At 39.7% G+C, this 105,639-nt stretch overlaps 6 protein-coding genes across 7 annotated transcripts; 2 read left to right on the top strand and 4 right to left on the bottom strand.

The window, feature by feature from the left end:
* Positions 1-49,438: 49,438 nt before the first annotated feature.
* On the bottom strand, positions 49,439-67,236 carry stim2a (tromal interaction molecule 2a). Its single transcript, XM_083934045.1, has 12 exons — positions 66,585-67,236; positions 62,625-62,755; positions 61,263-61,374; positions 60,457-60,568; positions 60,218-60,333; positions 59,708-59,885; positions 58,774-58,951; positions 58,454-58,615; positions 58,121-58,221; positions 57,781-58,031; positions 53,122-53,308; positions 49,439-52,970 (listed from the first exon to the last, which is right to left on the bottom strand). The coding sequence occupies exons 1-12, from the start codon at positions 66,706-66,708 to the stop codon at positions 51,452-51,454; spliced, it is 3,171 nt and encodes a 1,056-aa protein (XP_083790171.1). The 5' UTR covers positions 66,709-67,236; the 3' UTR covers positions 49,439-51,451.
* A 946-nt stretch (positions 67,237-68,182) lies between these two features.
* Positions 68,183-76,599, bottom strand: LOC310958335 (recombining binding protein suppressor of hairless-like). Its single transcript, XM_083929236.1, has 11 exons — positions 76,537-76,599; positions 75,432-75,464; positions 75,152-75,247; positions 74,868-75,033; positions 73,941-74,115; positions 73,684-73,821; positions 73,390-73,502; positions 73,107-73,247; positions 71,148-71,303; positions 70,937-71,040; positions 68,183-70,856 (listed from the first exon to the last, which is right to left on the bottom strand). The coding sequence occupies exons 1-11, from the start codon at positions 76,554-76,556 to the stop codon at positions 70,514-70,516; spliced, it is 1,485 nt and encodes a 494-aa protein (XP_083785362.1). The 5' UTR covers positions 76,557-76,599; the 3' UTR covers positions 68,183-70,513.
* Positions 76,600-77,208: 609 nt separating this feature from the next.
* Positions 77,209-87,770, bottom strand: hgsnat (heparan-alpha-glucosaminide N-acetyltransferase). 2 transcript variants are annotated; one of them, XM_083938084.1, is made up of 18 exons: positions 87,611-87,770; positions 86,513-86,628; positions 86,107-86,243; positions 85,318-85,436; positions 85,120-85,189; positions 84,767-84,836; positions 84,262-84,365; positions 83,837-83,913; positions 83,680-83,710; positions 83,014-83,174; positions 82,732-82,847; positions 81,484-81,605; positions 80,985-81,111; positions 80,433-80,519; positions 80,268-80,345; positions 80,008-80,078; positions 79,206-79,318; positions 77,209-78,613 (listed from the first exon to the last, which is right to left on the bottom strand). In XM_083938084.1, exons 1-18 carry the CDS (start codon positions 87,681-87,683, stop codon positions 78,432-78,434), a joined length of 1,854 nt encoding a protein of 617 aa, XP_083794210.1. In that variant the 5' UTR covers positions 87,684-87,770; the 3' UTR covers positions 77,209-78,431. The 2 variants fall into 2 exon arrangements, with proteins under 2 accessions (XP_083794210.1, XP_083794209.1); XM_083938083.1 differs by having other exon boundaries at positions 80,268-80,519.
* Positions 87,771-88,118: 348 nt separating this feature from the next.
* Positions 88,119-90,769, top strand: LOC310962432 (dynactin subunit 6-like). Its single transcript, XM_083934897.1, has 7 exons — positions 88,119-88,184; positions 88,404-88,468; positions 88,586-88,691; positions 88,818-88,903; positions 89,018-89,065; positions 89,200-89,342; positions 90,366-90,769. The coding sequence occupies exons 1-7, from the start codon at positions 88,156-88,158 to the stop codon at positions 90,456-90,458; spliced, it is 570 nt and encodes a 189-aa protein (XP_083791023.1). The 5' UTR covers positions 88,119-88,155; the 3' UTR covers positions 90,459-90,769.
* A 230-nt stretch (positions 90,770-90,999) lies between these two features.
* On the bottom strand, positions 91,000-102,354 carry gtf2e2 (general transcription factor IIE, polypeptide 2, beta). The gene is made up of 8 exons (XM_083934887.1): positions 102,169-102,354; positions 101,014-101,168; positions 94,337-94,419; positions 93,563-93,670; positions 92,846-93,028; positions 92,552-92,645; positions 91,883-91,998; positions 91,000-91,725 (listed from the first exon to the last, which is right to left on the bottom strand). Exons 2-8 carry the CDS (start codon positions 101,165-101,167, stop codon positions 91,606-91,608), a joined length of 858 nt encoding a protein of 285 aa, XP_083791013.1. The 5' UTR covers position 101,168; positions 102,169-102,354; the 3' UTR covers positions 91,000-91,605.
* smim18 (small integral membrane protein 18) lies at positions 95,520-98,303 on the top strand. Its single transcript, XM_083934911.1, has 2 exons — positions 95,520-95,667; positions 97,838-98,303. Exon 2 carries the CDS (start codon positions 97,854-97,856, stop codon positions 98,175-98,177), a length of 324 nt encoding a protein of 107 aa, XP_083791037.1. The 5' UTR covers positions 95,520-95,667; positions 97,838-97,853; the 3' UTR covers positions 98,178-98,303.
* Positions 102,355-105,639: the final 3,285 nt, after the last annotated feature.

The following is a 105,639-nucleotide window of genomic DNA, read 5'->3' as shown; positions in this document are numbered from 1 at the left end:
GTGGCAGTGAAGGTGAGGGGCCTCGACGGACCAGACACTGGCAGCAGAAGCTGACTCTTTGGACATGGAATGTCACCTCTCTGTCGGGGAAGGAGCCGGAGCTTGTGCGGGAGGTGGAGCGCTACCAGTTAGAACTGGCGGGGCTTACCTCCACACACAGTCTCGGTTCTGGAACCGTACTCTTGGATAGGGGTTGGATCCTTTTCTTCTCTGGAGTTGCCCAGGGTGTGAGGCGCCGGGCAGGTGTGGGGATACTCACAAACCCCCGGCTGAGCGTCCCGGTGTTGGAGTTCACCCCGGTGGACGAGAGGGTCGTCTCCTTACGCCAGCGGGTGGTAGGGGGGAAAACTCTGACTGTTGTTTATGCACCGAACAGCAGTTCAGAGTATTGGGCCTTCTTGGAGATCCTGAATGGAGTCCTGCATGGAGCTCCGATAGGGGACTCCATAGTTCTGCTTGGAGACTTCAACGCCCACGTGGGGAATGATGGAGACACCTGGAGAGGCGTGATTGGGAGGAACGGCCTTCCTGATCTAAATCCGAGTGGTCGTCAGTTATTAGACTTCTGTGCTAGTCACAGAATATCTATAACTAACACCATGTTTGAACATAAGGATGCTCATAAGTGTACGTGGTACCAGAGTACCCTAGGCCAAAGGTCGATGATCGATTTTGTAATCGTATCATCTGATCTGAGGCCGTATGTTTTGGACACTCGAGTGAAGAGAGGGGCAGAGCTGTCAACTGATCACCATCTGGTGATGAGTTGGATCAGAGGATGGGGAAGATTCTGGACAGACAAGGTAAACCCAAACGAGTAGTGCGGGTGAACTTGGAACGTCAGGAGGAGGCCCCTGTCCGAGAGATCTTCAACTCACAACTCCGGCGGAGCTTTTCTGGCATCCCTGTGGAGGTTGGGGACATTGAACTGGAGTGGGCAATGTTCAAAGCTTCCATTGCTGAAGCTGCAGCGGTGAGCTGTGGCCTCAAGGTCTTAGGTGCTTCAAGGGGTGGTAACCCTCGAACACCGCGTTGGACACCGGTGGTCAGGGAAGCTGTCCAACTGAAGAAGGAGGCCTTCCGGGATATGTTATCTCGGAAGTCTCCGGAGGCAGTTGCAAGGTACCGACAGGCCAGAAGGGCTGCAGCCTCTGCTGTGTCAGAGGCAAGGCAGCGGGTGTGGGAGGAGTTCGGAGAAGTCACAGAGAAGGACTTTCGGGCGGCACCAAGGTGCTTCTGGAAAACCATTCGACATCTCAGGAGGGGGAAACGGGGAACCGTCCAAGCTGTTTACAGTAAGGACAGGACGCTGGTGACCTCAGCCGATGAGGTAATCGGGAAGTGGAAGGAGCACTTTGAGGAACTCCTTAATCCGACTAACACGCCCTCTTTTGTTGAGGCAGAGCTGGAGGCTGATGGGGAATCATTGTACATATCCCTGGCGGAAGTCACTGAGGTATTCAAACAACTCCACAGTGGCAAAGCCCCAGGGGTTGATGAGATTCATCCAGAAATGCTGAAAGCTTTGGGTTTGGAGGGGCTGTCTTGGTTGACACGCCTCTTCAACATTGCGTGGAAGTCTGGGACAGTGCCAAGGGAGTGGCAGACCGGGGTGGTGGTTCCTCTCTTTAAAAAGGGGGACCAGAGGGTGTGTGCCAATTACAGGGGTATCACACTACTCAGCCTCCCTGTTAAAGTTTACTCCAAGGTGAGAGCTGTGTCCGGATCCTCGGCTGTAAGTCGGATTCGTTCCCGGTGGGAGTTGGTCTCCGCCAACCAATCCAATGTCACCAATCCTGTTCGTGATTTTCATGGACAGGATATCGAGGCGTGGTCATGGTGGGGAGGGGTTGCAGTTCGGTGGGCTGAGGATCTCCTCTCTGCTTTTTGCAGATGATGTGGTCCTGATGGCATCGTCGGTCAGTGACCTTCAGCACTCACTGGATCGGTTCGCAGCCGAGTGTGAAACGGCTGGGATGAGGATCAGCACCTCTAAATCTGAGGCCATGGCTCTCAGCAGGAAACCAGTGGATTGCTTACTCCAGGTAGGGAATAAGTCCTTACCCCAAGTGAATGAGTTCAAGTACCTCGGGATCATGTTCACGAGTGAGGGGACGATGGAGCGTGAGTTTTGCCGGAGAATCGGAGCAGCGGGGGCAGTGTTGCAGTCGCTCTACCGCACCGTTGTGACGAAAAGAGAGCTGAGCCGGAAGGCTAGGTGGTTCGGGCATCTAGTAAGGATGCCCCCTGGGCGCCTCCCTAGGGAGTTGTTCCAGGCACGTCCAGCTGGGAGGAGGCCTCGGGGAAGACCCAGGACTAGGTGGTGAGATAATATCTCCACGCTGGCCTGGGAACGCCTTGGGATCCCCCAGTTAGAGCTGGTTAATGTGGCCCGGGAAAGGGAAGTTTGGGGTCCCCTGCTAAAGCTGCTGCCCCCGCGACCCGACCCCGGATAAGCGGATGAAGATGAGATGAGAGATGAGATGAGAGATGAGACTCATAGAATATATAAAAAGGAGGTACTCTGAGATATTTTTTACTACACCAGGGTGACAGGTACATGGGTTAATCTCTTGACTTTAATTTATTTTCCCACAACGGCATGACTACGCATCTCCTAAAAAAGTTTTGTTTTTTAAGTGATTGATAACATTTTACGCATACATGTTTACACAAGTAGGTTTCAAAGACAAATAGATTGATTTAGAATATGAATTAGAGATAGATACTATCAGGAAGAGCTAGCTCTCCTCCTGTTTATTGTAACAACAAGCAAAGTACAAAACGCCACTGACTGGCTTTTCAGACACTGATGGAACTCTGGAGTCTCCTAGCAAAAATCGGAACTGGTCAGCCACTTTTCCTTTCCGTAAGACCAAGGACCTGGATTTCACAGGCTTGAAGCTCATTCTTGCCCAAGTGATGAGCTGCTCGAGGCCTTGAAGAAGCCACCTGCAACTGGGCACTGAGTTTGTGGTCACAGTGAGATCATCCGTGAATCCTCAAATTGGTGGTTTGTCGGGTGCCATATCTCGACAGTGGACCTCTACTGCCGCGGACTTCACGAACATGTTCATGGCCAGCGCAAACAGAGACACAGAGAAAATTCAGTAAAGCTCTCACACACGTCACCAAAGTGAATGAAAACAAGCCATACAGATAATATTGCAAGATATGATACAATATGTGTAACATTACATTTGAGTTCACAGTTGACACTTAATGGCAGAGGCACTAGCCTCGACTACAAGTTGTTCTATGCTACCAAGCAGGGACTTTATTTACACACTTTACTATACTCAGCAACATACAGAATAACTCTAATTTACTCAAAATGTCACACAGACATTCGTGAAAAGTCTTGACAGATTAAGATTAAGTAAAAAGTAATTACAACCATGTTAAGTCTAACTAACATGTTTTTTTAACTATGAGAGTGATAGTGTTGTTTCCTCAGCATTAACTTTTACTTTAATAAGGAAAAAACGGCGACTTAGATTAAGGCCACTTTATCTATAGATAAACACTTTTACACCTTAAATTGAACAATTATGAATTACGAAGTAAAGAATGTTATAGAAATAACACTGTAACCCTTATAAACATGGCAGATTATTGTTATTTTCTCAATTTCAGCTATCAGTGTATATACCGATGTATTTAAGCAAGAAACACTGGATATGAATATAATTGTTTACAAGAATTCCACACGATATCTTCAACAGTAGGCAATGCAGATTTAATTGCCAATCTACAGTATAATCATTAACGTAAATTTGGGATTTCAAGAGCTAAAGAAACAACATGTCTAAATCATTTATGCATTGACACATCGAAGGAGGGAAAGCAGACTGTCAGTTATACAGTATACAGTATCGGCAGGTAAACAGGTACAGAAATAGTAGAGAGAGATACGTCCTCATATGGAAATAATTGACAGTAAATTACACTATGCAAAGTGTTTGAATGTGGTGTTAAAATAAGCTGTATTGCCAGGGTGTGGAGCTCTAAGGTAAGATCTTGCCCCCTATGATTGCAAGCTGCACACAAAGAAGCACCGCTTCGATCCACAATGACAGTAATGATAGGTTGGCGGCGAGCAACACCTACCCTCTTATTAAAACCTGCACATTCTCTTTGTGATGGGTTTAAGGTGATGCACATCGAGTCGCACACGCACACAACTCAAACACACACACACACACACAAGCATGTGTACATTCTTTAAGTGTGGGCGAAATGCATTCTGCAGCCTCATTACGCTTCTCTAAACATCAGTGAGATAAAACTAATAAGGAACGGGGATAGAAAAGGTTAATAACCACCCTTATTAATTTTGGATTAAATACGCTGTAATAAAATCACAGAGCTGTACTCAATAAACTGTTAAACGTTACTTTTACGTCGTCACCTTCTGATCTCTCCCTGCAGCTGTTGTTTTATCCTCTGGTGAAAGTTCTTTATTTTGTTTATTTATTCATCTATGTTTAGTAGAAAGTGAAGGGTAATTGGAAGAGCTGATGTGACCAAAAGCTGTTAGGCAACTGGTTGATAAAGTTGAAGAATGTATTGCCATGGTGACTCATGATGTACAATGGATCGAAGAAAAAAAAATTATTTTTTCAAAAGGTTTTCAGCGAGACGCTCCGGGACACATCGTGTTAGTCTGTGTGTTTGTGTTCCTCTTCCTCTTCTTTTTGTTTGTCCCTTGGGATGACTGAGTTTGATGGCCAAAAGCCTATTATTGTGAGTAACACTTTGTTGAAAATGCCAACGAGACAGTTTGAAGATCAATGTTGCCCAATAAATATTTACACATCATTAACGACTCATTTTGTCTAACAGCAACAGACTGAATCAGGCCCAAATGTTATTGAGTTATGTTTGGACCTTTTGCCGCGATTTGTCCTTGAAGGTAGCATGCGAGAACAGCACAGAACAAATACATTTCTTGTTTATTACAAGCCAGAGTTTGTTTTCATTTTAGGTAAAAGTGAAGTGGGTTCATGTCCCAACCCAGAAAAATCATAACTATATTCCGGATGCTTTAAAATTATTAATATTTCCATTCATCCATATTGGTAGTAAATGGTCTACAGAGTTGTAGAATAATGAGACAAAAGGAGGGAGAACATTAGATGGATGGAGGTACAGCTGAGGACATCAGATGATCCTAAATGAGCCACCAACAGAATAAAGCATTGCGGGGGGGGGGCAGCTACCGGCTTATCAAACCTTTCTTACTTTTTGAACGAAATGTTTCATTCAGTTCACACAATCAGCTGTGTTTGCTCTCATCATTGTGTCTGTTTTATTTTTACATTTTTTTTTAAACTTATAAAGCAGGAGAATGTTATCGACCCCCAAAGGAAAACAATCATTCCGTTTATCTGAAAATGTCAAAATCATCAGATTTGTAGTGTAGTGTAAATGCATGGCTCTCATTGGACAGTGATGTTGAATTGTATGATATTGGGAAACAAAGGAGACTAAAACTGACTTGAATAAATTCTGGCTGACAGGGACATCATTTCTTGTCTTTGTTGATAAAATATAATAAATGTGTGTAAGTTGTTTATCGTACTGGGCTACCAGGGCTGGGGCGCAAATGCAGTAACCTGTAAAACAATTTAAGTTAAAATAGAATAGATATTTATTGTCCACCGCGGTGAAATGTGTCTTTGGCTCACCAAACACAAGAAACTGACGAGCAATTAATAAAACAAACACATGGAAATGACAGAGAATGACATATTGATGGAAGTAAGGACTTCTGAAATACATCTTTAGTTGCCAGATGGACTCAAAAACATCTCCCAGAGCTCAACAGTTCAAACTAGCCGAAGAGAGATTTGTAGTATCTGCCAAGATACTCACTTTTCTGTAAAAAGTTGAGTCAAGGGCTTTGCCAACTATTGTACTTGCCATTTACACAATCATAGAAAGTTTATTTCAAGATATTCAGTGTAAGTGACTGTACTAGACAGGAAGGTGAAAAGTTAAAACACTGTCAACAATAGTAACAACAATAATTTGATGAGTTCGCTCAGCACTCATATCTGAAAAAGTAAAATTTAAACTTACCTTCAAAATAATAGTGCATTGTATGCATTATGTATTATATGTTTGTGTATGTGTAATTGTGTATATTTATATGAAACTGTTTAAATTAATTTATGAATACTAGAGAAATGGTAGGAATTTATAGATTTCCTTCTACTCCTTTTCGATTTAATTTCTGTTTGAGAAATTTATCATTGAGTTTGTGCATAGTTTTGTCATTCATTTAATTTATTGTTATTTGTTTTGTTTTTATCCTTTTTGTTGTTTGCTCACATAATGTGAGAGAAAGATATTTTTATGTGCATTAAATTAAGGATAAAATATTAATTTAAAACGTACAGGTATATATGATGTTTAATATGAGTATAGGAGCACAGGCTACTCTAATGCACCATGCGTAACTTACACACTGTCTGTACAGCATGTTAACATTTGTTAATTATTCTAATCCTCTGACACGTCACTGGTGTCTCACAGCAATTGACCTTCTGTGCTTCTGTAAGATGTTCTACGCAGATTCCAGGTTAATACAGGGAGATGATTTTGAGCACGGCCATCATAGTCAGGATGTGTCCTGAGCTCCAGCAAGGGCTCTGTTGTGTCAGCATGAATATTATGGGGTACTCTCATAGTTTATGGATCTTGTAAGCCGGTCAGATTGTTGCTCTTCTTACAGTTTTTACAGTGGAGACATAATAGTTTACATATGTAAATGCACCCAGGTAAGACTAACTGAATGCAACTTTTTCAGTCAATTAAGGAAAAATATACACTGACAGTAATAAAGGAAACATTTCTTTTATAGAAACTTAAACACTCTAGCCCTAACTGCACAGATACTGTATACTTGTCTTGTCTTGACTTGTCTGACTTGTACAAAAGCACAGAGCAGAATTTCAGTGAGTTCTGAAATTCAACATCATGTACCCATGAAAGCATAATTAAGGCCATGTGGAATACATTTAAGGTGGTTTAAATTACCATCAAATAAAAATGTGGGATTGCTGTATGTTTATATTTGTGTTACTGTATAATTTTGCCTCCCAGAGAAAGCCAGGATCTGTAGCTCATTGAAGTGTCTTTTAAAGGTGAATGAAAGGAGCTGGTGTGATTGCATTATTGAGGCGGGGCAGCTTGAGCAGATGCCACTGGTTCACATCTCCCCTACAATGGGGGAACAAAATATTCAAAAATAACAGTTTCTCCTTGAAGAAAAATTGGTTAAAAGGGCCCTAGCAACAACACATCTATCTCTCCTACTTGCTGCGGTCTCCACATTTGTCTTTTCAATATCTAAGTTACTCACTTGTGGAAAGAGAACCATAGCGGCAGTGTTAACCTGGAGTGAAGATACCTTATATTGTGTTCACACTGTTAATTTGCTTTGTGCTGCGTTATCCGCATGAATTTCACATTGCCTAGTTGCCTTGGCGTTATATATGTAATCTCACCGCATCTTATTTTTTTTTGTCGTTCAGTTTAATGAAACGGTTGTTTATAACATTTATAATTATATAACATAAATGTTACTGTTGATAGGGGGGTTTGAATCTCTTTTTGATATCACATTAGGTAAGATATAGTTATCAAAATATGAGAATTGTTTCATTAATATTCATAGCTCCATCACACAAAATGCTGTCTCATGGGCTCATACGCAGCCACATGAAAAATAGCATGGACCTAGGAAGTTAGACCCTAAAATTCAGTGTGTCTATATATACAGTATCCTTTCCTCTCCATTTATTTTCTCTTTAGATGTTGATGATCAAGATGGCATGCAGTCTGTAAAGTAGTCACTCATTTGATAAGAAACTAAGTCAATCTAACCAAATCAAATAAACTCAGTGGCCATACTTGAAGTGTGGGATCTATGCTTTGTTTGTCTTGTGCACACACACGGACACGTGTATGCATGTGGGTTATGCAATCCACATTCCAGTTAATTGTTTGTCACTTTTTCATCGATAGACAGGCGATCGAATGCCCCAAGATGCAGGAACAATGGCTTTGCAACAATCGGCTTTGCAGATGTTTTAAAGGGATATTTTGGATACTTTGAAGTGGGTATGTATGAGGTAGTTTTCCAGTCAATGTTCAGCCACCTTAAAAAAAGGCTCACCTCAGATAATCTATATCAGTGTAAGTGCACGCTTTATATAGAATAAGGATTACCACAATGCCAGGGTTCAACTTTAATGTTTTTTTTCACTTGCCCGGTAAGAGTAAGTGGTTAATATGAGTGACATAATGTGAACTGTGAGTTATGAATCCTGTTGTAGTTAAAGTAGCATTAACAATAACTACCACTCACTGTAAATGCAAATGTTGGCTGCTGACTTGTTCGCTGTTGTTAACTGTCAGGTTACAGTTACCATCAAACGCTAACGTTACCTAACTGGTAATGTTAATAATAACGTTAACTAACAAGTACAGACTTGGGTTGAATTTCCTGTCGTGAGGTCAGAGGCAGATGGTGGAGGGTGTGATTTCTTTCTACTTCATGCCAACAGTCAGTACAGCAATGAAAGGTGTCTGATTTCGTGATGTGCTACGTGTGCGTATATTTATGTTGTCAAGGAGGTTTAATAAGAACTGTGTGTGCTACGACGGGACGTCTTTAAGCTTGAGCTGTCATCATCGGTTCTGGAAAAACAATGTGTTTAATTCATTTCTCACTTGCTCAGTGCCCCCTAAATTCATTTTGGTGAGTACACAACGTGAGTTTGTTTACAAAAAAGTTTCACAGGGAACCCTAAAATGTGAAATCAATAAACATCAATCTAATCAAGAACTTGCATCTACCTTTGTGTACCTCGGATTAATAATCTTGTGAGAATCAATTTTTTCCTCACTTAAGAAGCAAGCAATTCTAAATACTGCTTCAATCACTTCAACATTACTTTTATCTGACATGCTTCTCCTAAAATGGTTCCTGTCTTTATTAGACAAATTTGATCTGAGAGCTTAGATTGTGATGTATTTTCAGATATTTGTTGAATGAAGCAAAATTCAATTCATTCAATTTTGTTTAGACCATCGGGCCATTAGCACACCATTGCACCAAAATCACAAAAATGTTTTTTTTTTTTGTTTAACCTAAATTTTCCATCTCTGCCTGCTTTCTTGATTCACTGAATGTTAAGGAATGACAGAGTTGGACCCAAATGCTGGACACAGTGAAAATGTTTATTACAGAAAAAGGGTTCGGTATACGATAATTAGTCCAGACAGGCAACAAATCCAATAAGGCAGAGGCAGAGTTGGAGAAAAACAGGCAAACATCAGCAACCGGGAAAAACACACTAGGACACAAGGAATTAAACACTGGAACGATAGACGAGACTAAACGAACTAGCACAGAAGGTGAAGGGAACAGACTATTTAAGCACACAAGGGGATGAGACAATGAGACACAGGTGAAACACATCAGGAAAGGGCAGGTAATCACACAGGAGGGAAGGACACAGGAACGGCAGGTGACGGACCTAGAACAGAAACACAAGGTGAGTAACAAACTAAAATACAGGAAGCACACGACAGATACTGACAAAATAAGAGGGGAACACTTATCTGACACTGAAAAAGGATTAGTGTCTGTTGCCCATGATTAAATGAAGAGCACGAGTGATCGTCTTATATTGAATGTAGTGTCCTGTGCTACGCCAGAGAGCATCTTGGTAGTACATCAAATGTTTAAATGTATTGAAGATGCTCATAATATACATCATGATAAGCTTTATGGCTTATGATCTTAACTGCTGCACCCCTGTCGGTGGTTGTGACGCCAATTATCTTGTTGTCTTTTTTTCTTTCTGCTCATTTTTAGGATAATACTAAATATTGTACCTTTAAGATATCAGGATTTGTTTTGTTTCAAAGGAAGAGCTGAGGTGTAATTTTTGTTAAAATAACAATTTTCCATGATCATTTTTTTAAAATAATTATTTTTGGCATTTTACTATTTTATAGTGATAGGGCCAGAAAAATTACACCATAATTATTTTAATGTTTTTCATTGAAAAATGAGAATCATGATAGCAAATTATATCACAATTGCAGTATCAGTCAAAATAAGCATATTTCTTTTTTCAAAATCATTCAGCCCTAGTCGCCTCACAGCAAGAGGGTTCCAGGTCTGGATCTGCTGGCGAGCTTGCGCCCTTCTTTCAGTAACCCGAAAATGGCCTTACCTCGGTTAAGGGAATTGTCGGATCATTGAAGTTCCCCGCCTATACATAAGAGGGGGTTGACTGGGAAAATGACGGGAGTAACTCTTCCTCCGGTACAGTAGGTGACACTCCGCCAACATACAGCTGGACTGAATACGGCTTTATGTTCCGCTTCACTTTTGTCAAAATTACAAGCGGGGGGAAAACGGCCAACTTTTGCACAGAATTCCGACAGAAACAGGTCTTGGTAGTGATGTTACTTGCCATGGCGAAGTCTTCCCTCGATTTAAAGGTAACAAGCTATTGCTGTAATTTTCTTCACATTGTTTTCAACACCGTTGGTTTCTGGTTTATTATATTGCGTGGTCAAAAGCCACCGCCGCGGAGTGGGGAGGGGAAGTTCCAACCCTGGCATATGCGCAGACGAGAAACCTGATAATAATCCAGGTAAAGCATTTACATGCCAGAGAACTCCGGTTACAAAAGGAGTTATCTAGGTTGTTGACCGGGGAATGAGAACTCAGATTTTATCTGGGGTATGGTGTTTACATGGTGTTTGAGAAACCGGAGTAGGCTCTTAACCTGATTATAACCAGGTTTTTAATCGTGGTGAAGTTAGCATGTACTCCCTGTGTTAGCATGGGTTTTCTTCAGATTCCTATGCTTCCTCTTACAGTACAAAGTCCATAGTCCCCCCTCACAGTTAATTGTTGACTCTAAATTGCCCCAAGATGTAAATGTTATCATGAATTGGTTGTCTGTCTCTGTGTGTCAGCCCTGGTGATATGCCAGTCAGGGGACCTTTCCAGTGGGGTACCCACTTCTCGCCTGATCTCAGCTCAGCCCCCTGTGACCTTGAATAAGATAAGCAGTTACAGAAAATGGATGGATGGATACGTGCTGTTTGAAAAACAACTTCCACACACTCGAAAATGACTTGTGCCTGGTAATCCATCACAATAAACACGCTTTAATTTAGTTTTGTTACAGTTGCTGTGTTTTTGTTGTTTCATTGAGAGTTGAGTTTTACTGAGATTATTTCACACCTACGCTGTGCTTGCTGTCAATCACCAGCAGCCACAGGAAGAAATGGAAGTCTCCACTAGAAAGTAAACCGTCAAAAATGTCATCTTTTAAAGTTTGTGTCAAATATGTATTTTATTTGGGGCATTTCGATTAGTTAGGATATACATGCATGAATTAAAAAAACAACTGATTATCAGGATAAGAGTAAACATTTGAAGTGATGGCTGTGTTGTTGGTAAAACATAACCCAAACTTGACCCTAACTCGATGTTTTTCTTCACTAAAAGTTCTTCCTGTTTTGAAAATACTTGCCAGATACTGTCACTCATTATAAAGTTTGAGCTGCAAACGATCTACAGGCATCACTACATGCTCATTCTATGAACTAACCCCCCCCCCTCCCACCAACCCACCCACCCAAAAATAAATAAATGTTAATTTCTGTCCATCATTGGGGAATATGGTCTTCATTAGAATACAAATGCAAGTAAACAGACACAGACAAAAGCTTGTATATACCGTATGTGGGTGAATGGTATTGTAAACAATAGAAGTCATTTGTATACAGTATTTGGGTGAATGGCTTTGTCAAACAAACACACTCATAAACACAGACACGGCCAGGATTCTCTACCTCCCACTGCAACTTCCCTAAATATACTGAATTTTTATCCCTGACAATACTTTCCCTCCACCGACACAAAAGGTTGATGACACCGCGGCTGACTCAGCCAGAAGTCTTCATTGTGCTAATTAGATCCTTCGCTGTCTGTTAAAGACTTTTATCTCTCCCACATCTTCATGCCCATCTAATCTGGCCTTATCTGCAGGCTCCATCTTAAGGTGATTGCTGAGATAGTCTCTGCCATGGAGTTAAAAGGAGCACTATTGTCTGAGTGAGCAGAAATAGTATCTCATTTCCTGACAATCAAACTTGTCCAAAGTCAGGCTTCACATTATGGGTTGTGTGTGTGTCTGTGCATATGGGTCTTTCTGAATGTGTGTGTATTATCACTGTTGCCCTGGGGAAAATTATCTGAATTGGTACAAAATGTCATTTTGTCACTGCAGGCCATCATGCAGCAAACAAAACCAGACACATGGAGCCACGCAATAAAGTCAAATAAAAACACAGCTGGCTTGTTCAAACCCCAGACAATTGGTTTTGTTGCAGGATAAACATTTTTATTCAATGCCACTACCAGCTGTGTTTAGGTGGTGTTCATAGTGTTTATGTATTTTTCTGTTCACATTCGGTTTGTTACATTTGTAGCACCTTAGGGACTCAAACTCCTGCGTTCTGCTTAAGCAAACATTTCTGTGAAAAAGGATCCAGATGAATTGCATGTGGCGGTTTGACTGTATGTTGACACTGCAGTGAGCATCCAGTGCAGACAGCTGAACACATGAGACAAACTCAAAAGCGGTGGCCATGGATCGCCTGCTTGTTGGCAAAGGGAAAGATGCCTGCCGCTTTACTTTTGTCCAACAGTTTGGCAGGAACAAAACATGAAATCTGCCTGCTTCTGCATCACCAGCACTTCAGGTAGCAAGTTCATAATCATTACATTACCACATGAAAGCTTCGAAAAATAACTTGATCCTTAAAAAAATAACACTGTTTTTTCCCTGTCTAATAACTGCGTTCTGTGTGAAAGTACTCATGGGAAATTAATCCCCCGGTAAAGGCCTTTATTCATCTCTCTCTCCCGGCCTCTGCTCGTGTATGTGTCGCCCAGATTCTAGAGTGGTAATTGTGACTGCATGGCATTTCATAAAATTCTGAAGCAGCGCGGCAATAATTAAATGAATGTGCATAGAAGAAACCCTGCATATGTACATTTGATCTGTTAATATATTTTTAATTTTCTTTAATTTTATCATTATTCATTTTATTCCTGAATTCTGTGTGTATTTTATTCTAGTTTTACTGTAATGAAATTCATGGTATGTAATCTGTTTACATACTTGGCAATAAAGTTGATTCTGATTCTGATAAATATTCTAGAGCACATTTTCATCTTGTAAACAACATAATATTTAAACATTTAAATTGAACCTACAGTTATTTACTGACTGAAAATGTTAATTTGTTGACTAATTTTATTTTCTTGAATGAAACAAAGTTTTCTTGTTCTCTTATTTACGTGTTAAGAAAATCATATTTTAAAAAATGGGGACCTTCCAACTTTTAAGTCAGGCTTGTAGTAAGGGCAGAAGTGTGTGTGTGCATTTTTCAGAGGGTGACATACTGTACTTATAGGGGACCGACTGGGAGAAGAGGAGGAAAATGTGTTTTAATAAAGTTTACAAAAAAGCTTAAAAAAAGTCAATACACATAGTGACCCTGAACTTGACAAGATGGCTATGAGAGAACAGGCTAGCCTGCAATTACATCTTACCACCAAATAGGCCGCTAGAAACAAGATATCTCAAATCTTATGGAGTAAAACTTTAACAGTGTAGTGGTTTTTACATATGTGGGCAAAAATACACAGACCAATCAAGCCAAAATTCTCACATTTGGCTGTGAAGTTGGCATTACCCACAACGATATTCTGTGTTTATGATGCCCCCAGAACCATGTGCAATGAATACAGGACATTGCGTCAATATTGTGGCATCTGTCTGCTTAAAAAACACATGAACACAGTAGCTTAAGAGTGATACATGGTACAAAGTTCCCCAGGGGCTACATCAATTGATATAATTAGATTTTGAAGCACATAGAGCCTAGAGCATAAATTATTTTTTTGAAACTACTATAAGGTTAATATTAAGGCATATGAGGACAACTGTTAACATATTAATATGTGCCAATTAATTCTTTAACTTGCTTGATTGTGGCATCATCAGCATGACCGGTTATCTTTAAAACACTTAATCATAGTGATTACTGCGATAAGTGGCTCTTAGACTGGTATATATAAGCCACCGGTGGACAAAGCAACAAAAAAAGGAAGGTGGTACATTCTTGTAGGTGTTTAATTTTTACCAGACTTTTAATATTTCAACACCTGCTGCAGAAATGTCTCGCGTAAGTTGTGTTGTGTGATACAATGCTGAATGCATTCCCATGAGATTGTTCTTGCTTCTGGTTCCATGAGACAGTACACAGAAGCATCTGCATGAAGAAAACTTTACTTTTCTTTCCACAGTTCCAAGTACTTATTTTTATCTCTACAATCCTTTCAATGGTAACACTGCCATCTGAGATTTTTTCAATGCTGCTATCGTCTGAGATTCCCCATTACAAATCTGTCAGATTTAAGGCATTTGGAATGCTAAAGATACGGAATGTGAGGAATAATGTGCTGTCAGAAACATTGTCATTGTACATAGTGGTTAACAGTAAAGTGTACTGCAGTGTTATTTATTGACTATTGGTTTGGGTGAGGTTTCCAGTGGTTGGATGATATTGTAAAACAAAATGTTGATAGGACCAAAAGAGAAGGAGTGGAAGATGAAAATTAAATTTTAGCCATAATGAGCAAGAACGATCGTGATGGGTGACAATAACGTTTGGTAGAATGGCCACATCCATTTAGACACATTAAAACAGACACATTTCCAAAACACCAGACTATCACACTCGAGCCCTGAACAGCCGCAGGGAGTGGAGTCTGCTGGGAAAAGATTGATCTAAAGTCAGTTTTACACACAGATTTAAACATTAATATCAAAAGCACAGTAGTGAGCCGAAGTTTACAGTAACAGACACACTCACACACACACTCTTTGAAACATTCAGGTTTTCATTTTTAAGAACCAACACATTTTACTGTTGCTTTTTCTTCCTCTTTCCTACTTTACTCTGATCTAGCATCCTCCCATGACAATTTGCTTGCAGATCAGGCAGATGTTGTGACAATTTCATTTTACCAAATAGGGTTAACTTTATAACTTATTTTTTATACTGTTTTACAAACATGTTTTGATGAGTTACATAAACTATCAATTGGGCATTCTGTGAACTACTTTATTTTTTAAGACTGAACTCTGAAGTTCTGAAAATTATAACAAACAAAATTAAAACTCAGTGTTTCCCTTACCATTAATTCTTTTGTTGGAGCAAGAGACTTCCTCAATATATTGGGATGATATAAAGTTTTAATTTGTTATTTATGCCAAAGCATGTACTGTACATTTTAACATTAACTTTGTGTACTATCACCACCACCGTGTTGTTGGTAGTCAAACATTAGTATTTATTTTAGTTATTATAATAGAACATCCCAAATAAATCATCACCCTGGAACAGGTAATGCAATATTCAAGTTTCAGAAGGCAAGTGCAGTTGACCTCCCCGCTCTCTGCTGGATTGAGGGTACCATGGCTGAATACTAATACTGAGTTTATTTGTATAGTAGTCTATCCTCCAGATTTCAACAAGCACCCTTATTATATATGTTTCCTCACTTATAAAAAATAGTAGCAGTGTTAAAGTTTCTCTGTTCACGTTTATGCTTCTTGTTGTGTTATTTGCATTGGGTAGCTTCAGGTACATTATATGCTAGCACCAACAACCTAGTCTGTGATTCTTGAGAGCTGTGAGCAAACTCAATGGCTTGGGACTCACAGTTCAAATCAAAGATTCATGACGAGACATATTAAAATTCAAAATCACTGGAGTTCTAGTCTTCATACGACTTACATTTAAACTGCTATTTTACACTTGGTTATTGCCATTAAGCTTACATCCGTGTTCTAATGGTTATCCTCTTGTCACGCTACATAACATTTGATAAGAGACCATGTTCTCCAAGCAAATATGTGATTTTAATATGCATGTCAGGGACTAATTATTTTCTGTGCTGAGCTTAATGTATTCTTGCAGGAAGTGATGATGTCAGAGCCTACACATGCCAAATATGAAATTTTCAATTTGTGTAATAATGCTTCCAATGTGACTTGGTTGATTCATTCGTTTGGCTCTGATTTTCCCCGAAATTCCTTTTGCCTGTTTTCTTACACATACACACACACACAAACAGAACTACGAGAGAGGCCGGGAAGTAATGTTTGCCAGCTGATATCATGGGACTTCCTGAATAAATCAAGTACACACACACACACACACACACACACACACACACACACACACACACACACACACACACACACACACACATGTTGATGGGAGGAAACTCTAATATCCCACTATAAACACTATGACTGCATTCATGTGGTGTCCGAATAAAAGTAAAAATAAAAAAAAATCTCGACTGGGAAAGTTAGAAAGCTAATAATAACTAAATAAACAGAGTGGTCGCATGAAAGTTGGATATCAGAACTCAAACATTAATTGTAATTCAAACATGACAGCTAATATTTTAACAAACTCAAAACAGAATGAAGAAAAACCCTGCGGAAATTTCATTTAATCCAGATTAAAAATAAATTTGCCTACAGATTTATGGACTGGTCGTAGCAGATATTCCTAGCTGGTACAAACTGGGACATGATCCAGTAATGTCCTGGGGCCTCATGTACTAAGACTTCCGTGGATTTCTTACTGAAACATGGCGTACGCTAGAATCCAGAAACTGTCGTACGCAGAAATAAAATCAGATGTTATCAAAGTTTGCGTACGCATGGATCTAAGCACTTTTCCTTTGTACATCCCAATCAACGTGGAATTGAGCGCACATGTAGAAGTGTTAAATACCTCCCTGTCCATGCCCCCATTTAAATATGCAAATCAATGTAAATAGGGCCTGCACCGGGGATCCCCTCTCTGATTTAAACGATGAGTAAAGGTAAGAAGCGCAACTTCAATGAGTCTGAGCTCGAAATTTTATCAAATGAAGTGGGGACCGAAGAGCTGTTTTATTTGGTAGCCTCTTTCCAGGGATAAACACAAAGAAAAAGAAATTTGAGTGGGAGTGTGTGTGTGAGGCAGTGAACGCTGTGGGGTCGGGGCAGCGCACACCCACTGAAATTTTTTTAAAAATGGTCCGACGTAAAGGTGGAGGTGAAGTGGAGGATTTCGGCCCACCGCCGAAGTATCACCGCAATGGGCGGGGGGACAGGAGGGGAGGAACTGACCCCCTTTGATCAGAGAGTGGCGGCTATTGTGGGGGACACAGCTCTAAGCGGAGTTGTGGGGGCCAATGAAGGCGACACAGATCACCCTCAAGGTAAATGTGTTAAACTCAGAAATGTCTTTATACTGGTCGTACAATAGGCTGCTCACATTACACATTACAAATGCTCATGCGTTAAGTTGCCAGGATATAAACACATTGACATTTTATTATTATTTCTCAATAGACGATGAACCAGTAGAGGGCTCCTCCCTCTGCACCGTGCGCCCTGGCGTCTCTACCGGCTCCTCCAGCACCACGCGCCCCGGCGACTCCACGCCAGCTGCTGACGTCCGCCCGACTGGCCGTGTCCTTTCAGAAGCTGTGCTGGAATCACAGGAGGAAATAGTTAGAGCAATCCGTGGCGTCAGTGATCGTCTAGATCAAATTGTCAATGCACTGGGAGATATTTGTCAGGCAATAAATGCATTTATAAAGTAAATTGTGTCCTTGACTCTTTACATCGATGAAATCAGATGCTGCCGGGCCTGTGTCGCTTCGCGGGGTGGGTCGAGGTTGATGGGTCCAGCATCCGGTTCCTCTGGTGGGGGGATGTGCTCTGGCAGTGGTATGCCATGGCGGTGTGCCAAATTGTGCACAACACCACAGGCCAGCACGATGCGGCACACCTTCTCAGGTGTGTACAGCAGCACCCCACCCGACCTGTTTATACAGCTCCAGCACCCCCTTCAATTATTTATATATATATATATATATATATATATAAATCTATATATCTTCTGTTCGGAAGGAAACAGGACAAAACAACTTCCATACAAGGGTTGACAAGACTTATCACACTTATATTAATGACTGCAGAGGTGAGCCGTGGCTACTGCAGTGTGAGATTTCAAATTTTACGCACGTTTTTATTGAGAAAAATACTGAACACAAGGAGACAAAAAAAGGCTTACTAGATAGCTCTGCCACTCTATTTTCACCAGGGAAAAAACAAATACACATATTTGAATGCACGTGCCCAAACGGGCATTCTGCTGGTTTAAATTCGGGGCTCAACTAAACGGATAAATTATTTACTCACCGAGAAGCCACCCATCGCACACCATGCAAGCTTCCAACCTGTTACCAACCATGCTATTGGTACGAATGAACGAGTCATGCGTTGAACCAGGACGCCTTGCCACGATGTTGGTGAGCTGCATTTGCGCATCACATTATTTGAACATTTATTGGAAGAAAATGTTTCCTGTTCACAAAAACAAATTCATCCTGTGATGGCGCTTTTATAGCAACATGTGTCATGTTTACACTGGACTGGTTCACCTCGGATAGAAACACAGACAGCCAAACAAACACCATCCACATTTACAACAAGAGATTACATTTATTAAAAAGGACATGATTTTCCTTCTCGCCTTTGTAAAACACAAAATAAGAAATAAACTGTAGCACTCAGAATACGAAGGCGTATTTGTTCCACGCAGGCAGGTCAGTGGCATGGGTGACTTTTTTACATGGTAGGGCTACGATGCTTTAGTTAGCTCTGTACATTTTGACCATTTTTATATTTTTAAGCATTAGTACTTTTAAAGTACTTCTCATGCCACATAAATCACTGAGAATGAATCTTGAGTTCTGGAAATTATTATCATGCTGTCTGTGATCCGTCTGTGTTTTTGTTCTGGTGCTCTGGAGTCTGCACAGATCTGACACGTGCCTGCCTGCCCTCATCCACCACTCCCTGAAGCTCTGTGTGCAGTGTCGGAATCACAGAACATGAGCCGCCGGTATACAATAACCTTATATTTTTTGGTTCATAAAATGTACCCAAATTCACAATTATGTAAGATATTCCTACAGACAGTCCTGTAATCCTAAATCACAATGTCTGCTGCATTAGTGTATTATAATTACCCGCCCTTAACAGTGGTACAGATTCTGAAAAAAGATGTTACTATCAAATCAATGTTATTTTTCAATGCTGTTAGCATCCGTCACAAAAATTCACCTCCAGCTGTATTGAAATGGAAACAGAAATCTCAAACCATAGGCATACAAACCAAAACTATCTCATGGCCAGATGCCACTAGAGGTTAATGAGAAAATATGCCTGTGTCAATAATGCATGGGGTTGGGAATCTGTTGCCCAGTATACTTGCTTCTTAGGCTGATAGTAAATTAATTTAATGGATCTTAAATAACACAGCAACCGACATTAAATCAGCCTCACAAACATGAACCAAGTCCTGTTTTAAGAAACTGTTCCGGTGGGTCTATGGAAGATAGGCCATAATGTATTGGGCACCATTATTCAAACTGGATCTATTATCCACTGAGAAGCTTAATTGTTGCATGTACTTATAAGCAAAAAGAAAAGTAATTCACATAATGTATAGCCACAGAAGATGAGGCAATAAAATCCCAGCCATTAAACAGGGTTTTCAGCGATGAAATTAGTTTTCATATAATTATGAGTCTCCTCTAATTCTTGACACACAGACACTGAGCATGAAGAGGGTAGAGATATCACAGGGTAACACACACACACACACATACACACACACACAAACACACAAAGACACCCACGCATGCACGCACACATTGATACTGACGTGCGATGTGCAAACACTTTTCCAGAAGCATGATTGAGTACCGTTGGTCTTGTTAGTATCTTGTCATCACAGGAGAATGTAGTTATTTAAAAGTGCATTTAATATCTATTAATATTACTACCAAGACATTCCCCCACACTTCCTCAAACCTCTTACCTAACTATATTAGCTCAACCCAAGCCACAGCTCAACAAACACTCCGATGATTAGTTTCTCACCAGCTGTGTGTCCACACTTTTTACACAACCACGAAGAAATGTATCATACTGATCTTATTCTGCTAACATTTTTTGAAATTGTGTATGTGTGCATCTTTGTGCATGTTTATGTGTCACTCTGTAAGCAGCATGCAGACACATGGGCTTGTGAGTCTGCACGCAAGTGTGAAGGTCCTTTGATTGGGGATGTCAAAGGTGGCTGCCCACACAGCAATTAGAAGTGCTGGGAGAGTGCAGGAGTGTGTACGTATGTAATGTGATCATAGTTTCTCTGAAGGAGTTTTTAATAGAGGTGCAGAGACAGATGGCATGTCTTAATTACAGCACACGTCAGAAAAGCTCCTCTCCCTGTTATTGCTCTTAACCAAACTTTCTCCAGCATCTCTTTTCTCACCAAGCCTCAACAATCGATACCTTCAGCTATAAGACAAAATAACCGCAACGGCCGTACTGGCCCTGTATCATTTTCTCTTTTACTGGAAGGAAGCACCATTATCAGATAATCTGTTATCGCACATATTCTACACAAAACACTCAATCCCCAATTCAATACATACCTAGGTTTCAGTTCTGAATGTATTCACTGCTTTGGAGAGAAAGATCACTTGAACAAAGGAAGCTGTGTAGAACCTCTAACGCAGTCCAGTACCATAATACCTCAATCGGGGAGTTGAAATATTAAAACTACCATTCTGCAATGAAAAACAACTTATGAAAACTCTTGAAATATATGAGATTTTGTCAATTCCCAGCAGCCCATCCGGCCCTGTGCTCCAGTTTCCTTTCAGAAGAGATTGAAAAGTCTCTTCTGTCTCATTTCTACGCCTGTCAAAGATCTCTACGGTAAGAAGGAGAAAAGAGCTAAGAAGGGTGCGTATAGATCAAACATTTTATAATGTAGCCCAATGAAGCTGGGAACTCCAAACGCCATTACCCGCAATGACACGCTGCCAAATCACCATCAGAACCTCACTGTCAGCTTTTAAGGAAATAGACCTCATTTTAATTTTTTTTTTTAAAAAGAGGGCTTTTGACAGTTAAAGGGTGTGGGGGGAGAAAATTGGACTCCTGAGAAATAAAGAGATAGAGAAAAGGATCAAGAGAAAGAGAGAAAATGGGAGGAGGATGCTCTCGTTAGGATGAGGAGATGAGAGGTAATTGCCTTGATTATAGAAAAGAGGAGAAAGATTAGGGGGGGGGGTTATGCCGTGCGTGCGTGCGTGCGTGCGTGCGTGCGTGCGTGCGTGCGTGCGTGTGTGTGTGTGCGTGCGTGCGTGCGTGTGTGCGTGCGTGCATGCGTGTATATATATATATATATAAATATATATATATACACACACATACACAGTGTTAACATCATTATACCCATACACGGTGTATTTGTCAAATGTGGTCCAGGTGTCACTGCCCTTGTAGCCTGAAAAAAAATGCAAATTTCTCTTTAAATGGAGAGAACAAAAGAGAAATGAGCACCAGCCTGTGTGGTAGTTGCCTCTGACCTCTCCTGTATCTCCCCACTCTATCGGGCTTGTATCTCTGTGTGGCTAACCTGTCTTTACCTCTGTCTTGCTTGTTCAGCTGCCTTCCCTCTCCTCTCCCACCCCTCCTTTCACTCACAAGACCCAAAGGAGGTTTATCAGCCCGTCTTTTTTCTATTTTCTTATCTGCCTTCACTTAGTGCATCCTGTTAAGATCTCCCATGTTAGTGCTTTTTTTTTTCTTTTTGTTCAGTCATCAACATTTCTCCATCACCTTTGTGTTACCCTCTTCTAGTTTAGCTCAAAGAATTGAAATCTTTCTCCTCATTCATCGACATTTTGCCTCCCTCATTGGCCTTATTTCTTCCCTATACTGCGCCTTTCCTCTCCTCTTTCCGGTATTACTGCATCTCCCTTCTCACAGCTTTCCTTCTCTGTCCACTTCACCTCATCCCGTCCTCTTAAATCCCCCATTTCCTTCTTAAATCTCTCCTTTCATCACTCATTTAGTCCCGCTCAAATCCTCCCTTTTCTCCCTCTACTTCATCTCTCCCTCAGCTCCACGATCCCCTCCAAAGTCTGCCCTGCTTTTCCTCTCTTCTTTCTTTAGTCACCCCCTCTTTCTCTCCAGTCGCTCATGCCCTCCCTCCCCACTTTTCTCATTGCCCGCTCCCATGCCCTCCTCTCCACTCGCCCTTCCTTCCTGTTTCTCCCACCCCTTGGAAGCTCTCTTTCACCTGCCCCTGTGCCACTAGTGAGGCTGGCTATGAGATAAGCAGCCCCAGTGTAGAGCCATCAGGTTCCTGACAAGATACAGCCCGGCGTGTTTAGGTATGACCCACAGCCGGGCAGACATTGAACCTGTCAGAGAAAAACTGGCGGCTTAGGACAGAAGATGGCTGCTGGCGGACAATACAGGACTCGCAGAGGGGACCGTTTAAAGTATGATTTGTTGTTTAGACACACCGGAGAGGTTTGACCTTGTCCACCTCGACCATGCTGTCAGTAGTTGTAGGCTGGATAAGGTTGAGCAGGGGGCTGACTGAGAAAGTCTTGGGCAGTAACAAAAGCATAAGTCCTAGGTTCAGTTGTGCGAGAAATAAAAGTCACGAATTATTCTCAGTAAAAGGGTATGACAGATAATAGCCCACAACCAGAGACAAAACAAGGCTTACACGTACATACAAAATAATCATGCTTACGTCTCATATTAGTAAAAGTCATCATCATTCTCACAGCGAACACATCCGCCCATACACATTCACTCCTGAATACCTAATCAGCAGCCCACTAACATTCACGCACACACATACGTGAGCACACACCAGAGTCCCTTTGGGCCTGATAGCGCTGAATTTGTCTTGTAGTAGGGCCTGTGGCTCTTACCAATTAGCAGAGCAGAAGAGAGATTTAAAACATGATGACACCATGGTGTTTTTTATCCCACAGGCCACCGAGGACCCAAAAGCACAGATCACAAGTGATCAAATCACATCAAAGTGCTAACACAAGCCTGATGACACACACACACACACACACACACACACACACACACACATACACACACACATTGTGAACAAGCATTTTTATGTGCCTGCAATAGACTGTTCATAAAGAGTCCCTGTAAACATAACAGATGAATGGATATAGAAATATGTACATAGTATAGTCCAGTATGTCAAGTACAATAGGTCGTTAGCAGTAACTATCCAACAAAACCATGTTGCCATCAAACTGCATCTTTTCAAAGATGATTTTGTTCGGTAAAATTTAAAAAATAGAGTGCATCTTTGCCTCATCTTTCTAAAATCACACTCAATGAACAAAAGGTACTATTTGGAGTCAAGGGCTACGACAACTGCAAACAAGAGGAAAAGATTCAAGGCACTTTAAGTCCTGAGTATTAGAAAAAACGTTAATATCACATGGTTGACATCAGTGCGTTTTGGCAGAAAGCCTTCGTCACGGTGTTGAAGTAATATACAAACCCAAGAAAATTATAAGGCATGGCACATGTTAGTTACAGCTATGAATAGGATTTAATTGATTCTTGTGCATATAATACACAAAACATTAGACTTTAACACAGCTTTTTTTTCAGAGCATGACCATAATCTTGGTTTATTGTAACCAACGACAAATGTCCGCTAACCTTAATAAGAAAGTGATTATAACTTAACACGTTTTCCTAACCTGATCAAAGTACTTATTTTAGCCCAAACCATAATCCTTGCCTAAATATAACCAAAGTTGTTTTGGTGCCTAACCAAACTGTAACCCCAGCTTTTTTTCATCAGGAAAACAGATCTTTCCACAGTGACTTATAGCACCCTGAAAAGGCTTCAAGGTTACATTCTAAAGAGGGCATGGATAAACAACGGATCTTGTTGTTTACTTTGAAAGACTTTTTACTTGAACTTTACCAGTGACATCATGAAACACAGGGGGGATAAGGAGTGAGTAAAAACCAATAGAAATCTCCTAAAAGGAGAAAACACGAAAATGCCCTCTGAAATTTAATGTCAGGGCTTCTTTGTTACTCATTTTGGGTTTTGTGATAAGGCAAAAACATTTATATGCCGATAAGGCCCTGAATGCTTTTTAGCACCCTAACTGTTTTCAATGAGAGTGAAGCGTTTCGCTGCTTTTTGTAGCGGAGGGCCTTGCATATTTGCTGAAGCTGAAAAAACTCAACCTTTCTTTAATCATCTAAGCATCATTTACCTTCACAGCAAAACGAAGGTTGGCTGAGGATGAGTGATTTGGTTAGAATAAAATAATTAAATATATAATCCGTATATCTGTATATCAAATGTTATAGATCATGGCCTTAAAAAATACGCAACTGGCAAAGTTCTGTGTGCACCTTGCGTTCTTCAACCTGCAAAACATGCTCCGTCTGATCAGGGCCTAATGAAGTTTGAATTCTGGTTTATGACTTTAGAGTTTAGCTTATTTATCTAGACTTTGCAGCTATTTATTAACTATTTTTAAATTGCTTTTGGGGGGGGAAAATGTTTGTTTTTTTATCTTTAAATTGCCCGATTGGCTTAATAGAAAAATATAAATATTTTAAAAGTTGTTTAGAAAATCAAAACATTCTGTCAAAAAGTTATTCTTGGTGGTAATCAAGAATATAAAATAAAAAAGCCATATGGCTGATTATCATTTCATAAAGTTGAGGTTAAAGGCTGGAGGAAACCTGTTTCTGTATTTGGAAGATAGCTGTGAGCACAGTGATCCTTGGGGATGCACATTTGTTCACTGCATATTAGATACTATTTATCATACTCTTCTGAGATTTGTTTGAAATGAAAACACACAAATGAAATACAACACATCCATGTGAATGCTCAGTCACTGTGGTATCTTATATTTATTCATGAATCCATTCTGTCTGTTCTGTTCTCCCCTTATTTATGTATTTAGATTACAGAGAACTGTAGAGGTGGCTGCAGCAGGAGTTCCCCAAGATTCCCTTCTGCTGACTGTCCCAAAAGCCTTGTCAACAAATACTGTATGGACTGGGAATCCGTCTCGTTGTTTGCCCTCGCTGTGAGGAACAGCCTGCAGGAAGATTTCAGATTTAAAGAATGAGCTCTTCTCGCTGAGTTCAAAGCAGTTGGTACAACTATGAAAGATGATTCTATTGGGAGCTGTTAAGGCTTTGAATTAGTTTCTGTCTGTATGCCATTTAGATTGTACTACCCACATCTCCCTCTCCCTGACTCAGTCTTTCACATGCCCGATCTTCCTTGGTTTCATCATCGCTGCATTTGTCTTGTCTTTCTACACGTATTGTATGGCCTTGCATGATCTTTATGTACTGCTGTGTTCTCAGCTTGGCTTTCTTCCTTCCTCAGTGGGAATACCCTGCTAAAGTTAAGGGTACAGGTTTACACTTTGCATGTCTGACCTTGTAAAGAGCACCATATGTGATCAGTTCACATGTTAAAGGGGTTCTGTTGAACTTGTGAACTGTGCGTGCATGCGTGTCTTTAGTCGTGCTCTAAAGGCAAAGTGCCCTGAGGGTGGTCACAGTGAAACCACTCAGAGGAAGGATAAATAACCTCTTTCTGCAGTCATTACCCCTGTTGTCTCTCTCTTTCCTGATCTCCCCGTGATTCAGGAAGTAAGGCTTTCCATTCATCTATTTTTCATGTCTCTTGTGTAGTTTTCATCTGTGGAAAAGCTAAGCTCTCTGCCTCCCCTAAATATAAGACACCCTTAATATCATCCACTACCTGTAACCCTCCATCAACTCATCTCCTCTCTCTGCCTCAGGAGTGGTGTAAGTAATGCGCAAGTGTGTGTTGTAGCTTGTAGTCAGTGTGTGTGTGTGTGTACGTGTGTGTGTTTAGAGTGTAAGCATTTGTACGTGGGAAAAAACAACTCATCTCCTTACTCATCTCCTCCCGGAACAAATACTTCCTGAGTGAATTTTGCTTTCATAGGCGCAATGTCCCCTCCAACAATAGTACTCCCTTTTAAGGATACGAAGAACAACACACATGCACACACATAAAATGCTCACAACATCCACACTGGCCGTATGCTTGCCCTAGTTACGAGGACACGATGCTCACTGCTCCTTAACATGTATGAGAGGATGAAAAAATATTGGTGTCATGTCAAGAATGACATTAACAGAGCAGTGAAGTAGAAGGAGGGCAAGAAATGCAAGGGATTGAATGTGTGTGTGTGTGTGTGTGTGTGTGTGTGTGTGTGTGTGTGTGTGTGTGTGTGTGTGTGTGTGTGTGTGTGTGTGTGTGTGTGTGTGTGTGTGTGTGTGTGCGGTGTCTGGTGGTGGGGGGATGAGGGTTTATGGTTGAGTGAGTTTTCTGTTTCTCTCTTTCAATGGAGATGACCATATGTGATTTGCTCGTATGTCTGTGCTTGTGTTTTTATTGTGTGTAAGCTGTGCTTGCCCTCTTGGTGTGGATAATATATAAACTGAGTTTTCTTGTTTGATCATATTATCAATGAATATGTTGAAAATAATGGTAAAACGGTAGCATAGTGGACACATACCAGATTGCAATAACCATGACCAATGCAAACCTTTGATGAATTTCATCTCCCTCTCTCTCGCTTGATAGGAAGTGCGATGTGTATTTGTTAATTTAATGGATGGGGTGTGTAGTTCAGTTCAAATGTAGATTGTTGTGTGGATTTTGTTGTGCTATGGGTGTGTTTTCTTCATAATAATAGTCTTGTTTCTTTTAAATCTTGTCTCCATGTAATTTTATGTCTAATGCTTATCACTTTAAATTGCCTCGTTGAAAGGTGCTATACAAACAAAGTTGAATGAATGAATATGAATATACCGTAGATGTGTGTCAAATTGAAGGTAGAATCAACATACAGTATAATACACTAAATTGCTGGGCCGCTGCAAGCTGCCAAAACAACTTTAGTGCCCCTTGGCAAGATATTCCTTCATTTGATTTGAAGAGTGCAGTCTAAATGTCAGTTAAACAACCTCCACAGGTGTTTGATAGGGTTGAGATTTGCTGACTGCAGGGCCATAACATATGATTCGATCTGCTTTTGTTACGTTTCCCCGCTCATATATTCTGTTTTTTCCCATAATGTCTTGCCTTTCTGTATATGTAGCTATAGGCACAGGCTGTAGGCATTTGAATGTGCACTTTATCTACTGTATGAATGCAAGGTTGTCAAGCTTTTTAAAACTAATTAATCGCACATATCAATATTTTTCATGAGATGAATTTTAAATGTTCATAGTGGTTTTGGTAGATAAGTGAATCAATGAATATACGTTATTAGCTCTGAAAAGACATACGTGAAGGCTGTGGTGTTCTCTGGAGCTTAAGCTAGACGCGGCTAGGCTAATTTATGAAGTGCAAACATTAAAACACTGCAGGACTATGCCATCCATCCCAGCAGAGAATGGAGAAATGTCTGGCTGAGCCAAGTTATAATCAAGCAGTCTGATGTGCGTAGAGGTCTGTATGGTTATGCTGTAGCAGTCTTGTAACATTTATAAGGAGATTTAATAAAAGGTAAATGCAGTGAATGGCCTTGATTTATGCTACTTAGTTCTGTAAAAGGCACACGCTGGCTGAGTCCTTCCCGAGTCTGCTTCATTCACTGGGCTAAGCAATGTTTTAACATCTGCTTCAATCATGTTTCCAAAGCTTCTTTGGACCGGTGCTCATATGTACTGTATGTTCAGCAGCTTACAAGGTCAAGGGGCATCACAGAGTGTGATTAAACTGCACAATTTTTTGTAATTAATTAATTGATATTATAATTAATTCGTTATTTTAATAACCCTAAGGCAAACTGTTTTCAACCATCACAGTCATATCTATTTGCATATAAAATGTGTTCTGATGGTGTGATGAGTGTGAGTGTCAAGGATTTAGCTGTTCTAAGCCGCCTTCCTGTGGAGTCGTTCTGGTCATATTGCCACTGAGCCGGCTAAGATGCCCCACAGGTCACGCCTTGTCTCTTCTTGTCAATGCATGCAGGTAACATCATGTAATGTATCCCTCCTCTCACTATTACCCCATGGCCTGGGGTTTTGGCACAACTTCTGACCGGTGTGTGCAGCAGTGCACAGGCCATCCTTCCTCCTAATTGAATCATGGGAGTGCAAAAACAGGCATCAGACGGGATTCATGTCAGACTTGCCCCTGAGCATCCAGCTAGCCATCCAGCCAGCCAGCTAGGCAGGCAGACAGACAGGCATTATCTGGTTATTCAAAAAAAGACAAGCTCACTGTGAGTGGATGCATGTGAGTTCATGTGCTAAGGGCAGGAATGTGTGTGCAAGTCAGAGGCCTTGTGCATGTGTGCGAATGTGTAAGCCGTGAGGCTCCAAAGAGAGCACTCTAATTTCCGTCTCAGAGGAAAGTGTGATTGAACACAAACCCTTTTGCCAGTGGGTCGAAACAGTCACACGCTGCAACAACACAAAAGGAGATAAAAGTCTTATTTTCTTTAATCTTGTCTTTTATTTTCCCTCTACTCTGTCTTATTACATCAATTTCTGTTTTATTCTCTTTAATTTTCTAATTGAATATTTTGTAGTCTTCTGGTTTTTATTTCTTTTTCATTTCCACCAAATTGCTGTTAGTATAAAAGCAAGATGGTGTGTTGAGAGGTTAAGCAAATTAACTGTATTTCTGATTGCTTTCCAGTGAGAATTTAGGCTACTGGACATCCTTATGCATGAATGAATGTGTGCGTGCATGCATGTGTGCGTGCATAGTGGGCCATCTGGCCACAGACAGACCTGACTAAGGATGCAATCACAATAGATTAGAATGAGGTAGAAGGGAAAGCTCCTCTTCTCTCCTTCATTTAACTCATCCCTCCTAGTCTCCTCGCTTCATTTAACCTGCTCCACTTCGCTCTGTGTGTGTGTGTGTGTGTGTGTGTGTGTGTGTGTGTGTGTGTGTGTGTGTGTGTGTGTGTGTGTGTGTGTGTGTGTGTGTGTGTGTGTGTGTGTATGAAGCATTTAAGCATCTGTGTGTACAAGCTTCTTTCTGAAATTCCACTATTATCTTGTTTTGGTCAGTAATTGAGAACAAGTCACCTATTGGCTACTAATGGGATGTGTTTAGCTTCTATGGCTGTGGTTGACATTTTTGCTAACCTGCTGAATGTTAATCCTCAATGGGTCGGCATGCTGCTAACCCTGATGCTGACGAGTGTGAACACTCCGCTGATTGAAAAGATTAATAAGGCTAATGGGTGAGAAACACCATCAGTTTAGGCTGAAGCACTGAGGCAAACAGACATGGGGGGGAGGGGGAGCACAAAGGGAGAGAGGAGAGAGTGTATGTTTGGGCTCCCCTCATGTCTTCATCTGCTCAAGTCTGTTTGGCATTCATTTGCCATGAGTGGCTGTGACCCCAGTTTTGGCATGCCGTGAGAGTAAGCTGTATGAGTGAGTGTTTAAAGTGCGTGCGTGCGTGCGTGCGTGCGTGCCTACATGCGTGAAAGGAGCTAAGTGGGAATGATTTGCAGCAATTTGTCTCATGTGTCTACAGCTCCACAGTGACGTAGCTGCTGCAGAGCTGGTCTGTCCACGTCTCCTGACCATAGAGGGGCTTATTGATGGACCGATTCCCCATTGTTAAAATGTGTGTTCATGAGATGAGGCATGCAGTGCACTTGACACGAGATGAGAAAGCACCACAAACTGACCTTGAAATAAGCTCCACATTTTAAAAAAATACATGGAGTCACACTGCTTTCTTCTCTGTTAAGAAAACTCCTTTATAAAAAAAAACTCATATATATATATATTTATAATTATCTTGATATTTTCACATTTTCTCTAAAACAACCATATAATTTAACCCCTTTGCTGTGATACAAGTATGATCATTGTGGTAAACAAATCTGAAATCAGATTAAACATGGCTCATATATGACATATATGAGAGCTTTAATTTTGGAATTTTACATCAGAATGTCCTGATATTGTCTAAGTGAGATGCATACATACATTAACACAGCAAAAATCTGCAGTTACTTAAACAACCTTCAACTTAAAGTGCTTAAAGTCCCCCTCTATTATTAAAAAAGATTGTTTTTTTTCCATTTCTTTCCTCTAAAATTTCTGACACTATAACGACTTGTATCTGAGCAAATTTTGTCACTAGAGAGGTGTTTGCACAATTTTCTCCTGAAGGACATGTCTGTGCACTTCTATGCAATTTGAACATATTCCGGGCAAGCCCTGGCTTTGGCTTTGTAATATGTGAAACCCTATTCGATTGGGGAACCGACGAAGAAACTGGAAACCTCGAGTGCAGAACGGTCGGTATAGAGAGAAAACACATGGCTGACAGCTATGATTGTAACAGAACAGAAACTAATAAAAATACCATTCTGATATCTCTGCTAGTCGCCAATGTTAGTGTACAGCATATTCTTCATCTAAGTCTATGTCTGACTGATATCAGGTTCAGGATTCTGAAACTATAACTCAGTTGCAGATCACTAACGTGAGCTCCATGGGCAGACAGATTGGGTTTGTCCATCCAAATGGTGGCCTCCACAAGTTGCAACTGCCATACAGTGAGTCGGCGATCCACCCAAGGGGCTCAGCTGCCCCGCTGCCTCAAACATGTAGGCCTATGGCTGATTCTCCCTAATGTGTTTAGTTATCTTGATGAGCTGCTCCTCAACCTCTGGTAGAAGCTAGAAAGTAGTTACCGAAGAGTACCACGAGCAGCTGAGGGCAGGACGAGGCCAGATGCAAAATCCCTCAATGAGGGAGCATGAGTAGATGTGCTTACAGCTTCATCTCTGAGTTGTTGTTTTTTTTTTACTTTCTACGTGGAAAATCCAGGGTAAACAAAATATGAATCATAGCAGAATAGCTCTTAAATACTTAACATGTGTCATGTGTCTGGAGTGAGACTTTAACTGAAGCATGTCTTAAGATTGCCTGAATCTTGCAAGAACAAATAACCCTTTTCTGAAGCACAGATAGTAAAAGTCTGTTTTCTGAGCTGCAGCATTTTTATTATATGGAGACCTTGGTAACAAAAATGCAATTGTAAGGCAAATAAAAAGAACTAACTCAGAATCTCAGCAATGAAAGCACAAATGTGACTGATGTTGTCCATTCATGTGTTGAATTTGAGCTGAAACTGGGGAGAAATCAACGACATCCGCAAACCAAGATCACGGCTATCACTGAGATTATAGCACGTAGCTGTGTAAACACTGCAATAACGTCTGTTGTTGTAATCTTGGTTGCAGATGTCGTTAATTCTCCCCAATTTTGGATCACATTCCTATTGCAACATGTCTGGCTGTGTAGTTTTTGATTCAACCGTCTGTTGAATTGAATCATGTTGAAGCATGTAGTGTTGACGCCTGTGCATGTTAAGGTTGACACGTCCAGCGGGTTCACATCTAGCATCTACCAGGTTTGCCTGAGTAAATGTTGGAGCCAGGAGAGGAGTAAGAAAGAAGAGACAGTAATTTGTATCTGCTATGACAAAAGGTGGACTATTCTGTTAAAAAATAGTCTCATCATTATAGTTAGACATCTCTTATATTCATGGTAACACGTATTTCAGTATTGTAGCTGATTGCCTTGTGATCATATTAAGACATTAGCTTACCGAGATGCCTCTTTTTGTTGATGTTCAAAAGTTTCTTGAATCTATCAAAGTGGCTATCTATTAATGTGGCTTACAATTACATGTTTTTTTCCATTAACTAGTCAGTGATTAAAACAGACAGATATCTAAAAGTATCTATGGTGATATAGAATAAGAACATTTAGAAAGAAACCAAATAGGAGCAACCCATTTATGGCCAGATAGTTCTGCTTCAAAAGGATCAGTTTCTAACGAACATTATTGCCCAGCTGTGTTTGTCTGAACTGTATGTTCCCTTACTTTTCCTTTTACAAAGGGGTTTTCCTGTATCTGCCATTAGGTCACATTTATTTCATCTAAAAATCACAGAACTTGCATCAGTAGGGATTTTGCTACCTACTTGGATGATCAAAAAGCATCATAACACCAGCGTGGTACCCAAAACGAGTAATAGGAACTACCATGATAAGGGAAGACAGGTTTGGTTTGCCATAACCGAGAGTATACAAGATGCTTTGTTGATTGGGCGAGGATGTTGCTGCAAATTCCTCTCAACTACCTTTATGGAAGTTAAATTATATATTTTTGTGGAGACTGTGTGGAGACATTTTAGTTGAAACCTATTCTCCTTTAAAGGCTGAAACTTGTGATGTTATTTATTTTGTATTGTGAGGGGTTTCAGTTCTTTTGTCTCTCTTCAGAGCCAACACATTTGAAAAAAACAAAACTGTATGATTAAAGCGGCAGAAATGCTGTATTATATCGCACCACACTGTACAGCAGTTATATGTCCACTCCTGATATTTAACACAAAACCCATAAAGGTTCGGGTACCAATCAGTCGTTTGTTGAAGGGATGCCTTATATTTTTGTGGGGTTTTTGATGTACTTATCCATAGTCAGTCAGTATTATCTAGAGTCAAAGGCAGTCCACATGCCCCGAGTTTGGAGAAGCAGAAAGGAGTACTGACACAGAAGCTGAACAATGTACTGCTGTGTATGGAGGGAACAGTGAGACACATTTAAGGGACCTAAAAAAGGACCACTTAGAAAAATCAAGTGATTTAAGAGTACACTATATTTACAATATTTCAAAACCCTTTCTGATGGCCAACCGAATAAGTTATGTCCATCTATGCACTCTTCACAGTCATCAAATTTCTCCATTGAGAAAAACAGTCACTTTACCTCGCAGAATATGGGAGTTTCTGGTCTAGTGCTGCCTCGATTACTTAGTTAATTTGTATTAGTGTGTGACTTTGGTGTTCTAGATTGGATTTTCAGATTATGTATAGTATATGATTTTATATTTATTGTTTGTTGTTGCTTTTGTTGGTCTGCTCTTTAGACACATTTGTGTGTTTAATAATGTTCTTGATGTTTTTTGTTAAATGATTTGTAGTTGTATTTATAGTATTTTTGTTGTCTAGGACCCTCTTCAAATTAAATCATGATTATGCTTTATCATAACCAACACTGAGTGTCAGGTTAACAGCAGTCTGTTGCTTTAGTAGCCCATTCATCCACCACTATCATTTACGCTGACTATCTGGCTTGCTCCGTTGCTCCAGTCATAATAGACCTTTCAAAGACATTGTTGCATTACATTTAGGTGAGTTGTTTCAGTGTCCTGGTATTGTGCATACTGGCTCACTGGCATGGCTTACTGTGACACTTAATGGAACAGAGTCATCGTTAACAGAATTTGTTTCACTTGGGCTTTTCCTGCTATGACAACTCAAAATGCCTGCTATGGAAAAGGTCTATTCAAACTAATGGTAATTTCTAAGGCTTGGGATTGTGATGGGGTCTAGTTATTTTGTCAAAGCCCTTGGAGTCAACACCAATAAAAGATTCAATAAAAATGGGATGATTCAATATTCAGAAATTGCAAGGACGTTGTATTGCATTGCACCACGTTGTACACATGCATATTATCATGTCCACCCCTGGTAGTTAACATGCCATTCTAGCCCATGATGAATTCCTTCTCAGTGTTTTAAGGTATCATATATGCATGATGGGATAGTTTCCCAGACATTAGACAAACTTCAAGCTGCACTGATATTTGTGCAAGTTGGTCACTTTGTATATTCTGTACGTCTCTTCATCACAGATGATGATAGTGGTTAACATTTAGATGTATGTTTTTGTACCTAATGTAACTGTCATAGTGTGTATTCAGAAGAGATACATAAAGCGAGCAGGTGTATAAAATACAAAAGGCTTTATCCAAGTCTGCCCTTTTTAGCGATACATTAATGCAGTGGAAATGTGTTATTTTTATACAACCATGAAAAACTATTTTTCTTCCTGGACAAAACAAATTCTCAGTGAAAAACAAAACAGTGCTAAATGGAGGTGAACACTGAGTCTACATAATAGATGTACTAAAACAGACATCCTGTAATGGCCTAAAGAAACAGTCACATCGCCATCTAGTGATACTGAAAGGAAACACAAGCTTCAAAGCTGGCAGTTGGAGTTACATTAGCAGCTGCTGTAGTGCAGGATAGTACTGACCTTGCACATGTCATTGGGAATTTCAACATCCATTCAGGTATTCTACACACAGAAAAAGTGTACAAACACTCCCTGCTCTTGTCTGTAGTCTATGAACAGAGACTGGTAAAAGAACTATCATTGTGGGCGTCCCCATTGTCTTTGAGTAAACTGCAAAAAAAAAAAAAAAAGTTAATTAAAGACATGAGTGACCTCAAATGCTTTTAAGCATAACATCATTGGTCTGTTTCTAATAACTGAAATGGGCAAGTGTTTTGTTTTATCTATGTTGAATGAATAGTATGAATAGTTTAATAAGGAAATTGTGTATTTTCTGCCACATTAGAAACTGTCTAGCTACTGAGGCAGCAACACTTTATTTCAACGCCATGGTCATGTCACATTTATCATACTTTTGACTAGCTGGGCATAGGCCTCCTGTACAACATTCAAACCTGTACAGTCAGCATACCGTCAAGGTTTTAAGGTGCTCGAGAGGAAGCCAAACACTCATCATAATTGTAACTGCCTAAGAAATCAAAGTAAAAGCAGCTCATAAATGGAACAGTCTGCCAAGACTTATCGGAGCTCATATTGTTCATTTACAATCATGGTTAAAGGCAATCAAGTATACGACCATACTCCTCTGTGCTATGGGTACAGTTTTGCAGCAGTGATTAAAACAGATAGATATCTAAAAGTTTCTATGTTGATATAGAATAAGAACATTTAGAAATAAACCAAATAGGAGCAACCCATTTATGGCCAGATAGTTCCGCTTCTGAAGGATCAGTTTCTAAAGAACATTATTGCCCAGCTGTGTTGAAACTGTCTGAACTGTATGTTCCCTTACTTTTCCTTTTATAAAGGGGTTTTCCTGTATCTGCCATTAGGTCACATTTCTTTCATCTAAAAATCACAGAACTTGCATCAGTAGGAATTTTGCTATTCTACCTACTTGGATGATCAAAAAGCATCATAACACCAGCGTGGTACCCAAAACAAGTAATAGGAACTACCATGATAAGGAAAGACAGGTTTGGTTTGCCATAACCGAGTGTATACAAGATGCTTTGTTGATTGGGCGAGGATGTTGCTGCAAATTCCTCTCAACTACCTTTATGGAAGTTGAGTTATATATTTTTGTGGAGACTGTGATGTTAATTATTTTGTATTGTGAAGGGTTTCAGTTATTTTGTCTCTCTTCAGAGCCAACACATTTAAAAAAAAAAACTGTATGATTAAAGCGGCAGAAATGCTGTATTATATCACACCGCTCTGTACAGTGGTTATATGTCCACTCCTGGTATTTAACACTTTGTCCCACAAAAGACAAAGTGCACTGCACATAGAAGACAATTTCTCTTCAATTCATTGATGAAAAAGAAAACGTTTAGTGAAGATAAATCAGTTGCTGATATAACAACGTGGTTAAGGTTTGGTTAGGTTCAGACACAAAAATGACTTGGTTAGGTTTAGAGAAAGATAAAGGTTTGGGTACCAATCAGTACTTTGTTAAAGGGATGCCTTATATTTTTGTGGGGTTTTTGAGGTACTTATCCATAGTCAGTCAGTATTATCTAGAGTCAAAGGCAGTCAACATGCCCCGAGTTTGGAGAAGCAGAAAGAAGTACTGACACAGAAGCTGAAAAATGTACTGTGTTGTATGGGGGGAGCAGCAAGACACATTTAAGGGACCTAAAAAAGGACCACCTAGAAAAATCAAGTGATTTAAGAGTACACTATATTTACAATATTTCAAAACACTTCACCTTGCTTTCAGGCAACCCTTTCTGATGGAAAACCGAAGCAGTATGTCCATCTATGCACTCTTGAAAGTCATCTATTTCTCCATTGAGAAAAACAGTCATTTTGTTCTTGTTGAAGTGAATTTCATGCATCTTTTGTAGCTGACATTATACCTGCCCAGGGACTGCAGTTGAAAATTAGCCAGGATAGTTAAACCGGCACATATACAGCAATGTCTATTTTTTTTTTTTTTTTACTTTTAGTGAACCAGGAAAAAAAGACTCATGGAAACCAAAAACTTCTTTATTCAAAAGTTTCCTGACAAAGACAAGCAGCAGCACAAGTAACAGTAATATTACTGTTACTTTAATAGTTTAACATTATAAGCTATCAAAACATGATTCAATGTGCACTGTCCCTGTAACTTCAAGTACAATCATCTTTGTGTAATGTTGGTTCCTAACATGATTGTGCAGCCATTTTGTCCAACACTCCCTTGAATAATTATCTGCATTCAAAGAAAACCTTGTTGGTTAAATTAAGGCCATTTAAAATGAATAAATACATAAATAAAGGGCACTTATATTAAAGCCAACACCATTACACTGACAAGACTGCATTTTTAAGACCATCATTCAGTCTGTAATGATTTGCACGTCTCAAACAAATGTCTAAATGTTTACACTGCCATGGAGGCCTGAGTAAACGGTTTCCTGTGTTGTAGCTGCAGAAGCAATTGCAAAAAATACACATGCAATATATGCACACACTAACACAGGGCTTTAGAGTGTGACGAAGCAGTTGACGTTTGACAAGTGGATGGAAAGAGTTGTGGTTTCTGCAGGCCCTAAGTCCGTCCCTTGATGCGACAGAGGGGCTTGATCTGAAAACAGTCAAGCTGAAAATCCTCTGGATAACATCCGCACCAACTTACACATAGCAACAGTATTGTGAAAATAAATTCACACACAGAAACAGAAACACACAGTCAGACCCAACAAATTCACACACATATATAGACATAGAAATAAAAGCAGTTTTGAAAAGCTTACTTTCCATTCGCATTGCATTTTAGTTGTTTTAATTTAAATAAGTCTCCGGGCTCTGTCACACACCATTTCTGCTTATCACTCTGTTGGACTGCAGTTTAAGAATAATTTCTGGGAAATGCAATCTGAATGAGGTTACTTTGAAATTACTGTAAGAATTTCAGATATCATTCACATATTACATATTACTTTAACCTTAAATAATGCTGTGAGCATTATGCCAACAGTTTGATTACATTGGAGCGTTTCTAGTGGCAGAATTGTAGTAAATCGTAAAAGGCATAAAGTAAGAGGCATTCTCCTTACCTTCTGCTTTCTATTTGCATGGGCACCGTCACTGCATCCGGAACTTAGTGCTGCCCAAGATGATTGAGATTGGTTTAAAGATATACAAACAAGCCTGAGTGTTATTTTTCCCCCTATCCCAGAATGATAAGTGGTATAACCAATAGGATTGACGTCCTCCGATTAGTTAGTCGATTGTTAAGTCGATAGGCTCTTGTCTGACCAAATTAATATTAGTTAATCTAGAGATAACGTACCATTTTTTTTTTTTTTTTCTACCCATTGACCGGTTGAAGAGTAGGTAGAATTTCAGTATTTTCTTTGGTTGACTTTAGCCCTAGGAGCCAGACCATACTCAAGTGTTGATGCAATGCTGTGGCCATACTAGACATAAGTTTGAATTGATCCGTTTATTCATTTTTTCACCATCCTTTTCATTCATGATAGATGTCTATGGAACTATTTTGGTATGTTTTCATGTCTATAAAATAACTTTGATAGAACAGAGTAGACTCTATGAATGATACAATAGGGTTGTTAATTTAGAATGTAGTCATCAAAACCATTTTTTGTCAAGGCAAAGATGGGACCTTTGCCTGTAAGGTAGGAATCCATAATTACATAAAACATACATATTGTGTATGCTGCACCTTTATGGGCTGTTTCAATACTACTTAACGATTTTTTGCCAAATTTGTTTTGGAGAAAATGTAAATCCAGGAAGCATTAAGTTCTTGAATTCCACCATTCAGGGTGTTGGATTAGAGTTTGTTTTAGGTTACAACTAGATTTCCACAAGAACTCCACACCGGATTCTAATGACATGCTCGTTATAAAGCAGATGAAGCTTGGCACAAGTTTGAACAGGTGAATAAAAGCAGGGAGAAACCTTAAACATGCTGGGCAGTGGCCCTCCAGGAGTAGGAACGGGCACCTCTGCCCTAAGGGATTACTTTTTAAGAAATCTGAACAGAACCTCTGTAGGGGATCTGCTCTTGTTCTTATTGATAGTTCATATACCACTTTGGCACGCATGCACTTCACTTGAGTCACATACGTCATCACTTTATGACAAAACCCCATGTCTCAATGAGATTAGCAAATATACTCTTAAAACCTAGAAAGGCACTACTGCAAATATTGCTCGATTGAGATCTACTATGTAAAATGGTATTAACTCCATTAGATTCTGGGGCGTATAGGGTTTATTTTATTACCTTTGTTATAAAGAGATCAGGGAGGAAACATCAAACCCAGAACAGCACATATCTTTGCACCAATAGAAAACAACCACAGAAGAAAATGTTCCACTAGACTGGCCAATCACTGCTCGTATTTCCTTTAATGGAAACGTTTGTGCAGGGCATGATATCTGTGGGTAAGATGTGTTTAGTTTTCTTTTAACTCTTGGTCATCATCACAAATGGACGGGTTGCACATTTTTCTGGTCGTTCTGTTAGGTAAATTTTTGGATGATTTAATTGATTCCATTTGGACAATTTATGTTTACAAGAGGTGCAGATAGCTGCACATGTTGTAGTGTAAAACCCTATAAGGGCACATTTCAATCTGTTTTTACAATTGTGTTTGTATTCCAGGAGTTGTTCCATGCTGTCATTGTTCAATTTCTGGATCAATTTTGGATGTGACAGCCAGACCAGGAGACAACATCACTCTCTATTGTGACTGTAAATTAGCAACTGGAGTATTTATAGTATGGTACAGGAACTGTTCTCATGAGAACCAGCCTTCTCTTGTCCTTAAAGTAAAACCTGAGCCGTCGAAGGGCACCGGTGACACTAAGATGCCACCTCGGTTTCAATTTGTGAGAAACTCTTCTTCTGAATCCTATGACTTGCTAATCATGAACATCACTGACTCTGAAGAGGGATTATACTACTGTGGCACTGAAGTTTCAAGAGTGGAGGAAAACGAATACATTACTCAAAGATATGAATACAGATATGGCAACATCACAACGAGGATCCTATTCAGTAAGTAGTATGCTGGCCTGACTTGCGTTTTGTACTTGAAAGATCTGTGTGTGGCTGCAGTGAATCATTTGACTAAATGATCACCATACAGTTTGATAAATTATCAAAAATGAAGTCTACCATACAACATCACACATACTGTACAACAACATTATTTGTCGACAATTGCCATCTGTAATGACATTTTGTATAATGTAGAACAGCAACTATTTTGATAATTTATCATTAATGTTATTTTTTAAGGCTGTCCCAAATATGAAAAGAAAAAAAATAGCCAAATCCCAAGACTGAATACCCAGACTGAATATCTGAATAGTCAAATATTTGAGTCCAGCCCTAGTCATTTTCATGGAAAACTGGCAGAAAATTCTGATTTCCGCCTCTCAAACATGGACATATCGTGCTTTTTTTCTTTTGAATATCGACATTTAATGACTAGCTAGGATTGACATTTTATTGACAACTATTAATCAATTAATCTAGAAAATAATCAGCACATTCATCAATAATGAAAATAAACATTAGTTGCAGCCCTAGTAAATGGTTTATACCAGGCCTACTTAACAGTGACCAACTCCGGCTCGCCGATCAAGCCAGACAGCCAGACGAACAGCTCTGTTTACAAATATATTACCCTAATAAAGACCGTTTATAGGCTTACCGCTCATATGATCTAGCTGTTTATCTTAAAATCTGGTAAATTCTTGTAAGCTCAGCTGTTGGTGGATAAAAACCAGCCCGTCCTCCCCATTTCTGCAGTACGGCTGCACATAGCTAATACACGTCAATGACATCATCAGACCTGAATGGTGATGGTTCGAGTACCTGATTCACATCAGCAGAGGGAGGAGGACAGATGACAGATGCTGGCTGATGTCTAGGTTCTTCATTCCATCTAAACTTCAGTCACTGTTTTTGATGTCAGGAATATGGTTTATTTTACTGCATTTTAGATTTATTTCGAGCGACATTTTGAGTTTATAAACTTACTTTGCCGTTGTAAACATTATTGTTGCTGTATTTAGTTATATTTTAATATCAAATTCTTAAATTATTAAAAAAAAAATAATGTATTCATTAAAAAGCAATTATTAAGTCATAAAAAGAAGCAATAAAACTATCAATGAAGAAACGGAACTAATATGGATGATTGATTAGAGAATTGATAAAATCCCAATGATAACCATCCCTAATTATGATTGAAAATGTGGTGGCGTTAAGTGTACATACATAACGAAAATAATAGCTCAAAATGTGGCCCACTGAACAATATAATTGAATAGCCCTGGTTTATACAAACAATTCTTCCGAAATCTGAGACCACATGTATCTGAAGTGTTGTAAGGAAGCCTTAAAATGTGCACCGAAGAGTTTCCACATGTACGTTTCACGCATAGGGAGTTTTGAGATCATACCAGGTAGGGGCCAACAAGGTTAAAGGTTGCACATTGCACTTAATGCTGCAATGAGCTGAAAACTTAAACCAGACATCATTTTAATCAGAATGGATGTTCTTGGAGGCAATTCTGAATTGGGGCCAAGGTTGAAAAAAATAATAATAATAAAATAAATCTACCAACCACACAGGGTCAGAACTGAGCATGGGTCTTGGATGATCAAATGGTAATATATGTATATGGTATATATATTTTTTTGCTCAATGAAAACTGGAGTTCTCCACAAACTCCACTGAAAACATTTTAAATCCATCAGTGTTTGATTTCTTGCAAATATGTGGGGTTCTTGGTTCATGGGGTCATGGAACAGCTATTACACCTATACCCACACATATACCTACAACTTTGATCAGGAAAATTTAAGAACAAACATGTTTCATTTTGGTGAGATCGGAGTTTAAAGGGGAACTACACTCATTGTCAAAATTTTTATCCCTTTGATCTGATACAATCCAAAACTATTAGTAAACTTGAACAACTCTCTCCCAATTCCAAATTTTTAGCAGTATAAAATGGACCTGCTCCATAAAATTGGGAAAGATATCGATGTATATGGGTACATTTTCTGTTTAAGAACAAAGTATTAAAAATGAAAATAAACAAAATCAGTCTCATTCATTGTCCATGAAGGAGCTCAAGACTTTATAGTTTGGTCTTACTTCTTTGGCTTCTGTCTTTGAGAGAGAGTAGCTCATGTTTACAAATATTGATTGAGCTCTCCGAGGCCGTCGAAATAACCTTCTTAATTTGGTGGTGTTCCGCTTTAATGAAGCTAATAGACCCAATGTTGTCTTTGATTCAGACTCCAGTGAGACTCATCCCCATGAAACTCTGCCTGACTGTGGCGTGTGCTGGATGCTGCTGTTTGCTCTGTGTCCAACTTTTGCTGTTCTCTCCTCTCTCCTCTCATCTCTTCTGGTTTATCGCCTCTGTCAGAAAAAAGGTAACTACTGTATATCTCATTTGTTAAGCTTAACTTGTTAATGTTTAGGTGTACCTAGCTGTTGTAATGCTGTATGTTTTCTGCAGCTAAAGCACCTCAAGTTGATCAGCAAAGACCTCAAACAAGACTGAATCAGGTGGGTGTAACGGCACAATGTAATGTTTCATGTCATTAAAACAGTACAAGGTCATGATTCTAAACAATACATATCAAATTTTAGGATGAAGATGTGTGTTATGCTGCACTGGAAATACGTCAGTCATCACAGAGACCAAAGAAGAAGAAAACCATGAGTTCTGACTTTAGCACTTACTCTGCAATTAATACTTCTAGAATGTAGAGAGTCTTAAACAAAAGAAGAAACAAACTATAAAATGATGATGAATCACAGTGTTTTCCCTATGTGGCAGCAGAGGTGAAGCGTACGTGAGAGAAAACATGAGCCTGCAAAGCGTGGACAGTAATGGGAAAATGTCTAGCATACAACTTAAAACTTGTAGTATGCTAGACAACTGCGGTATGTCTTAAAATGTGTGTCTGCTTGCTACCCTTTTGAAACATTGTTGCCAGACAAGACGGCGTATCATCTCCATGGCAACAACTTTGTATTCCGTCTAACTTCATAATTTGTTAACCTGACTCTTGCCAGACGACTTTCGTTTCGCCTTGCTTTAGGCTTGACTTTGCCTAGCTCCACTCAACCATCTGGAATCGCTCCATAGCCGAGTGATTTTCGCAAAAAATGGTCAAGACAATCAGGACCGCCGGGCAGGGTTTTATAGATGTGAGTAGCAGAAAAACGACTGTTGTGATTCAGACAACAATGGCGGCACGCATCGAGGAAGCATACGTCAACATCAATGCTGCTATTTCATCCGTGTTGTCCAATCTAATATTTCTTCTTAAAAAAGGACACCAGAGAACGGCTCTGAAGGCTTTTGTTGGTGAAAACGATGTCGGCTGTTTGGTTTGGCTTTGCCCTGCTCACTCATCAGCCCGGCAGGTTGGTTTCGATGAGAGTGGTTGAAGTAGCACTTAATAGCATAAAGATAACAGACAAGTGGTTTATCCAATCATATGCAAGGATTTTTGATAAGGCCCAGCCTCCTGAAATCACTTTCCGGTCAAGCGATCCCAGATGTATGAGTGAAGCAAGGCTGTTGTAAGAGTAGGCTTTAAGAGAATAGCCGACCAGTAAGTAGTGTGTGTGTGTGTGTGTGTGTGTGTGTGTGTGTGTGTGTGTGTGTGTGTGTGTGTGTGTGTGTGTGTGTGTGTGTGTGTGTGTGTGTGTGTGTGTGTGTGTGTGTGTGTGTGTGTGTTTTGCAGCGGCGATCAAAATACAGCAGCGGCTCCACTGTTGAAAGCATGTAAGGGAAACACTGAATCACGGGAAACATTGACCATTGTGTCACTTATCTTCCCCACTTAAAGCTGAGCAACAATCATCATAATCTATGAAAATCTCTATGCATAAAATACAGCATTTTTTTTTTAATGGAAAGCAATGACGTTTTTAAAAGTTATTACTAAACTCTATTTGTAATTTCATTTCACCACTTATAATAAATAAAATCTCCAGATAGAAAACCTGTTTGTTGTTGTTGATTGCAATTCCACGAGACTCACTTTTTGATTGAAATCGATCTCTAACATTTCATAATGGCTGTGATGATGCTTGTCTGTAACAAGACATGATTGCTGTTTTCAGGCAATATCCTGTTTTTATCTCAAGTTAACCATCAGCCCCACATACTGTTCACGAGTAGTTATGGTCACAATACAGAGGTGACAGTAAAGCCAACCTCCAACACATTGTGTCACACCTTGTAATCACTAAGGCTCACAGGAAATTCACAGAGACATATGACTTCAGAGCTTAGCATGCAGACAGGCTGAAGCTGCGAATTAGTCCACAGCTTCACTGTCCATGATGAGAATAATACTTCAAAAAGACACAAGCACACACAAACCAATGCAATGTAAAAGCTCTATAGTGTTGTTTTTTATTTACATTATTATACCTCAAAATGCTTAAAATGTATTAACTGTATAAATGACTAGATGGGGTATTTGTTGAAAACTTATTTCAGAGACACTATCAGATGGTTTGGTGTATTCTTAAAACATGAAGGTTGTAAAAATGCTGATCGTACGATCTGTAAGTAACCCCAACTCCAGGTGAAACTCTGCTGACATCTAGTGGAGATGTTAAGTAATAAACCAAAAAGACTTCAACTTTATATCATAAAATTCCATAAAAACTTGCCAGTCTTTCTACTAATATTATGAATTTAATATAGAAATATACAGATAATAAAGCCCCCCCGCATTTATTTCCTTTCAGCATGCAAAATAAGTAAAAAATTGATCAGATGTACACATTAACATCTAGACTGTAAAACATGTTGATTACAATTCAGCTTCAGGTTCACATTTCTGATTGAAATCTATCTGTTACATTTCACGATGGTGATGATGAGAACTGCGTCTCTGTAACAAGACACAAGTGCTGTTCTCAGACAGTTTCCTGTTTTAATCTTAAATTGGCCATCAGCCACCACTTGCCCTTCACCAGGGTCTAGAACAATTTCAAAAAAGCCTACAGGAAAGCCACAGAGACAAACAGCCTGTCATATGACTGCAATGCTCACCATGCAGTCATATGACATCCGAGTGAATCTGCAGACTAGTGGGCTGATGAAGGTGTTGGTGGAATTGAGTGAACATTTTTCATGTTCATCAAGGCAGCCAATATAGAGGATATAAACTAGACAGCAGTAACAGTCCACAGGCACACACGAGAGCTGTCCAGTTTTGACCATTACTGTAGTTTTTTTTTTTTTACACACAACATGTGGGCCTAACGCAACGTCACCCCCCTCTGTCCAGTGAGTTACAGCAACAGCTAACATTAAATAAGGGTGTTGTTACCTCTCTGGATGTCAGTCTCCAGACTTTCAGTGATGCAAAGTCCTCAACAATCGCCTCCCGGTTCAACTTCTCTGCGTAGGCTATTCATTCTCGAAGCATAACGTTAGGCTCCAACCAGTCCACACTGCTCCGACTGCTCAAATTCAAAACGTTTTGAGCTGAAGGCTGAGCATGACAAGGATTATTGTTACAAACGGTAGGAAGTCTCACCTCGCTGAAGGTAGGTTAAAAGTTCCCGCAGTAACAAATTCGGAGGACCAAGGGCATGTTAGCATCTAGCTAGCAAGAATGTCGTGCACCTCCTGCAACATCTCAGGTGTGTTTGATTTGGGTCACCTAGCATGCTGGTCAGGTGGTGCGCTTAATCAGTGATTAAATAGTTTCTGATACAAAATCTGGGGACAATTTCGCTTTAGAGGCGTAAAAACTTCCAAAACCTGTTGTGTTTTTGTCTTTGAAAAACTAAAATAGGGACGTTAACATTACCATTCATAAAGCAGTTTCTCTCACCCCATTTCTCCTAAATTGCAAAGGAATTCATTAACTATGAGTTTTTTTTCCGTTCCGATCAAAGTAGCAGAGATCAAGAAAACCCGTAAAATCAGCTGTAATAAACCGGTATCACCCAGACACTTCACCCAAAATAAGGCCTCCTTCTTATACCATATTATTTTCACAAGATTTGGGGAAGAGTTTGAAATGGAAAATGCCACAGGTCATCTTGAATGACATCATGGGGTGTATGGTTTTAGAAAAGATTTGGTTTTAAGGTCACCATCATCTGCTTTCAAGTTTACCTGTCTTCACCAGAGCAAATCTAAACTGGATATAATATTTTACGGAAGACATTTAAAACTTTTAGTACATCCTGCTGCTATTGGAATACTATTCTAAAGATTGTTTAGCTCTAACGCGACTGGAAGAAGACATCTTGTCAGAGCAGATACAATATTGAAGATCCCCCCGGGATTATTAAAGTATTTCTGATTTTTATTCTATTCATCGGACTTTGACCTGCTGACCATGAACTTCCATGATTCTGATGAGTGCTTCTACTACTGTAGAACTGAAGAGATATGATTACAGATATGGCAACATCACAACAAGGATCCTATGTAGTAAGTACGCTGGTTTCAATTGTCTTTGTGACTGAAATATAATATAATAAGAAAACTGGATTCAAGCATCAATCCCAGCCCCTGAATGATTGAAAAGTAACAGAGGGATAGTGATTGTAAAGAAGGTTTCAGCATACTTTTACTTTTTATGTTATCAGATTTGACTAGGATTGTTAGAATATAGACATACAGTATAATATAATTTACTAATCAAAGTGTTTAGCTCAGATAATATATTTTAGTTAGTTAAAGTGTTTAGCTCATTACGAAACGCTGTCATAAGGGGTTAAAAGTTCAATGCGCACCATGAGATCGGTGCACTGCTTGTATAACAATTATAAAATGGCAGTGCTCACATAACAGAAAGAACACATGAGATACATATGGTGTCTGCCTTGGGCAAGAATTGCTTGGGGCAGCACAAAAGGACAATTGTTTCAACCGCAAAGGAATGCCCATGGACACAGGGGCTTCTACCCTAGCATGTGTGCGTGTGAAGATTACAGCCTGCTGGAGGCGAAGAAAGATGCTTGAAAAGGAGGCTTCACGAGAAAGTGCTTAAGTGCAGTAAACATAGGAATAACCTAAGGCAAGAAAAGAAAACGGTTAAAAGACAATGACAGTAGGAGTTAAAATAATTCAAAAGAGAGAAAATTTAAAAGGTAACCAGGGGACACTAAGCACTGACACTTAAAAAGGAGACACTAATCAAAGGCAAGTGAAAAAAGATGGGTCTTTAAATGGGACGTGGAGGGGGGATGCTGTTCCAGAGTCAGGGAGCGATATGAAAAATACTTTGTGTGATCACAGATCTGTGAGATGTATGTATTATCCTTGGTTTAATTAAATGATTCACTCGTTGATTTTACTTCAACTTAAGTTGTCTTGTAATGCCTTCAACCTAGATGAATATATATATATATAAATACGCTAGATTAGTTCGAAAAGTTTGGAGTCAGATACTGTAGATTGAAGGCGATCTGAAGGTGATCCACAACAGTTTGAAAAAAAAATCCAACATACCAAAAGTGCCCTCGTGGGGCTCCCCTACATGTTAGAAAATTGTCTACACGCTGGTGCTCCACAGCAGGCTGCTGGTACCCTCCTTATTTTTTGGATCCAGACCCCCAGAAAAAATAAATTAAAAACCAACCTGTTTTATTTTTGGTGATATCAGAGTTTAATGAAGATAATAGACACAATTTTGTTTTTGATTCAGACTCCAGTGACTCATCACCATTGGACCACTATGTCAGGAAAAAGGTAACTACTGTACATCTCACTTTTTAAGCTTATGTATTGACCTCATCCTGTACCCTGCACTGTGCAATATGCCTGTACAGAGGTCACTTCTGATTTGGACATATTTACTCATATTTATTTACTCACTACTATATTATTACAAAACAAACAAAACAAGAACAACTGCACTTTATCATGTGAATATGTACATATGTCTATTTCTAGTTCTTCCCTTTTTAAATTAAACTTTATTGCTTATTTTTGCATTTTTTTTAATCTTTTATCTTATTTTATCTTATTTTATAATATGTTCCTGTTTCTGTTACTGCTGTGACAAAAGAATTTCCCCATCCGCGGGATATTAAAGGTTTTTCTGATTCTGATTCTGATTCTGATTCTGATTAACTGATTAACTGATTAACTTGTTAATGTCCGGGTGTACCTAGCTGTTGTAATGCTGTATGTTTTCTGCAGCTAAAGCACCTCAAGCTGATCAGCAAAGACCTCAAACAAGACTGAATCAGGTGGGTGTAACGGCACAATGTAATGATTGATGGCATTAAATCAGTACAAAGTCATGATTCTAAACAACACATAACCAATTTTAGGATGGAGATGTGTGTTATGCTGCATTGGAAATCAGTCAGTCATCACAGAGACCAAAGAAGAAGACTAGGATGTAGAGAGTCTAAACAAAGAACTAATCTATATATTGATGATGAATCATGTAACTCATTCATGGGTTTACATGTAGAGATGTATCTTCCCCATTTAAAGCTGAGAAACAATTATATATATATATATATATATATATATATATATACAGTATATATATATATATATATATATATATATATATATATCCTGATAGAAAACCTGTTTGTTGTTGACAATTCAACTTCAGACTCACTTTTTGATTGAAATTGATCAGTAACATTTCATAATAGTCGTGATGATGCTGATCTGTAATGAGACATGATTGCTGTATTCAGGCAATTTCCTGTTTTTATCTCAAGGTAGCACCACACACCAACTGACACTCGGCCAGTGAAGGTAAGCATTTCTAATCTCTTCCAGCGTGTCAGCTGAGTGCAGAGTGTCTCCTCTCTGCCCTCTTGCAGCCGCTTACACACAGCTTCAATGCCTTCAAAGATCCTATTCTATACATATTTGTTCCGTATAGTCACACCTGAGTTTGTCTTTAGTTAAGTTTGCCATAAATTGTCCTAATTTATTTTCCCTTTTTTTGGCAGTTACTAGTGCTGAGGTGTATTTTGACGATTTTATTTAGAATTCCAAATATAAACTATTTATACTTTCCACATTAACCTCAGAGCTACAACTTAGATCGTTTCGGTTTACTATACACCTCAGTATTTTCATATCTGATCAACTTCAATGAAGTATGTGAAATATAAATTAAGATAAGCAGCCGTCATGTAACTAATCTCTATCAAGTACATCCATTTTTTACTTTTATCTTATACCAGCTGAAACTTAAACAGTACCATCAGGCCTTCACATTGAACCATTTTATGATAATTAAGAAATTGTGTATGTATTATTAACTTTCTCATGCAAGCGAAGGATGTAAATTCAGGAAATGGCTTTCCTTTGACTTTGACTGTTGGATCTGCTAACATAATATCACCATTCCTTTTTCTTACCTTAACTACAGTAATACTGATCAATGTAATTATATTTTACATGGATTATATCTTTTTATTAGACCTGTTACAATATGAGTCTCTGTTATATTGTAATGACTAGATATGATTTTAATATTTTCATATAATATAAGACAGATCCACAGCATGTCAGAAAGAAAATGCCTTGACCATTAATAGAAGTTTTCTCACACACACTGTAACTTGTGAATTAATTATCCAAACAGTGGCATGAGCCAAAGTGTTTCTTAATTGCATGTTTTCTTATATATTTTTGTTCATTATCTATTTATGTTTTGATAAAATCTGACAGTTAGTTTCAAGACAATACAGACAGCACAATGACCACAACCACATTGTCATCCATGTGTATTAGTTAAGCCTAACAGGAAACCCACAGTGACAAACAGCCCCTCTTCCAACTTCAGAGCTCATCATGCAGACAGACTGCTGTAGATTACTGACCTGCAAAACGTGTTGGCGCAGTGCATCACTGTTTACTGTCAGTCACTTATCAGTTAAATTGATCTTAGATGTTCAGAACACAGATCACACACACACACACACACACACACACACACACACACACACACACACACACACACACGTTCTTATATACACTGAAACAAAAATTGCAAATTGCTTGCCCCTCTCCTGGCCTCTAGTGGAGATGAGTAAAAAACAAACCAAAAGAGCCACCTTAAGAGGTTAAGTGTTTTATAATCACTTTAATGTACTGTATTTTTCTGACAATAATGATGCAATACACAATATTCACTTATTTCACTTACTTGTTTATGTGTCTCATCACTTGTTATTAAATAATCAGAAAACAACAGCTTGTGACATCGTACATGTTACAGTCCAGTGATTGTCCTTGTCAAACATTTTATTCATATTCCTTATACTTAAAACAAAAATAATTCATGGCATGATAGAACTTATTCCAATGAGCAATTTTCAAATAAATCTCTGAATTATTTGAATTCAAATAAACTACTCAGGGTACTACTGCCGTTTTATGCCTGTAAACGATATAAGAAACCTAAATCAAATAAACAATAAAGGCATTCAAAATTTGCCTTTAAATGTGCTGATTTGGGAGAAAACAGCTAGTAAAACTTGGGCTGTCCCAAGCCAATCCACAGGATCAGGTTCAGGATAGATATACTTTGAAATGGGTCACACGGGTTGACCTTTTTCCACACTCAGAAAATAAATAAAAAGTAGTCAGCAGTTTAAAATCTGACAACATGTGCATCAGCCAACAATGTCTTAAAAAATATTATTTCAATAAATTCAATTTTGCAGATTAACCAGACCTTTAAAGTGTTGATGTTGATTTAAATGGCATTTGCTCTTAAAGCTGAAGTCGGTAACTTTCTATGCAAAATATGTTAGGATCTTTTTTGCTACTATAGCAGAAGCTCTCACTATATCCTGACAGTGAAATGAGGCAGACAATTTGTGAAGAAATCATGTAGCTCTGCTTCCACCTGCTGCTCCTTTAGTGCTGCTAACAGCACCTGCAAGATTTCACCAAGACCAACCTCAGACAACCAATGAGAGCCTGGAAGTCTCTGAAACAGTGTCAATGACTAGGCAGTACTGATCAGATATGAATCAAGATTCTGTTACTGTATTACCTATTTCTTGCATAAACATTTTATTGTACTGTATTTGTTAGCTGTAAAATGAGAACATTTTTGATCTAGTTGAGCCAAAACCAAAGAGCGCCCACCAACCAACAGGCTGGATGAACAGTATATATATATATATATATATATATATATATATTACATAGGCTGTCTAAATGCTACTTGAAACAACAGATCAACACTGGTACAATTTGACAAAAAGCATTAAGAGGATTAATTGTAATTTATTCTGTAAGAAAATAAATTATTCTTTGCTGCAGACTTTATTTTCCTAATGCAGACCAATTCCGCTGTAAAACATATTAAAGACCCCTGAAAACTTGGTTCAAACCCTAAGTAAATTGTGAATAACAATAAATAGTCAAGTCTAAATAAGCAACAATCTAATATAAAGTTAAGAGAAAAACATCCTTAGATATTATTTATTAAGAATCCAAACCTGAAAAATCAACAAATCTGCTTCATCAAGACTGGGTAGGTGTGGTTTGATAATTTGATTATCAAATTTGGTAATCAATCACATTTTTACAACTGAGCTCCATCGACTTCAAACCAGTGAGAAGAACACAGAGTAAAAAACATATACAGAAATGTGTCATGCAAAATAATCATCAATTTGTGTTCATGTAAGACCCCGTTTTCAGGCCCTTTAAATTGTCTTACTTATTTTGATGTGTGCAACATACAGGTGTATGGCAAAAAATGATAAAAAATGTCAGACTGGACTCTAATACATGAAAAATAGGAATCAGGGGTTAAATCATTGATTGGGACATCACAAAATTAAAACACAGTCTCTTTCAGAATAGATTGCATTGTATTCTACTGCAGTAAATGTCTTGATGGAGGTTAAAAATTGAATTCAAGCATTGTCTCTGTTATACAGAAGAGCAGCATCCGTTTAAACATCATTCAATCCTTCATCCATAGGAAAAGCCTAAAAAAAGCATTATCTAAAATAATATATGGTATCAACCATATCTCTACATAAGACTTAATAACAGAAAATAAATCCTCTTTAGCTTTTCATACTTCAATGAAGTTCTAAAAAATGTTAGATTAATTAATTAATTAATTAAAGATTCATTTTCTGATTGAAATTATTTGAAATGTTAACAAAAAGAAAACATTCTAAGCTGATCCTCAGAGTTTCTGAAGACCACTTTGAAGCTTCTCTGGAGTTGGCTCAGTTTTCTTTTTAAAAAGATTTTTGAGCTTTAAAGATTTCTTGCTCTTTTCTTTATGCTTGTTCTTCTCAACTCCAGCCTCAGGAGGTGATGCAGAAGATGGGAAACCAATCACTGGCACTGGCAATGGTTGCTCCACCCCTGCTAGCAGCCTGCTCTGGGGCAGGTTGGGTGTTGAAGCGGAGAGGCTGGTTGGGCTTGTAGCCGCAGAGGGGCAGGACTTTTCAAGGATTCCATCATACACAAGCTGGCTCAGTGGGCCAGTGAAAAGGTCTGATGATGACTTCCATGGTACCTGGGAGGTTACCATAAGGTCTGGCTGTCCAATTTGACCTGGACATGAACATGACTCAGATGCTCCCAACTCCTCCCTCAGTATGGATTGTTTGGGTATTTCCATTGAAACATCAACTCTATCCCAGGAGATTTTTCCTGTGGGAGTATCTATGGAAGTGTCCGTGTCATCTCTTGGCATTCTTGGTATTCTCCTTCTGAGAGCACCAGCAGACCTCTCATGTTCATCTCTCAGTATCCTCCTACTTGTTGGCGTTCCTAAACCAAACTCTTGCTTCTCTGTAGAGGACGGGATATCCACAAGTGGTTCAAATCTCTCTCTGGGTAGCATTTTCAGGGAAGCAGTATCTGTGCAATACTCTCGCTCGTCTATAGATATTTTTCTTAGTGGTGTTCTAGTGGCCTCAACCATTTTATCCATTGCTAAAGCCCTCACAGATGTATCAATCTGGTAGTCGCCTTTATCCCATGTAAGCTTTCTAGAACCTGTGTCAAGGGACATTCCCATTGAATCTCTTGTAATCCTTCTGGATATTGAGTCTAAAGGATGTTCAACATTATCTCGTATTATCTTTCTTGAGACACTGTCCATTGAAGACCCCATTGTATCCCTCGATATAGTCCTAGGTGCCATATCTTTTGTTGTTTCTAATTCATTCCAGATAATCTTTCTTACATCCAGAGTTGAATCACTTTTTTCTCTGTATACATTTCTTGAGGTAGTATCCATCATTTCCCCAAATGTATCTCTGTCAATTTTCTTAGTTGGGAATTCTGCATCCAATTCATTGGAAGGTATTTTTCTAAGAGCAACATCTTTGGGAACTTCACTCCTGTCTCTGGATATCTTCCTTGATGTAGCCTCCATCAAAGACTCGTCTTTGGATATCATTAAAGAAGGGTTTTCCAAAGAAGCATCCAACACTTTGTCTTTTGCCATCTTTCTGCAGGAAACATTTACACAAGTTTCGAGCTCTGCTATAGAAGTTTTGCGAACTGGAGATTCAACAACAGCTTCTACTTCTTTACTCAAAAGCTTTGTAATGGAGCTGTCTGAAAACAGCTCAGTTTCATCACGATAGGTCTTTTGAGATGAAGTGTCAACAGTTGGACTAGGGAACATTTTGCTAAGAGGAGGTGAAGTCATATATTCTGTGTCTGAGAACATCTCTTGAGAGTCTCTATTAGTGAGAGAAATGAAAGGAAGAATATAAGAAGGAATGAAAAAACAAATACAATTAACAAAGGCTGTATCACGTATAGACAATGATTTAGAATGAGCAGTCTGTAAAATCAAATTGCGCTGTTAAAGTTGTAGGCAGGAAAACGTACTGTTTCTTTAGAGTTTTCAGGAAGATCCCCTCTTCCTCACAAGGATATGGGGCTCGGATTGGGATAAGAATGTCAGGGTCTGTCGTGGTTATGGCGGCTAGTGGCTGAGTGATCACGCCTGGACGAGATGACCGATGAATGGTGGATCCCTGTGATCGAGGAGAGCACTTCACTGGTGAAACTGGAACTGGAGGAAAGCCAAAGATTAAACAATTTATTAATCAATACATAATATAGGACAGTGGTGTAGCAATTATAATGTGCCCCTAGTTTACAATCTTAAAGGTCTGGTAAGACCAGAACTGGGAACAGCACAATCAATCAATTCAATTCAATTAAATTTTATTTATAGTGCTAAATCATAACAAAAGTTATCTTAGGACACTTTACAGAGTAGGTATAGACCACACTCTAAGACTTATTTATGATATACATAGACCCAACAATTCCTCCATAGAGTACGGTGGCAACGAAAACCTTCCCTATAACAGGCAGGAACGTCGGACAGACCCAGCTCTATGGAGGATGGCCATCTGTCTTGACAAAATCAGCTTAAAAATAATAACATAGCTAAGGGCTCGTAAGCCCTAGCTGTAAGCTTTATCTAAGAGGAAAGTTTTGAGTGTACTCTTAAATATGGGGACAGTGTCTGCCTCCCGAATAACACTTGGGAGTCCATATATTCCATAGGAGAGGAGACTTATTGGAGCAGCCTAATAATAAGGAGTTGCAATAGTCCAGCCTAGAAGTAACAAATGCATGGACTAGTTTTTCTGCATCTTTCTGAGACACAATGTTCCTAATTTTCGCAATTTTTACGCAAGTGAAAACATGCAGTCCTTGTTGTTAGTTTTATGTGAGAATTGAAGGAAATATCCTGATCAAAAATAGCACCAGGATTCCTTACTGTTGTGCTGGAGGACAACACAACATCATCCAGAGTAACAATATCTTTAGCTATTGAGTTTCGGAGGCCTTCAGGGCCAAGTACAATTACTTAAGTTTTATCTGAGTTTAACATCAGAAAAATGCAGGTCATCCAGCTTTTCATTTCCTTCATGCACATTTGAAGTTTATCTAACTGATCGATTTCTTCTGGTTTGATCGACAAATAGAATTGTGTTTCATCAGCATAACAATGAAAACTTATGGGGAGCTTCCTTATAATATTTCCTAAGGGAAATATATATATATATATATATAGACTTAAACCAGCTTAATGTGGTTTCTTTAATGCCAATTAGATGCTCCAGTCTCTGTAGCAGGATGCAATGGTCAATAGTATCGAAGGCAGCACTAAGATCTAGTAAAACAAGTACAGAGACAAGTCCTTTGTCTGAAGCTATTAGAAGGTCGTTAGTCATTTTTACCAGTGCTGTCTCAGTGCTATGATTCATTCTAAATCCTGACTGGAAGTCCAAAAATAACTCATTCTTATGTAAAAAGTCACACAGCTGATTGGCGACTAATTTCTCGAGGATATTAAAGAGAAAAGGAAGGTTAGATATAGGTCTATAGTTGCTTTGTACCTGAGGATCAAGACTGGGCTTTTTTTAGAAGAGGTTTAATTAAAGCTACTTTAAAAGACTGTGGTACATAACCTGCTGATAAAGACATGTTAATCATATCTAATACAGGAGTGCTAACTAAAGGTAACACTTCTTTAAGTAACCTAGTTGGAATAGAATCTAGGAAACAAGTAGAGGGCTTTGATGCTGAAATAGTAGATGTTAATTTGTTAAGGTCAACTGTAGAAAAGCAAGAATAAATCAGGTCGTACAGTTGTTTCTAAGGTTCCTTGGTTTGAAGAAAAATTGGTGCCAAGCGAGTTGATTTTGTCTCTAATATTTATAATTTTGTCATTAAAGAAGGTCATGAATTCATTACTACTGAGGGTTATAGGAATACATGGCTCAGTAGAGCTGTGGCTCTCTGTCAGCCTGGCTACAGTGCTGAAAAGAAATCTAGGATTGTTCTTATTCTCCTCTATTAAAGATGAGTATTAGGCTGCTCTGGCATTAGGGAGGGCCTTCCTATATATTTTTAGACTTTCTTGCCAAACTAAGCGAGATTCCTCCAATTTAGTGGAACGCCACTTACTTTCCAATTTTCGCAATATTTGCTTTAATTCACAGTTTTGTGAGTTATACCATTGAGCTAACTTCCTCTGTTTCATTATCTTCTTTTTTAAAGGAGTCAAGTGTTGTTCTTGCCTGCAACACTGTCAACAAGGTGATCAATTTTAAAATCTTCTACAATGATTACTTTATCAGATTTAAGGACTGAATCTGACAGAAACTCTGAGAATTCAGATGGAAATTCAGAGTACGGACCAGGAGCATGGTACACTATAACAAGTATAATTGGCTGCACAGTTTTCCAGGTTGAATGTGAAAGACAAAGAACAAGAATTTCAAATGAATTATAATTTAGCTTAGGTTTAGGGTTGATTAATAGGCCTGAGTCATAAATAGCTGCAATGCCTCCTCATCAGCCACTGCGTCGAGGAATATGAGTGTTAATATGACTGGGAGGAGTGGATTCATTTAGGCTAACATATTCTTTATGACACAGCCAGGTTTCAGTCAGACAGAGTAAATCGATATATCTGATAACAGATAATTTATTAATTCAGCTTTAGATGACAGAGATCTGATGTTTAAAAGTCCACATTGTATTTTCGGATTTTGTTGCATTATCGCAGATTTGGTGTTGATTTGTATCAAGTTTTTCTGTATAGCTCCTCTTCTGTTAATTTTTGATTTAATTAATTTAGATGATCGTGAGGCACACAGCGTTTGTATAGGATACTGAGGTGGAAAGTGATCCACAGGGAGCAACTCTGCTTGCTTTGCGTCTGTGGTAAGGGCAGGGCAGAGAGGTGTATTAAACTGTGAATCTGTATCCTGATCCCAAAACTGGGTTGTTGTCAGGAGGTGGTGGTGGTGCAGGACTCGACAGTCAGGTCAATGTTGGCAGATAAAAGTCTTGACCCTTCCTGGTTAGGCTGCATAGTGTCATGTTTAAAAAGTCTGGGGCTGTTTAAGAAAGCCGTAAAGTTGTCCACAGATGGAATACTTTTCCCTAGGCAGTATCCTTTAAGCCACAGGTGCAGCTGGCGGAGGCGGCTGTACATGACGTCACCAAAACGCGCCAGTAGAAGCGGGCCGGAAATAATCAGACGCGTCCCTGTGTGTAGCAGGCGGTCCACCATGGACCTGAAGTCCTGCTTATGGACCTCTTTAAATCGTTGGTACCGGCCTGCAGGACCAGCCGGGGGTTTGAGGACTCTACCTCCTGACCCGGGCTCCAGGGCGGCAGAAGTTCTGGCCGCTGCGTATTATCACGTGCCTGACCATCGAGGTCACGACAACCAGCACAGAGGGGATGCGCTGTTCCACAGGCTGCCTGGAGGTGCGCCGGCCTGCAGCTGCTCCTAACCGAGATGGAGCCCGTCTCCTGGGTCAGTGAGAGCCACGACTGGCTGTATGAACGGATCCCGGGGACAAGCAGGAGCGCGCACCCAGCGGAGGGAAATTCTGCAGGCTTAGGACGTCATACCTGTTATCTAGTGGTAGATCCTAAGGCGGAGGAGGGAGAGATGGGCGAGCCCCAGTGCCCCTGTTCACCACTGACCCGGGTTCACTCGGCTTGAGTGGAGTTGAGCTCACCAGAACCGTAGCCACCGCTCCGTCCTCCTTGGTGGAGCACTGCCACTCTGCGGGGCGAAGGCAGGAGGTGGATGGTGCCAATGACTTTGGCTTGGCTCCCTTGTGGTGCCAGCGGGACTCGGTGAGTGCTGGTGTCGGAGATCCAGTGATGATGAAGCCAGTCCACGGCAGGGTGGTGTTGTCGGCGGCCGTCATGGTCCGGTCACCAATGCTGGAAGCCTTAAGATGTGCGCGGAGCTTCGCCTGGGTCGTGGCGACGATGGAGAAATCCAGGAGGAAATTGTCCCTCTCCATGAGGTCAGCCTTCAGGCCAGAGACATTCTCCCTCAATTTTGAGAGCGTGGGGAGACAGGACTCGCACACGGCCATCATATCGCAGCCTGTGCTGAGGATACGTCACCCCGGGACACAGAACCACCACAGGGAAGTGAGTTCCGGCCCTGGAGCCGAATGTCCAGGGAGACGTTCTTCACTCCTGGGCATGCAAGCTTGGTGATGAAGGGACTAATGATAAACACATCTTGCGCTATTCAGTAACAATAGCTTAGCCTCTGTCTACTTCCTCTGTACTGTTTCTGTACTTTGTAAAGAACTGAACAATAACTCCACACAAAAAAATGAGTTGTACCATTGTCTCCTGGTTCATAAGTGTCTTCAAACTATGTTATTCCACAGGGTTCAGATTGACCATTTGACTCACTGAACACATTTGCTGAATTTGCAGCTTTGGATTTTGATACCATATGTCCCTTGACTATACACAGCATATACAGATGGGAGACAAATTACAAGAAAAACCTATTATAAGTGGAAAAACACAATATTTACAGATGTTTTCCATGGAAAACATGATAGGTTACTGAATGGTTTGACAAGTTTGAAGATTATGTTAATTACATGTCATGGCCTCTGCTGTTACCAGATCTGAACACTTTGTGGACACTCGTGGATCGAAATAAAGAATCAAAAAGTCATTGCTGTTCCTTACCTTGTATCTGTGGTAAGTTTGGAGCACACTCTTCTAACAGATCCTCTATGGATCCATGGATGGAACTCTGGCATGACCAAGATTGTTGGTGTACCCTGGGAAATCCCAGGGCAATGGAGTCTGAGTAGAGCTTAGCAGTGAGGTTTGCTAGGCCAGGATTCCTAATGATGGGGAAGCTACAGAGGCGCTCAATCTGCTGCCAGCGATGGAGGCGCTCCCTTAGGCAGGCTGTTACTTCAGACAAGGCATTCCTATGGGGTATACAAAAAACCTTTGTAACATGTGTTTAATTACTTTGACAGACACAAACAAAACTTGCACAAATAAATTTGTTACTCACTTTGCCTCCAGGATCTTGTGGTCAACTTCATCTAGAGAGGAGCTGTGGGCGACATGGAGAGTCCCAAACACAGAACTCCTCTTCTTCTTAATCTTCTCTGCCTGCAAGGAGGTAAAGGTGCACGTCAGTTGATACATACCTACATACTTTTCAACTGATCTGCTTACATATCCAGTGCAGTAGCTCTAAACATAGTATCGAATTGCCAGACCATCTCCACAATGCTGTGTCAGCACATGATAATGGTTCTGCTGCACAAGCTAACAATTACACAAAAAAAAAAGCTCTGGCTTTTTTTGTTTTTCATGTGTGTCCCCTTTTTTCATGCTTTACCTCTTCCTTGGCGCTGGCAAGCTGTCGTTCTGCTCTGTGTTTCTTAACATTGTAGTACTGGAGCTCTACCTCATGTGTCAGCTGCAGCCACAGCTGGAGGGTCTCTGAGGTGGTCCAGCTAGCCTGCATGTCTTTTTCTGCCTGCTTTAGTGCTCCGCGGACCTGAGGGAATGGTCAATCAGTCAAATGTTAGATATCAATATGTAGAAGAATTGCTGAAAATTGCTTAAATTGTTTCCTTTAAGTCCTTTAAACTTTCCAAACTAAAGTAAGGAGGATGAAAGGCGTCTAGTGCAGCATTTCACTAGTTTTGTGTCTACCTGCACAAGCTCTTCCTCTGCGTATCGAAGGCGGCTGAGTTCACTGACAGCTCCCTGCCTCAGCTCGTGCAGCCGGTATGCCTCCTCCTGTGCGTCCATGATCTCATCCCTCATTTTCTCTTCCAGGTTCTGTTTCTCCTCTGCCACATTACGTTTTTCTTCCTGTGCGCGCTCCAGTCTGAGAAAGTGAAATGTTGTTTATGTAATTAAACAAAACAAAACTAAGTTAATTCAATACATTAAGAAGACCATGCTTTTCTCCCCCACCAATTCACCTGTGTCTCACTAATCCATCCACCTATGCTTCATTAACTGAATCACCTATGTAGACCTATTAAGCGTATCTAATCCTCTCTCTCTCTTCTTTATCTCCCTTCTCAAAACCGCACTCCTATATTCCGTTCTTCTTCTCTCTCCCATCTCAGTAGAGCACTACGGTCGCTCCGCAGTTAGCATTAGATGAAGCTAGAAGCTCATCGAGGTATACCCTATGAGTCCCAGATGTTCCAACTACACTACAACTTTGACAACGCCATTCATCCCATGACAATTGATCAACTTTTTTCATCCCTGTCCTCAATTCTTTTCAACCTTCTCCTCAACCCCTTTCCATCTTTGTCACTTGGAGTGAGCTGAATCATCTGCTGCTCAACGTGACTGAAACAAAGGAGCTCGTAGTGGATCTGAGGAGGGTGAAAACACCTGTCACACCTGTCTCCATCCAGGGGTCCCTGTGTTTTATATCTCTGTTTTTACAAATATGTTATCTGTATAATATTGTTGTTGTTAAATATGTTGTTTGAATAGCTGGAGTTTGAAACAAAAACAATTTCCCCCTGGGATTATTATTCGCCAAACTACTTTCTGTACTGTACAATGCTGACGTCGTTAGTAAATGTACGATAGTGAGAGACACTGATGACTGATAACTCACTGTTCTTGTAGGTCTGTAAGGCTCTGTTCAGCCCTCTGCAGACTTTCCAAATCTTTTATCATCCTAATTATGTGGACTTTACTGGCTTTGTTTTGGGCCTGGGCAAACCAGCAGCCTCCAACTCCCATCACCACAGATACAATGAGAAGCAGGTCCTTCATGTAGTTATGAGGGGGACCTGTAGTGGAATGGAAGGTCATGATTATTAATGGTGCATCAAAGATGTTGTGATAGTAAAGAGTCATTTTAATGACATATAAAGCTAGCAACACAAACTAACACCTAGCATATTTTCATTAATGAAATGTTTTAGCCCATTAAAACCCCTGCATGCCATTGTGTGGTTTGTATAAACAACATGGGCGCATGTCAGTAGTCCTCCTTTAAATACCGGAAAAATCTGAGGAAACTGGAAGAGTTGGTAGGTATGCAAGATACACCGGAACAGATACACTAAAGAGACATACAATAAGAGTAGGGAGAGGAAATAGGGTAAAAGCTTGTCCTTACGAGTAGGTGGACCAAACAGAACAACATCCAGAGCTTTGATGTTGAGCTTCTGTTTGTCTCTCTGGTCCTGAACCTTCAGATGGCCACTCAGGAATGAAGGCTCATTGGCTGCAATTCTGCACACAGGTGTGGGAGTTCAGTGTGTTTATATGACTCTTTACAACAACTGATTTGTTATAACATGCTTCACTCAAGACTAAGTCTTGGTTGACCATAGCATCATCATTGGATATCCTCACCTGGGGAGTGTGTTTCCATTGACCTTAAAGTCCTTAAAGTTCCTCTCATACTGGGGCAACTCAACAAAATCTTTAAGCCAGCGAAGTACATCATCTTGAGTCCAATTATGTACTGAAAAGAGGGACAAGGGAAGAAGACAAAGTAGAGCTAGACACCATGGGACACAAAAACTCTCTCTAATATGCTATGTTTCAACTGTATGGTACGGCACTGCTTGACCCGACTAATTTTTTTGGTACCGGTACTCTTTTCTCTTTTTGTTTTCTTCTGCGGGTAGTACCCCCTTAGTATAGACGGAATTCTCCCCTGATTGTCATAGTGAGGCTGTATAAAACTGCTGTGGCATCATCTTCGGTGTGGCACTTGCTGAAACCTTTCCCTTTCATTGACAACCAAGCAGAGTAACATCGACGGCACTTTGCCAATTTTATATGTACAAATACGGTATGTGTACATAGTGTACGGTGTAATTTTGTGGGTTGCCATTTTCTTTTAAAAATCTGGGAAGAGAAAAAAAAATGTAACACTGTTAATGGTAGCTTTAAAAATTGTGGGTTGCGCTGGTGATGGTCATTCTCTCTGACCGCCCAAGTGTTTTAACTCCACCTTTTAGTATTGGCTCAACTGGCTTGGAGCCTTGACCGAGGTGGTATCAAAAAAGCACCATGTACCAGATACTATCAACAACCTTTGCTAATGGTAAATACAAACACCCACTCTCACTCTCTCTCTCTCTCTCTCTCTCTCTCTCCCTCGCTCTCTCTCTCACACACACACACACACACACACACACTCACGCACACACCTTCAGATGACTTCCAACCCCTCCAGAGCTCCTCAATTGTGATGTGTTGGTCTTCTCTGTGCAGGTGGCTGTGTTTGTTGGTCTGCTGCTGTTTCATATCTTCAATTATGAACTGCAAAATATAGAGAAGGACAGAAGGGAGCAATGGAAATTGAGTATTCCTCAGATGCAACTTTAAGGAATAAGGTTACATACTCATAACACACATGTAACACGTTACTTTACATAACATAACATTTGATAAATAAATTGGGTGAATATTGCAGTGTTATGCACTTGGATTTCAATCTAGGAATAAGGAGTGCATGTTGTGAGACTGTATTTATTTAGAATGCATGCAGAAGCACAAGTGTGTGTTGCAACTGTCTTGGAATGTGTCCTTGGCTGTAAATGGAAGCTTCATATGATGGCTAGAGGAATCTTTGGGCTGTGTTCTGATGAACCCAGCCCCCCCCTTAAGTCTCTATGGAAACCGCAACCTGAGCCCTTGGATACTGTATCCCTGAACTGCATTCTATAAGGCAAAAGCATTATAGAATTCTGGATTTACTATCAAAGTCACATACAACTAGAGACTCAAACACTCTTTAGACAAAATACATATTCACTCTGGATATGATTTACTCTGAAATGTTAAGCTTAACACAAAAAATACAAAATCAAAAAGGCATACTCACATATGTGTGCAAACAAGCTTGTGCATGCAGTGAATGTGCCTTTATACACACATACGAAGCCATATGCAGAAATTAACCACTGATAATTTGCTCACATGACTGGATGAAAAGGGTGTTTTGTTTCTTGGCTCATTCACAAAACATTTTTTAGAAACAAACTATGCTTGTTAGGTGCTATAAAACAGGTCTGCAATGCAAAAAGCAACAGATAAATATATCAAACCTTAAATGAAACAGAATTTCGTAATATTCAGGAATTTCTTTCATCATAAAATGTATTTAGTTGACTGTTTTTTCATGGAATTTCATGCAACACAATTAAATATTTGTGGAACTTGAATAATGTTATTTTGCACTATGGCATGCAGTGTATCGTTTCAAGTTGTTTGTGACAACTATAACAAATAAGGGAAGTTGTAGTCAGGAAAACATTCAAAGGAGTTATACTAAGACTATGAAGGTCACCAGTGTTGCAGTATTCTATTAGTGCAAACCAATTTTGTCACTGAGCCAAAAGCAAAGTTATACTGTTGCTATCCTTGAAGTAACATTTGACTCTTCAACCAGCCAGGAGCACCTGTTGTTGTACTGCTTTACCCTGTCTGTCTCTAGCGTGAGCATACACGCAAGATTTACAACAGCTAATGAAATGGGGTAAACATTTCACAAAGTGTGATTTTTTTACCTCGACACTCTCTTCTACCTCAATCCCTCCATCTTGGTCATCGTCCATCATGTGATGGATGCTCCGCAGGGCCTCCAGGCTGTAGCGATCTGCCTCGCACATACATGGTGGATACACTACCATACAGGGGTCTACATGGGTCAGGAAGGCAATGACATTATAGCAATTATTTATTTTATTATTATTATTATTATTATTATTATTATTATTATTATTATTATTGTCATGAATCAGTTCAACGGTTTTAATTAAGCTGATCTATAGATTTAAATATTATTTAAATTTCTCAGTAGGCTACTGAGTGATTGTGATACTTTTGGTTATACAGAGAATGCTCAATGAAACATTCTGATTCGTAGGAGCATCAATGAGGAAGTGTGCACATTTACCTATTCATTCATCAAATTGCATCAACATCAATGCAAGCAGTGTCTATTGTTGCTCTCAAAATACAAAGCTTTGGACAACAATAACTAATTGCATGTTTATATACATTAATTATGGTAGGTGTTCTGTTAGCCTAGTGTTTAAGACTTATGGAAGTTAAATGTCAGTGGGACACAATCTGATTCTTGAAAAGAACATTTGTTGCACGGCATCCCCTCTCTCCCAATGTTTTCTGTCTCTGTCAATAACATTTTAAAATTCATCCAAAAAAAATAAATTCAGGATTTAATAACAATGGAAACCCAATTATTTAATATATGTATTAGACAAACATGGTAAACATGGAAAATAAACGGCATAATCAGTAGGCTATGCACTGCTGTTTCAAAGGTCAGGAATGTAACTAATGTAGTACATCACATTGACATGTCTTTTCATTAGTCATTCAAAGCATTTTTGTAACCACCATAATCAAGGAAAATATAACAGTTTTAACCTTTTCAAGATAACCCTCATGTCAGAGTATTAATGTACTAATCATTGTTTTCAATTGAAAAAATAATTAAAGAAGGTGGACACAACTGAACCAAGATACTGACAAGTTGAATCTGCTGTTTAAAGTATAGTGAGTCACTAATAGATTATACTAAAGCAGACTACAGTAACAGTTTTGACCAACTGTGAACTGGCAACAAATATTGCCCAAGACCACATTTTTGTTACAACTGGAACAACCTTGACTGATTGATCAATGACTTTGAGGCTCAACCCTTAATTGATGAACACTACAGGATAAGTACAGGAACGCAAATACAGGAGAAGATGACACACAGTTTTCCGTCATCAACACCATACTGAGTCAGAGCCCAATTTTGTTTCTGTGACTGTATACCTTGGAGCTGGGGGTGGTCAAAGGTCTGTAAGTCAAGACAATTAAAGCCATGAGAAAAAGTGATGTCTGGGAAATGTAGTGTTTTCTTATTTCTCATAGTTCTGATAATAACCTAAGGAAATGTTTGCGAAAAAATATTAGCGTTCATCTCAGAAGTAGTAGGCCTAGCATATTTTTTCTTTGAGGCACATATCCTCACGCAACCAGCCCAATGCCCAACAAAAGTCACCACAGGATTAAGAAGTATAGTGCTGGATGGTGCTGTGACAGGGATCAATACTGTTAGATAAGCAGTGGGTGTGCTTGGAGAAGGGTTTTAAAGATGCAGAAAGAACACAAACTGAACATAAGGGCACAAAATGTCTTTAAATCATTCCTGTTTTATATGTATTGGTTACATGACGTGTCAGTGGCTCTTTTTAAGATAGTTATTTTGCATAGTAATAAATAAAACATTTGATTATGAGTTTATTATGTGCAGGACAATGATGCATAAACCAACATACTGTAAGGAGAAATAAATTGGTGAGTTAGTCAATTGTCTCAGTTCTGCATGTATAAATGGAGATAACTTGAAACTAAGCTTGATCCGTTTTTTTTAGGATAGGTACTATAGCACAGTGTTGAGCTCAATGAAGGAAGTGTATATTGTAAACTTCTAAAATGTTTTATTTTTGAAGAAGCTGATGTATCATCTGAAGATGAACTTATTGAGAGAAATAAAGACCAACCACCAGCAACCTGTTACAACCCTGTTTCCTAGAAAGGTTATGGTTTATATACAGTTTCCTCTTTGAGTGGTGAAGTTTAAACTTGCATATGTGTATGCAGCAACAATCTGTGTTCCCAGACAATGTTTTCTGAAAGTGTTCCTGAGCCCCTGAAGTGATGTCCACTACAGAACATTGTTTTTAATGCAGTAGTGTCCTAGGGCCTTAATATCACCAACATCCAATATTGGTTTTCAGCCTTGTCCCTTCTGTACAGAGATTCTCTGAGTCTTTTTATGTCATTATGTATTGTAGATGATGATAACTTTTACATGGACAAACATTATGCTTAAATTGTTGCACTATTTGCCAGTGAACCCCTCCCATCTTTACTTCAGAACGACTCAGCTGCTCTGGGATGCTCTTTTTATATCCAATCATGTCACTAACCTGTTGCCAGTTAACCTGCTGGCATGAAATTCAAAATGGGCATCTTATTTTGATAAAAACACTGACATTTCTCAGTTTCAACATTTGATAAAAAAAATTTGTGCCATTTTCTGTTAAATATACTGTAGACATTCAATGTTTTTCAAATAATCACATTCTGTTTCTGTTTACATTTTACACAGTCTCGCAACTGTTTTGGAAATGGGGTTGTACAATACAAGAGTGACAATTTTGATCATTGTTATACATTATCATGGAGCCTCAATCTACCAAAAAATAGGATGAAATATATTTTTTAAATGAACAACCATAATGTGTGCAGTAGAGGGCTAATTATGGATAGCTAGCAATGCTAATGATTGCTAGCTAGCTGGCTGGTGAAATTACAATAATATTCTAATACTATATACGTATATACCATAGGCCTATATTTATACTTTTTGACAATATACACAACAAAATGTATCATCATCTTACCCTGGAGGACATCTTCCCCCATTTCCTCCCTAATTTTCTATGATCCATGAAATGATCTGTGTGCTTTTGCCCATTCCCACTGGCCAGGAGATATATACCTACAGAGCAAAGACATTGATCCCCTGGTTGTTGATGAAACTTGCATTTCTCAACAGTGAGGAGACCTTTCAGCTGGGTGGGCTATCAAATATCAATGGTGCAAAGGCATTCTGAATAGTGTGTGTGTGTGTGTGTGTGTGTGTGTGTGTTTTATGTGTGTCCCTGTGGGACCTCCACATATGACCTGAGTTTAACTCTTTTCACAGGTGAGCTGAAGCTGTTGGACTGGAACATAAAGCAGCTAAATTATGAGGTTACGTGTTTCCTAAATGTATTTTATGGCAAAAACGCAAATGAGCTACCTGTGGAACTATAGGACTTGAGATGAGGCAGCTCGCTCTATTTTTCAACATGGGCTAAATGGCCTTAAAACAAGATAATTCAGTCAAGTCAGGTCAAATAGATAAATAAAACTTTTGGAAACCATTAATCGTTTAAATGGTTTTGAATGGGAGGGTAAGCCGGGGGTAAGATGTCACCCTTATGAAAAATGTCTATTTTATTAAAAGATGAATACAATTCGAATTTGAATATAATTATGTAGCTACACAAGAAGCATGCTTCAGTAAACCCATTTAGATGGTAGGCTTATAAATCATAACAGAGTAGACTACATATTTGTTTTTATAAAACTAGGCCTATGTTTAAATGGAAAAGATAATTATGCTATTGTTTTTTTTATATATATATATCATTAGAATACAAAATGAATGAGTTTGGAGAAAGAAAAATAAATCACTAATCACGAAAATGCATTTGGAAAGCAAACTTCAGGACAGACGCGACAGTCTGTCCTTGTTGTCAGTGCCAGTGTGCAAAAGAGACTGCCCTGCCTACAATAATCATCAGACAGGGCAGGTCGTAGCCTGCGATGTAAAGGCTTTGTCAAGATCGAGAACTGATGTCCGGCTTATTTGACTCAATCCGTCTTGTGTTATAGCCTACCTGTTGGGTCGAAACCCGCGTTCCCATCGGGGAAGGTGAAACCCTGGAGGTCCCCGGCGCCTTGCGCTGCCACAAAGAGCGCAGCGGGGAAAACCAGGAGCAGGAGAGGCGACAGAGGCAGCATTACAGATGGTAGATAATATTCGTCCGCAGTTGAATAACACTTCAAAACAGATGGAGAAATAACACGGTGCCAACCCCCGTTTGGGAGGCACCAGTGTCAGTCTGCGATGCGCGTTCTGCTTTGCTATACGGCCTTAAGAGATGGTCACACTGGATGATAGCGCAACTCGAAATGAATGAAGGCGCACGAAAAACTTCCAACAAAACGTTTGCAGAAAGGAGGATTCAAACACACGAGAGCCGTGCGTAAAAAAGTAGTCCAAAATTGGGCGATGGTATTCCGATGAAATGACAGATAATGCTATTATAATAAAGCCACAATTGGCCTAATAAAAAGTTTGGATAAAAATGTCCCGAGGCTTACCCATCGTCAATACAATCTGTCAAAAAAAATATCAGCAATCGATTTTAGAACTTTTCTTTTTAAGGTAAAAAAAACAGCCGAAACACGCTTCTATGCTCTTCGGGTCCAGTTAGGGTCTGTTTTGGTCTCTTTCTGAGCCAGATACTCGTTGCGTTCTTGTCCAGTTCTCCTGTCACCCCCTTTCCCAAAAGAGACGTCGAGATGTGACGTTCTTACATAGAACTGACCGCCTCTCCCCCTTCCCCTCTCCCTCCCCCTCTCTCTCTCTAGAAACAGGGCCTCTAACACTTTATTATGTTTCCTAGCCCACCCCCAGCACACAGAGCTGCAGCGTTGATCCAGTGACCTCGATATGAAGTTTTTTGGCTTAGTCAATCAGCTGTAACAGAGCTGAGTGACTGCCATCGAATTGATGCGTAAACCAAAAGAACAGTCACTCGAACTATTTAACTTTGATTATGTATTTTGTTTTTATGGCTTTATTGATCCTGGTTTGGATGGAGGCTCAATAACCCCCCCCCCCCGCCCTTTACACCTCACTATGGGAAGTGAGATCAAGACGATCATGCCAGGAATAGCACGTCATATGTCATGTCGTGGTCAGGCTGTCTGGGTCTGACAGTTGTATCCTTGTTCACAGATCTTAGAGCCTTGTGGATGGACTTAGTAAATGTTAGTACATCTGTTCTTGAGGTTTGTAATGACGTCTTAGCTTGAGATTTCTTCAACCCATTCAGTTGCACGTGACATTTTTCTTTAAACTAAAAGTGTGAGGGACACAAACAGACCGCAGGACTAGACATGTACACATGCAAACACACAAACACTTAAACAGTAACAAAGTGTCAGGTTTCATTCCAGCAATTCGGCCCCCAGTTTAAAAATAGTGAGGCGGCTTTGACCTGCACCCTGTGGAGCATGCCCAAGTGGCACATGAGGCCTATAAGGCCTCTGCATGATCTGAGTAGAGGGATTCTGTGCATTTTACATGCACATAATCATTTGCATCTAACTGCAAAAAAAGAGGGGAAAAAAAGGATCAAAACAGGAAACACACCCACCAAAGCACTTGTATGAGACATTCAGCGTCAGCTTGTTTTTATTTATGACATTTCAATGGAAAAAGTTTTGCAGCCATTTGCTGCCATGAAAAGATGGAGGGATGTCAGGGAAAGAACTGTGAAAAGACAAAATGAGGGATATGACACACAAACACTAGAGCCATCAAAGCTGCCAGTATGATGACATCATGCGGTTGATTTGGCATGCTAGTTCACAGTTGACCCTTTGACAGTACTAACTTACATCCAAACTGGCCTTGTAGATATTGTGTAGTGCATGGTGACTTGACTGGCCAAAACTTTAAAATAAGGCACTGTTGACGATGCAGACACAAAGAAGAAACTAATAGGGTAGGTAACAGGCTCTGAAATCTGGACAGCGCAAACAGCCAACAATGGAATGAGAAAAGATTTTTTGGGGGTGTCACCATAAATATTATCTCACATATCTGCAGAACCAGACAACTACAGTTTTTTGGGATACTGAAGTACAGTAATCCTTAAGCAAACTGATATGATATAAAACACAAATCAAACCAAACAACTCAAATCAAGAGATGCTGCAACAATCTGACTACACTGAGAACATGAAAAGAAAATGATAGAAAATGTTCAGATGGTACCACAAGGACGTGTCTCTGGACTGGTATGATATAAATACTAATCTGTACAACAAACATACATGACAAGAAATTAAGTGATTCACATCGCTGTCATGAAAACAGGCACTAAACTGGTCAACCTACACATTAACTTGATACATGGTATACAGTATGGTTAAAAAAAAAAAAGCCTGATGGAAATCAGGATCATTTGTGAGAAAATGTGGTAGTGGTTTTTAAGGCAACGACATGTCATTATTCAGTCAGTCAGTTTAAAGTTACAATTCTTCACTCATCACCTCACCTCAGAAGACCAAAAGCACAACCACAGCTGATTGTATTCAAATGTATCAATGTGTCATTGCTGAGTTGAGGCAGACTGTGAGGACAGTGATACAAGCTACAAGGCAATGATGTTAAAGCCTCTGACCACCCACACAGGTTTTTTCAGTTATTCTGGCCGATTAGACCTTTGCTTGGGTTAAAGGTGGGCGGAGCTTTGATGGGAATTTATGAGGTCATAAATGTCCATCTGACACTAAGAATGATAAAAGGCATACTATGTCCTGCCTTAACAGATGAAACAAAGCTTAAAGGAGACTCAGGTCAAGATATGAATCATTCACAGTACACACACCCACACAGTCTAATCAACCAGATTAAGTGAAAACACCTGTGTGGGTGTTTCAGAGGCTTTAAAGCTCTTCTTCCAACACATGAGCACAAACTCAAAAGTAAAACTCAAGGCCGCTCCAATATGGAAATTAAATCTTTAACATGACTAGACAGATAATTATATTTGACATTCTTTCTTTGTCCCTTGCCTTAGTAGTAATTTACAGAAAACTTAAAAAGTACTGTACTGTACTTTGTGCATCACTGCTGTGAAATCAGAAGCACTGCTGTGTAGATAGTAATGGTAAAAGAGGCACTGATTATGTTTCGATTTGAGTTTAAGTACTCTGGTTCAAAAAATTAGAAAACACAGGCATTGGTCTCCCAGAATACACCTATTGTGCATAATGAAATTATCACACACATACGCGAGACTCATCGAACATGTCATCTTTGATATAAAAAGTTAGGGAAAGTTTTGGGACTGATCGGTTCAGCCCAGTGACCTAGAAGTTTGAGAGAAAAACTCAACATTATAAAATTCTATTTGGTAACAAAAGTCATCTTACAAAGAAACATACAAAGAAATGTCAAAATGTACCTCGGCAAAAGCGTATAAAATATAATATGAATAAAATAATATAATAATATCCCTTGGTCCGTAAAAACTATGTTACTCTTAGAACATTTTGTCCCTTGCACACAACATATGACTCAACAAGCTTTTCAGTAAAAAAACAAACAGTAGAAAGAAAGCCTAGTGAAAAACGTTTCCAAACCCACAGGCATATAAGAAAATTATTCTTGTACAAATCAGGTTGTTGTGAGAGTTAGGTGGCAGATTTGTCTTCTTTTATGTGAAGCTTTTATATAATATCAAGGTCCTTAGAGTAGAGCTTTTGACATGTCCACAGCAAACCAGGAGAGGGCGCTAAAGAGATTATTCTGTTATCCCAAGTTTTCTCTTCAACCTTGTCTGTTTTCCAACTCTCTTAAGCATTTCTGATGATCACAGATGCTTTCTGATGAAGAGCTTTCCAAGTCTGTGTGCTATTCTTCACAGGTCCATGAGCCTCTTTGGCTCACAAGTATGCGCACACATTTTCTCACTGGAGTCCTTTAAAGCACACATACAAAATCAACTCACAAACAAAATAAGTATTACTATGACAGCACCGACATGGTTGACACCCCTGATGACATGCCTGAGTCACTACTACTGTAAGCCCCGTGGCCTTCTCCGAGCCCGCCCAACGAGGATGACGGTGAAGATGAAGATGCTGGAGATGATGAAGAGGTGCTATGAGTCCGCAGAATGGCTACGGCGGCATTGCTGTGGGGTCGGGGCCCTGGTTCAGGGGTGTAGGTGAAGTTGAGGGCGGTGGCGTAGATGACTCCATCGTTGCGGACCAGCGTGACGGGGACCTGAACCGGCTGTGTCACCCAACGCCAGCCCTCCCTGAAGGCAGAAATGTCTGGCACCACACACAGGACGCTCTCTCCACATCTGAGGGGACAGACGGATGAGGTGAGGTTTGATTCTTTAAGCCATTACGCATTAATGTTCACACAGATATAAACACTCACCTGTACATGGTGTCAGCCTCTACATCTCCGAACCACACTCTGAGTCTAGGGGTGAAGTTCTGTCCCGTCAGCTCCAACATGGCCACATCACCTCCCCCGTTTAACTTGACACAGACATACAAAAACGTTTTTCTAAGTCAAAACTAAAAGAGGAAGTTGCTGACAAAATGCATAGCGAGTAGATTTTCAACAGAAAAGTTTGCTTGCATACCTGCAGACTTTCCACCACAGGGACAGGTGTGACCGGTGTGGGGACGGGACCCATACCCTCAAAAAAGGTGTATTCTGCCTTGTCAGTGCTTATGATAGTCCAGGAAGCCCCATCGTTAACAATCTCCTTGTTAATCTCTTTGGAGCACTGTGTGGCCTGTAGAAAAAAAAAAAACAACAACAGAGAAATTTCACTTCCCCCTTTGATGTCGAACAAGAGGAAAAACACACTTGAGCAAGCTACCATAGTGTCAGGCAGCTTGCTAATGACAAAGACAAAGATAAGCCTATCTGCTCTTGCCCTGGAATGCTCATTAAAACAAATGGGTAGACCTTTGGTGTTAGCACTAATTTCAGGACAGACAGCTGCTGTAGGCAGACAAGCAACACTATCCCAGCTCATAACACTTCTTGAAGAAGCTACCAACAGCTTATACGGCCTTACTTACCAGTACCAATAAACATATTTTTCTACAAAATACCTTTTTCATTTCACTCAGTAAGCTTAATTAAAAAAAAGGGAGCCACCTCTCACATTATAACATTTGCCTTCCCACAGAATTTGAGCAATAGATTTGCAAAGTGGGAGGAGGGGCATTCCGTAAGAAATCACTCACTTTCTGAACTCATCAAATTTCAATTTCAACACTCCTACATGTTAACCTAAATTAGAGGGTGTTAAATGTGGTTTGATTAACCAGAATGACTGAACATTCAGGAAACAGGAGCTGTCTAAGTTGACCCATATTGAATGATCAACCCTCCTAAAGACATATATTCTTCAAAAATGAAGATAACATTGATCATCAGAAAGCTAACAAACTAGGTTTATTACAATTTTAATATTTCTGGCCCAAAATAAATACAATATTTTATAGGGCAGAGTCTTCTTCACAGTTTTTTTTATGATGTGCCAGCTATCGGTTGAGCAGCAGCAGAGTATATGGTGGGTAGGCCACTCTAACACATTAATCCTTAATGTTGCCTAAGATTTTCTGCTACCTAAAATATAGTCTTGCATAACCTGACCACGGCAGTATGGAGTACGGTCTGGCAACGTCGGCTTATCATTCTGGGATTGGTAAAAAAAACAAAAAAACAATGCTCTGGCTTGTTTTTATTACTTTGAACTAGTGGTGGGAGAAGTTTTAAAAATATATCGAATTAATTAATCACGATTAATTGCATATCAATATTTGACAGAAGTAGCTACATTTTTCAATTGAAATGGATTTTGATATATGACTTTATGTAATGAAAAAACAAATATTCTTAGCGCTGTATATTCAAGAAAGTGGAAACCTAACATTGCAAAAATATTTAGAATAATATCCATGACATAAAATAAACAGTTAAACATAGAGGGCCTTTTCTCCCATGTTTTCAAAAACACAGAAACAAAAATGATCCATTAACTAATGACAGGCCTTCCTAGGAGCGTTGTCTGTGCTAACGTTAGCGGCAACATGTTCAGCATTGAGGTGGGAGCGGAGGCTGAAGAGCCCCGGTGGGAGGCGAATTATTTCTTGCACAATTTTAAGACAGCCGTGCCCATGTCCATGTTTCCTCTTGGTCGTTTCTTAGAACTCAAATGTCCGCCCACTGAACCTAGCAACAACCAACTCATCTGGCTTCTTATTGGTTTCATTTCTCTCGTGTCCTGTGCGTCCTCGTGCAATGTTCCACAATGAGTGCAAATATAAATTGTAATTAAATTAACCCAATCATTGTTCAAGGGCTTATAATGTGTTGCTCAGCTCAGTTAGACTTAGACAGTATGTTTTGGTTATTCAAGATTAAGAAATAAAGATTTTTATCTAAAGCGTCTGTTTTTTTAATCAATGCAAAACGTTGGCATTGAGATTTTACAATAACCCGATTCAAAATAAGTAAGTTTGTTTGGTGTGTGTGTGTGTGTGTGTGTGTGTGTGTGTGTGTGTGTGTGTGTACGACTGCACACCTGGAACTGGATGATCCTCTCCTGTGAGAGACAGAGATACATTCTGTCTGTATCTTTCAGGTAAAAGGCACACTTGTGAAGCTGGGACACTGGGTCATCGGCATCCATTAATGCCGCCTGCTTGTCCACTTTCCGAATGACCTGAGGAATTGATGCACAAACACCCATCATAAATGTACAGAAACAAATAATGTACTTAAAGTACACCCCCTATATGTACATAAAGTACACACACTCACAAACAATTGACAACTGACATGAACTGATAAAGACACATGCATACCAGTCTGGGCAGGGCCATGCCAGTAACAGAACAGACCAATTTGACTGTCTGGCCATAGTGAATATATCCATCTCTCACAGCAAACTCCTCTCCCTCAGACTCTTCATCGTCCACTAAATGAAAAGACACAGAACACAAAAATAATGTCTAGAACTTCCTCTCTGCCTTTGAATAGTGCTACCGGTCAGTACCAAAAGTCAAGGGACACACAAGAAAAGATAAACGTTGATATACAAAAAAAACATGGAAATGACCAGAGGATAAAGAGAAAAAATGAGACAGGTAATAACTTACAGAGGTGAATGTAGAAGGCTCCCCACTGTTGGGAACTGGCAAGAAAATTCCCCCCCTCCACATGAAGATACCTGGTACTGACCGTCTGGGAACGCAGACGGTTAAATAATGCCACCTTAGTCCCTGAAGCTATACACACTGGAGAGAAAGAAAAGTGTTATAAGGAGGAGAGGTAAGTGTGAGGATGTACTGAAACCATACTGCTGTCTTTCCATGAGCTAGTGTGTAGGTGTGTACTGACACATCCTGCAACTCACAATCTGCATTTTTCAAGGACTGTTTCTTCTTGGAGGGCTTGGAGATGACCTTGATCCTCTTGCTGAGGAAGACTCCTATGCTGGCGCTGTTCCCGTACAACATCTTCACAGACAGCATGAAGTGTTTCCTTTTATCTGAGTCACTGATATACAGTGTCTTAGCTGTGCAGAAGTGCTAACGCAAGGAAAAGAAACAGGTTAGGGGGTTTTGTGTGAGAGTGCATGGTTTCGTTTGTCCTCCTTTCACTTCCCCCCTATCTTCTTCTGAGAGTTTATGAGCAGCAGTGGTGCAATAATAAAACACAAGGACATGCAAGAATATCAGCTACAGTGTGAACATATTTATAGAATTGTTGCAGTATCAAAGGTTAAACTGCAAAGCAGCCGTGCTTTTCATGCTGTGGTTACTTTGCATGAATAGTGAGATGCAGGGCAAAAGACAAGTACCATGTTTATTGCTCAAATTAATATAGGAAAAGGGTGTGAACAGTAAGGCTGGGTAAGGTTTTTACCAATAGAGCACTGATTTTTTTTACATGAAGAATTTTGAAAGTATTCAATTTATTATAATATTTATCACGAAACTGTACAACTCCATAAAAAAAAACTGTGCTTGACTTTACCACACCAAAGACTGTATGGACTGTTGCGGGGCAATCTTAAATTGCATTAAACCGAAGAACGCTTGCAGTAATCAGTTGTGAGAAACACCATGCAAATAATTGTTTTTTTTTTTTAAATTCTAGATCCAGTTGCACAAACAGCATCGAAATTACTGTTCACCTTGAGATGTTTCAATGCTACTTAAGAATGGGTTATTTCAGTTATCTTAAAAGGTATCAATCGGTGGGTACCGATCCCCAGCCCTGGCGAACAGTGAAGATAAACCTAAACCTTAACCCTGTGTCATTTTAAATGCCTACCCACCTTCCCCTCCAGATTGAGTTGCTGCATCTCCTGCTCACTGTTGCCTATCCCAATGAATGCACATGGCTGGGCCTCCTGCTCGGTACAACCCTCCTTCTCCATACTCTCCAACTTCTTCTTCCAGCCACTGCCCATCAGGTACACACATGGTGGCGGGCAGAAAAACCTAATTGAAACAAGCAGAGGTTAAAAAAATATATACAGTACAGTTTTGAAGCATAGAGATTTCTCCATCAAACACAACACAACTCAAAGTATGCAGCTTTTAACAGTCCCACACAAACCTTTTTTCATTGCCATATGACTTTTGTGCAACTTTTGCATGTAATATCAGCACTGTTTGATCATCTTTGTCCTTCAAGTAATTCCTCATAGCCTCCCTGAAATTGTGGGAAAAAACATGTTAACACTAACAGAACAAATTGTTCCAACATCTACATCAAGTGTTTGCGCAATTGTTCATTCACATCACTACGTTTTCTCATACAGTCTTTGAGTTTTCTGCACGGATTGAAATGTTTTGAGTTATTAGCACTGTTAAGTGGTGCCTAGGTTTTTCTCTACCTTGTCAAACGCTGAGGTCGATCACCAAACTTCCTGAAAAACAAAAACATCAGGGTACATGGTGTTTACTCATGGGTTTATTGCGGGGGATATGCACCAGAGATAAAAACAAGTTGGACTGAAAGTGTGTGAAAGAACATTGTCACAGGTGCACAATGTCAGTGGCATCTGTAATGCTGGGACACTTGGTTGTTTTATCTCTTAATCTAGGCTGTTTTAGACTTGGTTTGGAGCTAATTCAATTGAATTTAGAATTTCTGTATTGTCATTGTTTTTACGACAACAAAAATCAATATAGAAGCTTTCAAGAATTGCCAATATAAATAGCAGAAATATAAAATAGTAAAATATATATATATATAAGAATCATAATACACATATACACAACGAGGTGCTCCTGAACAGAGGTGCAAAAGTAAGTGGAGGGTGGGGAGTTATAGCACATTCAGCTGAGTTCTGAGAGAGGAATGGGATGGACGGGAGGAGGGTTCGTGCATTTTAATGCCAGTGAGAAGAAGCTGTTCAACATGTGGTGGTGGGATAAGATGAAAAGTGGAAAGTTTCACAGTACACTAGTACCACCGTGAACTGACATTGTCTTTTCTGAGCGACTTTTTAATGAGTATAATTAAATTAAACCAACAAATGTGTGCTGACGATGATGCTTCACGTTCATCTATGTCCACGGGAACTAATCGAGGAACACTACTGTGACGTTAATGTAAGTTAACAATGTTGCTGCAGCCTTAGTAGTTTGTGATACAACGTTGCTGTACTGAACCTGTTGAAACTCCAATGAATATACAGAATAAGCCATTGAGTAATCAAAGAGTGTTGACTGACTGAAAGGTTTCTGAAACGGAGTCAATATCGTACAAGTCAAGAAATGGCAGAGAAACCAGGCGATACTACGAGGAATAGTTCAGCACAACTGACCCCACAAGTCACAAAGTGTGTGTGTGGTTAAGTTAAGTTTACTGAGGCCAAGGCAACACTGCTGACACCCGAAGTGATCACTCAAAGACACAACAAACTGGCAACGGTTTACAACCAGAGAAAACTGTAACTTTAAAAATATTATTTTGCTTTGAATTTCAGCACTTACCCCGTAACAACGGGCGCCATCTTCCAAATAACTCCCTCCTCAGCCCCCCTCCCGGTAAAGAAAAAAAAAGTCCAACAATCGCGAGATCCCTCCCACAGACCCTTTCGCCAAAGCCAACACACTCGATGAAAAAGCAGGGAGAGAATGAGGGGGGAGGTGTGACTGACTGGGCAAAGGGGTGAGAAGAAGGGGGAGGGAGTGGCGACGGGCAGAGGGCAGACGCCAAAACAACAGGCGTGGGAAAGTTACAAAGTCGCGCGAGAACGCAAAAACTCTCACAATAGACATGAATGAAAATCAACCAGTTGTATCGCGAGACGAAGAGACACTCACAACTTGCCCCCCCCACCCCCACAAAGCACCCACACCGTAACTAGATTCCCACGGCTTATTGAGTAATAAAGCTACATCGTCTAGGTTGAAGAGCTGGAAACACAGCTTAATAATATATATGTATAAGATATAGATAATAGCCTAAAGTGAACAACTGGACACTGGACATGTATTCTTATATAAAGTCTCCATCTGGCCTTTATATGACTCGTAATTATTATTCTTAGAGACACATCAGAAGCCACTGTCCCCAGCTTTAAAGGCCTAAAGACTGATCCGAAAGGAGTTATTAGAACATTACAATAAAACTCACCCTCAAACAGCAATCTTATTCTGGAGTACATTTTATTACATAAACGCGTTTTCAAATGGTGAGTATAAAAATATAACATTTGGGAAAAATGGATGTCATCTGTTCTAGATGAGCGGTTATTCCAAAATCCCCCACAGCATTTTTATTTTCTATAGACTGATCATATTGTATGACAAAATGTGTTAAGTAATATTTATATATTACTAGAAAGGGGCAAATCTATACAGTATTGTGGGAGTAATGGCAACAGTTTTATGAGATTTTTAAATATATAAATGTGTACTATACATTGGCAACATACAAAATAACTGCTTTCTATAAACTCATGCAACTAACATGACTCAAAAATAGCAACTTTTTGGCAAGAGAAAAGCAAATATTTCATGTGGTTGCCAACAAAAGGGGAATGTGTAGCAAGGTTTGTTCGATGACTTCAGTTTTTGAAAACCTAATTAAAAATATAAAGTCATACACATACATTATTCTACATTGATAAAAAACATGAATAACAAGCAACAACAATTGGGTTTCAATGGTTATCTGACATGCCCTCCTTCACTTCCCCTCAGCAATTCACACCATCACGCAGCATCATATGTCACACCATTGAACACTTGCTGAACAAGGGAGCAAAGGGTTTGCTTCAATTTTCCATTGTGCAGTGAATGACTCTTAATGTTACATCATTTAATGTTGCGTTCTGGTCTGGAAGAGTCAATCTCAGAAAAACCCAGTTTTCATATTAATGCAACAGTACTTAAGATGACAGCAGGGATTCTCCGAAGGGGAAGTCAACAAGGGCTTGTTAAACCAATACATCAACACCTTGCTTCTGTGGTACAAGATGAGGAATGAAAATTAGTTTCTATGACACAGTCAAATAACAGATTAACAATGTCAGTCTTCTTCATAGTTCTCAAATTCTCAAAGCATTCTTGGACAAATTCTTCCTGAGTCAGTTGAGATATCTTGCAGTGGTCAATTGCTTCATATCTGAAGATCTTTGGCAAAAGTATTTAAACATGTATAATACAATAAAGTAATGACTTGGAATTAAAAAGAAACAAAAAGAGGATGTGCTGTTTGAAAAAGGAAACCCACATATATTCAGAGACAGAGAACCCCCACAGTTTTGACAAAATAAATCATGTTCCTGTTCTTTTTTCAGATTTGAACTCCAGCAATTCTGATGTAAACAAGTTCCTCTGGTATTGCTATCTGAATGTCCCATCATTCAGGGGCTCCACTCCTAAATTTTCCAGAAAATCTTCTTTCTGTAGAGCATGTAAGAGATGAAGACCCAACAAGAAGTAGCCACGAGGTTCTGGGCGAGGTGCTCAGCATGGGATTGGCTGTTGGCCATACGCCAACGGAAAGGGAAGTACTCCTCAAACACTTCATGGCCCACGTACACAAGGATAGAGTTCATACCTGGAATTAGGCACACAAGTAAGAATGAGGAGTGGATCTAAAAGTGGGACATTTGGTATCTCTGTACCTTCAGACTTAAAAGAGATACTTTACCGATTTCAACCCAGGTTGTGCCATGGCAATGTGGGCATTGTGTTCAGATCAAACAGTGTTTGGTCCGTCTCTGTGGCAGGAGTACCAGGGGAACGGAGCATCAGGGACCTGCCGAAATCTGCTGTATGACACAGACCCAGCGGATTTCTGCAGCTCTCTGATGCTCTGTTTCGCAGGGAAGCCCGCCACAGAGACGGACCAAACTCTGTTCTTCTGAACACAATGCCATGACATAGACCTGGATTGAAATGGGTAAAGTATATCTTAAATAATCATACAAATGCTCATTTTTAACGCTCCACAAATACTTGACCACTATATTCATATCAAAATAAATTAAAACACTGTATTAGCGTGAAAAATGGAAGGTTAAATTAAAGTAAAAAATGTCAGGTTGGTGGCAGCCATGTCTACAGCTTATTTGGGACGTCGGCAAGCCCACTGAACAAAATGCTTATTGTTAAAACTGTCTACAATGACAATACTGAGCAATCATCACCAGGGTAGTAGAAAGGTGCTCCAGACCACCACCTCTTCACATCCACTGTGTAGTAGATGAGCACTAGCAGCACATATGCGAAACAGGCCAGTGTAGTCACATAGGACAGAGACCTAGAAGTGAAAGGCACAGACATATGCAGGCAGCTTTGTTAAAGACATTCTATTGCAAATATGTATCAAAGGTGTATCATACACGACACAACAACCTCCACAAATCATATTTGCCAATGATCCCATGCGCTGGAACTGGACTCCATTTTCTGATTGAATATTTGTACGATCGATATTAGACAAAAAGAGAGGTAGCTGGCTAGGAAAAAAATGCAAATGTGGAAATCTGGAAAGTACTTGAATTTTGTGAATTATATGTGAGTGTGAAGATTGAAGTTGGAGAGTGATATTTCACATAGTGTGTTTTTTAAAACAGGAAAGATGGGACTGCACAATTTATTTTCCACCAAGATGTACATCGTCATTGGCCCGACAAAACATAAATTAGTACAAAGTACAGTATAAATTGGCACAAAAAACACACTAGAATACAGCATAAAAAGTTATAGTATCAGTTCAATATAAAAGTCCTACAGCATTTAAGTACTAAAAAAAGACCTTTAAACCAAATATATGAGACAGGGTGGTACATAACGATAAAGAAAAGCTAGGAAAATCTCCTATAACTTTTAAACTGCCAATTCCTTGCAGCAATTTCCTCAAACATTCAGTCAACAAATACCAAATACGAAAAACAATTGCTGAACAAATCTAATTCCATCTGAAAGTGCATAAAAAGAAAACTTTACCATAGGTTCTTGTTGACAGGGATGAAGCCCTGGTCTGTGGAACACTTGGTCAGAACTGCTGATATGACTCCCTAGGTGTTACAAGACACTTTATTATTCACTCGAGAAACAACATGGAATGAATGTGTGGAGTACATCCTAATAAGTTTGAGACTGAGACTGTATTTGGTAAAGCAATGACTAAATTAATATATTTCAAAGTAACAATACATTGATACACGTGTGCTCATACTGTAGAAGTGATACAAGTAAATACTCACCAATAAGAGACCCCATATAAGAAACCTTGACATTATGCTTGAGTGGAGATCTCTGTAATGTAAGATTATTTTTCCAGCCTGGGGGACAATTAAAAAATCTATATTGTGATGAATTTTGACATCAGAAATATGAATAAAAGCAAGAGACAAATACACATTACATACCTGTAATCCAAGAAAAGCCATAACGATAGAGTTGATGCTGCCAAGAACACCTTCTGGATCATACGGCATACGAGTTGCATAAATTACCTTTAATAATATGGAAACAAAAGTTCATTTTTGCAAGAATACTTAAGTCTACCCTTGCATCACCTGTAATGTAAGCATGGCTGGGGTTAGCAATAGTGTTTGGGCCTCTCAGAGAGAAACCTGATCTTAAAGAAATATTTTGCTGATTTGAATCCAGGTCTGTGAGATGTAGGCATTGTGTTCAGATGAACAGTGTTTGGCCTCTCCACTTGGCAAAACAGAGCATCGTAGATATGCCAAAATCCGCATATCGACAGATTGTGATGACGTAAAACCACTTTTTCGGTTTCCGTAGGATCATCCGCCAAATAGAGAGGCCAAACACTGTTCATCTGAACACAATGCCCACATTGCCATTACACAGGCACAGATTAAAATGGCTAAATTATCTCTTTAACATCCCAAGTTATAAAAACTAAACATGGCAACTCTTGGCATGTTCGGAGTGTTCTGCTGGTCACTAACCCGTGACGAGGGAGTCTGATAGATGTGGCTTTCTCCAAGCAGCCATCGGTCAATAAAACCAGCTGCACCGCCGGTGCAGTTAGCATACAGGCCCATGTCCCCAATCCCACCTGGACCCAGATAGCCTCTGTTCAGAAGAGTCAGGGGAAGTCAGTCTCATTAATGTAGGATAAAGGGTATGGAGAGCAAAGTAAGGGGGTCAAAACAAACACAAAAGATTGACATTTTAAGGAATTTGATCATTTCTGATGAGTCTTGATTCTGCTGTTTAATTCGTTTATGATCCAGTGTTGGCTGTGCAATTGTCTAAATATGTATTTCAATGACCTGCACATGAACCTTATTAGTCACTAATAAAGCGTTGCCCGATAATCAGACTGAACTGCCATTGCATTTTACCACAAATACATACAAGAGACCCATAACACAAAACAGTGGACAAAATTTCTCTCCTTGCATGGATAAAAAAAGACAGACAGACACACCCTGTTTTACTCACGTTGGGCAATCTGGAACAGGAAGAAGGAAAGTGAGGCATAGCCAGATAATTTCTAAGATAATCACACACAGCCAGGCAGGCCAGTACAGCAAGATGTCAAGGCCAGGGGACCACCAAGCATCCTGGAGGGCAAAGACACTTTGAGTCTTATTATGGATAGGTAAACAAGAAATCACATCCAGACCATCAGAATTTGTGTTTGCTTGTATGTGTCTTCATTAGATGGCAATTTTATTGTAGGCAACTCTTGCACTAGTTGAATGCTTAATGGAAAGTAAACAGTCCCAAATCAGGCTAATTTGGGGTTTCTAATAGAACATGTCTACACACAATTCTTCTCCTATTGTCTTGTAGAAACTCTCCATTTTAACTACCGTCTCTTTAAGCCTCTCCACCCACCTCCCATAAATGGAAAAAGACCAATCTTGTGATGCAGATTTTCCTCATCTGCACTCTTTACATCTCTGCACTCTCATTGCTTCCAGGGAATGACTGTAACAGCACTGTAGTGGCAGTTTCTACTTGTTGTCTTCCTAGTTGTGACATCACAACTATACAGACTTCCTGATGGCTTGTTTAAAGTCAGATTAGGGCGCACTCACACTGTCCGCCCGTAGCGTGCCCCGGGCTTTAGGGTACTTGTCCCCCCCCTCCCTCTCCCCCCGCTGGCCAGCCCGTTTGTACTCACACTGCCTGGGCCTCGCGCAAATGCTTCTTGCCTGTCCATACGTCATCACGCCGTAACACGTCACACGCATTGATTGACGTCATCGCGATGCGTTGCTTTGTTTACAAATCTTTCCATAGACCTCGGAGTTTTTGTGCGTCTTGTCCGGCTGTTTTTAAATATTTTGTCCGAACAGGCGCACATAGAATGACGTCAGAGCCGCCGTAGGCCTCGTGCGCACGCTCGTGCTCGTACATGTGCAAACACGCTTTACAAAAGCCCACCTCTCTCAAACGGGCCGTGGACGGCTAGCTGGCCGTAGCTGGGCGCGGAGCGGTTGCACTCACACTTGTCAAACGAACTACGCTTTACCATAAAACCTGTTTGGGCCCGGTACGGAAGGACAGTGTGAGTGCGCCCTTAAAGGTTCCTGAATATGGGCTATGTGAAGTCCTCTGTGGATTGAGTCTTTTGATACTTTATATATATATATTCAGCTTCATAATAAAAAAACATGGAACCCTCACTTTTTACAATATGGAAAGAATGAGGAAGGGTATAACAGAGCTTTTTTGGCTGACCATTGTAAGGATGTCAAGATGACCTCTCGCCACCAACAAGTCCAGGCAGGCTACAGCTAAGTATGACCAGGCCAAGCGCTGCAACACACCAGGGATCCTCAGGTTGTCCCAAGATACTGTGGAGTAGATGAAGATTGAGTGTGAGCACACATGTGGGCAGAAACCCACAAGCAAACAAAGAGAGGAATAAATGAATCTTCAGTTTGGATAAGTACCAAAGAATATGGTGTATTAAATCATATGCAATTTTAAAGTCAATATCAAAAAAGTGTTTGTACTCACATGGTCCCTGGCAGTAGTTTGGATTGATGATGAAGACACCGATGATGAAGAGCTGCAGGCTCCTCCAAACAACTTTCGTCAGCAGTGAGCAGCGGGTCGAGCCTGTGCGGAGCATGGAGTTGATTGACAAGGCGATGGATGTCCCCATGACAAACACAAACCTGATGAAGGAAGGAAACACTGAGTAAATGAGAGCCAGCGAGGACTGAGGTGACAATGACATGTGGTTCATTCAAGTATGACCATTGGTTTTACACTTCTGGTTTATTCTAGTTTCTTTTTAGAGATAGGTAAAGTTTTAGAGTAGAGTCCATTTTCAAATCCAACTGTCATGAAGAAAATCCAAACCTTTCGTTGAGAAGATTTTTGGTTTATAGACAGAATTAGCAAATAATTAAATTACAAAAAAAATGTTATATGCATGATAACAGCATACAATACACAGGAAACATGGGCATAGAATAAAGTTGAATAAGTTCATGGTTCTGGTGCTCTTTCAGTATATACATATGAAGACATTATTATGACAGAAAAATGATATTACTCTATATTTACTTTAATGTGTTAATAGCAACAAGTGTTTACATAACTATCCAATTCAAGAGTAGGGTCAAATCATCTTCAGCACAAAGATATGCCAGGGAAGAAAATGTAAATTGAGCTTACCATGGAAAGACTAGATCTGCAACAGTAAGGCCTGTAAGAAAACGAATGGAAAACACAAGCTTCAGAATCAACTACAATACCAAGGCGGGCTACAAAGATCTGTGATGAACTTGGGACATGGTTAAAAAAAATAAAAGTAGAACCATGTGGGGCTCACCATTCCAGCTTTCGTGTCTAAAGAACCAGTATCGACCCCCTCCATAGTTCACAAACACCATAATGACTAAGGAGATACTGACAAGAAACGGAGAAAATGCAACAGGCGTTGAGATTATACCAAAAAAGTCAAGCAGAGTCACACGGCCATATGTGTTTCAAATGATGCATCACAGTAAAACATCACATAAATACAGCTAAATGGTTCACTTTAGAAAGAAAAAACGTTTGAAACATCTGATACAACTTCAAGTCACCGGATCCATGCTAAAATTTGCCGAAGTGGCTCATTAATCACAATTCCAGTATCAGCTGCCAAAATGTCACACTGCAGTGAGAATCACATGATGTAGTATAACAACAGATCAGGCAATGTAGTTGACTATTTTTCTTTGAGGAAGCTGAGCTCTGTGGGTGAGGGCCTACCCTCTGAATGTGTCCAGAGATCGCAGCCGCGTGCTGGGGCTGGGTGGTGGAGGCAGGATGTTGTCAGCAACTAGTGACACTGTTCTGCCAGGGGAGCCCAGTTCCTGAATGATGAAAGTTTGTTATCAACACTGTTCAACTGGAAGCATACACACTACAAATCATAGTCAATACAAATAACTTAAAGATTTGACCAGTATGGTTTTTTGAAAACCGTTTCTATACATATGCATATGCCTGTAGTAGATTTTGTTTTTAAAAAGTACAAGTATAAACCTTGAATTATCTCACTGTTGACAACCCCTGAAAGAAAAGTGGTGCACCCTGCTTCATGAGATATATCATGAAAATACAAACTTCCAATGTGCTTTATAATGCAAAATTAAAAAAGAAACCCTAATAAATAAAGATGTTCTGTTACTTATGACAGTTATTGCACCATCTTGTTTAAATAAGGTCATGTGGTTTGTGGTTGGAGTATTTTCTAGTCTATACAATCACTCACAGAGTTGATGAGCCTCTCTGTCTCCATGGAGCCGCCAATTCGGAAGAGGATATTCTTCACCACATCAAGCCTGGACAAGAAGCAATCAAAAGAGTTTAGAAATAATTATATAATATACTTGAGACTTGAGACACACGAATGCAGCAGCCCAGAATCTCTGTACTTGGCAGTAATCTTAGCAAGAGATGCTTATGGCAAAATATTAACTTAATACATTATACGTAGATTTGACTTTGTTGCATGTGTATACATAAATCTGGAGACTTTCTAATCAGTTTGAACACCCTCAAAGCTCTACTTGGGAATTTACTGAATAAACAGAAAGGCACAAAAACAATAAAAAATGACTTTACCCTAATATTGTTGTTCCAATGGCACTCGCCAGGGCCAGTCCAGCAAAGATAAGAAAAGCTACCAAGATTGCTGTGTGGAGACAAAGTGGAACATAACTCAAATGTATCATGTCGTTTGCACAGCATGACAGGGATGAATATATCATCAAAACACTTCAAATAATAAGTCCATGTGTCCAGTTCACGTGCGTGACTAACGTATGTAGCTGTTGACAGGGTCTGCATCAATCACAACAGAGCAGTTGACCACTGAGGAGTCGTTCAGATTTTTTAGCCACAGTGAGTAGTTCCCTTGCTCCCCAAAGTGGAATGGAACCCTGTAATTAAAAAATTATACACAATTATAGTACAATATACCAAGCAGCACACCAACCACACTGATTGAATGATTGTATATATGCTCATGGATCTTTCATTTTACATATGTAGAATGCCATGTTATCAAGTGAAAGGTCAATTCAGTGTTTTAATTATTATTAATAAGATAGCTAATGGACACACCACATTCACCTTGATGTAATATGTCAAGTGCAATATATTTTACTGTGTGCTTTTTGTAAAAAAAAATTTCCCTAATAGGCTGGCTGGTTAGGCAATTAATATTATATTTAATATGTGCTGCAGCATTTTGGCTGTTAAGTGAAACCGCGAAGACCCTCAAATATTAATTTATTTGTTCATAATTAGCCCAGCTATATTATCATGAGATATCAATATCTAAATCCCATTCGAATCCTATTATATCTGAACTCCTTCAAAAAATATTTGCTCAGTTTCATACAAAACTAAGAAATGTGTTATAATACATTATATAAAACATATTTAAATCAGTTTAGTAAATCTAAAGTATAACTTAAAGATTTGCTGTCAATTAAATGGATTGTGAAAAAGTGGATTTCAAGATATTTCCAAACATTTATTCTGTATATGTTTTTAATATATTCTCAGCTCTGGTGTATGTAAAATTCATTATGTTCTTTAACTTACGTGCACAGCTCCAGATTGACAGGGGTGCTGTTCAGCTGTAGTGTAATTTCATGCTGTGTGCTCACTGGAAAGTCCACTGAACTGGGCTGACCAGGACTTGGACCTGCGGGTACCACCCCTAACTGCTGGTACAAACACTAAGCACACGTGGAAACAAGAGCCCAGTTTAGAACACCATCACCATCCTAATCTGAAAAAAGTCATAAACTCACAGAAACAACTGGAGAATATTTGATGCATGTGTGTGTGTGTGTGTGTGTGTGTGTGTGTGTGTGTGTGTGTGTGTGTGTGTGTGTGTGTGTGTGTGTGTGTGTGTGTGTGTGTGTGTGTGTGTGTGTGTGTGTATGTGTGTGTGTGTATGTGTGTGTGTGTGTGTGTGTGTGTCTGTGTATGTGTGTGTGTGTACCTGAAAGCATCTCTCTGACATCCAGGACACCACCACCTCAGTGCCCAGATCATTTTTGACTGTCAGAATTGCCTCATCCATCCTCAGGACTATATGGTTTTGATGAGAGAGGTCAGCTGGAGTGAGAAATAGTAGTGCACAGTGTGTAGATCAATCGAAACCCATTAGCAAAGAAGAAGAAGAAGAAGAAGAAGAAGAAGAAGAAGAAGAAGAAGAATTCCTTTATTAGTCCCGCGAATGGGGAAATTCAAAAGTCATTGTTCAAATTCAAAGCCATGTTCACATGCAGAACAGATGCTACTGTACAGCATACAGTGTATCTGACCACACCCAACTGTGAAGCCGCTGTTCATTAAACAAAGGTTATGATCATATCTATATATTTGGAAAGAAACTGGGTAGAACCAAGGGCACATGCGTAAAAATAATCCCAGCTTTCCTGACTCCATGTTGACGCGGCATATTGTACAAGTCAGAGATATCATACAGTGAATGCGTTGCTTTTTAATGCCTTCGGTAGATGATACAGCTGTGCAACTAGCATCCTGTAACTTGCCTCACTTACCTCACTGCTTTCGTTATGGTCGAGAAGCCTATTCCATACTTAAGCGTGTGGGAGCTAATTTGGTAACCAGAGCAGGAAAAAAAACACGTCCAATCCAACGGCAAGTTACAGGCAGACAGCTAACGTTGCTGCCTGGAGGAGGAAAGCATGTGAGAGGGCTGAAGTTCTGGCTGCAGAGCCCTGCGAGTCACATGCTGTATTAATCCGTAAACTACCCCCAGGAGGGAAGTTTAAATGACTGGAGCTCATTCTTGGACTGACAACTGTTCCACTGAACTGGTGTTGTTGTTTTTTTTTTTTGTGAATCTACAATTATCCCCGAGCTCAACTATTTCTATGACTAAATAACCTAATACTTAAACAACATAATGTTATATATCGTCTAATCTCCACTTGGTTAATGGAAGCCACTGACATTTCTGGTTTAAACACACAATGGGGCGAAAGTGATTTACAATTGTGCTAACCTAGCTACGAAGCACTATCATGCTAACAGCTATACTTGTCAACAACAGTCCCAATACTGTACTTACAGGTAGATATTTCGGCTGTCAGCGGTACCACGAAAACGGCTGCAACCAAAGCAAAGACAGGAAGGGAAGACATAACGTCATATGTCACTGTTTGTGTCGTTTCTTTCTGGTATGCCTGCTTCCCCTCTACGACTGAAGATGTGTCTTTTGACTTAATTTGAGTTCGTTTTTTTGCCATAGCATAAGCCACTTCCGTTCCTTCCTTGTTTTGACATCGTAGTGGGAGCGATGAGGGTCAAAGTACATTATTAACGCTAACGTTACCTTTCGGTTTGTCGCCCTCAACTATCTATAGGCAGCACATAATTGCGAGAAATAAAACCACAGTACCACCATCAAGAGTTTGGTCTGTCCATTTAAAAATCCCCCTTAAGTTAGATAATCATCATTTAAGAGGCAGCCGTAGGCTTATCTAAATAACTCTTTGCTTATATGTATAACTTGGGACACGATGTGACGCATGCGCACACGATGTAATAGCAAGGACTACTAATCGATAATCGAGTGAATCAACGGCGCCTCCCACCGGAATTTATCTCATCACAATGGCAGATAAACCAAACGCCCAGAAAAGGTAAAAATAACGTTAGCCCATTAATAGTGTTTAACTGATTATCTAAAAGTTAATAATAAACAAAATAGTGACTAAATAGCCACAATGAAATAACCATTTAACTAATTAAGACGGAGAGTGAAATGGCTAGCTAGCAGTGTTAGCTAATGTTAACATTTCCACCCTATTTTGTCATGTTTCCTCGCACTGTTTTAAGTTACTGTTGTTGTTTATGTACAGTGTTAAAATCGCCGCTGGAGCCGTAGTTTGTGTTGAAAGTGAAATCAGAGGAGATGTCACCATAGGTAAGATGTTTTTCTTTCTTTCACTGGTAGTCATTGCTGACTTGACAGCTTGCATTTCGTTACTTCAAATCAGATTAGGCTCCAATAACTATATATTTAAATGATACGTTTCCTTAGGCCCCAGGACCGTAGTCCACCCAAAAGCTCGTATCATTGCAGAGGCAGGACCTATCGTTATTGGAGAAGGCAATCTGATTGAGGAACAGGCTCTGATCATTAATGGGTAATCCTAGATTGTATCACTCTTGCACATACACGATGGCTAATCTTTGCATATATGTCGTCTCCGTTTTGAAATGATCCTTAACGGCATCATGATAATTACAGGCTTGTTTGTTCTACCCTACAGTTACCCAGAAAACATAACACCAGAGTCTGAGGTGGAGCCAAAGACCATGACCATTGGCATGAATAATGTATTTGAAGTTGGCTGTGGTATCCTTTTGACTCGCGTGACCAGTCTTATTCCAAGTAATGTTATTTAATTTTGAACCATTTAATGAATGATAACTATCACAAATCAATTTTGCCTGAGCTGACAACCAACAGTATCACAAGCCTTGAAGATCGGGGACAACAACGTGATTGAATCTAAAGGTGGGATGTCCGCGTCATTGTTTGCCTTTCAGTGTGTATTCATGTGTGAGCACCTCACTTCAGCAGAGCAGGATGGGACATTCAGATACATAAAGTCACTCACTGTATCAAATATGCTCTATTTTGCTATCTAGCTGACGTTGGTAGGAATGTGATCCTCACCAGTGGCTGTATCATTGGAGCCTTCTGTCAGGTCAACACCTGTGAAGTCATACCTGAGAACACAGTCATCTATGGCTCTGGATGTATGAGGCGCGTTCAGACAGAAAGACCACAGGTACCACAGCATTGCATTACATTACTTGCTAGCAGGTGGACCATTAAAATGTAGGTCTTCTTTTTGAGACAGTGAGAGAGGTGTTTAACTCATTGTTAACTGGAGGCTGTTTGTGTGGTTTTAGATTACATAATAATTGTCAGGTTTTTGTGTTAGTACACCCACCTCTTGTACATGGCATCTGTATAGACAGACAATTTCCGTTTAATAATTCTGGCCAGAGTCAAAAACAGGCGCAGTATAATTCTGATTAAGACAATACTGTACACGAACATGTCCTTTGTGCTGGCAGGTTTCTATAGAAAATATGTCCTGCTATTCTGTTGACAGAGGGATCAACATGATTTAAGTTAGACTGAGCATATGTTGTGTGAAACTAACCAATTCATTTTAGACTATGTAATATTTTAATCAAATGGGGAACAGAACACTAATGTCTGCCAAAAGACAGCAGATTATCTCAATTTGCCTATTTTAAAGATGACTGGAATATTGAGCATAATGGTAAAACCCATAGTTACAGATTTTGGTCATGTTAATATAATCCCAGGTCTTTCCCGACTTTAAAGCAATTGTTCCATGAGCTCCTACATATACTAAAATATTGAGAATAATCATTTCAACGATGCTGTGTATGGTACATACATATACTGTGCATAGTACATACAAGCATAGATTAAAACTCAAACATGCATGCCCTATGTTTTTACAGCCCTTCGCTAACCTAAAAAGTGTGCAATGACTTATTGACACTGAGATTTTGCACATAAATGCATACATCTGCATGCAAGGAAGTACAATGGGACTCTGACTACTGAGTGTTTAACAAACCATAATATATGCAGTTTAATTTTCATTGTTTTGTTTTTTTTCTCCAATAGTCGACTTACTTGTTCAGGAAAACAATGTGGTTTAAGTGGAAGTGGAAGATTTTCAAACATGGTCAATGTTGGAGTTAAAAAGCATTGTGACAAACACTTCCTATGTCCTCATCTTAATATTAACATGTGTTTGGTTGTACAGCCCCAGACTCTTCAGCTCGACTTTCTGATGAAGATTTTGCCGAACTACCACCATTTGAAGAAAACTGTTAAAGCTGGCCACAATGCTAGCTAAAATGTAACTTGATACTGTTTTAATTTGAAAATAGATCTTTCTGGAAGGAAGCATGAATGTATATACTTATATATAATATGTACCTGGCTTCGATACTTTTTGTCACTTACTGATAAATATTTTCTACTCTAACCGCAACACTCAAATAAGAATTTAATCTTTATCTTGCTGTGCCGATATACCCTTTTCTATGATTAATTAAATAACCTAAAAAATGCTGATGGTGTGCTTCAATTACTAGTTTGATCACAGTGGTTACTAGTAATTTCTCCTTGATGCTGTAAATAGTACAGTAAGGAGATATAGGAAAAAGGTTTTCAATGTATATCCACATTTTGAAAAAGGGAAATACCAACAGACATTTTAAGTATGTTCACAGATTCTTAATATGAATTTTATATACAACACTCAAATGTAAGCATTTAAAATGGCAACTAACCTATCCAACACAACTGTTGTCACTGGATCGCATGTAAATCAAGCAAACAAGGCAGTATCCTGTGACAGTGTATTTATTAAAATAAGTTTTAGTATTTTAAACCACTATGCTGCTTGGTGCTGCAAAGTGAAATAATTTAAATACTTCCACCAGAAGTTATGTCCAAGATGTCCCATGCTGGATAAGAGACCTCAATGTAATGCATTGCACAACACAAGCCTGTCTTCTGTTACTCAAATTAAAAGGATGGGAGGTTGCCATCAGATGAGGACCAAAAGCCTCACCACACTTGTTTGTGATGTACTAAATAAAATGAAGAAAAAGTATAATAGTATTTACACACTTCAACCTCATTTACATTTGAAAAGTAAGGTTGCAGCACTTCCTTTGAGAATGGTGGTTTTGGTAACAGTATTTGGTGTCCTAAATTGGTCTCAGTACTCTTTCCCTCCAGTGTCCTCCAGTTGTCACTGATCAATAAACAAACTAAAAAAAAAAGGATTCCACACCACAGTTGCTATTCACTCTATGTAATACAAGACCACTGATCACTGAATGGAGTGCAAAGAAAGGAAAAGAAGCTTGCTTTGACATAACAGACAGCCATGGAAAGTGTTTGTTATGTAGTGTGGCCAGGGTCTCCATCTCCAGCCATGTCTGATTTACAGGTTCTTTTCTGAGGGACATGAAGCGGTGAGGGAAAGGATCTCACTTCTTAACAGGAACACCATCTGAATAATCCTCCAGTACACCTGCCAAATGGTGGTTGTGGCTCTTGAAGTGTCTCTTCCTCTGCCCACCTTGCTTCTTCCTCTTTTGAACTGGTAACTGCAGGGAGCCCAGAAACACAATCAGCACTGCTTAAGGGGCTTGATTAACCAAGTATAAATGTCAACAAACCTTTTATTTCTAGTGAATAAAATCAGGAAAAGTAATTTTGAATTTGGGAATTTAGAAAGAAGATGGGAGACCAGGGGACACTGACCACTTTCTTTGGTCCTGTTTCTTGCATGGAGGAGATGCCTTGTTTCTTCAGGTACTCCTCAATCTTCTCTTCATCCATGGAATCAACTGGAACACTCCTCCACAATTTCTGGAATTCTACAATTAAAAGACAACATTTATGAGCCAGAAACACACCAAATGAGCAGCTGGACACCAAATTATTTAACGATTTTTAACCAAACATGAAATAACAAAACAAAATAAGGCCTGGATCAAGTGGACAAAATGAGTATGCAAGTAGGCTTAAAAACGACTCATATACTGTATATATAGATCAATAATTATATCAGCAAAGAAATAAACATGTTAAAGTAGGGTGTTTTTGATCAACCAAATCAAAAAAGTAGAACATAGCTTATTTTATTTGCCCAGCAGCTTAAACAGAGATATTAAAATGACAAAGAAGAGATTTATCTTAGAATGACATGAAATGGCAAAAATCTAAACTCAAACTTTGTCTGTTAGAGGCTAAAGAGACCAAATTTGACATGTTCTATTTTTAAATGACGACTTTTCATTGACTATCAAAACCTCCAGCAGTCAAATCTTTTAAATACAGGGAGTCATTGACACAGAAATACAGCCAAGACAGACAGACACCGAGAGAAACATTTTACAGTTGACTGGCAAAAAGCTAACTTGTGCTCACCCTCATCTACCACAAACTGGCAGTGCTTGTCATTGTAGAACAGGATCTTCTTCTTATCTGGTCTTGTCACAAAGATGATCTGATCCCCCAAAGCCTGCGAACACGAGAGCTCATGTTTCTGCTAATATGTCCTTACTGTTCAGTCTCCACAGTGTTCACTCATCATATAAAAAAGGTGACACAAAAATGTATATCCCTTCCATTAATAAACATTATGTACAGTAAACATGAGGTGGCATCTTCGTGCAAACATACATGTGTTTTAGCATAAATTACTTATTTATTGTGTGTTACCTTGATGGCCTTGGCTGAGTTGGGCAGCCCCTCCTCTACGTCGTCCAGAAGCACTCCCCCCAGGCCCAGTTGGTCATGTTTGTCCAGCAGCCTCAGTAAGGCTTTCTTGTCCTTCAGGTTGTACTTGGGCTTGAAGCCATACGTTCCATCTCGGACATCAATTTTTGGGTTGTTGACCAAGGCCTGAGATTGTCAGAAAGTGAAGCAGGAGATGTCAGTTTTGGTGGCTACCTTCTTATGTCGCATACAGGATGTTGCAGATGTGGCCCACGTCAGCCTTCAGATGACTTGAGGGAAAATAAGTGTTTTGGGGATTTCAGCTGTAAAACAGGTCTGTAAAATGATGTAGGTCGGACAAGGACATGCATACATATGAGGCGGCTGTGGCTCAGTGGTAGAGTGGGTCGTCTTCCATTCGAGAAATTGGCGGTTAGATCCCCAGCTCCCCCGGTCCACATGTCGAAGTGTCCTTGGGCAAGACACTGAATTGCTCCCCGTACTGCGCATGGGTGTGTAAATGTGGTGTGAATGGTTAGATGGTATGTAGATGTCCACTGCCATGTGTGTGAATGTATGGGTGAATGTGACAAGTAGTGTGAAAGCGCCTTGAGTAGTCAGAAAACAAGAAAGGCGCTATATAAGTACAAGTCCATTTACCATACTCCTGATGATAAGTAATACTTAGTAATATACTTTTTTTTTTTTAAACAGACACACCTCAGTCATGAGCCACTGTTTCTGTTTCATGCTGATGTCAAGAAGTTTGGTCTCATCCAGAATCTCTTCTAGGGTCAGGCAGTGTGTATCGCCATTCTGATGCCTTGTCTGGGTGTTAAGGAAAAAACACAACACAGATTTACATAAAGAGAACACACATATACAGTCAATACATTTTAAAATCTTCCTTAGTGCTTATATTAAAATGCGAGGGTTTCTTTGCTCCCACCTTTGATAGGGTTGCAGCCAAATGTCTACAGTGATTTTGCGCCTGTCACAGTATTTTACATTGTTTAAAACTGTAGTCAACAGATGGCACAAAAAATGCACACATTAAAAGAAAATCTGGCATATTGAGCGTGAGTTCTGCAGCGAGGGATGAGTCAGACAGCTAGTGTGACAAGGCCTGGCTGCCTCTTTGCAGGGTCACAGCAAGATAAACAAGCTGTTTATATACCAAAAGAAAGACTGGGGACGAAATGTTACGCAACCAACACAACTGACTCACTGGGCTGACACATCAGACAATAAGTCAATCTTTTAAAGAGCTTTGATTGAGATGACGACAAGCTTACAATCTAGCAATTAAGAGGATGCTGTTGTGAGAGCTTAAAATAAATTTGAAGCGGAATAATGTCCATGAGTCTGAAACCCTAAATTGTCTAAAACGGTGCTTATTTGCAGAGGCAGAAACTTTAAAGATTAATACAAGTACAACTAAATTGCTAGAGAATGTTCCTTTTTTAAAAAGACAAATTGTCTCTGGAAGCTTACCTTCATATAATTGACTATCTTGGCTAGGCAGCCAAACTTGTACCCAGAGCTTGTCTTGATGTTAAAGTTTCCATTACTTGACTCTGTGGAAAAGAAGAACAGTTTAGGCATAATAGTTAAAGGGCCCATCTATCTATAAAAAAAGGAATCTCTGTGAGTAATTTACATATCACAAGAACCATTCATCTGATCTACTTCCCACTTAGCAGGTGTATTGCCAGGGACCCAGTGATGTGCAAAGTAAACAAAAATGTTTGTTCTGTGGGTCCAGAAAAATCTACCCATATGATCCAAGGCCATTTCTGTCTAGATCATTTGTCCATCATTTTAAAAATTGTGTCCATTTTTTTTTCCATTACACAATTTTGAGCATCAACACCAAATTTGTTACAGAAAATCTCTGGAAAAAGGTACTTTTTTATTTTTGACGTTCCATACAGTTTTGCTACAGTTAGCCCTAGTTTGCTCAAATGCTGTGGGCAGGACATGTCACATCTCCTGAACACTTTGATCTATTGCAACCACAATAGGTGGACATATATGTGTAGATAAAGATATGTTGTCTAAGTAGGCATCACAAAGTTGGTGCCATTTAGCCAATAGTTGGTGCTCTAGCACCATCTTCTAACAATAAAGGAATGGATCTGTGTGTGTGTACAGTATGCATGTATGACTGTCCTTCACATATCTCAAACACACAAACACACACTATATATAAGATTGGGTCTTTTCATGGGATTTGTTGACAATTAGAAAAAATAAAGAACATCACCAGTATTATTCTTTAATTTAACAAAAATACACAGAAGCACTAAAAGAACGTAATCTAATGAGAATGATTTGAAGTCCTGCCAGCTGGTCCTACTCTCTGTTGGAGTCAAAACAATGTTGCTCCCCCCTTGAGGCTGAGTCTGAGGTCTGGTCTGGACTCAGCACTCTCCAATCAAAACTGTAACAGGCACTGATTCATGAATGATGCATGGTGTGGGCGGGCTCTTCTGTTGCTGTGAGCTGCACTGTGGGCTGGACACTGAAATTGTGACAGGCCAGTTAACGAATGGTGCAGAGGCAGGGCTTAAAGAAAAGAGCCAATGATATAGAGAAGCCCATGCTGTTCAGCTGAGACACGAAGAGCTGCAAGGAGTGGCGGAGGGAGCGAGCAAGTGCACGAGCGTCGGCTGAAAGTGCATGAGCGTGCCAAGGAGGAAAACTGGCCGAGGAGTGAACGCGGAGGAGGGAGAGAGTGGGAGACAGAGCGATAGGTGGAGCACCAAAGACAGGAGAGTGCATCTGTTGACTTGCATCTTCTAGAGACTGAGCCAGACACACAGGTGAGTCTGCATATTTTTCAGAATAGCATCATAATAATGTGTGTGTGTGTGTGTGTGTGTGTGTGTGTGTGTGTGTGTGTGTGTGTGTGTGTGTGTGTGTGTGTGTGTGTGTGTGTGTGTGTGTGTGTGTGTGTGTGTGTGTGTGTGTGTGTGTGTGTGTGTGTCTCATCAACAGATCATAACAATCAACAGTATGAATTTAAGCTACAGGCTCTTCTTTTTCTCACTGTGTAGCTGGGACTATAAGGGTTTTTTCGAGTGTAATCCAGCATCAACAGGGTAAATTATACATTTTTAAATGCAGCAGATTACTTATGAAGCCAATTCCTTCTGCATTAAAGAAATACAAAATTGCAAATCACTATATCTATACCAATGTATGTGAAGAAATGTAATTACAAATTTGACAATAGCCAAGCTAAGAGCTTTAGGTGCCAGTTGTAATATTAAGGCCAAAGCTGAACATACACGCAATGGATTAAATAAACATGAAGCTGTCTGTCTGCACTCTTCTTGCTAGAATATCAAACATCACAAACTGTGTGTTTCTCTGTCTGTCTGTGTGAGTGCCTGTGTGAGTGCCTGTGTGTGTGTGTGTGTGTGTGTGTGTGTGTGTGTGTGTGTGTGTGTGTGTGTGTGTGTGTGTGTGTGTGTGTGTGTGTGTGTGTGTGTGTGTGTGTGTGTGTGTGTGTGTGTGTGTGTGTGTGTGTGTGTGTGTGTGTGTGTGTGTGTGTGTGTGTGTGTGTGTGTGTGTGTGTGTGTGCGGTCAGAGACAGTGGGGCCAGAGCAGAGAGCAAAGTATGATCCTACAACACCTTTTAGGAGCCTGACCGGGGTGGGGCTCAATTTGTTAGATAACAGATGCTGTAGGGAGCCATTTTTTGTATGTGTGTATGTTACTGCTTTGACAAAAGAGTGGAGCAGAGAGACCATGGGGGTGTTGGGGGGGGGGGGGGGGGCAATGCTAGACGAGACAAATTAGTAAAAAGAGGTTGTTGTCATGGCAATGAAGTTGATATTATGAGCTGGATCTGCAGAAGAGGATGCTAAAGAGGGAGTTACCTCCTATAAACTATCAACTCACAGTAAATTTAATTAACTGTGTGGCCCCTTGATTATGATTTTTCTGCCTTAATACATAGCACACTTTAAATTATACCGTCAAAGTGTAAGTATGTTAAGACTTACGGCATTTCCTGAGGTGAAAACCTCTTGAGAACTGAAGTCACATCACATTACAGTAGTAACACGGAAAAAACAAGTTATCGTCACACAAAGAGCATCCAGCTGTCTCAACTGACCTCATTCAGGGCATACGCAAATCTATCCATCATTAATTCACACATGTATTTTTATACACAGTAAGCCCAGTTACAGTTATACGACTGTAAAAGAAATACACACACAAAAATGTAACCGTATAGGATTAGCCTGGTGAAAAGAGAAGCACTTACACCCCCTCTTAACTCAGTTCTGTGGTTCACTCAAGTAATCTGGGTCACCTTCCTTCCTTGGTCTCAGTATGTGATAAAAATGTCTATGGCTGTGTGTGCATACGTGTGTTTAGAGCATGTTTGTGGACCCGTGTGAACGCGTGTGTGGGCAGAGGTACTGGCACACTGATACCCTAAGCAAAGGATAGCTGAATAGGGACAGAACCTCTTGTAGAACACCTTTTAACTTCATTATTAGAATGCGATTACTTAACCTCAACATATGTCAGGTGTTAAGTCAAAATTGTTGCAAACCAAGCATAGATGCCACGTTTCTCTGTGCACCCATCCTCTGCCACCAGGCTTTTAGGTCTATTTTTGTTGAGAGCAGATGGCCTCAATAGGGTTTATGCTCTTTTGCAAAAAAACCTTTTTCTCTAATAACACATCGTCCTCTCATTTAACTAACAATTAGGTAATCACTAGAGAGTTAGACTATGTCCTTGTCAAATTATATATTAGCTGTGTAAAAGTGAAAATGAAATCAGGCAAATTGTCTGTAGAGATTCTTTCTTTTTTGTTTATTAGATATTCCTCTACTTTCATTTTTTAAGTGTAAGTATTTTACAACTATCTCTCTCTAATTAAGTCTCCTTACTGCTGTCACCATCTAGCAATGAAACCCAACACCAAACACTGTCACAGGCGTTAATCTGTTTTTCTACCTGTTTTTGTAGCTCCAAACCAGAAATCATGGCCAACATCACTACCACTATACATCCAAGTAACCTCCCATGGCACCCAGAGGCAGCCCCTCTCGCCCACGTCTCCTTGCAGGTCCAGGAGGTCTACCCTTTCCACGATGGATGGAATGTGGCCTGCTTCATCATCCTTATGCTCTTCATCCTCACTGTCGTGTCTCTGGCTGCTTTGGCTGTACTATATGAGCTTCTGGACTGTGGCTGCTGTGCCAAAGGGAAGACACATCACCAGCTACAGGAGGAGGGGCCCGGAAGCTGCGGCAAGCTCATGACCAGCATTTGCAAGGAGCCTGAATCCTGCACTGAAGTGGTATAGGGACGGCAAGGTTTTCAGTGCTGAACCACAGCGTTGAGAAAAGCCCAGAGAAAAGTACTTTTAAAAGTGCCCAATAAGGGTTGCAGTGCTCACAGTTAAAAGGATGTGGAAGGAAAAGACTAGATAAGGATACAGAACAATGTAAAAAAGGAAGGGGGCAATTTGTTATTGATTTGGAGTCTCATTAACTTTTAATTTCAGTTGGGAGGATATCTTCACATCTATATCACTACCACTTAACACACAGGGTAGACCCTGAAAGCCCTAATTTACACCAGTGACACAACCATAAGGAAGAAAGAGCACCCAAGTACTCTAATAATAATAACAATAATAGCCCTATTAGTGTGGCTTTGTTAACATAAAAACACTAACAAGTCACAATATCAGTTAGTTTTAACAAGCAAGTATTCTTCTGCCCTGTGAGTACAGCATGTACCTGTGAGCCGACTGTAAAATACAAATGAGCTCCAATGAGACGTGGTAACAAAGATACAAAGATAGAAAAATGCTGGCCAAACCTAGAGACTTGAATATCTTAACTTCCCAGCAGGACCTTATGAGCAACAGACAAATGATCAAGCTGAGGTGGACAACATTGTTGCTTTGAATAAAGCCTGTTTCTCTGTTCTTTACTAAACTGTATACCAGTGTTGTCAACATGTTTCGCATTGCAACATTATATCAAGACCAATGACAATTGTAGGCTGCAGAGTGATGTATTTTTTGATGTCATATTGAGAACAATGTATGAGTTAATTGGCCTTACCACAAAATGCCTAATAAATTGCCAATTAATTATGTACAAGCCTTTGTTTCTGCTAAGAGAACAGACATGGAAAGGAAACAGGAAAGGGAAGATACATGAAGTGTTTCACGGTAGAGTTTAGACTGGCCTAAACTATAGTGCCAGGAAGAAGAATACGTGTTTTATTGTTGCTAATATTTTGCAAATTTTCACTTTAAATTCTCAAATGGTTCAACAGAGCCTCCAGATTCTCAAAGTACAGTCCTGACTGACTATAACCATTTGTGCTGACATTGGGGTGTGCCTCCACTGCTGTGCTAGTTGGAAGTGCTTCTCCATTAGGCATAGATCAGGTCATATACAGTCTATCTTGGCCAAAAATGTGATATTGTTATGTACTAGAGTGGACATTTATCAGAGAAGCACAGTTTCTATTTCGGTATTTACTTGTATGCATGTGTGGGTGTGTGTTGAACACAACGGTGATAACACTGCAGCTTTCGCTCTAATCGACTTTTGAATATATAACTCTTAAGCAACCTGGGACAACATTAGACCCGGTCTAATTCTTTCATTTTAACTCAACTCCCTCGTATTCCTCAAACTATTTGTTTTTAACAATGTTCTGACAGCAGAACATTTTTTTTATTTTAAGCAAGATCTCCAGAGAGTTAAAGTATGTAAGAGAGTTACATTTTATTATTCACTGTAAATTGGATTCAAATGGTAGCAGATGATTTTGTGTTTACCCTGTTTAGCCTCATGATGGCACTGTGGTCTCACTGTTAATGATGAATAAATACAAACAACCATGAAAAAGTTTGCTAACTGTCTCAGTAACACAGCAGTGCAGTAGCTGGGTGTCAGATAGTGCAAAGCAGCATTTTCTTTGATATCAGAAGGTTTCGATAACAGTGGCTGTCGAGATCAAGATGTACCAGAGGCTACTGATCCTGAGCAATTTGTTTTTGTGCCATTTAACAATCAGATGATTTAAATGTAGAACTGGAGCATGAGAATGACAAAGCTAGCTGAATGTGACAACGGTCAAGATACCGTCCAAGTAGTGGTCCAAAGGACTGATGAGGGAACATTTTAAAGCTACCTCAACTGCCTAGAAATGACTGTTATGCAAGAAGTTATCCTGTCCAAATTTCCAACTTGGGAAGCCAGAATATCTTACAAGTGTTGCACATTCCGAGGACACCTTGGCCTTCAGCTGTTGTGGTCATGCTGGAGAAAAGCAAAGACGACTTCCAACGCCTTTGGTTTTTACAAAAACAGAACCACTTCAGCTGAGGAACTCCCACAAAAATACTGGAGAGATGCCACATCTGTCCATCCACACTCGACCGTCAAAAACAAGTGAAGCATTGCCTGAAGTGTGCACAACCGCGTTGACATGACCACAAGCAAATGACTGAGATATGTGACCAGTGTGCAGCTGATTTGGTTTAGATATGTGCAAGTCCATGAGAAGTAATGAAAGCCTTTCAATCAATAAATCATTTTTTTCATTTTCTGATCAATCATCACTTTAAAATCTGTATTGCACAAACATATGAACCCACATTGACGTGTGCATGCAACAAGGCCTCATTACTTGCTGGGAACTTCATAGCTTGTATGTTTACATACATACAAAACTGTGATACATCCAACCAAAAGAGGAGTGGCTATTTTGTTATATATAATTTTATCATTCAAATTGTTCTCTGATCATTTAGAAAGTCAGGAGGAATAAACTAACAGAGAGACACGTTATTTTGGAGGAGCTAATTTGAATAGAAAACAAAACAAAAATGCAGTGGCTTGGACAGGCGGTCTCATGTTTGATCGTGCTGTTAAAATTACAACCATTTGCCCCCCGGGGACAAATAAAGTTTTTTGAATTGAATTGAATTGAATAAGATTGATATTGCATTGGTCACTGTAATGGCATTATCGCCACTAAACATGTTGATTGGTGCATCTCTCTACTGATATAGAATCGTGCATTACAATGATACTGTATGTCAGCTGCACTATGGCTTCCATCCCTACACAACTCGCTAAGAATATACAGTATATATAATCTCCTTTACTTACCAGCGTTGTGTTTGGACCCAGAGGAGCTCTCTCTGTCAATTTTGGGCTTCTTCTTCTTATGTGAGTCAGAGGCAGCCTGTCTTTTCTCTACAGCTGGAGTGGACAGAGCTCTTTTCTTGAACAGCTCCCTCTCCCTCAGTAGAGCTGGATCCATGCTAGATGGTAGGGCACAAAACATATTTTGTGCATGTGATTCCTCAGAAATGACTGTCTCTCTCCAGACAGTTCATATAACCTAGATACTTTTCATCATGCAACAAGGCAAACAAAAATAATGAATCAGTTTCCATATCTGTACAAAAAGCATTGCTAGGTTGACCAGTCTGGGGTCTCTGGGAAAAAAATGTGCTAAGACCCCATTGACACGCTAACCTCCACCCTCTGTATATGTTCTCAATCGCCTGCAAGTTCCCGGCAAGAGCAGTGCACAGAGCACATGCAAGCTTCATTATTTCTGAACTCCTATGCTGGTATCACACTGACCTGGCCCTTGATTGTGTCAACTGGTCATTTTATTTGTTATATGTTTATTCCGTTTGGAAATGCAGACTTGACTGGAACCAGAGGTGCCACTTGCCAGCCAGCAAGGCAGGCAACTGCTTGGGGCCGCAGTAGATCAATGTTTATACTCATATTTTGAAAATAATGTTTACATTTTGCATTATTTTTATAATCAGACTCTAGAATCGCCTGTGAATAGAAACAATATAAAGCACATTGGGTTTGATTTTTTCCATAGCTGAACTTTACTTTTGTAACATCACCACAGTAGTAAACGGTACCAGCGACCAGAAGCTAAACCGGGAGGACATGTAAATATTGCAAGAACCCGAATGATCAGCGCCATGTTAAATTGGCGTTAGAGGAAAAGGGTTAAGAGCAAGCTAACGGTACCATTAGCTAGTTCGTTTGCCAGCCGGGTAAGTAAAGTACCTACTCAACGTTGGTCTTTCATTGTTCTATGTTAGCCTGTCGTTGTTGCTTTGTGTTAATGTTAACCCACAAAATAACCATGGATAACGTTATCTACTTCATCAAACGTAGCCGACTAACGTTACTTTGGTTATTTGGATAACAACATAGGTACCGTCAAACAAACGTAACGACCCAGTGCGACACTTGGCTGGTTAGTTAGCGTTATCTCAGTGAGCATACCTGACACTTTGTTCCTGCTCTCGGAGAAAGTGACTGGTTTAGTCAGCGAGGACTCACGTTATCGAAGTCCGAAAGCTGTCGAACAGAAATGCTTCGTTCAGTAATCCGCCGCTCTATTGTCTTCCTTTAGTGATGGCAGTAGTAAACATTAGCTAACGTTAACTAACTTCATTCACAACACATCTATTTTTTTTCCTCATGCTTCACTTCCGTTTTGTGTTCGATTTGTCGGACATCAACAGCGAATCCTTGGAGACGTCATCACGTGCAGAACTAGAAGAAAGAGCATAAACGCAGGTCCAGTGCATACAGAGACCTAGAAGCCTCGGCCTATGTGAATGATATATTGTTAATTCTTTGTAGAGATTTGATTTATTGATTTGCACACAATCATTCAAATTCAAAGCAATGTACCATACAACACAACCAATATATCTTTCACATGGAAAGGGAAAAGAGTATGTGCTAGAGAGGTCAGAAACCAGAGGTGTAACCTCACCAGGTCACTAAAACTCATTTATGATAAAATTGTACATTTTGTACATTGTATTGATAAAATATGCACTAGTATAGTAGCTTTATACATCAATGCGTAGGCTACGACAAAAGAAAAACTATTATTGAAAATATTTTTTCTCAGAAGACAAGATAAGCGAAACTATATGATAGATAAACTTTTCTCATTAAATGTGAATGAATGGTAATGGTAAGAATTGCTGCAAAAAGAAGCTAGGCCTAAATATAATGGAGCGTCATATTTTAAAGGAGCTCCAGTTTCATCTGTTGTTGTTGGTGGTGGTGGTGGTGGTGGTGGAAGTGGTGGTTTATGGTTGACTATCACACAGGTCATGAATTGGAAAGTATCCACAAACCCTATCCATAGACTGGTATAGTCTATACAGTCTATAGTTACAGTCTGTGACTATGACAAATGCTGGGGTCTCCAAGGGGTAAATGGCAAAAGAGCACCACTTAGTGGATCATTTGAGCTCATAGAACTAGATCCATCCCAGTTTTGTAACCTCTAAAAACATATTTGGCTGAATCAAAGGGGAGAATTTTTTGTCTGGAAAATAGTGACTCCAAACCATGCAGAGAAGCTCTCTATTCTGATTCTCAAGTTGATCATAAACAAACCTTGTATCTCCAAACTGAACATGAATGCTTTTTTTTTTTTTTATGTGAGGAGATCATAAATAAAGATGTGACATACTATCAGGTACAAGGCAGTAAATACAAAAAGAAAACCTCTAATTTACATCAAAAAATGCAATAAAAGATCTGTGTCTGTCAAAATGACATCTGCAGTTTGGGTGTGTGGGGAAGCCAGAGAGTGCAATGATGAAAACCCTGGCATCCACTGTGTAAGAAGGAATGCTGTGGCTTTGCAGTGTTCCGGGGATTAATGTGCGGAGGAGTTTAGATGTGAGGCCCTTACAGCAGCACTCCTAACCCACTGGTGTCTCTGGCATCTTTTCAAAGAAAAATTCCACTCCCTAAAGGAATTGACTCTTATTATGTGCCTATAGTGCAACTTTGGCCACGACTGAGGCTATAATATATTCTGCACATTGATCAATAAATATGATTTAGCCTCACTTGTCATTACTGCCTGTATTCAGAGATGTGCCATGTGGGAGGCTGGAGCTGGTGAACATTTAAAAAGGCCATAATGTCCGCACTACAGAGACAGTTGTTGTGAAATCGAGTACTTCAGTTCATCTAACTGAAGCCGGACTCTGCCGACTGAAGAGGGAAGGGAAATTTACCACTGGGTAATCAAGTGAGAGAAGAGGTGAGATAAGGCTGCAGCATAACCAGGTCACCAAAGCAAATAGAGAGCTAAGCACTCAGGAGCAGCAGAGCGAGGAATATAAGATACAGTAGAGCCGGACCATACTGCTAAACTCAAACCGCACGAGGGGAATAGAGAGCATTTTTTTTCCAAAGTGGTTGTCAAGTCCTGCCCATTCATAAGCTTTCAAACATAGATTAATTTGCAAGGGATTTACCATAAAATATGCCGTCTTGTATTATTTAAGCCTTAAGCAGTAACTTGTTTCAATGAAAGCCCCTATATAAACATAAAGAAGCATTTCACAGCTTTCTTCTTTTGGTTTAATTGGCTTAAACATACTGTGAGAGTGTTTTCATTGTGAATTCTGGGCTCTCACATTAAAATCCCCTTCCTCAGACACAGACACTTATACATTAATAAAATGGTTAAATCCCGATTAGTACAAGGAAGTGTGTGGCATCACTCTTTCCACATATTTCAAAACACAGAGAAGGAAAAAACACATTATTTCTCTCATACTGTTTGAATATACCTGTATTCACCCTCTGTTTGAAACGTTCTTTTAGCGGCTGTCTCTTTAAGACCCTCTCCTGAAAAAGTCTTCATATGCACTCCAGGCGTCTCCGCACCACCACACACACTGCAACAGGAGAATGACTGTAACGACACTGCACTTTCTACCTATATATAGTACAGTTGTGACATCACAGCCGTACAAAAGTCCGGACAGTTCATTCAAAGAAACAGTTTCTGAATATGGGCTCCATTTCTCTGTGGATTGAGAGATTTTGATACTTTTTATAGTATTTTATATAGCACCTGCTTTATAATACAAACAGACATGGAAATCTCAATTTTTACAATATGTGACCTTGAAAGAAATCTAAAGAACAATTTTACAAATACTGTATATTCAACACAATCATTTTGTAAATAAAAATGACTCACTTACAAATGTTGCCAGTTCTTCAGCAGTCTTCAGGTCTATATCAACACACAACCCTGCCTATGAAGTATGGTGTCTGTGATTCAAAATGGGTAAAATATCAAATAATGTTGAAAAACTACAAATTTGAAAGTTTGTAGTAATGCATCCACACCAGACATAGATACTGTACATGTTCCCTGAATTGTTTTTTACAACCCACTGTGAGAGAAAATTACCATATTTGAAACTGAGTTTGCTTTCCTTTGTCCAGACTATAGGCTGCCTGGTTATCCCTCATGTATTTGTCATAAGGATGTCATGTAAAGTAAGCACGGTGCAACAGCTCTCTGAATACTTTTGATGTGGATTGTATTTTCAGTTTTAAAAGCCTTGCCTTTCTTTCCCCGTTTTTATATAATAATAATAATCATTATGACCTCTGGTGTGCTTGTGTGTGTCCTTGGTCGGGCATATTTTTCCAAAATTTATGTTCAGTCCTCATATAACCAATATTGCAGGGAACCCTTAATGTGCAGGTACAGAACAGGACATAAACACAGACATCAGTTCATCCAACATTCAGATGCTCATGCGGATCAGAGAACAAATTAGCATCTCCAAAACTCCTAATTAATGATTCAGCAGGCCAGTCAAAGAAGTGAGCCCACATGAATGATTAAATATGTGCTAACCTAATTTAGAGCCTAATCCATAATGAATGAATTACGCTGTTTAGTCCTAGCAG

This window comes from Echiichthys vipera (assembly GCF_963691815.1).
Source record: "Echiichthys vipera genome assembly, chromosome: 2".
Classification (NCBI taxonomy): Eukaryota; Metazoa; Chordata; class Actinopteri; order Perciformes; family Trachinidae; genus Echiichthys; species Echiichthys vipera.
This window is presented reverse-complemented; position numbering and strand designations above follow the sequence as displayed.

Excerpts from the sequence above, each read along its gene's own strand:
- stim2a (XM_083934045.1), bottom strand. The coding sequence starts at position 66,708 with ATGCTGCCTCTGTCGCCTCTCCTGCTCCTGGTTTTCCCCGCTGCGCTC. Across the intron at positions 60,334-60,456 it reads AATGGAAACACACTCCCCAG|AATTGCAGCCAATGAGCCTT; the intron begins GTGAGGATATCC and ends ACCTGTGTGCAG. Across the intron at positions 53,309-57,780 it reads AAACTTACCACAGATACAAG|TTCCAGTTTCACCAGTGAAG; the intron begins GTAAGGAACAGC and ends GCTTTCCTCCAG.
- LOC310962432 (XM_083934897.1), top strand. The coding sequence starts at position 88,156 with ATGGCAGATAAACCAAACGCCCAGAAAAG. Across the intron at positions 88,904-89,017 it reads TGTATTTGAAGTTGGCTGTG|TATCACAAGCCTTGAAGATC; the intron begins GTATCCTTTTGA and ends GACAACCAACAG. Across the intron at positions 89,066-89,199 it reads CAACGTGATTGAATCTAAAG|CTGACGTTGGTAGGAATGTG; the intron begins GTGGGATGTCCG and ends TTTGCTATCTAG.
- hgsnat (XM_083938083.1), bottom strand. The coding sequence starts at position 87,683 with ATGTCTTCCCTTCCTGTCTTTGCTTTGGTTGCAGCCGTTTTCGTGGTA. Across the intron at positions 86,244-86,512 it reads TGTCAGAGAGATGCTTTCAG|TGTTTGTACCAGCAGTTAGG; the intron begins GTACACACACAC and ends ACGTGTGCTTAG. Across the intron at positions 84,366-84,766 it reads CAGAGAGGCTCATCAACTCT|GAACTGGGCTCCCCTGGCAG; the intron begins GTGAGTGATTGT and ends TTCATCATTCAG.
- smim18 (XM_083934911.1), top strand. The coding sequence starts at position 97,854 with ATGGCCAACATCACTACCACTATACATCCAAGTAACCTCCCATGGCAC.
- gtf2e2 (XM_083934887.1), bottom strand. The coding sequence starts at position 101,167 with ATGGATCCAGCTCTACTGAGGGAGAGGGAGCTGTTCAAGAAAAGAGCT. Across the intron at positions 93,671-94,336 it reads AGATAGTCAATTATATGAAG|ACAAGGCATCAGAATGGCGA; the intron begins GTAAGCTTCCAG and ends CTTAACACCCAG. Across the intron at positions 93,029-93,562 it reads AACAGTGGCTCATGACTGAG|GCCTTGGTCAACAACCCAAA; the intron begins GTGTGTCTGTTT and ends TGACAATCTCAG.
- LOC310958335 (XM_083929236.1), bottom strand. The coding sequence starts at position 76,556 with ATGGCGCCCGTTGTTACGGG. Across the intron at positions 75,465-76,536 it reads ATGGCGCCCGTTGTTACGGG|GAAGTTTGGTGATCGACCTC; the intron begins GTAAGTGCTGAA and ends TTTGTTTTTCAG. Across the intron at positions 75,034-75,151 it reads TCATATGGCAATGAAAAAAG|GTTTTTCTGCCCGCCACCAT; the intron begins GTTTGTGTGGGA and ends TGTTTCAATTAG.